At 35.1% G+C, this 144,179-nt stretch overlaps 6 protein-coding genes, 1 long non-coding RNA gene and 1 pseudogene across 24 annotated transcripts; 5 read left to right on the forward strand and 3 right to left on the reverse strand.

The window, feature by feature from the left end:
- Positions 1 to 10,864: 10,864 nt before the first annotated feature.
- On the forward strand, positions 10,865 to 15,351 carry FAD2 (fatty acid desaturase 2). Its single transcript, XM_006849938.4, has 2 exons — positions 10,865 to 11,007; positions 13,889 to 15,351. The coding sequence occupies exon 2, from the start codon at positions 13,917 to 13,919 to the stop codon at positions 15,042 to 15,044; it is 1,128 nt and encodes a 375-aa protein (XP_006850001.1). The 5' UTR covers positions 10,865 to 11,007; positions 13,889 to 13,916; the 3' UTR covers positions 15,045 to 15,351.
- Positions 15,352 to 18,857: 3,506 nt separating this feature from the next.
- On the forward strand, positions 18,858 to 20,257 carry LOC148782682 (uncharacterized). The gene is made up of 2 exons (XR_016052710.1): positions 18,858 to 19,078; positions 19,971 to 20,257. It is a non-coding gene; the product is annotated as an uncharacterized LOC148782682 (long non-coding RNA).
- Positions 20,258 to 40,844: 20,587 nt separating this feature from the next.
- Positions 40,845 to 42,538, forward strand: LEA4-5 (Late Embryogenesis Abundant 4-5). The gene is made up of 2 exons (XM_006849939.4): positions 40,845 to 41,044; positions 41,954 to 42,538. The coding sequence occupies exons 1-2, from the start codon at positions 40,937 to 40,939 to the stop codon at positions 42,278 to 42,280; spliced, it is 435 nt and encodes a 144-aa protein (XP_006850002.1). The 5' UTR covers positions 40,845 to 40,936; the 3' UTR covers positions 42,281 to 42,538.
- A 12,026-nt stretch (positions 42,539 to 54,564) lies between these two features.
- On the reverse strand, positions 54,565 to 84,942 carry LOC18439782 (immunoglobulin). 11 transcript variants are annotated; one of them, XR_016052711.1, is made up of 14 exons: positions 84,700 to 84,942; positions 80,613 to 80,898; positions 77,581 to 77,931; positions 64,076 to 64,153; positions 62,901 to 63,058; positions 61,799 to 61,874; positions 58,972 to 59,039; positions 58,514 to 58,778; positions 58,044 to 58,220; positions 57,605 to 57,708; positions 57,466 to 57,519; positions 57,284 to 57,367; positions 56,030 to 56,193; positions 54,565 to 54,945 (listed from the first exon to the last, which is right to left on the reverse strand). XR_016052711.1 is itself a non-coding variant. In XM_088862851.1 (14 exons), the coding sequence occupies exons 2-14, from the start codon at positions 80,647 to 80,649 to the stop codon at positions 54,798 to 54,800; spliced, it is 1,767 nt and encodes a 588-aa protein (XP_088718977.1). In that variant the 5' UTR covers positions 80,650 to 80,898; positions 84,700 to 84,942; the 3' UTR covers positions 54,565 to 54,797. The 11 variants fall into 11 exon arrangements, 6 of the variants coding, with proteins under 6 accessions (XP_088718977.1, XP_020526462.1, XP_020526463.1 ...); XR_016052713.1 differs by having other exon boundaries at positions 77,581 to 78,043; XR_016052714.1 differs by lacking the exon at positions 80,613 to 80,898 and adding an exon at positions 84,313 to 84,442 and having other exon boundaries at positions 77,581 to 78,043.
- A 3,922-nt stretch (positions 84,943 to 88,864) lies between these two features.
- On the forward strand, positions 88,865 to 92,187 carry LOC105421081 (uncharacterized). Of its 5 annotated transcripts, none has more exons than XR_016052717.1 (4): positions 88,865 to 89,096; positions 90,315 to 90,422; positions 90,829 to 91,037; positions 91,514 to 92,187. XR_016052717.1 is itself a non-coding variant. In XM_020670783.2 (4 exons), the coding sequence occupies exon 4, from the start codon at positions 91,544 to 91,546 to the stop codon at positions 92,054 to 92,056; it is 513 nt and encodes a 170-aa protein (XP_020526442.1). In that variant the 5' UTR covers positions 88,865 to 89,096; positions 90,315 to 90,422; positions 90,985 to 91,037; positions 91,514 to 91,543; the 3' UTR covers positions 92,057 to 92,187. The 5 variants fall into 5 exon arrangements, 3 of the variants coding, with proteins under 3 accessions (XP_020526442.1, XP_020526439.1, XP_088718982.1); XR_016052716.1 differs by having other exon boundaries at positions 90,849 to 91,037; XM_020670783.2 differs by having other exon boundaries at positions 90,985 to 91,037.
- A 2,582-nt stretch (positions 92,188 to 94,769) lies between these two features.
- Positions 94,770 to 101,798, forward strand: LOC18439784 (protein N-terminal asparagine amidohydrolase family protein). 2 transcript variants are annotated; one of them, XM_006849942.4, is made up of 9 exons: positions 94,770 to 94,919; positions 96,634 to 96,816; positions 97,206 to 97,270; positions 97,386 to 97,485; positions 97,634 to 97,672; positions 97,797 to 97,970; positions 99,367 to 99,545; positions 99,878 to 99,997; positions 101,413 to 101,798. In XM_006849942.4, the coding sequence occupies exons 1-9, from the start codon at positions 94,878 to 94,880 to the stop codon at positions 101,519 to 101,521; spliced, it is 1,011 nt and encodes a 336-aa protein (XP_006850005.1). In that variant the 5' UTR covers positions 94,770 to 94,877; the 3' UTR covers positions 101,522 to 101,798. The 2 variants fall into 2 exon arrangements, with proteins under 2 accessions (XP_006850005.1, XP_088718980.1); XM_088862854.1 differs by having other exon boundaries at positions 96,634 to 96,767.
- Positions 101,799 to 125,716: 23,918 nt separating this feature from the next.
- Positions 125,717 to 139,749, reverse strand: LOC18439786 (zinc finger CCCH domain-containing protein 14). 2 transcript variants are annotated; one of them, XM_006849944.4, is made up of 3 exons: positions 139,411 to 139,749; positions 137,324 to 137,375; positions 125,717 to 126,871 (listed from the first exon to the last, which is right to left on the reverse strand). In XM_006849944.4, the coding sequence occupies exons 1-3, from the start codon at positions 139,511 to 139,513 to the stop codon at positions 126,124 to 126,126; spliced, it is 903 nt and encodes a 300-aa protein (XP_006850007.1). In that variant the 5' UTR covers positions 139,514 to 139,749; the 3' UTR covers positions 125,717 to 126,123. The 2 variants fall into 2 exon arrangements, with proteins under 2 accessions (XP_006850007.1, XP_088718983.1); XM_088862857.1 differs by lacking the exon at positions 137,324 to 137,375.
- On the reverse strand, positions 130,271 to 133,828 carry LOC148782683 (acetolactate synthase, chloroplastic-like; annotated as a pseudogene). Its single transcript, XR_016052189.1, has one exon. The product of XR_016052189.1 is annotated as an acetolactate synthase, chloroplastic-like (transcript).
- Positions 139,750 to 144,179: the final 4,430 nt, after the last annotated feature.

The raw sequence follows: 144,179 nt of genomic DNA on the forward strand, positions 1-144,179 counted from the left end.
ATCATACCATTACTTAGGGCTGCCAATTATGAAGAAAGGTTCAGGAAATTTGAGATCAATGGCTTCATATACCCCCTGGCAATTGAAATGGATCCTATTGCAGTTGATGTGATAATTCTATAGTTGAAAGTTTTGGCAAAATGTTATGTCGGCTACCTACCTAACACAATCCACCTCTTTTACTCGAGCTTGTGATGGTTTAAGAAAAGTTTAAGGTTATCACAAATTCTATTTCAGTGATATATAAAATAATTAAAAATAAATAAAATAAAAACTAAAATAGGGGTTTATGAGGTGGCGATTTGGGGGACTTTAAAAAATTTGGATAAGCTTAGAAAAGGAAAAAAATAAAACAGAGGGCTTTAGGGGCAACAAGGCCAGCACCCATACCATCCCAAAAATTAGTTCGGACTTAACCGATTCTTGATCTAAGTCGGTGATCCAAATTGAGAATGATTTGAGTTTTAAAACATTGCCCACGAATATGTAATTTAGAATTTCCAAAAAATTCAGGTCTAGGGTGTCCGTGAGGACTTGAAATGGATAGGACATAAAATGCATTAGAGGACATACCATCTCGGTATATACATTTTCTGATAGGGTATATTCCATAAATAAAATTGCATTTTTTTGGATGAGATTTTAAAGGGCGTACAAAACTATGGCCCTATAAAATACGTCACAAAACAATGGCCCTATAAAATATACATCTCAGAACCGTTGCCCTATAAAATATACTTTCCATTTATGTAAAGAGATCGACAAGTCTCTCTCTATGTTAATGTGCCAGGCCACATATGGAAATACTATTTTTAATCATTTTCTCCCCTACTCATTTTTTTAAGTAAATTAGGAGTTATAGTTTTTCAAAGTATCGGTAGGATGGTTTGTGAGGAATGAAAACCACAACATGCCTAGAGTGCTGGGGTGCTACCGCCATGAAACCCCAGCCTCTATTACCATCAATGCCAAAATCAGGCTCATAACATTAAATTATAGTTTTTTAAAAAAGGTATGGTTTGTGCTAGTCTCATGCCCTAAACAATCAAAGTTAGGAGTCCTTTCAAATAATAGCAAAATATATTAGTTTTAATATTAGAAATCTTTACAATGGCCTAAAAATTTATTTTAAACTTTAATTATAAAATTTAAAAGATACAAAAATAGTGTGAATTGAGTAGATCTATGAACGGTTGAAAATCTTGAAAATTTACGGTCTAGATGATACATTACAAGATGTAATTTTTCCAAAATTTGAAATGAATTTTTATTATGTCCATACATTTTGAGGTGTCTTAATTTGATTGTTTAAAGTCTCACCTTATAAACTTTTTTCTTTTAAAAATCATAATCATTAACTATTAGAAGTACATCTTATAGAAGCACTAAATAGTTGCAGGAAAATTGTTCCATGTGTTGGGTGCATTTCTACATTTGTTGGCCCCTGAGGTATAAGCAATGTTTTCAAATTCGCTTCACTTTGCTTCGGCCGCAGAGGCTGAAGATTTCGGATTTTAGGCATAAACCGAAGAGAACAAAGCTTGGTGTTGTCGCTTTGTGATTGTTTTGGGTTGCTTCGATCAAATTCGGACCGCTTTGGATTTGCTTTGGGTATGCTTTGGGTCTGTTTTGGATCTATTTCGATTAGCAAAGAAATAACTATATAAATGTTATATTTTTTTAAAAAAAGTTTCCATTATTTGTATATAATTTATATATAATTATTTAATTTATTTATAATATTTTTTTTTTTTAAAAAAAAGTATGAAGTCTTTCCGAATCAGCCGAAGTATCGAATTGTTTCATTTTTTTCACCAAACCGAATAAGACTCTAAAGCGAATCTGCCAACATTGGGTATAAGCATCCATCTTAAAAGATGGATGTAAATAGGTGGTCCATCTAAAAAGAGTTAAAACCAACTATTTAAATGTTTTTTTCAAGAAATTGTTATTGAAATTTTTTTTTTTATGTTTTTCATTCATCATCTTTTAAGATGCAAATGGGTGGTCCATCTAAAAATAGTTGAAACCAGCTATTTAAATTTTAATATATATATATATATATATATATATATATATATATATATATATATATATATATATATATATATATATATATATATATATATATATATATATATATATATATATATCATTTCATTTCATGATCTCCATATTATTAAAGATTATAAGTCCTTAAAAAATAGGTCAAAAAATCCTTTTCAAAATCAGATTTTACAGATAGGATTCGTTTCTACGTGGACCCATAGAAACCTTTGCATCATCACGTTTATTTCCTATGTATTTTTCTACAATATATTTCACTTCTTGTAGCCAGCCTTTTCTTGCCTCGTTGCAACGTTTTGTGTGGTATACCAATATTTGGTACATAAATTAATCAAAAATTTGTCTCGAATTTTCCGAACACTTGTAATAGTAGTAACTTAACTTCGCCCCAAAGACTCGGTTCCTCTATCCGGAAATCGATATGAATTGGAGTCCGGCCCAATGAATCAGCCAATAAAAAATTGAAAATAATAAAGAATAAAATAAAATTTAGAATAATAAAAAAATAGAGAAGTTACAAAAAATATATATATAGGGTTTTTGTTTTTTTTTAAATTATGAGAAATAAATTTCAAAATTTTTAAAACCTCAACCATACCCTTTTTTTCCACTGTTTGTGTCTTTTTGACGAAAATAACTTTGACAATAATCTTAGATCTATGAAGGCATTACGATTGATCTAGAACCGTGATGGTCATTCTAAGCTAATGCTTCACAACACTTAAAGAACCATGATGGTTTTCTAGACTATCACTTGGTCACTTGAAGCATCACGGTACTTAAAGAACCGTGATGGTTACTTGAAGCATCACAACCTTTTAAGAACCATGATGGTCACTTGAAGCATCACGATACTTAAAGAACTGTGATGGGTTTTTGGAGCATCACACGGTCACTTGGAGCATCACGGCATTTAAAGAACCGTGATGGTCACTTGAAGATCATGGCATTTAAAGACTCGTGATGGTCACTTGAAGATCATTGCATTTAAAGACTCGTGATGGTCACTTGAAGCATCACGACAATTAAAGAAGGGTGCAATTTGTATAGAGTCGAGGCTCTAAACAATAAAAGTAAAGCACACCTTCAAATAGTGTCAAGAAATGTGGTTTCAATACTGGAAATCTTTGTGATAGCCTTAAAATATATTTTCATATTTAATTATAAAATTTAAACTTAAAAAATAGTGTAGATTGAGCTGATCTATAAAAACTTGAAAATCTTGAAATTTGACGGTCCAAAAATGCATTACAAGATGCACTATTTCCAAAACTTGAAATCCATTTTTTTTTTCCATGTCCATGCATCTTGATGCCCAGATGATCAACTTGAGGATATTTGAGCATCAAAACAACTTTTTCTAGTGAAATTTTTTAGATGGGCTCTAATTTAATTGTTTAGAGCCTCGGTTCTATATAACCTTTTTCATTAAAGGATCATGATGCTTTGAGTATTTTAGTTATAAAAATGTAAAAAAGTGGATAAAAAAAAAAAAAAAGGTATGGAAGAGGTTTTCAAAAAATTAAGGTTTATTTCTAATATTACAATAAAAAAAATATTTTTTATAAAAAATAAAAGGTGGAGCCAGATCGATCGGTTCTCTGAAGGAACTGACTGCCGATTCTCTTATAGAACGGACTACGGTATTATGATAGGGCTGGCTCATTCCTAGCAAAAATCAAACGGTTCCGACACACAGTCCGAACAAGACTAGTCCCATCATCGAGAGATTCCGATGTAAGTCGGCATTTCTAAAACCTACCTTGGCGTGTAAATTCCCCGAAATTTCGTCCGGAATTTACCAGAAGTTGGGTTCTCATCCGTGGCCCAATTAAATTTATTCTCCTTTCTCCCACTTGTGCACGTTCTCATTACTTTATTCTGTTCCTGTTCATCAAGCAATGCCTTCTTTTCGATAAATTTGCATGTTGTAAAAGAAATTTTTTTCCCTAATATTCTTTAATTAGAAGCGAATAAACACCCTTTCTTAACGTAAAATAAGCTCCTGGCTGAGACGACCTAGCACACTAACTCCCTCAAGAAAAAGAGGAAGGCCTTCAAAAATTTTGTCTTGAAATTTTGGTTTTGCTATCACAAAAACACATTTAAATTTAATGAATATGTAATATTTTTAGCAAAACTTTATATAAGATATCAATTTATTTATAGAAGTAAGGTTGTTGTAATTAATGCTATCTATTTTAGTGAAATGGTTGTAGATTTGATAAAATCTATCTATATTTTGATAAAATCTCAAAAAAAAAATAAAAAATAAAAAAAATGGCCATTATAAGGTATTAATTTATTTATAGAAGTAAGTTTATTGTAATTAATAGTGTCTATTTTAGTTAGATAATGTAGACTCGGTATTGTTTTGAAAAACATGTGTAGATTTTAATAAAGTCTCAAAATAAAAAGTCAAATCCATGCTGTTTAATTAAAATGAATGGTGTAAAAACTCCGCATACTTACTTCTAAATATTTATGCTTTCTATAAACGGCATTTATTTTTGTGAGTTACATGACAGGTTGCATTTCGGGAGTGAAAAGTAGTAATTTAGCAAAGGGAATGAGTGCAAGATATACTTATTAAAAAAAAAAAACGAGTGCAAGATATTCTCTTGTTTAAAATTTGTGAGTTACATGTTGAGCATATAATATTTTGGTTTAAAATTTAAAATTTGTGAGTTATATGACAGGTCCAAAAGAACACGGTTAGAAATAATGAGAAAATATATGGGGATTTACATACTGATAAATTAGTATTTATGTAGCGGATCCCAATTAGTTAGAAAAATACTTTGATGCTGATGATTTAAAAGCCCCAAAAAAAATTTAAATCTACAAGCCCAATTTTCAGGAGATATAAGAGCGGAAGAAATTAAAATTTTATCTTTTTTGAACAAAAATTCAGATATGCCAAAATATTTCATGCTCTTGCAAAGATATTGTTATTTACCCCCTCGGGTAAAACCCAAATTAGGTCCAAATTTTGGGATATGATGCACGGAAAAAATAATAACTAGAATAATAACATAAATAAATAAAATGGTTGAGAGAATATAGGATTCTATATAAAAAATGATCTTTTTACTAGATCAACTTTACTCAATTCAGATCTTTTCACAAAATAATTATCTTTTTAGAAGATCAATTTTAGGGAATCCACCCCAAAAACGATATTTTCATATGATCATCTTTACTCAATTAATATATTTTCACAAGGTCAATCTTACTTAATTCTGGTTTACAATAAGGGATATCTCTATTTAAATAGACCTAAAAAAACAAACTAAAAAAAACCCTCTCTCTAACTTAGACCAACTTTTCTCTTATTTCTCTCTTTATTTTCTCTCCTCCCTATTTTCTCTCTCTCACATACCATCTCTATTTTCTCTCTTTCTAACTCATTTGCATCATTCTCCCCAAGTTGGGAGAAACTCCACCTCGAGCTAAACATAAATATTTTAGAAGCCTTCTCGTGACACCATATACCTCGACACTTTTTCTTCAATTTCTTCATTATGCCGATTCATCGAATATTTTGTGCTTATCTCGAAATGAAACACAATTTCTTCATTAAGCCGATTCATCGAATGTTTCGTGCTTATCTTGAAGTAAAACACAGTGATCTTGGGTTCGATCTTCATTTTTCTTTTAGACTCACTTGGTTGGATTTCGAATATTGCATTATACATATCTTCTTCTTCATATGGGTTATTGGCATCTCCTTTGGTATCAAGATCTACCTCTTCATATTTTTCTCTCTCTTGTTCTTATTGTAATCTATGAAAGAAATATTCTTGTTCCGATTGTAATCCATGAAAGAAATTTTTTTCTTCTTCTTGTTTTGATTGTAATCTATGAAAGAAATTTTTTTCTTCTTCTTGTTCCGATTATAATGTATGAAAGAAATCTCGTAGACCTTGTTTTGCTACTTTGCTAATGTGCTCTACTAAATATTCTTTAGTATCTCAAATCTTTGATCTAATAATGTTCTACTACTTTGCTAATGTGCTCTACTAGGTATTCTTTGAGTCTCTCAAATCTTTGATCCAATAACGACAACCGCTGATTGATAACATGAAATTCGCTTTGAACATCTTCCATAATTAGATCACGGAAATCAAAGCTCCCCATATCAACATGGATCTTAGGGCTCTAATACCAACCAATGGAGGAAAAAATAATATCAATAAAAAATTAAAATGGTTGAGAGAATATACTCTCACCCTCAAATGATTATTCAATTCAAATCTTTTCACAAGATCAAGTTGAAATGGTTTACACAATATACCATCTCTCAAAATCACCAAAAAAAGCGATCGACTTTACTATATTTTCACAATATCAAATTTACTCAATTTGCATCTTTTCACCAGATCAATTTTACTCAATATTCATTATCTGATGGTTTACAATGAACATCTGCCTTTTAAATGGACCAAAAAAAAAAAACAAATACGAAAAATCCCTCTATGAACTTTTTCCTTATCTCTCCCCTCGCTATTTTCTCTCCTCCTCCCTATTTTATCTCTCACTTTTCCTCTCTCATGCCATTTATATTTTTCTCTCTTTCCAACCTCTACATGAACTTTTTTAAGAGTAAAAGATAACTACCACTTATTATTTCCTAAACCAAAATGTTATTCTTTAAACTAAAAAGATAGACTTCTTAAAACAAATCACGCACCCAATATATGCCCCTTTAACTTTTCTCTTCCTATCTCTAATTAAAGATAAAAAATAACTTTGCTAAGAGTAAAAGATAACTACCACTTATTATTTCCTAAATTTTACCTTATCTATATGTTATTCTCTAAACTAAAAATACAGACTTCCCAAAACAAATCACACACCCTACTTAAGCCCTCTTAAGTTATCTCTTCTTAGCCGTAATTAAAAATAAAAAATAACCTTTTTAAAAGTAAAGATAACTATCACTTATTATTTCCTAAACCTAAAGATCTTTACCTTATCTATATGTTATTCTCTAAACTAAAAAGATAGACTTCCCAAAACAAATCACACACCCTACGTAGGCACTCTTAACCAATGGTTTAAAAAGTGGATCGGAGTCCGAATCGGGCACCTCAAAAACAGATCCGGATCGGCAAATCAGCAATCCGGATCGGGAATCGGCTGAATCGATCGGATGAAAGCTTCAAAAAAATCCGAAAAATTTATTAAAATTCATTATAAATGTTGTTTTTTAGGAATCCAATAAGAAATGAGGGTACTACATTATTAACTTTCATTTTATTCATCAATTTGTGAATATTGAGATGCTCTTTCCCTGTATAAATTTAAGTATTAAATTTGCATCACATAAAAGAAAAATCATAGAATCATAATGGATAAAATATATAATTATACATGGACTATAATAAAGAGTAGACTAAATCAATTAAAGAATGGCCATTAAAATCTCGTTTTGGCGAATAACCCTAATCCGCTAAAAAACGTAAATTATTACAGCCTAACTAACTATAATCCAAAATTATCACAACCTAACTAATTATAATACTATATACTAAAATTAAAATTATTAGTTTACATTTTATAATTATTTTATTAGATAAATAATAACAAATTAAAAATATCTTATAAAATTATCTAATTTAAAATGTATTATTGACAACTGTAAGAAAAATAGTACATTACATGATTTATAATGTAAAAATTAATAAATAAAACAAAAGATTTGATTATCAATGTAAAAATTAATAAAATGCGTACAAATTTTAAAAATAACACTTTAATTTTATATGCCCAAGGGGGAATAAAAATTAGCTCAAGAAGGGATAAACTATTACATGGCCCAAGGGGGGATTCGAACTTGAGAAGTCAAAGCAAATAACATTAGTGATAGCCATCATGCCCTTAGTATACGTGTTTAAAATTGCCTATTAATACCATATGTTTACATTATGTTTTCATTTAATGATGTTTGGGAATTAGCCCATATCGAAGGATGAGTATTCAAATATGCTATATAAATAACTATGTAATTGAAAGATAAACACAAATGTGAAAACACTAGAGCATTAGTACATGCGTGTCGCACGTGTGGCACATGTGGGAGTGGTGCGTATCACACGTGTGTCGCACGTGTGGCACATGTGGGAGTGGTGTGTATCCCACGTGTGGGAACCGCTTGAACCGGGAACCGTGGGAACCGGCGGTTCTTCTCTAGAATCGAACCGGGCAAGTCGATTTTTAAGTCATTGATCTTAACTTATCTCTTCCTATACCTAATTAAAAATAAAAAATAATACCTTTTTAAGAGTAATAAATAACTACCACTTATTATTTTCTTAATTAAAAGATCTTTATCTTTTCTATATGTTATTCTCTGAACTAAAAGAAGATAGACTTCCCAAAACAAATCACACACCCTACTTAGGCCCTTTTAACTCATCTCTTCCTATCCTTAATTAAAAAATAGAAAATGACTATTTTAAGAGTAAAAGATAACTACCACTTATTATTTTTTAAAAGGAAAGGTTTCTATGCTTCCCTTATAGCATAGAAGTTCTATCCTCCCCCTACCTTCCAGCCGTCCAATTTTGATCAAGAGAGCCACTCACCGTTTGATCTTAGATCCAACGTCTCAAAGTATTTTATTTTTAGTTTTTTTTATACAATTTTTATGAATATGAAATTTGGTACGTGTCGTCTTCTCATTGGGGTACACCTATAAAAAATGTTTAAAATATTTTTTTGATAAAATATAGTAACAAAAATACCCCTTGAAACTTTCAAGGGTATTTTGGTCATTTTATTTTATTTAAATATTTTTATTTTATTTTTTCGCTATTGCAAGTTTAATAGAGGAATGGACGTCCAAAATTTGGGGTCAAAATAGTTCATAGAAAAAAAAATTAAAAATAAAATAGTGTAGAAACGTGACATTGTGATTGAGGCAATATTAGCCGTTTATTCATAATGGACAGTTGGATAAGGGGGATGATAAAAGGGAGGATAAAAGTTCTATGCTATAGGGGAAACTTAGAAACCTTGCCCTTTTTTAAATCAAAATATCTTTACCTTATCTATTTGGTATTCTCTAAACTAAAAAGATTGACTTCCCTAAACAAATCACACACCCAACTTAGGCCCTCTTAACTTATCCCTTCCTATCCCTAATTAAAAATAAAAAGTAAATAAACTCCAATTTTATTTGCATCACAATATAACCACTAACCTCAATAAAAAAAGAAGGGTATGGTTTCTATGCAGCCAGCCCACATATTATAGAAATGCATGCTTGGAACTATTATTTTTCTAAATATAATTTGATTCTAATTTTAGTGAATAAATAATGTTTAACATGGAGATTGTGAATATAAAGGAAAATTACGTACATATCCGTTGTAGTTTATGTTATTACCAAAATATCAAATAGTTTCCGTTATTATTGGAATGTCCGTTTTTTTCACTTCATAACAAAAAAATTTTAAAAGACTTTTTACCCTTTTTCATTTTTTGAATAACCAAAAATAGGCAGAAGCTTGGAATTTGCATTTTAATTTTCGGTTGTTGAACAATCGGAAATATCTTGTTTTCTAGTGTTGAACAACCGAAAATAGGATTGCATATTCCAGATGCTTGTTGGAATATGCAGTCTTATTTTCGATTGTTCAACATTTGAAAAATGTTATATTTTCGGTTTTCAACATCCGAAAATGTCATAGTTCTTATTTTCGGTTGTTGATATAGGATATTTTTGGATATTGAAAAATCGAAAATATGACATTTTCAGATGTTGAACAACCGAAAATATGATAATTTCAGATGTTGAACAACCGAAAATAGAACTACGTATTCCAAAAGCTTAAACGAGCCCCGCTATTTTCGGTTTTTCAAGAACCGAAATTAGCTCATTTTCATTTTTTGAACAACCGAAAATCCAGCAATTTTCAGTTGATCGAAAACCGAAAAAGGGTAAAAAATTCTTTTTTAAATTTTTTTATGAAGTGAAAAAACGGACATTCCAATAATAACAAAAACTATTTGGTATTTTGGTAATAACAGAAACTAGTACATATATATATATATATATATAATTTTTCCAAAAAAATAAAAAATAAAAATAATAACTATATTAAAAAAACATTTGAACCCCTACTTACCAGTGTTTTAGATGGAGCACTTATTTGTATATCTTTAAGATGAATGCCTTATACCTCCGGATCGCATAATGTAGAAATGAGGTCTAGGCCATATGCAGCAAAATTTTATAAAAGAAAAATTCAAACTTGCACTCTTAATGAATTGTGAAAATAATTACTCAAGGTCAAATAGAGACTGTTCAATTCTTGACGATTACATCGGAATATGAAAAATTTTGGAAATTTAAATTTATCTTTTGAAAATAATCACCTAGACGATCTAGCGATTCTTAGATGGTTTCCCAAAACTTGAAAAACCTTCTTGGGTAGGTCGTCTACCCAAGGGAGCTGACGTATAATCTATGCACCCGTCAGGTGACTCTTAGCCCGAAGGATTAGTTACACAGTAGGCGCCCTCGGGAGCACCCTATAAAGCTGTTGAGAGCGAGATATTTCAACACCTAGTGCAGAGACGTAGACAACTGGAGGGTCACAATTCACCATCAGATTGCCGACGGTTGGGGTTCGTAATCGTGAAAACCGATGCTTAGGCGAGCAGGACGTATTTGATATTGACACATGTCTGCTACAGCAATAACGAAGCTTGAGCGCCATGTTGAAATGACATGGGCCCCACGACTGCTTTTTTAAAGGCGTTGTCTTGGCCCATATAAATGGCGGTTCAGGGGTGGGGGAATTTCCGGGCGAAAAGGAGGTAGAAAAGCCAGGCGTGCTCTGTTTTTCCGGCGAGTTTTCAGGCCAAATACGATTCGGGAAAGAGGGCGGTTTGGGTTTTTCGGTTACTTTTCTGGTTTCTGGCTTTAAGGTATGAAGCTTCTTCTTCTTCTTCTCTTTTTTTACTTTTTATTTATTTTAATGAATGGAAAAGGCACATTTCAATGATACTTTGATTTATTAAAAATGGGCACTCTTTCTTTTTTGTATTTTTTGTTTAGAGATGAAGAAAGTTGAAGCTGGAGGTTGATTGTTTTTTTGAGTGTTTATGCTAGGGATTAGAAATTGGATTTTGTGATTTTTGGCTCTAAAATGTTAATGCTGTAGAATACTTTGAAGGATTCTATAATTTTTTTTCTTTTTTTTAATGGTGAAGTCTATTTTTTCATGAATATTGTTTTGCATTGATTTCTTGAATGAATGTTGTTTATCTCTGATTATTATTAGTATTTAGGCCTTTTTTTTTTTGCGATTTACCCATTGATTTCTAGTTTTTTTGGTTTCACTGTTGCGGCTGAGTTGTTTTAAGAAGGTTTAGAAATTTGAATTTGTTCTGGGAGAATCGTTTTTTCCATTTAACAAAAATACATCGCTTTTTCTTATTTCTTTTGCCTTCGCTTATTTGATGCTATATGATTCATGAAATTATGTTTCAGATCTGTTGAGGATGTTCTCCGTTTTTATGGGTATTTAAATACAGTCGTTTGGAGGAGGCTTTGATCTTGTTTCCAATGACCTTTTTTTTTTTTTTTCGCTTTTTTTTTAAGAAAGTCCTTTCTTTTCCTTTGTTTGGTGCAAACTATTGCGTTTTTCTTATTGAGATCTTCCAAAATTATCCATGAGTTCGTAGATCAACTGTTAACTATAAAAAAGAAGGAGATAAATTAATCCTTTATGCAAAGAAGTAGTTTTATCTGGATCTCTTTTGTCTGTTGGTTATACCCACTTATTCTTTTAATATGTTCATTTGATACTTACTGGTTTAGATTGTTGAGATTGATTTATAAGGGGCATCTTTTTTCTAAGTTCAACTTTTCCTGTGATTTAGATGCACCCAATTCCTCATCTTCTTTCATTTTTGGTCTAAAATTACATACTTTTGAACTTGTAGAAAAATAATAATTCTTCCATTTTTTTTGCATTAAAACTGTACACATTATTTGATAAAAAAAAATAAAAAATTTCCATACTCTTTGCATCTTTTTATAGGCTTTTTTTTTGGGTCATGGTTTCCCTTTTTTTTTGTTGTAACAAAAATTAAATAAAAATAAATATTTTATGAAAAAGAATAAGATAAAAAAGCTATAGGAAATATGACATCTGAATGCTTTTCTTTTTAGTTCTTAAGAATAGGCTTTCTAGTGGTTCTTCACCCCTGTTTACAAGAAAAGAGGCCCTTTCTTATTAGATATTTTTGTAAGCCTTTTTTCCTTATTCCTTCCATTTATGAAAGCACCCTTTCTGTTTTCATTTGTTTTAATTGCTTTGTCACTGGTTTGGGCAATATTTTGATACTGCTTTTGGCTATGGCCATTAATGGCTGGGGTCCAGTTGCAACTTGTTTGCATAATGAACATTAATGGATGGTGACCAGTTGCAAATTGTTTGGATGCTAAAGAAGATGAAAATTTGGTATGGGAACCTTTGTTTTGTAGAAATTAAACCTTTTTTGCCTTGCCAGTTAATTTATTTTTATTTTTGAGAGAGAGAGATGGTTGGTGACCAGTTGCAAATTCTTTGGATGCTAAAGAAGATGAAAACTTGGTATGGGAACCTTTGTTTTGTAGAAATTAAACCTTTTTTGCTTGGCCAGTTTTTTTTGTTTTGTTTTGTTTTGAGAGTGAGAGAGAGAGAGAGAGAGAGAGAGAGGGAGGGTAACTTTTGCTTGGGCATTTTCCTAAGAAATTATTCAACAAGGTTGGGCTTTTCAGCAAACCCGATGGAAGCTTGATTTCTTTACAGTGGATATTCTCAAATTTGTTCTTCGTGTTAAATTTGTACATTTTTTTTGTCAAGATGTTGAAAGTACAAGAAAGTCTGGTACTGGCTGGTAGAGACAGAGAGAAAGAGGCATCCCTGTTCCACCATTAATTTTCCATGTGCATGCTCTCTGTCTTAAACCCCACCTTGTGTTTGTCGCAGCTTGAGCAGTAGTCATGTGCTTGTGAATTCCAAAAAAAATTAAACTTCCTGTTTCTCCCTTTTCTATCTCGAGTAGGGAGCAATAGACAAAGGTTAATTTATTAACTTAACCAGTTATGATTCACTGTGAGAGCATTGATGCAGCAATCGCGTTCAGAGTGGGAAATATACTACACGTCCTTGCTCTGGCATCAATGCTTAAGCTCTCATTTCTCTCTAGAGAGATAGAGGGAGGGAGGGAGGGAGAGTTAAGATTGGTGCCATAACAGGGCTGCAGCTCTCTCCCTGAAAGAGTCTTGTCCCTCTGTTATGTTACCTCTGTTATGTTAATGACATACACATAAAAATTGGTTGCATGGATTGCTAGTCTCTCAGTAAATACTCGAGATAAGTCTTCGATGATGATGATGATGATGATGTTGCCAGTCTCTCTGTCTCTGTATGGATGCAAGTGGTTTGGGACTTTGGAATTCCCTATCTGGTCGGACATTATAGTGGTCCAATCCGGTAAGGTCATGGTCCCCTACCTGTATCAGGTAAAGCAGATCCTGGGTCCAGACTGGATTCACGGGTCCATATCATTTATGTAGACCTCATTCCAGGTCGATCTAATTTGGTCGACCCGCTAGGTGCCACTGCTCCCATGTGGCTATATACATCACTGATTGAAATGTGTAATTGTGTATACCTATTGATGAATTCTAAAATTTGCAATCTTTCTCCTTCGTACTTGCATACGGCTCCCTCTATAAAATGCATGTCTGCTCATGAATTGCAACATATACAAGGTCGCTCTCTCTCTAATGCACAACCTTCTCTCACGGTTGCAGGTATTTAAAGGACTTGAAACCCATAACGATGGGTGCAGGTGGGCGCATGGACCTCCCAGCTCCTAAATCCACTGATAGGGTCCCCTCTGCCAAACCGCCGTTCACTGTCGGCCAACTGAAAAAAGCCATCCCCCCTCACTGTTTCAACCGATCCATACCACGCTCCTTCTCTTATGTCGTCATGGACCTCTCCATCTCTTTCTCGCTTCTCTATCTAACCCAATTCATCCCTCTCTTACCCTTGCCCCTCGCTCGCTTCATGGCTTGGGCCCTTTACTGGGTTGTTCAAGGTTGTGTCTTAACCGGTGTTTGGGTCCTGGCCCACGAGTGTGGCCACCATGCTTTCTCTGACTACTCATGGTTAGATGACTTGGTTGGCCTTGTTCTGCATTCTGCACTCTTGGTGCCTTACTTCTCATGGAAATACAGCCACCGGCGCCACCACTCTAACACTGGTTCTTTGGAGAGAGATGAGGTCTTTGTTCCCAAACCGAAAGCCCAACTTGCTTGGTTCTCTCCATATCTAAACAACCCACCTGGTCGAGTTATGACATTGTTTGTTTCTCTCACCATGGGTTGGCCCCTGTATTTGGCCTTCAATGTATCAGGCCGAGCTTACCCCCGTTTTGCTTGCCATTTCGATCCCTACGGCCCCATCTATTCAGACAGAGAGTGTACCCAAATTTTCATCTCTGATCTCGGGATCTTGGCCGCATTGTATGCCATCTATCGTGCCTCTTTTGCTTATGGTTTCACCCATGTCGTGTGCGTGTACGGTGTGCCCCTTTTGATTGTGAACGGGTTCTTGGTCTTGATCACTTTTCTGCAACATACACATCCAGCATTGCCTCACTATGATGGGACGGAGTGGGATTGGCTTCGAGGGGCTTTGGCCACAGTGGATAGAGACTATGGTATATTGAACACAGTGTTCCACCACATCACCGACACACATGTTGCACACCATCTGTTCTCGACGATGCCACACTACCATGCAGAGGAGGCGACAAAGGCGATAAAGCCAATATTGGGGGAGTACTATAGATATGATGCTACACCTTTTTATAAGGCAATGTACAGGGAGGCAAAGGAGTGTGTGTATGTTGAGCCTGATAAGAAGGGAGAGGGAGTCTTCTGGTACAAGAATGAGTTTTGAGAGTGAGAGAATAGAATGGAAATACTTATTTCCTATGTCGTGTGTGTTGCAGTAGTTGATAGAAAGGGTGCAGTGAAGAAGTGAAACAGTTGCAGTTAGAAAGGAGGTTTAGTTCGTTCTCTCTCTCTATCCTCTTGAGTTTTGACACAAAGACATGAAATAGAAAGAATTGTGGTCCTCTCTCTAAACAGTGTGCGCATTGGAGCTCTTTTAGTTGTGGTGTCTTTTGGTGCTTGTGTGAAGTCAATGAGGTCTGTTTTTGTTCTTCATACTTTTAATGAGAGAAAAAAACAGCAATTTCTTATTATTATTTGTCCTTTTCCATGCCTGTTTTTCCCAGAGGTCCCTTCCCTTTTTTTATGTCTCGGTGGAATAAAGAACAGAGCCACTTTATTTGACCTTATTTGTTGATTGGATGAATGGACCGCTCTCTTTCTCCATCCATGACTTCCATCGCACACCCTTGTCTACCATTCACGTTTGTTAAAATAATGTACTGTGTACCCCTGAAATGTAGTCTTTACCCCTGAAATGTACCACGTAAGCATTCGATCTTCTAATACTTTTGGACGCGGTTAGCATGTGGCTAAGCCAGCACATGTATAAATGCCCGATTGGCAATAAATATAATTTGATATTAATTTTTAGAGAATATATAGTCTTTAATATAGAGATCATGAATAGAAAAAATAAATGAAATTTACAAAAATAGCAATAATAATATATTTGGAAAATATTTGAACAATTAGTTACAATTGGTTTTAAGATGTTTTATATCTCTGCACTATAAATGTGATCCTGCCCCATGAAACAATTGTTCATACTTTTTTTATCACACTTGTAACTCAATTTTTGTATCTTTTTGCTGTAACTCAATTACTGTATCTTTTTGCTTTTATCCCGGCAAAAAAAATTAATATGTTAAAAACCAAACTAGCCTTTCAATCCATTAAAGACTAAACTACCCTTTTCGTCTTCCCTTACTGGATAAAACTCTCTCCTCCGTACCTGATACTAATCTCTCTCTCCCCTCCCTGCCTTACATTACTAATCTCTCTCTCCCCTCCCTGCCTTACATTAGTTTATCTCTTTCCATCCGGAACAAGGTCTGGCACAAAAGTGTGTTGGACGGATAGTGAGTTACATTAGTTTCTCTCTCTCCCCTATCCGAAATGGGAAAGTACGATTCGGAACAAGGTCTGGCACAAAAGTGTGTCGGACGGATAGTGAGTTACATTAGTTTTTCTCTCTCCCTTATCCAAAATGGGAAAGTACGATGGTTTGGCACAAAAATGTGTCGGACGGATAGTGAGGTTTATTGAAATTGAAGCAATATTTTAATTTGGCACAATTTTTTGTCGGACTGCTAGATTCTCTTTCGGTTCAGCACAAAAGTTTGTCGGACCGGCTTCAACCTTTGAATTCTAGAAGCCTCACTATTGGTCCAATTCTAGACCGTAGTTTTTTATTGTTTTTGCCATGGTCTGGTAAGACATGTGCCGGACTATAAGAACACGGTAAAAAATGCAATCTGGCAAAAAATGTGTCGGACCGGCTTGTAGCTTTTTATGACCAGTCCGGCACACATTTCAATCGGACCGGATTTTTGGCCATGCTCTTTCAATTCCGTACTTGTTTTACTGTGTCTATGCCAAACCGCATTTTTGGGCAAATTCTTCCTATCCGGTAAATTTTATACTAGACATATTCCCAAATTTGCTTCGGGCGGGGTGCCATGTGAGTTGACAAAAACATGAGGGGGGTACGTGTACTATAACGGGTCGTTTCATCATAAAAATTACTACAATGTGATTTGGGAAGTAGAAGCAAGGAAAAACAATAATTAGGTTAAGGCTGTGATACGAAAGGTATAAAGGGTTTGGAGGGCTACAAAGTATATTTAAGGGTATCCATAATTTTTCTTAAAAATATATTGAAAATGAAACCTTAGTAAAAGAAAAACTTATAGATATCACTCAAATTATATTTTCTTGGCATGCTCCCTTACACTTTTTGGGATCAATCAGTTTTTTTTCCATATCCAAGATCGTTTTTCTTTTATATATATATATATATATATATAGAGCAATGATTCAATGCAACGGTTATATTATAGTATAATACAACGGCATTTCTAGAAAACCATGTTTGTGGTATTTGTATGACTCCAAATTTTGCACACACACTATTTTTATCTCAATAATCAACTCCCCCCCCAAAAAAAAAGTTAAATTTGAACCCTAGATATGGTCAAAATGAGTCCCCTCAAAAAACGAATCTAGAACATTCATTTTGTGAATTTCAAGATATTAGCCTTTATAAACTCAAATCATTTTTTCCTTTTTTAAAATTGTTCATTTAATGATAATAAAGTCATCCAACAAAATTGGAAATGAAAAAATCCTTCTAAAGCCCAGAACTAAGCATCTCACCAAAATGAACGGGCTATGTTAATTGGGCTAAAAAAATATTTTCTAGGTTGTGTTTTCAATTTTTTCTTTGTTTTGTGATTGTTCATTAGAATAAAAATAGTGTATATTTCAAAATTTGGATCAAACAAATAGCCATAAGATGATTTTTTGAGATTGTTGCATCATAGTACTATACAACGGTTGCATGAAATCACTGGCCATATATATATATATATATATATATATATATATATATATATATATATATATATATATATATATATATATATATATATATATATATATATATATATATATATATATATATATATATATGTGGGTGCAGTTAGCATACAAACGCCTCTATAGGTGTAGAGGTAAGGTGCCCTTCAAATTTTATCATGGTATATAATTTGGATGTAAAATATTATTAGGATTATCTCAAAATCTATTTTTATATCTAATTATAAAATTTTAGATTTAAAAATATGGTTAAAATCATATAGATATATAAACATATGAAAATCTTGAAAATGGACGATGTAGATAATATATCATAAAATGCACTATTTCTGAAACTTAAAATCTTTTTATTTTTCATAGTCTTACAACTCGATGTCGAGATGATTAATGAAAGGGTTTTTCAACATTATAACTACTTTTTCTGATGGATTTTTGAGGGACATCCGTAGTTATATATATATATATATATATATATATATATATATATATATATATATATATATATATATATATATATATATATATATATATATATATATATTGGTTTAAACAGAACTGTTTTAGGAAGAGAAGGAGAAGGAGTTATTCTCTTAGATTGAGGAGTAACTAATCGTTCTATACGTTCTGCTTGTTTTCCTAAAGATTGCATATATAAATTAGTATAATTGTTTTGTTCCACAATATGTGGTATTAATTCTTGTTTTTTACCTATTTCTTTAGGTAGGACTTTATATGGTGTTGCAATAATATCATATAGAGATTGTGGTGGTTCTCCTTTGCTTAATGGGGTTATGGCTCCTTTGAGTATTATACTTTTCTCAGGAGGGTGTGTACTAGCAGTAGTGGTACCATCCGTACTAATATATGTTTTTTCTTCTATGGTTTGAAGAGTATTAAATGGAGAAATGTTTATTTTATATTGAGTACATATTTCTTGTAACCATATAAAAAATCCTTTTGTTTCTCTTTCTTTTTTCAAAAATTTATTATATTTTTGATGGAATAATTCTATTAACCTAGGTTGGAAGGTTTGAATATACCATTCCCTAATACCTTGATTTTCTGGAGAAAGATAATCTTTTTTGAGATAATCAATATCTATTTTTCTCTTTTTTCTTTCTAATTTGGCAGCTAAATAGGTTGCTATATATGTATCATATGCAGCATTATTAGTATTTATTTCTTCTTCTATATCATCTTCTATTTGTAATGTAAGTATTTGAAATTCCTCTATATCAGGTTCAGAAGTATATGTTGGGATAACTACATGATCAGCTGTTCTTTTGATTCCTTGTATTTGGAAGTCTGAAGATGGTGTAGGTATTGGAGAAGAAGGAAGTATGATAACATCGGGAGTAGTATGACAGGATTTTCTAGCAGGTATTAATGGTTTTTTATTTCTTTTCCTATTAATATCTATATCATCTTGTACTATATGCTGCTGTAATTTTATTTCAATATTTCCATCCTGATGTTCTATTATTTGGTTTGGAATATTATTTCTAGGTACTTCTCTGGGCTGGTTTGCATGTTGCAATGCCCATGATTGGGGTAGCATAATATCAGACCAAGTAATTGTTTTTGGTATAATCGTATTTGATTTTTCTATATTTGTTTGAAATAATATAGTTTGATCCTTTTTATCAGCTTGCATAATATTAGGACAAAGAGTATTCATTACCTTATAATAAATTCTATATACTATTGCTAAATTCTGAGAACCATGTAGCATATTAAATCCATGAGTTTTCAAATTTATAGTTAATATATCTAATATATTTGGGTCTGTTAAAGAAATAGAAAAATTTGGAAAGTAATTAAAATATATGGGTCCACTACATAGGCTGGATTCCACCATGCCTAAGAGTGAATCTGAGAAATTATTGTGCCTTGTATCTCTTAGGCATACAAACACTGAAGTGTTTAACCCTAGACGAGTTAAAGGTTTAATTGCTATTTGGATTAATCCAATGTGCAAATATTTATAATTATGTTATTTATGTTTTTCAATAATTTTTCTTGATAATAATTGAAAGTCTTCTTGGTTTTGAGTTACAGATAGACTTTCTTCTACTGTTTTTATAGCATATCCTAATTTGAATTTAAATGATCCTTTCTGATAAATATCTTTTATTGGTACTTTAGGAATATTCCAATTTTGGATATGATGTTCAATATCATTTATAATAATCTCCTCTTTGTTTTTAACTCTTAAAGTTTGAGATTGAGTTGCAGTATTACCTTGATTCCTAATTAAATTTACCATCTGTAGGTTGCGGATAATGACAATCTGGACAATCACGGGTCAAGCGTGTTCCCCTAAGCGGCTTTTCCTGGCTTTGGTGGGTACTTTGCCTAGACTTATTCGTTCGTCTCTTGCCTTAACTCTCGAACCAACTTTCTTAGATGTAAATTTAAGTAGGTTTCTACAGTAATATTGTAACTTTTACTTTTAACAGTTTACTGTTTGGCTCTGATACCAAAACGCGCCAAGATCTACAGTGATTTCAAACCATGTATTTTATAACATGTAAGCAAAGAGCATACTATTATATTTAACTAGTTCTTGTAATATGCGAATATAATTGAGGCAAAATAAGATTATTATGATAAAAGGAATAACAGAAATATCAATAACAAACCACGAAGTGTGTGTGTGATTACCTATTTTTATACTGAATACAAATTTAAACTGCATTAGATTACATATCAGAGGTATACAGAAAGATTACAAACCATTTGTACATATTCAAACAGATCTTAACATGAACAAATACTTACAGCTTACAGAGACAATAACTGGAGAATAACTTCCAGCTGTGAGGACAGTATGATGGGAGTTTATGGAAGTTATAGTCACACATTTATAAAGAGAAATATAAGATAAGAGGATAAGAGAGAACCTGGTTTTGGAGCATAAAAAAGATAGGAAAAAACCTGGATAGCATGGGACAGGTTCAAGCTGTGAGGTAAGAACAGCTGCTTGTGAAGTGGAGTAATATGGTAATCGTGGTCTTTGAGACCAAGAGAGTAGAGAGATGAAGAGAGCAAAGAGATGAAGAAAGCAGAGAAGATTGTGAGCAGGAGAGAACGGAGAGGGAAGAGAACTCCGAGAGACCTGCTTAAGATGAGGAAGGGTGCTTTCTTATATAGGCGAAGGCTGAGGTAGCTTAGCGAGGAAGGAAGAGGAGGAAAGTGATTTGATTTGACCAAAAGAGGGAAGAAGAGACGTAAAGCAGAAAGAAGAGACGTAAAGCAAAAAAGAAATGACAAAAGAAAAAGAAAGATGCTTAAAGAAGCATCTTAAACAGTAACATTTTTGTCGTCTTATGTCGGCAGTACAGTGCAGGGTTTGTCGTATGTGTCGGCAGCCACAGTGTCTGCTTTATCGTATGTGTCGGTAGCCACAGTGTTTGGTACGGAAGGTATCGTGATATAGTAGCTTGAGAATGACATATGGTATGGAAAGCATCTTGGTACGGTGTAGCATCTTTATGGTCTTTGACTGAATTCATTAGGATCTTCTTCTTTTGGGTCTTCTTCTTCTTCTGGGTCTGTTTCTTCTAGTGGAAAATATCTATTGTTGTGTGTTGGTGAGCTTTGTACGGTATTGTCTGATGCAACCGGTTTTCTTCCTGCTTCTGCAAAGATTTCTTTCATTTGTTGTTCCAAGGTTTCTTTAGAAGCATTTGGGTTTGATTGGAGCATATTTCGTAAATATGTGGGGAAGTTAAATGACGTATTGGCTGTATTATGTTCACTTGGATTTGGGTTATATATGAGTTTTTGTGGAGGTATTCTTTTGGGAATTATGGTTGTGGGATCCATATTAAATATGTCTCACCATTTAACTGAGATGGTTTTGCCCAGTCTTGGAATATAGGTATGGTCGGCTGTATTATTGACAGAGATTGAGTATTCCCATTTCATAATCCACGGGAGTTGGTATAGTGCAACAAAGTATAAGTGATTGTCTGTATTATTATCACTATTATTGAAGATCACAAATTGTTCCTGCACTTTTTGGAAAGCAGGAGGTAAAATTGCAGTAGTTGATCCCCAAACTAAAAACCAATTTTCAAACCAGTTGGAGAATCTTTCGAAAATGGGTAAACGAAACTGAATATACCAGCTATGAGTATTGTTTGGGTTTTGGTAATAAAACATTTTATGCCAGGCTTCGATGTATTTGGCATACTTGTAGTATTTATACGAAAAATCAGGATTGTGTAGTTTTTTCCCTTGAGCAGGATTGCAACCCCACTCATCATAAGAAAGTAATTTTTTGATATGGATTTTGGAATATACAATTACTCTAGTATTTTGTTGATAATAATGGACAACAGAGATGGATCCTGTCTCCATGAGGATTGCTTCATAGTACTCTCTAGTTTTGACTCCATTGGTTGGATTCAAATGGTTTATCAGGTATAATGGAGCAATTTTGATTGGGTCCATATTTGTATGATGATCATCAATGGTAATGTCCATAAGATATGCTCTTTTAATATATACAGATCTAGGAAAATTCGGCCTCTGGTTTGGTTTTGATTGTGCTGGAGTATAGGCAGGAGTAGATGTATCTAATCCACCTACTCTCATGGGCTCTCGTAGCAATTCTTCTCGCAATGAGAAACGCCCACTGACTATAATACCATTTGAAGGTGAGAACCCGCCTTTGGCAACCCTTTCACCTTCCATTTCTCCTATTCACCAAATTACTTACCCAGAGGCTAATACATATAATTTTAATTTGATTGATTCATCTAAGTGTAATGATTCTATTTTCTTTTTTAATTTGTATTGGTGTTTGTAATGACCAACTTTTCCACATTTTTTTTCTATCTAAATGGTATCCAAATTGTTCACAGAAATCACCAAGTTCTTTACGCTTGGTAATTTGCTGTTTATCTAACTGTCTTTTGAGTTTAAGATCAGTACATAAAGCTAATCCTTCAGCACATATTTCTGCTGAGAGTTCTCCAAGTGTATATGCTGAGTATACTATAATTCCATTATGTTTCTTTCTAAGTCTGTTTTTGACTTTTTCTGCAAATAAGTTGGGTAGACCAGCAATAAATTTTTCTTTCCAACATATATATATATATATATCTACAATTATACGCACTTTTTGAGACTTTTTTCGCAATATTGTCAAATTCGCTTTAGAGCCTGTTTTGATTTGATATGAAAAATGAAGCAATTAGGTGCTTCGGATGATTCATAAAAACTTCGGTTTTTTCTTTTTAAAATAAATATATAATTGATAAAATTTTAAAAAATAAATAAAAAATGTAATAGTAAATAAATTTGTTAATAATATGCTCAATCCATTACATTGACAAGTCATAATCACAAAGAGTAGAGGTATAGCTTCGGTATTCATCATTTTGCGTTCTAAATAAACATGAAATAATAAATATGTAAAAATTCATTATTTTCTATTTTAGTAATGCACCAAAAGAAAAATTACAAATACAACTATACAAGGGTAAAAAACATATCGTAAAGTGGGTTATGAATTGAAAACCCCAATAGTTTTAACTTTTAATTTGTTAAAATTAAAATTGCTGAAATCATATTATTTTAAGGGTGGGGTTTGTATAGAGCCTAGGCTCTAAACAATCAAATTAGAGCCTACCTTCAAATAGTATCGAAAAATGTTGTTTCAATACTGAAAATCTTTGTGATAGCCTTAGATTGTATATTCATTTTTATTTATAAAATTTACACCTTAAAAAATAGTGTAGATCGAGAGATCTATGAAAACTTGAAAATATTGAAAATTGACTGTCCAAAAATACATTACAAAATACACTATTTCCGAGACTTGAAATCCATTTTTTTCTTATGTCCATGCATCTTGATGTCGAGATGATCAGTTTAAAGATATTTTGGCATCAAAACAACTTCTTCTAATAAAAATTTTGAGGTAGTCTCTAATTTGATTGTTTAGAGCCTCGGCTCTATATAAACTTTTCCCTTATTTTAATGCTACTGACTTTTTTAAGGCCCATAGAACATCATAGAATTACATGTTTATCCCTAACCTCTTCGGCCATGTCTGCATTCTTTGACCGAATCAACCGAATATGGCCGAAGCGGCCAAATCAAAGCCAAATTACTGAAATTTTTCTTCGCTTCGCTTGGGTGTAGAGGGAAAAACCGAAGGTTTTAACCTCTCTGGTTGAAGTGAAGCAAACTTAACAAAGTGTATTTTGGGTCTCAAGATTTCTATTTTTCAAAGGTCTATATTGTATTAGGAGTGCTATGTGAAGCAGAAATAAATTTCTTTCAATGTAAAAGATTATATAAGGTTGTAACTTTATACTATAGAAGTAAAGTGTACTTCAAAAATCTAATATGAAAGAGTGTTTCGAAGTTAGAAAACCCTCTAAATGATCATTTCAACCTTAAGATGTTCGGGTATAAAGAAAAAAATAATTTATATTTTTAAAAATAGTGCATCTTATAACAAGTTATTTGGACCATCTATTTTTAAGATTTTCAAATGTTTATAATATGTCCGATTAGCACTATTTTTGAAATTTTAAATTTTCTATATAAGGTTGAACATGAATTTTCATGCCATTGTAAAGTTTCCGGCACTAGAATTACACATTTGGAATTTTGGAAAGTATCTAAGAATCTCTAGAAGGAAGAAGAAATTTTGATTTTAAGCTATAACACTTAGATCTCAAATTTGGACAATTGCTATTTAATCTTGAAACAATATTTTTTTCAAGCCCATAAAGAGTTGCAATTTGAAACTCTTTTTTTATTTTTAGTTATAATACTTAGATCTCACCTTCAAAAATTTGGACAATCGCTATTTAATCTTGAAACATTTTTTTTTTCAAGCCCATGAAGAGTAGCTATATCGAGGTTAGTCTATGAGTTCAAGATGTTATATCCCCAACATTTTGAGGTTTTAAAAATTCTCATGTATAGAGTTTTATTGGAGAATGTAAATAGTCAGTATTCTCACGTGAATTTCACGGCCTAATATTTAACCCTTTTTTTTATGAATTGAACCAATGTTAGGTTCATTTGTGATGCAACTAAGCTAAAAAGAAGTGGGACTTAAATGTAAAATACAAAATATAAAATATATTGAACTAATTTTAATTTCGAAACTAAAACAAGATTTTTCTATATATTTCGACTTTTTTAGTTTAAGAAAAATGTATTAAAAAACATATGAAATTTGAACTATTTAACATTTACCCAGGTGTAATTTGATCAATTTCAAAACCCATTTTGCATGCCATTTGATGTGAGGGTTTATTTCGTTTTCATAGGCCTTATAGAAACCTCATCCATAATTAAATTTGAAGTAAAGGTTCAAACATTAGAATTAAAGTAGCTAAATATTTTCCTCTTCGGTTAAGTTAGTGTTTGAAGAGTTCTTAAGGTGATTCCGAGTTAGCTTGATCAATTAGGCAGTGTAGCTCAGCCAATTGCTAATTTTACAAATGATCAAACTGCACTTAGGATTTGAGCTATTTAACTTCTTACTCATTATTTTTTATTAATTTTGAAAAGTATGCATTGATGGCTCTAAAATTAATTTCCAATACCAACAATGAAATTCGAGACTCAAAAAATAGTACAGATCTTGTGGATCTATGAACACTGATTTTTAAAGCTTGAAATCCTTTTTTTTTTTCAACCATAATGTTCAAACCCAGATGATTGATGTAAAGATTTTTTAATACTTGAATTACAATTTTCCATGAGCTATGAAGTGAAGTTTTACTTGTTTTGATAGAGCTGCAATCGTATCAAACCATTTTCCATTATTGAATTGACCATTATAAATAGTTCTTGAATGACCCTTCCCTGACCCTATCAAACCATTTTCAATTATTGAATGAATGACCATTCCCTATGAAATCTTTTACCACGTTAACAATATGCTTTTTTGAAAAAAAACTTCGAAGCATGCTTTTTGTGCGTGCTTATGACTGGTTGCAAATAGACGGTAGTACCATGCACATGGGGTGTAAAGTAGACGGTAGTTCCATGTACATGGGGTGTAAAGTAGACGGTAGTACCATGTACATGGGGTGTAACGTGTACAGTAAAAAGTCCGGGTTCCTTAGGGATAGTGGAGATGACGATGGTCCTTTTATTGTATAACATAAGATGCGTGTAATAAGTTTTAACTAAAAACATTAATTATTTTAGTTGGATGATGTAGATTTTATATACATTTTAAAACAAAGCAATGATCCAATACAATGGTTGTATCGCAGTATAATGTAACGATACTTCTAGAAAACTATATTTGTGGTATTTGTATGACCCTAAATTTTGTACACACATTCTCTGCATCTCAATAATTAATTCCAAAAAAACAAAAAGTTCAATTTGAATTCTAGATATGGTCAAAATGAGTCCCTTTCAAAAATGAATCTAGACCATTCATTTTGTGAATTTCAAGATCTTAACCTTTATAAACTCAAAATCATTTTTTTTTTTTTTGAACATCGTTCATCTAATAATAATAATAAAGCCATCCAAAAATTTTTGGAAACGAAAACATCCTTCTAAGTCCTAGATCTAAGCATCTCACCAAAATGAACGGCCTTTGTTAAATTGGGCTAAAAAAATACTTTCTAGGCTGTGTTTTCAAATTTTCCTTTTTTGTGATGGTTCATTAGACCAAATGGCCATAAGATTGTTTTTAGGGTTATTGCATCATATTACTATATGACCCGAGTCGGCACAGGAATCGGTAAACGTTGCCCGATTTTGTTCAGACCCGATGCTGGTTTTGAGCGGTTCGGTTTTGTATGACAATTCTCAACAATGTCGGCAACAATGTCGACATGGGCATCGGTAAACCTCGCCTGGTTTTGTTCAAAATCGGCACCGGTTTTGAGCGGTTTTGTATGACGATTCTCAACAATGCCGGTTTTGAGCGGTTTTGTATGACGATTCTCAACAATATGTGGCAACATGTGGTCGTAAACCTTCAACCCGCCCACAATGCCCTCATGCTTTTACGCGTGCACTTTGATGCATGTGACAAAACAATTTATATGTACGAATGTAACCGTCATTCTTCGATGTGGGATAATTCCCACAAACAGTGCATTAAATTAAGACAATTGAATAAGTATTATGAATATGAAAACGTTATACATACGCCGTGACGTGGCTTTATGGTTATCACTCCCACTTATCTCGTAGATGTTTGAGGTTCGGGTTCGAATCCTAGCTAAAAGGTTAAAAAGTTTATTCCATTTGAAATCTCTCTCTCTACTAACAATCTCTCTCTCTCTACTAAAAATTTAAAATTTTGAAAAATTAAAGTGTTATTTCAAAAATTGGTACATATTCTAATAATTTCTATAATGATAACCAAATATTTTATTTTATTTATTAATTTTTGCATTACAAATCATGTAATGTACTATTTTTCTTATAGTTGTCAATAATGTATTTTAAATTTGATGATATTATAAAATATTTCGGATTTGTTAATATTTGTATAATAAAATAATTATAAAATATAAACCAACAATTTTAATTTCAGTATATAATATTATAGTTAGTTAGGTTGTAATAATTTGGGTTTTTTTAGTGGATTAGGGATTTCTGCTAATCGAGATTTTAGTGGCCATTTTTTCATCGATTTAATCTACTATTTATTGTAGTCCATGTATGATTATATACTTTGTCCATGATAATTCTATGATTTTTTTTTTTTTGTGATGCAAATTTAATAGTTAGCATAAGTTCATACAGGGAAAGAACATCTCAATTTCACAAATTGATAAAAGAAAATGAAAGTTAACAATGTAGTACCCTCATTTCTTATTGGATTCCTAAAAGACAACATTTATAATGAATTTTAATAATTTTTTTGATTTTTTTTTAAAGCTTAATCCGACCGAGTCGGCCGATTTCCGAACCGAATAGTTGATTCACTGATCCGAATGGATTTTTGGAGTGCCCGATCGGGGGCACCAATCCGTTTTTTAAACCACTGGTCTTATCCATTCAAATATAGTATCTTTGAAAAATCCATTTCACTAATAGTTTGGACTTAAAATTTTATATCTATTATTTTAGCAGCCATATTCATGAATTTAAAAGTCATGAATCCAGAAAGAATGAATTTTGAAATTTAAAAAGACCATGTTTTTGTATTGTTCATCACCATTTATTTTAGTTCTCGCAATCAACAGATTTGTGTTTTCTTTGAGCCGCAAAATCATGAATCTGAAGCAAAAATCTATCTTTAACTTAAATTGTACTTGAAATCCTAAATCATCTTAGATGAATTTTATTTGGGGACCGCATGTAAAGTTTTTCCTAAGTGTGGTCTAGTGTGCACTTTGAAAATGAAATTAGCCTTTCCCGTTGCTAGAGAAGAAACACAAGGCAATGTGATGTTAGATACGTTATCTTTCTCTTTCTATCTTCCTAATGATCACGGAAATTGACAAATATTTTTTAGATTTTATTTTTGGATTGTCTCATAATTAGACCGGTCTAGCTAGTTCGTCTGGTCGAACACCCAAACTATGCTTGAGCCGTTTTGATCCAAGGCAAACCCGAACTATGCTTGAGTTGTTCTGATCCAAGATAAAAATTGAGTTAAGTTGTAACCAAATCAAAGTCAATTGACGGCTAATTGGACCGGTCAAACAAAATTGTGTACTTTTTTGTTGCTATATATCTCATATTGTTTTTATTATTATCTTATTTTTTTATCTAACTTTTTAAAACTAGTTCAACTGATTGTACAACATTTGAATTAGTTTTGATTAGACTGGGTCGTATATTAGTTTACTTGCGGATCCAATTTTGATAACATTGGTTTTTTTAGCTTGAACAAGAACTTGTAGCTCGACGATCCCAAGTTAACAAAAGCTTAAAGACACGAATAAAAGAGTGTAGAAGGGTTGGTTGTAAAAAAAAAATTCAAAGCAAGGATTTAAAAATTGGCGAATCCGATCCGAACTGGCCAATTTGCGTTGGGCACCATCGGGGCAGTCTGGTTCTGCCTAACTATCCGGAGCCTACCGGTTCTAGGTCGGAATACCAATCGTGAACACAATCGGCCGATCCGAATTGGTTTCCTAAAGGGGCGTTCCGGGTTACCGACCTGTTTTTAAATCTTGGTTTAAAAAAGAGAGGGTCTTACGTGTTAAGCATTCCGGTAGAGCCAACACATATCTAGGTCAGCAATCGACGCAACGATTCTTGCGTGCTGCAAAATAGATAAAATAATATACGTGGTTAGATCACCAATCTGAAGAGAGATGGATGGTTTGGTAGTCAACACATGTGATACACATCATGACGTGAGTTCAAAGTTTTCAATTTAACATCAACAAGAGAGATAAGATCTTGAGCGTCAGCCCACTATGTCTTAATCTAATGGTCTAGATTGAATTTGGGCTGATCTAATAGTCACGATTTTATTTTGTGATATAATTTTAATATTTATTCTACAAATTCAAGTCACATTAAAATTTAAACGTCTCTTCTCATGAAGACAAACTTAATAAATTATTAAAAAAAAATTTGTAAAATATAAATAAATAAAAATACTTTAGAGGTATTTTTATCAATTTAATTTATATAAATTATTTTTTTGATATTTTTATTAGATTATTCTATTTTTAAAGAATGATTGTCTAAAATTTCAAGTAATTAGGCTTTGTAGAAAAAAAATTAAAATTAAAATACAAAATATAATCGTAATCATTACATCAACCCATATTCAATGTGAGCTGTTGAGCTAACATTGAAGTGTTAGCTAGTGGGCTAACCTCAACTTTTCCCTTATACATGTATAATTATTTTGAGATAGACAAGTGACAAGAAAATAAAAAATAGAATTTAAACTGAATGCATTCGAGAGAACTTAGAAGTAGCTCCAATAGGAGCTAAGATAAGAGAAAATGTACTCAGGTGGTCTGACAATATGTAGCGGCAACTTAGAATAGCATCGGTTAGAAGGAGTGATGTTGTTCAAGTGAAATATATTTAAATATGGAAGATACTGCAAAACGTCTATAGGTGAAAATGAACAGTGATTTCGCCTACTCTCATCACTATCCAAACTTCATCGCACGGTCACAGTTGTCCAGTAGTGTTTCAATTTTCACTTTTTTTACTAATCAAAATGATCTTAAATTAATTTTTGGGGGTATTTTTGTCAATTTATATTTTTTCGAATTATTTTTTTTCATATTTTTATTAGATGCGCCTCACTAAGATGTACACACGCTCTAAATTTCAAGTAATTTGGATTTGTAAAAAAAAAAAAATGAAAAATAAAATACTATTGGACAACTGTGACTGTGCGATGAAGTTTGGATGGTACTGAAGGTAGACAAAATCATTATTCATTTTCGCCTATAAGCGTTGAGAAGAGTTTTCCTCTAAATATAGTTAAATACATCGATTGAGATAAGGGGTTTAAGTCTGATATCGTTGTTTCGTATTTGGATCCAGGTTTGGCACGCGTGACCAGACCCGTTGCCACCCCGAGACTTCGCTGGGGAGAGAGATTAGGTTTCCTACTTTGATAGGTATTTCTTATTCCCTGCTGAGAGAAAGATCCGGTTTTCCGGTCTTATCAAAAGGTAATTCATATTTCTAGTGACATTGTTTTTCCGCTCGTGCAACTTCTTGTGGTCTATAATTCTAGGACATGCGCGCCCGCATATTGTAGAAATGGGGGCTTGGCAATAAATATATATTTTAAATATAATTTGATACTAATTTTTAGTGAATATATAATTTTTAACATGGACATCATGGATATGAAAAAATAAAAATTGAAAGTTAGAAATAATAATTATATTAAAAAAAACATTTGGACCGTCAATTACAATTGTTTTTAGATGGACTATCTGTTTGCATCCATCTTTAAAATGGATGCTCTTTACCTCTGTACCGCATATTGTAGAAATACGGTCCAACCCACATGAAACAATTTTCAATAATTCTAAAGTAGAAAGACGGCCGCCCATATTGAGATAGTTGTGAGACCCACACACCTCGAAAGAATGGGGCCTTTTCCCGCAAGTGTTACGTTTTAATGTGAGGTTAGCTCAAGGTTTAGAAATTCATTGATTTAGATTGGGAATTGTTGATCGGTTGCGGTCCAGCTCCTTCATATATTAGAAACTGGCTGCATTCCCCCATGTACTCTCTGAGTCTAACCGTTCGATACCAATTTTTATTTCTCAATATAAAAGTTATGGTGGCAACGGCGTGGTACATATCTCGTGAACCCACCTACCAAGGCATAATTACTCCACTCTTCAAGCGTGGCACACATGGGGTACTTGCTACCCTTCAAGTGTGGCACACGTGGGGCACTTGCTATCCTACCGAACACTCGTGTATCTTTTTTACTCCTTTTTGTTTTTTTTGAATCATTATGATGTAATATTATAATAATATATTATAGCATACATTCAAACATGAAAACAATGTCTCAATATTATTAATAATATTATATTAATAATATACATTTAAACATGAAAACAATAACAATGTCTCGATATTCACATATGTTTTTACAAATAATAAAAATACATAATGCAACACCCCCCCAATTTATTTTCAAAACTAAAAAACTATTATCTTTAGAGATTTTTAGTATTTTAAAAAAAAATTTAAGGCCACAACTGACCAATTCACCCATCCACCGATCCGACACAAAGTTTGGGTGGTCGATCTGGATCATCGACTTATTTTTTTAAACCTTAATAGAAACATTTCCTATGTGGTAAACCTCAATGATAAGCATCCAATTCCTTCTGTACCACTCCGAAGATAACCCCTTCATTCCATCGAATTTCTAAAGTTAAGCCTGCTGATGCAAAAGTAACATTCTGATCAATTCCTTTAGACTTTGAAATAAATACCTTTAAGCACGCGGTTGGTAATTGGTTGAAGAAATACTGATTATAGGAATTTGTATTCCACAAACATGTCATGGGCAAATCCATTGTTCGATCTGGACTCTTGGGTGATTTGGGTTTGTTTTGTTTGATTAAATTTAGAAGTCTGTACATAATCTAGTTCAACCCCTTATTAAACCATTGTTTGATAAGACACCTCAAAAAGTTGAACCCCATCAATCATGTACTTTGATTTTTGGGTAATTAAAAAAGGGAAAAGTTTATAGATCCTAGGCTCTAAACAATCAAATTAGAGCCTACCTTACCAATTTTACTAGAAGATGTTGTTTTGATGATCAAATATACTTAAATTGATCATCTCGACATCAAGATGTATAGACATGAGAAAAAAATGGTTTTCAAGTTTTGAAAACAATGCATAAAAAATAGTATAGATCGACATATCTATGAACTTGAAAATCTTGAAATTTGATGGTAAAAAAATGTTACAAAATAAACTATTTCCAAAACTTGACATCTATTTTTTTCTTATATACATGCATCTTGATATCAAGAAGATCAATTTGAGGATAGTTGGGCAGTAAAACAACCTCTTCTAGTAAAAATTTTGAAGTTGGCTCTAATTTGATTATTTAGAGTTGTAGATATTTGGGCATTAAAACAACCTTTTGTAGTGAAATTTTTGAGGTAGGCTCTAATTTGATTATTTAGAGCCTCAACTCTATATAAACTTTTCCCTTAAAAAATTCATGTACCTAACTAGGTAGAAAGGTATGAGTCATAATACAAGAAATGAAACATAAAACACACACACCCCATAAGAGCCCAAAGATTTACGTGGTTCACTTCAAAATGGTTACATCTACGAGAATCACAAACTGAAATCCACTATACCAATAAAAATTACATCATAAATTTGGGACACAAGAGTTTCCTCTTTAATTATCAACAAAATTTTAAGACACAAGGTTTCCTCTTTAATCATCAACAAAACCCAGTGGAGCAATCCTTTTAGACCCACTCTCCTGGACGAAGTTGCCCACCAATTTCTTATCTCTCTTCTATAGCCAAACCACCATCCAAGAACAAAGATAACCTTGAGAGGATAACGTTGAGAGCAAACGATACTTTCTCTTACTAAAAGAAAAAAACCAGTGTCCTTCCCGTTTCCATGTAAAAAACCTATCTCACAATCTACAAGAGGCCCTGTAAGAAACCAATCTCCCAATCTACATGAGGCACCATCATAGTGTTTCTCTCTAGAGGAAGCTCTCTTTTCCTCTGAAGGAGCCTTCCGTCTCATACACATTACGTGCATGCTTCTCTCTAGAACAAACCACCTTTCCCATATGATGATCCTGTTAGTCCCAATAAAATAAATCAATAAAATAAAATCGACAAACAACTTATTCAGATCTGTCTTTAAATCACACAAGGGACTTAAAGTTCCATACTAAATCCTATAGACCAAGTCATCTGATGAAAGGCAACCTTGAGAGTCATTCTCTTTGATGAATTTCATTCACATCTTTTCTATCCTAATTTATATCACTTGAGGGGTTAACCTCTTTTTATAGAGAACCATCTTTTGTAACTCTCATATCCATGGTCAATAGGAGTTGAGATCTAAATATACCTCTTGCCTTAATTCCTTTAAATGCAGTCAATTAGGATTAACAAGTTGTTACCTAACTGTTAATCCTATATAATGAGCTAAACCTATCATTAGTGTACTAATGACTCACATAATAGGATGTCATCCAAGCATTCCTACAATTTGATAAAAAATATTTAGAAATTAAATAATTTTGTACATCTTTAATATAAAAAAAAATTCCTACAAAAAATCCAAACACATCACTAGGTTTTTTCTCCTGTGACACTGGGTTTTCCCTCCAGTGCAACATCCTATGAAAGCTCCAAAATGGATAATAGTATATGACATTGCCTCATGTCAACCACATGAGATTTTATATTTATTATATAATATGGCTTTTGTACCATCATTGAAAATAAATTTCCAAGTAAAAGGGCCTAATAGGCCATATTTTCAACATGTCCAATTTGAGTACACACATTCTTTCCTCTATTATTTTATGTATATAAGATTAAGAATCCTAACTAAATAGGAAACTTTTCATAGATTTCACATATATCTTCAAAATCAAGAGTCTTAATTGTTTTGGATTTTTATTTCCTTTACCGAATTTACAAATATTAATTTCAATATTAATCACAATCCCACATAATACAAGGTTTTCGTATTTTGGGGGATTTTGGATATAACATATTCAACACAACGTTTCATCCTTAGTTTAGATCTCAAGAAAAGGTTAAAGTTGCACATTATATTGAGGTTGATTTGTCTTTGTGTGCCTATACTATGCTTCCATGGGAGCAATAGTATCCATCTATTCTCTCAAAAAGAGATGATTATTATTTTGAAAAGAGAAAATTTGTATTTTAAATTTTCTAACACATCTAAATGTCAAAAAACAGTTTCGCTTCAACTTTGAGACATCATTTTTTTTCAAATGCATAGAGTACGAATTGGAAATTTTTTCTCTTGTGACACTGAGTTTTCCCTCCAATGCAACATCCTATAAAAGCTTCAAAATGGATAATAGTATATGGCATGGCCTCATGTCAACCACATGAGATTTCACATATATTATATAATATGGCTTTTGTACCATCATTGAAAATAAATTCTTGGATAAAAGGGCCTGATAGGCCATATTTTCAACAGACCCAATTTGGGCACACATTCTTTCCTCTATTATTTTATGTGTATAAGATTAAGAATCCTAACTAAATAGGAAACTTCTCATAGATTTCACATATATCTCCAAAATCAAGAGTTTTAATCGTTTTGGATTTTTATTTCCTTTCCCGAATTTACAAATATTAATTTCAATATTAATCGCAATCCCACATAATACAAGATTTTTGTATTTTGGGGGATTTTGGATATAACATATTCAACGCAACGTTTCATCCTTAGGTTGGATCTCAAGAAAAGGTTAAAGTTGCACATTATATTGAGGTTGATTTGTCTTTGTGTGCCTATACTAATGCTTCCATGGGAGCAATACTATCCATCTATTCTCTTAAAAAGAGATGATTATTATTTCGAAAAGAGAAAATTTGTATTTTAAATTTTCTAACACATTTAAATCTCAAAAAACAGTTTCGCTTCAATCTTGAGACATAATTTTTTTTCCAATGCATAGAGCGCGATTTGGAAAAAAAAAATTGAGAGTAGTCTACATTGATAATTAGTGAATTTTCTTTTTTGGTAAATTTGATAGTTTTGGTCACATTCTATCCATAAAACACTTCATAAAGTGGGCACCATTTGAAGTTGTGCCACTTTCCCAACACCAAAATTTGATCCTATTTGAAGTTGTGCCCATTTTCCTAGCACTTCAAAAGATGAGTGCCAATTGGAAATGTGTTTATTTTCCCAATGAATAGGGCACTATTTCTGAGGCCTTGGCGGTAGTATTGTCAAGTCCCATGGTGAGATCTCTAACTCCATTCTCACTCAAAGGTAAGAGCCCAAATCCTCATTAATATACCACTTTTTATTTACTTAAAAAAAAAATATTTTTTTAGCACTTTAAGAATATGAGACAAGAGAGGAAACATATGAGAGGTAGATAAAGGTTGAGAGACAAACTTCCTAAAAAAAATAGATAAGCACGGGATAAGCATGAGATACAAACTTCCTAGAAATATGGATAAGCAAACTTCCATAGGGAGTTATTATTTTCAAGTTCTCATTTCTAAGAACCTAAGACTTTATATAGTCAGTTTCTGTAGTATTTATTGTTAACAAATAAGAACATGGAATAATAAACTAGAACTTTCAGTTTCTAAAAACTCAAACTTAATTGTTTTAAGGTTGAAACCTTAATATTTTTGAAGTATGAGATTGAAGTGTCAAAAAACTCTCAAAATTTAAAAAATAAAAAAAATTCAAATTCTGTTGAAAATAATCATCTAATGATTCTATGTGGTTCTTAAAAATTTTGAAACGTTAAAAAAATACTCCATTTGTAGAAGTACACTAACACAACCTTTCATTGTAGCCTAAGAGCGAAGCTAAGTGTGGGCCACCATGGCCAGAGGGCCATATCAAGCTAGGGCAGCATAAGGTCATTTTCCTCTTTATTTTTCATTTTTTTTTCTGTTCTTTTATCTACGATTGCATTTGGCCCCTTCCTGGCCCTACCCACACCGCCTATGTAGGTCCACGACCAATCCTGGACCAGCTTTGCAGGGACTAAGTCTGGCACAGTCCAAACCCAGTCTATTGCCAACCCCATTCCAAAGCTAAAACAGAACTTTAAGCACTTTAAAATCGTGATAATCAATTGGAAAATTTTCTGGAGTAAGATCAATCTTTTCCGTTGGGTTTAGAAGTGCATCTCACTCTTCTAGTATAAGTAACGCATTATAATAAAGAAAAAAGTTTACATAAGTTTGCAACCTTAAAATGTAGAATTAGATATGTACTTCAAAAATCCATCAGAAAAGGTTTTTTTAATGTTAAAAAAACATCTAATTGATCATCTCGAAATCGATATATGAAGATGAAAAAAGAAAAAAAGATTTTGAGTCCCAGAAATTGTGCATCTTGGAATACATTATCTAGACCGTCCATTTCCAAGATTTTCATATTTTTATAGATCTACTTGATTTTAAGCATTTTTGAAGTTAAAAATTTTATAATTAGATATGAAAATAGATTTTTAGATAATCTTTAGAATTTTTTCACCAAAATTACATGTTATGATAAAATTTGAAGGTGCGCCTTAATTAGATTGTTTAAGGTTGCAACCTTATAAAAACCACACCCATGACTTTGAAAGTTAGAAGCTAACTTTGTGCCAAAAAAACAAAAGTCAGCAGTGTTCCTTAGGCATATCATATTCTTGCACCGTTTACTTTATGAAACTACTTAACTATGTCCAGGTTCGTAATTTGTAGAACTCGTGATTTTAGTGGATAATAATTGCCATGAACTTCGAAAGAAAGTTTTTGAACTTCATGAACGTTGAAAGAATTGCCATGTAAAAGTGCATGTACCTTTGTCACTATGATTTTAATTACATAAATATACAAAAGCAAAAGCGCCATCAAATTCAATGATAGTAACCTTAACGACAGAATAATATAATAGATAAATTCATGGTAACTAATTCCAAATAATTGAGATAAGACGTCGACGATAACGATGATGAAACCCATGTCAAAATTAAAATACTATCTTGTATAGTTTGTCCAGAATATATTATGAAATCCATAAATCAATAGCATCAAATCTGGACAATGGGGAGAGAGTGGACTCGACTTGAATTTATCAGGTTAATGGATGGTGATGACAAATATGAGCATAAACTCCTATGGTCATACTAACTTAGTTTAAGATCATAGCAACACAGTACATTTTTCATAAAAAACTAGTTATTTAAAATTGCTGGATCCATATTCGGTGGGGACTCGGTCCTTACTCTTGATATCGGAAATTGGCACGATATTGATTGGCTCTTTTGATTATGTTAGAGACATGTCGGGCAATCTCGGTCATCATGTAGTTCCCAACGATTGTATTTTTAATTAGATAAATGATCCTATAGGACCCTCTTCTACCTATGTGGGTAAGACCCTAAAGGATCACCATGAAATTTGGTACGGATCTATATAAAAATCAAGTCCCACACTCATGTGATAATTTTTCTAGAGATCCGTGTCAATTTTAATGGTGATCTTTTGGGGTCCTACATATATGGGTGAAAGAAGGTCCTATAGAATCATTACTCTTTTAATTAATATTTTAATTTTTAGAATTTAAAAATATTACTCAAACTTTTTTTTGGATTAATTCACTCACTTTAGAATCAAACTAATACGGCCTAGATCAACGACCCGGATTTGTTTAACAGGTCTGCTTCTTGGTTCAAATTTTAAATGATTACTGAAAACTACTCTGCGTCGTCCTAAGATAAGAAGCACAAAAGGGAGCGAAATCATTCTAGACAATGGAGAGTCGATGATGAGAAGTATTTCAAAGCCGAAATTTGTGAGGTGTTAAGGTTGGACAAGTGAATCGTCGATCTGATTGGGGCATGATTAAGTCATGATTAAGTTTGAATTAACGATGCAAAAAAATATTTAAAATAAAACTTAATATAAAAATTAGAATTAAAATGAATTAGAATTTATGACATGGGAAATATTAAAAATAAAACTTAATATAAAAATTAGAATTAAGATGAATTAGAATTTATGACATGGGAGATTTAGGGGCAACTTAAATGAGCTTTAAAAAAACATGAAATGGGATTTTAGGTAAGGGAGGGACGACACCAATACCTTAACCAGAACTAGTTCGGTTCCAGCCGATCCGGTCAGGATCGGTGACTGCCGATCCACATCACCGGGTTATGAACACTTATAACGACAAATAAAGAGCCCGTTTAATTTTGTACAAATATACACACGCATGTACATCAAAATGTTTTGGGTGTTTAGTAAAATGTTTCAAGTTAAGATCCCAGAAATAAAGAAATGTGCATGAAAAGTATGAATATTTGCATTATTAAAAATAGTCCCATATCATTTTTTTCTCAAGTCCCTTTTCTTTACATCAAATTTTTATCGTTTGCAAACAACCCATCGGGTTTGGCATCTAAATCCAAATTTTTTTCTGGCAAAAACAAGGGTTTCTAAGTACAAATATGGTTTCGGCATTTCATATGCTATGCTCAGATCTTTCAAGAAGTAAGTGCACTTGAACTATGCTCGCACTTGTACTATGCTTGCACACTGCTCCCTCAGGGCAAAAGAGCAACTTACATATATTTGGAGGATACTGTTTGGGATTTGAAATGTTGGGTTCTGCAAATAAATAATAATATATATATATATATATATATATATATATATATATAATCGGTCTCTTTTCAATTTTGGGGCTCTAAACAATCAAAATAAAGCACACCTTCAAATACTGTCGACAAATATGATTTCAATATTGAAAATTTTTGTGATAGCCTTAAAATATATTTTCATCTTTAATTATAAAATTTAAAGCTTTAAAAATAGTGTAGCTCAAGAAGATCTATGAACGGCCTAGGACCAAAAGAGTGCCCCAACAAAAATCTAAAATCACGTATTTAAAGCAAAAACATTATTAAATTATTAATGGCAAAATTCTCACTAAAATGAATGAAAACAAATTCTTTTGGAAGTATAGGTTGAGAAATCAATTTGATCAATTAACATCGTCCATAAAGGAAATGTGACTAAAAAAAAAAAATGCACAACCTGGGATTTAATTATTTATATTTTGATGAAGTTTCAATAAGGCCTAGGCTTTATTAAAAAATAAATAAAGCCTCGCTTAAGATTGTCTTTTCAAAAGCACCTGAGGCGACGAAAATCTCTATGATGGCTTAAAATCAATTTCCAACACCGACAGTGAAATTTGAAACTCAAAAAAACTACAGATCTTGCATATTTATGAACACTTCATTTTTAAGGCAAAATACGGTTTAGATAGTTTATTACAATATATGCTACTTTTAGAACTCGAAATCCTTTTTTGTTTTCACAACCATAAGCCAAGATGATTGATGTAACAGTTTTCCAATACTTCAATTGTAAATTTCTTTGATGAATTATGAGGTGAGGCTTTACATATTTTGATAAGGCTGGAGCCCTATCAAACTATTTTTCTTTATTATTTATGTTATATTATTGAGTTACAATTTAAGGGCAGATAAATGTTGCAAGAATAAAAAGAGTCACTATCCTTAATGTAACTTATAAGGAATACCTCTTTAGTGCATGAAAGATAAGATATGGGGCATGTGACCTTTAAAGAATAAGGTGCTCATGGCACCATGTGGGTAATTGACTTCCTGTATGTGGTGTAGACAGCGTAGGGTAACTAACGGACCCTAGAGCATTGTTTACTTACCCAAAAAAAAAAAACTGATGGACCCTAGGGTGGATACAGGGTAAGTGACTTTCAAAGAGAAGGCGTGCAGTTTAGGGTAACATCTTATAGTGGTGGACGCACGTCACCTTAATAAAAAGGGACCTTAGAGAGGATATAGGGTAAGTAACCTTTAAAGATAAGGTGTTGATCCAAGGTAACAACCTTTGTAAATACTGACCTAAATGAATTGTGACAGAGAGAAATCGTTCCTTCTGATGAGCACGTATGCTATGCTCTTTCATGAGCATAGTTTACGTCTATGCCCTCAATCAAGAGACCTACTTTTCAATCGGAAATTTTAGAAACCACCTAAGATTTGATCAGATGATTATTGTCAAAAAGACAAAATTTGAAATTTGAGTTATCTAACACTTAGATCTTACCTTCAAAAAATTCAACAATTTCTATTCAATTTTGAGACATGTTTTTTATCAAACGCGTAGAGGGTACAATTAGAAAATTTTTATTAAGGTCAATCTATGTGTTAAATAGCTTATATCCTTAAAATTTAAGATCCTAAAACCACTCCTTGGTGGGATTTTAGTAGAGGGAGTAAATGTACAATATACTCCTCAAGAAGTAGTACTCCTCTTGGAGCACATATACTATGCTTCTTAAGAAGGATACCGTGCATCTCCTCCCTCGCTAAGAGCACCTATAGATAGGAGAATTTTCTTAACCTAAAATTTTGAAAAAAATATATTAATTGCTAGATTATTTTTAAAAAAAAAAAAATTTAAAAATATTACATTTTACAACACTTCTAAGTAAAATAACATTGAGGACGAAATTTACTCAAAATGAAAACACCCAAAAACCGTTAAAACTGACGAAACATTCGTTGCGGAATGTTGCAAGCTGCACTCCGAAATTTCGGTCATCAGGAATAGGCACGCTTGTTGGACGGACGGCTGACATCTCCCCTAAAGAGTGCCTCACCAAATGCTGACCGCCCGATCTGATTTATAGGCAACCGTTGAACACGTCGCTAATCTCGTTCCGCGACGTGGTAAGTCCTGGGGAACGTTACGGACACGCGTCATCATCTGAAGATGATCGCAGAGGCTCCGAAGGCCTTATCCGATCCGGAAACACGTCATCGAATTTTCGTTCTCTCTTCGCCACGTCTCTTGTATGAAAGCCACGTGGTGTCTGTTAGAAAACACGTGGCACACCCACGATCCTCCTCCTCTTAAGTTTCTATGGTCTATATAAAGCTTCCCACTACAAGTACGAAAACGAAGGGAGAAAACGAAAACCAGAAAGAAAGAAAGAAAGAAGATTTAGAGAGAGAGAGAGAGAGATCGGTTGTTTTAGAAAGCGAGAATGCAGGCTGGGAAGAATGCTGTGTCTTCGATGAAGGAGACGGCAGGGAACGTTGCCGCGTCGGCCAAGGCTGGGATGGACAAAACTAAGGCAACAATGCAAGAGAAGGTTGGCTCTCTTTCTGTGTTCATTTGTTTCGGATGTGAGCTCACTCTCTCTCTCTCTACGAGTTTCTGTTCATGTGCGAAGTATATCATGTATAACGTTTAAGGATTATACGTATGATAAGAATTTACTTTGATACAAAGAGGTCTAAATCATCTTACTATTAGATTTGAAGTTAGATGGTTCAGTTTCAATAAGTTTTTTTTTTTAATTTTGATAGATTTTTATCTAATAGATTATATTTACCAGCTAAAAATGATTGTGATTAACAGTTAAAAATGATTGTGACTAAAAGTAATTTGATGACATATAGTCCATGTATATTAAAAAATTTACCAAAAAAAAAATGCTGTAGATGATCTTATAAAGCACTATTAATGGTGAATTGTAAGAAACATGTTCTAAAAATTGGTGTGGCCTGCATCAAGTTGCATCCTTAAACGATCAAAACAACGTGCACCTCCAAACTTTGTAGTGAGATAGTGAGATTGATTTTGGTGTTTATAATTTTTAGGCTGGTGGGAAAGTCTCTTCTGTCTCTAATTATAAATTTTTTAAAATTTAAAATTTTTTCAGATCAAGCAATACATTTATAAACGCATGGAAACCTTGAAAATGGATGTCCAGAATCTCTTTCTTTTTTATATCTTGTTTTTTTTTCTTTTTTTCTTTTTCCGTACTTTACATTTTAATGTTGAGATACTCAATTATATGTTAGTATAATACCAAACCCATTTTTGTCAAAACACTTCAAAGGTGCACGATTGAACAAAATTTACCTCCTTTGCCACTAAATTTGAAAGACAATTTTTGTTAATGAATTTGTCTTAAAAAAAAAAAAAATAATCCAAGAAGGGTATCTTTGACCAATGTTATATACATAAAGCTCGACAATTTTTTCTGGACCCGTAGGTTGAGAAGATGAGCGCTCACGATCCAATGCAAAAGCAGATGGCCCAACAAAAAAAGGAAGCGAGGGTGAACGAGGCCGAGATCAACAAGCAAGAAGCCAAGGCCGAAAACGCTGCTCAAAAGGAACAAGTCCGGGCTGCCGGTCACGGCACCGGTTCGGCACTTCCCGGTCATGGAACTGGGCAGCCTCACGATCAGCTGTTGGATCGTACGGCTGGTTCTCATCCCATCGGTCACAATACCGGAACCGGCGGTACCACTACGCGGGTCCCACTATCCGGTCCGACTGGGCAGACCGGGTATGCGACTGGAGCCCACTACGGTTGAGCTGTTGCCTATTCTAGTCCGGGCTTTTTGCACGCCTAAGTGAGGGCTACGGCGGTTTCTGCCTTTCTATGCTTTTGGTTAAAGCAGGTTGCAATAGATTTTATTTTCTTAATTTAATGGTTTTGTTTTTGTTTTTGTTCCTCCCCCGGGCATTAGGTGTTGCAGTTTGGTTAGGGGTGCTTGTTTCTATTGTGTTGAGCCCTCGGATTGTTTCTTACTATTTAATAATATATTTTGTGGGTGTGTTTTTTTTTTCAAGGCTTTGGCTTTGGTTTTTTTTTATTTTTTATGTGATAGCCCTTGTAGCTTGAAAATGTGATGGCTTTACTTATAATCTCGGGCAGCATTTAATTGTGATTGGTTGGTGCCCGAGTGAGCATTTATTTGTTGGAACGTCCATAATTCATCAAACATTTACCACTAGCAGTCGATTTCTTTTTATTTGGGTTCGGAAAGGGTGTGGTTTGTGTGATGTTGCCAAGATCTATTTTTGTTATGAAAATTATTAGGGCTTTAGAATTGATTTTTATCATTAATTATAACATTTTAAATTTAAAACATGGTTAAAATTATTTATATTTATAAATATATAAAAATCTTGAAAATGAACGATTTGAATGTTGTAAGATGTACTAATTTTCAAGATTTGAATTTTTTGTTGCTAATACATCTGAATGAATGTTGTGTCGTAAGATGTATTATTTTTTGGATTTGTAATTTTGTTGTTATTATTTTTATACGTCTCGAGTGATTAATAAGAAAGTTATCCAACATAAAAAAAAAAAGTTAATGGATTTTTTAGTACACTGAGTTTATAATTTAAGGTTGCGACTTTAGATGAATAGTTCAATGTTGAAAAAAAATTTATGTTAAAGGAAATAGCGGAAAAGTTTGAATGTTAAAACAAAATTATATGTTAAAAAGGAAATTCAAGGCGCGTTGGCACTTTTGTAAAGTAATTCTCAGAGAGAGCTTTCTCACTTTTTGCATGTGTTCTCGAATAGAACTCTCCCAGGTAATTTGTGTACATTAGTTAGCGATCAATTAGAGTAAAAGAAACTATCCTTACAAGCTAATTGGTCTCGGCTGTGTAAATTTTTATGCTAATTAGCAGCCATTTAGTGTAAAAGAAACTCGCAAATTATATGGGGGAATTTTTTAATGTGGATATTTTTATGAAAATAATGTTTTACGCATTGCCATGTGTACTCGAGGCAATAAATGAAGGGGAAAAAATCGCCTCCCCTTGCTCTCTAAAATTGTTTTTCGGGATTTTTGAGTTTCATTACAAATGAGGTCATATGCGGGGATTTCAGACAAGTAATGGTGATGGAAAAAGCACATACCTCTCTCTATCATTGTTTCTAATGGGAATGTAATGATTCATCTAAACAAAAGTATTGTTTCTAGATTGTTTCGAATGGGAATGTAATGATTCATCTAAACAAAAGTTAATAGACTTCATTATCTTTTTAATGTAAATTGTAGACTCTTTATTTTTTTAGTTTATTTTTTTGTTTTCAATTTTTACACTTAAATTAATTCGTATTTTTTAATTTTTTTAATAATTTTTTTATTTGAATTTACTCGCACATCTAAATAGGTGGTGTTGTGTTGAATTCTTTCCATTCTTCTAACAATTTTTCTATTTTTTATTTGAATTTATTCGCACATCTGAATAGGTGTCGTGTTGAATTGATGTCATAAGGCTAATCCATTTAAATCTACTCTCCCCACTTAAATCTATTCTATGTATTGGAGATTGGTGCTTGTGGATATTGAGAATGTGGCGGGTTGGTGAACTTTTGTATCGGTGGTGATTGGTGCTTGTGTATATTGAGAATGTCGCGGGTTTGTGAACTTTTGTATCGGTGTTGTGTTGAATCGACGTCACATGGTTAGCCCCAAGGATTAAAAAAAGCCGAGTCGAGCCGGACTCGTCTGGTTCGACTTGGGAACCGTCATAGAACGAGTCGGTTTTATACATAAAACAAGAATTGTCCGTATTTAGAGGGATTTAGGTGGTTTTAAACGATTTTAAACAGTAAACTGCTCGATGATATCATCAATCGACGGTTCTAACGTTACCATTTTGATTCTACATATACATGTGCAGATGTCATCACTTCGACATGGACACGTGATTCACGTGTGAGGTTGTCTCAATGTTTCCGCGTGTATGTTTTATTTCATATTACATAGGTATTTATATAGTAAAGTTGAATATCCTTTCGATGTGGGATAATTTTCAAATATCATTAAATGAAAATAGAATGTAAATATATTTTATTAATCAGCGATTTATAATCATATGTGGCGAAGTGTGATGGTTATGATCTCTGTTATTTTTTTTGATGTCCCAAGGTCGAATTACCTTGTGCGTTATATTTTTGTTGTATATAGTAGTATAAATATTTTTTTAAATAATATAAAAGATATAAAAAAATTAAAATTAAAAAAGTTAATTTTTTGTATAGCAGTTAATTTTTGTTGTATATAGTGGTATAATTATTTTTATAAATAATATGAAAAGTATAAAAAAATAAAAAATAAAATAAAATCATGTAATGTACGTATTTTATTAATTTTTATATTGATAATCAAATTTTTTATTTTATTTATTAATTTTTATATTATAAATCATGTAATGTATTATTTTTTTTACAGTTGTTAATAATATATTTTAAATTAGATAATATTATAAAATATTTTTAATTTGTTATTATTTGTCAAATAAAATAATTATAAAATGTAAACTAATAATTATAATTTTAGTATATAATATTATAATTAGTTAGGTTGTAATAATTTGGATTATAGTTAGTTAGGTTATAATAATTTGGGTTTTTTTAACGGATTAGGGTTTTTGGCCAAAACGTAATTTTAATGGCTATTTTTCATTGATTTAGTCTACTTTTTATAATAGTCCATGTATAATTATATAGTTTATCCATGATAATTTTATGATTTTTCTTTTATGTGATGTAAATTTAATGGTTAAAATAAGTTTATACAGGTAAAGAGCATCTCAATATTCACAAATTGATGAAAAAAATGAAAGTTAATAATACAGTATCTTCATTTTTTATTGGATTTCTAAAAGATAATATTTATAACGAATTTTAATATTTTTTTTGAAATTTTTTTAAAGCTTAATTCGATCGATTCAGTCAATTCTCGATTCGGATCGTCGATTCGAATGGGTTTTTGAGATGTCCGATTCGAGACACCGATACGCGTTTTATTGCCCATTTAAATTTACTCTTATCACGTATTGGTGCTTGACTGGGTTTGTGGAGTTGTGCTACTGGAGGGTCTTGACTTTTAGTTATTCTCGAGATTCAAAAAAATTGATTATATTAAAGATGGGCTAGAACGAGATTCAAAAAATTGATTATTTGATTCAAAAAATTGATTATTTTAAAGATGGCTAGAACGAGATTCAAAAAATTGATTATATTAAAGATGGGCTAGAACTTGGGTTTAAAAAAAAATTTCTAAAGAGACGAGAGGTAGGGTTGAGCGGGACGGTGTGATATAAAGAATACAAAAAAATAAAATAGTTAAAAGATAGGGATAGGTGGGACAGGGCTGATGTAAAGACGGGCAGAAAAGAATATGATTTAAGGATTTATTTGAGATTATAATGCCAAAAACGATTTTTAATTAGTTCATGGACATTCTAGGGATCTGAAATTTTGAGATTACAATTGCCATAACGAAGGTATATATCTTAATTATGAGACTAATATATTTTAATTAGAGGTGATCCATGGGTTATAGTGATCTAGGCAAAATTTGAGGCATGCATAATTTGGGTATCTTACAGGAACAAATGTGACAATGATAATAATAATAATAAAATATTTGCTCTGATATAAATTATTGGAATACTTTGGAAAATTGTAAGGGATATTTTGATAATTTATTTTTAAATAAAATATTTGTTTTTTATTTTTTTGGGTTTGTCCTAATTTTATGATGGTATGAACAAATTTTATTCAAAAATATTTTGTAGAAAAATAAAAAATAAAATAAGTGTTTGGTGTGACATTGTGGTATGAACAATCATAGATTTAGATAGAACAGCTAAGAAATGGCCCCATGTGGGGTTACATAAAAACATTTCCTTGGGTTAAAAGGCTTTCTATAAATATGGGGTTTTGAAATTAAAAGTTATGAGTATCGACAGGATCTTTTTGGAAAAGATTCTCTTTGAAATGCGATTAGAACGAAGATATGTCTCTTTCTTCTTTAAAAAGAAAATTGAAAAAAGGTCTGTCTGCATACTGGTGCCACCATAACCTTAAGCAGTTAAAAGTACGGTGCGGTTGGCATGCGGATGCATGCGTAGCGGTAAAGGGGGGGTGCACCTTCAAATTTGATCATTATATATAATTTTGATGTAAATGTTTTTAGGATTATCTCAGTATCTATTTTTATATTTAATTATAAAATTTTAAATTTTAAAAATGGTTAAAATCAAGTATATCTATAAACATATGAAAATCTTGAAAATAAACGGTATAGATAATATGTTGTAAAATACACTATTTGTGAGACTTAAAATATTTTTATTTTCATGGTCATACATCTCGATGACGATACGATCAATCAAAGGGTTTTTCAATATTAAAACTACTTTTTTGGATGGATTTTTCAAGTGCATCGGTAGCTCTAGAGGTAAGGTTACAACTTTATATAAACTTTTTCTATTAAAGTAAGGTAGTATCGTTTTGGAAAGGGAAAAGTTTATATAGAGCCGAGGCTCCAAACAATCAAATTAGAGCTCACCTCAAAATTTTCACTAGAAGAAGTTTTGATATCCAAATATCGTCAAATTGATCATTTTTCCATCAAAATGCATGGACATGAGAAAAAATAGATTTGAAAATAGTGCATCTTATAATGCATTTTTGGACCGTCGATTTTTTAGATTTTCAAGTTTTCATAGATTTGCTCCATCTACACGAAGCTTTAAATTTTATAATTAGCGATGAAGTATTGAAACCACATTTCTTGATACTATTGGAAGTTGCGCTTTATTTTGATTGTTTAGTGCCTCGACTCTATATAAACCGTACCCTTTTAAAAACAGGTTCTCTTTGAAATCATATTAAAATAAGGCATATGCCTTTTTCTTCTTTAAAAAGAATTGCGACCATAACCATGAACAATTAAAATAAGATGCACTTCTAAATTTTGTCATGAAATGTAAATTTAGAGCCGAAAATTTGAGAGAAACCACGTTTCTCTAATTATAAAATTTTAAATTTAAAAAATGGTTAAAATTAGATTGATCTATAAACATATTAAACACGGTCCAAATATTGTATGGCAAGAGATCTCTTATAAACAATCAAATTGGAGCCAATCACAAAAATTTCATTAGAGAGGTTGTTTTTATGTCCAATATCGTCAAATTGATCATCTCGACATCAAGATGCACGGACATGAGAAAAAAAAAATAGATTTCAAGTTTTGGAAATAGTATATTTTCTAACACATTTTTGGACCGTCAATTTTCAAGATTTTCAAGTTTTCATAGGTCTTTCGATCTACACTATCTTTTAAGTTTTAAAATTTATAAATAAAGATGAAAATATATTTTAAAGCTATCATGAAAATTCTAGTATTGAAACTATATTTCCTGACACTATTTGAAACTAGGCTCTAATTTGATTGGTTAGAACCTAACCAAACTGCACCCTATATATATATATATATGGAAGAGTCTTTCCAACGCCTATAGGCATAAACAGCGATTTCGCATACCTTTATCGCCGTCCAAAGTTCGTCGCACGGTCACGATGGTCCGCTAGTGTTTTTTTTTTTCATTTTTTTCTATAAATCGGAAAGATCTAAAATTTAGAACGTGTGTACATCTTAGTGAGGTGCACCTAATAAAAATATAAAAAACTAATTCGCAAAAAAATGACGAAAATGCGCCCGAAAATTTTCGGAGGTATTTTGGTCAATTTATTTCATGTAAAATATTTTTTTGATATTTTTCGTCGATTCTCTTATTTTTTATGAACACACGCTCTAAATTTTTGGTCATTCCGATTTATAGAAAGAAAAATGAAAAATGAAACATTACTAGACAATCATGACTGTACGATGAACTTTGGACTGTGACGAGGGTAGGCGAAATCACTGTTCATTTTTTCCTATAGGAATTTTGTAGTATCTTCATATATATATATATATATATATATATATATATATATATATATATATATATATATATATATATATAGGAAAACACTACAAAACGCTTCACCTACGGCTTTATCATCATCCAAAGTTCATCGCGCGGTCACATATGTCCGGTAGCGTTTGAATTTTAATATTCTTTTTAATAATCATAATGATCTGAAAAGGTGTGTACGCCTTAGTGAGATGCACCCGAATAAAATATAAAACACATAAGTTGGATGATAAACATGACCTAAAATACCACTATAAAGTTTCAAAGGTACTTTCATTATTTTATTTTATAATTGTTATTGTTTTTATGTTTTATTTTAGTGCAAGAAGGTCATCTGTACCTACGCCTAAAATTTTAGATAAATCTGATTGATAAAAAAAATTATTAAAATTAAAATACTACCAGATAATTGTGACCGTGTGATAAACTTTAGATGGTGATGAGGTGTAGGTGAAATATTATAAAACTTCACTTATAGGTGGTATATATATATATATATATGGTCCGATCTGAAAGTCACGACTTCAGTTTTTATTTGAATTTTAATATTTTTTCTACAAATCCAAATATCTTGAAATTTTAGTTATCCATTTTTCTCATCAAGAGGTACCTAAAAAAATATTTTAAAATAATTCGTAATACATAAATTGACTAAAATACCTAGTAACTTTTTCAAGGGTATTTTGGTTTATTTATTTCTTGCAAATTATTGTTTTGATATTTTTATTAGATTCTCTTATTTTTGAAGAACACACGCTTAAAATTTCAAAGTACTTTGATTCGTAAAAAAAAATTAAAATTCAACTACAAAATGACGTGATGACCGTTAGAGCCGTTGTGTTTGTTCACATAAGCTAATGAGCTAAAGCTAATCCTTGTTTTTTCCTATATATATATATATATATATATATATATATATATATATATATATATATATATATATATATATATATATATATATATATATATAGAAAAGTCTTCTCAACGTCTATAGGCGAAAATGAACAATGATTTCACCTACTTTCATCACCATGCAAAGTTCATCGCACGGTCACGATTGTCTGGTAGTGTTTTATTTTTCATTTCGTTTTTACAAATCGGAATGATCTGAAATTTGGATCGTATGTACATCTTAGTGAGGCACACCTAATAAAAATATAAAAAATAATAATTTGAGAAACAAACATTGACCAAAATACCTTCGTAGCATTTCAGGGGTATTTTTATTAATTTGTTTCATGTAAAATAATTTTTCAATATTTTTGGTAGATTTGCTTATTTTTTATGAACATACCTTCCAAATTTCAAGTCATTTCGATTTGTAGAAAAATAAATAAAAAATAAAATACTAAAGAAAATTGTGACTGTGCGATGAACTTTAGACGGTGATGAGAGTAGGTGAAATCACTGTTCATTTTTTCCTATAGGTGAAAATGAATAGTGATTACGCCTACCCTCATCACCATCCAAAGTTTATCGCACGATGACGATTATCCGAGAGTGTTTTACTTTTCATTTTTTTTTTTACAAATCCGAATGATCTGAAATTGGAGCGTGTGTACATCTTAATGAGATGTACTAATAAAAATATAAAAACAAAATAATTCGTGAAATAAATTGACCAAAATACTATTCAAAAGTTTTTAGGGGTATTTTGGTCAATTTATTTCATGTAAAATATTTTTTTTGAAATTTTTTGTAGATTCGCCTATTTTTTTATGAACACACACTCCAAATTTCATATCATTCCAATTTCTTAAAAAAAAAAAAATACTACCGAACAATCGTGACCGTGCGATGAATTTTGGACAGTAATGAGGGTAGGCAAAATCACTGTATATTTTTGCCTATAGGTGTTTTGTAGTATCTTCCAAATATATATATATATAATGTGTGTGTCACAAGATTCAAGAAAATTTCTTTTGAACTTTGTGCTTGGTCAATGGAATAAATGTAACCACCCAATTTCACATCTAAAAGACCCAATTTCACATCCAAAGGTCAAGATTAATTGTGACCACCTTATACTAAAGATAAATAATAAAAAATAAAGGTATAATTTAATAATAGTATCCGATACTCTTAATGAAAACTGGTTGCAGAATCTCTTTCGATCGCATTCGAGTATAGTGTCTGATACTGCAATGCCTCTTTTTAACCGTGATATGCAAGGAGCTACCATTGACATCAGTCTGAAAGGATCATGAAAGTTTTCAATAACTTCTTTTCGATGAAGCCCAACTAGCAACAATTTCCATGATCTACAGCTTTGCATTTTGTTCTTTCCAAAAATGCCAAAACACAGTTGCTTTTAATGGGGACAGGAAGCATAGTTAATTACAATCCAAGGATACCGGCTTCACGAAAGGGGTCAGGGTCAGGGTCGTGGTGGTAGCACCCCTACCAAGACCCTAATCATTACGTTGTAGTTTCTATTTCCAGTGACATGCTCTTTTTTTCCAAAAAATTTATACAAAGTATCAATCTTGTACTGTAGAAGTAAAGTGCACATCAAAACCCATCGAATAATATTGTTTCATTATTAGAAAATTCTCCAATTGATTATCTTAACCTCGATATGCATTTTAAGTCTTAGAAATAGCACATCTTGCTGCACATTATCTACACCGTCCATTTTTAAGATTTATAAGTGTTTATAGACATGCTAGATCTACATCATTTTTTGAACTTTCAATTTCATAACAGCAGTGAAAAATAGACCCTCAGGTCATGATAGCAGTTTCAGCACCGAAAATATATCTTGTAATAAGATTTTGAATTGTACCTTACTGTGATTGTTTAAGGTTGACACCTTGTACAAACCTCACCCATTAATAAAAGGTGCAGATAGCTTAAAGTTGTGCCTTATGATGACAAGTAAATCCACACCTCAAAAACCCACCAAGAAATGCAGCTTTGATGCCAGAAGGTCCTTTAATAACCTCAAAATCTCATTAGAATTTTAAAGCTCCAAAAATGGTGTTTGACATATTTGTGAACCCTAGAAAATGGACAATCCGAGACACACATCACATGATACAAGCTTCGTAATTCTGGAAATGCACTGTTTCGTTTTTTTTTTTCATCCCTAGAAGAAGAGTTAAAATGATCATTTTGATAGTTCAAAGCCTGTTTGGCTATACACTCTTGGCTAAATACATTCTAAATAAAGTATGTAATGGGTTTACCCATTTTGTCTGCAAGAAGAAATGATAATCTCACAACCGGGCCCTTACGGCCTGCCTGGATATGAGAGAGAGAGAGAGAGAGAGAGAGAGAGATGGGGGGGGGGATAATAGGCAAAAAGATAGTTCTTTTGGAATTGAGTTTTTCTAATGAAGAATGTCGTGGTACACTCTCCTGGACCTCATTTTCTGGTATTTTCACTCCGAGGATCCGAATCACGAAAAATAAAAATCCTTCAGATCAATTTCTTATAGAAAGTCGGAAAAAGATTTGATGCCCTAATAATGGTCCATTTGCCATTGTCATTTTTTTTATCAGTAAAGGCCATTCTCACATATGATAACTGATTAGATCTATACCAACTTAGGAGCTCCACATTGATTTTCTGGTGACAATTAGATTCCCGATGTTTAGAATACTTTTCTAGTCAAACAACGGTTTCTTCATGTGCTGTTATAACTGACGGCACTAGAACGCTACAGAATTGTCACTCTTTTTTTATTCCTGGAGACCCGAAAAAATTATTTAGGGCTAGTTTGGATGTCAAGTAAAAAAAAAGATTGTATACACTGAGACCATTTATCTTTTGTACAAAAAAGTCATAATTACTTACATGTAAAATATGATAGCTTTGATATATCACAAAGTTCGAAAAAAAAAATTTTGAACATTGAGCTCGGTCAATGAAATAAATGCAGCCACCCTATTTGACGTCCAATGATCAAGATTAATTGTGATTACCTTGTACAAAAAATAAATGGTCTCATTATATACTTTCCAATAAATAAAAGCCTTCACATTGAAAAAAAAAATTGTAAGTTTTTATATCCTTCATTGAGAAATATAATCTATCTTTTTTTTATTATTCTGCTGGACTGTTTAGATGGGGTGTTAAATACTAAAAGCAGATTTTATTTGCTCGATATCTATTTCGAGTGTGCACTCTCCAAAAGGTTTTCCTATATCCCTCCCATAAGTCAAAAATCAGTTTCTATACAACTTTCTCTCTCTAGAACCTAAACACCTCAAAATATCCTGGAAAAACTCCCACCCAAAAACCCCAAAAATCAACAGTACCATAAAACCCAAAGAAACCCAATTGAAAATAAAGACCATTACCCCTAAAACCTCCAATGAAGTAAATCGTGGTTTGATGTTCAGCCCTTTCTTTTGGAGCAACACCGTTAAGTTTAGCCCTTTCTTATGGAGAGAGGACACTAAGGGATCAAATTTACAAGGAGCAAAACATCCCAGGTTACAAAGATATACCTATTTTACGGAGAAAAGCAGCCCAAAACTTGGAAGAGGGCTTTTTGTTATTTTTTAAAGATGAAGGGTTTCTGCGAGAACTTGTCCATGTATGCAAATTTGGGGTTTGTGTTATTTCTGATGAACACTGGGTTCTCTGCAAAATACCTTTTTTTTTTTTTGAAAACTAGGGTTTTTGCTTTCATGGCTTCAGGTTGCGACGAAGTGTAGACTCCAGATACTAACTGAAGGAGAAATGGAGGTAGAACCGCAAGAACCATTGAACAGGCTTGTCAAAGTGGAGACCTTGAATCAACCATGGACTCCAGTCGACACAAAGACAGATGGTCAAAGAGAATCGAAACTGATGAAAAATATGTGATTCTCTCACTTCCTGCAATCTCTTATCAATTCTCTCACTTTGCAGAAAATGATATTGTGCTCACACGATTTAAGTGTTTGATGGCACAATTTGACCAAGAGAGCTCCACTTGCAGCACCACTCTAACCGATCTATCTCTTGCGGTATAGAAGAAGCCATTGCAGCCGGTTCTGTAACTATGAAGCCTCAAAATCTTTGTCCTTCAAGTTGCACCACAGATTTGGATTCTGCAACATATGATGCTTGGGGCCACTAAACCATTAGTGGCACCAGAGGAGCTCTTGGAGAGAGAGGGCGTGCAAAAGAGTTGGGTAGCAGGGTGCTAAAAAGAGAGCTGGGTTTTTTGGGTTGGCAACTAAAGCGAGAGCGGAGAGTTGGGTTGTCGGGTCATGGGTAACTAGAGAGAAAGCTGGGTGTGGGGTTTGCACCGGGTTAGAGAAAGCCGCATTTTCATCCGAAAAAATTCAAGTCTATAATTTTGGACGGTAACTTTTGACTTGACACGAAGGTTTTTTTTTTCTTTCAATCTAACAATCTAGCAAAAAGTTGCGGTTGTCCAAATGGTTCAAATCCGTTCCACAAGTTTTTTAGATTGCAAACCAAAAATATTCCAATTTTGGGTACATTCAAACTGGCAATTAGTTTCATGAATGTGCAAACTATTTGCTGTGAAATCAGAGCTGGCTTTTACACTTAAGCAGCTACCACAATTTAGGAATGTCGATTAATCGTGCATTGTGCAACCGCAAATCTTTTATTTTTCTTTGGAGAATCTAAATTGGTCCCAAATTACGTGCTTTGTACTGCATTTGCATGCTAAAATTTTTTAACTGTTTTCATACATGACTTTTCAATTGCTCCTTTGCTAATGATAATGTTAACAACGGACAGCTGATCTCAATTGCTCCTTTGCTAAAAATATGCAGAGCAATATGACTCACATGATCATGGCAACTAAATAATGGGGTCATCACCATCCCATCAATTTGTTGGATGGTGATGAAGGGAGAGAGTCCCACCAGAGGTCATTAAGCCATTTCTACGTCCCATTCTTTCTCCATCACTCTCCAACCCATTGAAGGGAAGGTGATGACCACCATCACTATAATAGTACCATGATCATGGATCATAATATGCTTTCTCATACATGAATACAAATGCAAATGCGCCTGTTTCTCATGTGCATGAGCATGTCAAGATGTATAGGTTCAATAAGTTATGTATGCTGCACATGCATGCCAAAATACAACACATGAATTTCAATCGACAAAAATCTTAACTCATGAAAATAACAATTACATTTATCTAGTCAAATCACTAGTTCCTCAACTCAGATATCCACCAACTCATTTAACCAAAAGTAAAAATAAAAAAAATGAACTATGGAATAATGCAACATGGAAGCATCAAAAAGGAAAAGAAAAGAAAACAGAGAGAGAGAGAAATAATAGCTAAAACAAATGAACCCGCTGTATCTGTGTTCACTAACCTTAAGAGCGTAGCCAGGAAGAGGTTGGTGATGAGGGCCTCTCTCTCCTCGTTTGAGCAGATTGAGTTTGAGGTGGAGGAGCGTGCACAGTTATTGGAAGAACCCACTCTCCTTTCTCTCTCCTCTCAATGAGAAGAGGATGGTCATACCTATAATGATATCAGATAATTATGGAAGGAAGAAACTCTTATCATTACAATAAATGAATTTTGTGTCAAGACTCACTGAAGTAAAAAGTGATGGAAATTATGTCAAACTAGAGAATAAACTAGAGGAAAAATCGAACCGGAATGGTTAACCAGACATAGGCCTTGAAGCAATTCAAGCCTAACCGGTAAACCCACCGGTACAACCGTTCTAACCAAAAAGTCTTGGGGGGTCAAAAAGTATTAAAACAATACAAAAAATACAAAAAAAAACTCTAATAAAATATGAAAAATATATTTAAATAATGATCAAACAATATTTAAATAATGATTAAACAAAGAACATCGATTTGTGCCTAGAGGTATTTTTGAAATTTACCAAAAAAAGATGGGAAAATGAAAAAATAAGTATTAATGGCCAAAACAATTTCCAATCTTTGTCATAATGATGAAAAACATTAAAAAATGCATTACAAACAAAATCCCTTATTTTTTGGGATTTTATCTAATTTTTTAAAAAATACCTGGCCAATGGCCAAAACCGCTGAAAACCAAAACCGGCGATTAACCGGGCAGTGACCAATTAGATGGCCCGATTTTTCCTTCAATGTAATAAACCGATACTAATATTGAGTTGACAAGAGAAACGGCATACATGGAATAAAAAGAAAGAACGAAAGTGGTACACCTTAAAGTAAAAAATTGGAACTCAGTTTCAAAACCATATAAAAAGCGAGAATTCAAGAATGCTTGTGAGTTTTCTGAAATTGCTCAAACTTCTCTTCCAGGCATCTCTCTCCCTCTCTCTCTCTCTCCCTCTCTCTCTCACTTACACACGCACATGCACACACACATGCATGTCTGTGCAAAGCACGCATGCAGGTAGCACTCCTCACTGCAACCACTAGCTACAAGCATTCCACCAGATCTCTCCCCCTCGTCAGACTTACTCAAGTTAATGGGATCGTTTATCACATACAAAACATTACCATTTGGGCAGTCCAATGGTTTCTTAAATAGTTGATATCAGGGCCTTTTTTGTAAAATAACCACCAAAAAAAAAAAAGAAGCGGAATGGAAACATGACCTAGTCCAGTCTATGTCCTTTGGGGTGGTAAAGAATTCAAAGTGGAGGGCCCACTGTACAGAAACACGAGGTGTGGAAAAAGACATGGGTCCATCCATTGGTATTGAGAAGAGGAAGCTTGTCTGCAGCAGGTCAGCAACAACTTCATGGTGGTCCCACTGGATCTGCATAATCAGAAAAAATTAAGTAATTAGCCATCAATTATCCATTCAACTAGAACATTACCAAATTTTAGATGGGAAAGTACACCGTTAACCAAAGGAGTACGCTACATGCCCGCATGTACTTGAAGGGGCATCCATTGTACAACACTGATGATGGACAGGGGGATTAACCATAGTGGGACCACAAGCACTCGGGTTAGTTAATCTCCACCATCCATCAACAGGAATGGATGGTGACTTTTGGAGAATCATACACCCCATACCAACCAGATTATGCTAAATTGCTAATATGTATGACGCATATATACATACATACATGCCAGATGAGGAGCATGATTGATTGACAAAGCAAAAAGCTAATAATAGTAACATGGTGTTCTGCTGCAAAAAAGATATGCAAGAATCTGATGGCACATAATCACACAAGAATCGATGGAGAATCCATGAATCCAACAAAGGTAGAGTGAGGAATTCACCAGTACTTGACCATGGTACAGGTAGAAGATACAGGTTTTATGAACTGGAGGTTTGAATGTGGCCCCTTTCTACATTTAGAGTTTAAATATAAAAAAAACTTAATACTAAAATAAAAAGAAGTTATCCTAAGAAAAATCCATACATGTTGGATTCCACGTCTCAAGAATCCTCTCTTAAGAATTCTTCGGAATAAAGAATCCATCCGTGTCCATGCCGTACTTGTGTCCAACTGTCAAAAACTCCAAGACTTCTTTTTCTCACTATGTTTTCAAGAAAATAATGTCTAATGGAATGCCTGAAAAACCCTCGATATCTTGAAACTAGTAACGATGTCCGTTTTTTTCACTTAATAACCTAAAAAGGATGTGCAGGTTAACTAATACATGTTAAGTGTGCTACTTAAGGGGAAACAATACCATAGTCCATTGGACAATGGTATTGGTACCCAAAGGGTAAACCCACCATCTATTCCCATTGACTGATGGTTGAAGATAACAATGCCAGAATTCCGTTTTGGGCATCACTAAAATCCATCAGCAGGAAAAATTAGTGCCTTAGTGGCACGCCATGATCCAATGAACAGGGCATTCTTTCCCCAAAAACAATTCCTTACCTTTGTAATTGTAGGGGAGCTTCTACGTGAAGGATGAACAAATGGCTGACTGATAGATTCTGAAGTCTCCAAGGTGATAGAGACCTGAGGGCAATAAATGGAAGCACACCTTTTATCAAATAAAATCCCTATTACGAGTGAATCATAATTAGATCAAAGGTGGATTTTATATTTTGGTGTACCTCAAGGCATCGTCTCGACCCTTCTTCATGGGCAAAAGTAAGAGTGCCACCAATCTGTTTCCAAATATAAATCTCTTGGTCACAGGTGAATGCATATTCTAACCATGAAACAACAGAAGAAAGGTTGCTATCTACTTACCATGTCGCCAAAATAATAAGTCGAATCAGAGTTTTTAGGAGAAAATCTAAGTAAAACTTGGTCATCCATCCTGATATTGTAAGACCTTCCTCGAATGTAGCCTTCTGCTGCAAAAAACGTGTACCAGAAATTAGCTATTTTCACTTCCATTTTAGAGTAAAGATTGAGAGGATTTGAGTCCAATAAAAATATGGGAAGGTATATTATAATCTAAAGGAATGAAACACTATAGTCCATCAGTTCATCACAGTCCATTAAAACAATGTACAGTGGTAGGGAGAGTGGACCCACTATTCCATTCTCTCTCCATCACAATCCATAATTTTGATGGACGTCATGACCCCAATCAACTATAATTTCCCATGATCCATCATATAAAAGTGTACTTCTGGTTTAAAACATTCATATACTAAGAGGTGAAGAAAGTTTAGTGTTGTACATGCTACAGGTTCAACATTGCCAGGTGTAGAGAATGCTCCCATCTCATCATCAGTGAAAGAAGCACTTGGATACTTTCTCTGTTGACTTGGAGAAAGGATGGTCGAAGGAGGATAAGATCCCATCTTCTTTAAGGAATAGTTTCTTTCCATGGAAATCCCACAGGGAGATGGTACATCTGTCAGCGTTTCCACATAAAAACAAAATATCCTCAACAGTTGTCATGTATGTTTCAGGCTCAGTGGAGCGAGAAAATGATCAAATGAGAACTACCACCAAGGGAAATAATGCACTACGTTTCATGTGCTACAAATTCATTAGACTGCAGATTGATTACATTTTAAAACAAATAGTGAAGGGAAAATATATATCCAACAAGCACATATATAAACGAAAGCAACTTTAATTATTGAATAATCTACCCTAATAAATAGTGAAATACATTTTAATGCTTCAAGCACTGCTACTTACTCCCATTCGGCTCATACAAGACTTCTGAAGTAGCCAGTTGAGTGGGCATCTTAAATGAACGAAAACTGGAACGTTCTCCTTGGTGATAAGGGCTTGCCTTAACCCAACTGTTCATAGCTGGTGCAGATGATTGCAAAGACAAAGAGTTCTGGAAGACATACTCTAGATTTCCTTTAGTGTGGCTATAGGAAGCTACAGATGAAATTTCATCTCTTGAACTATCATAACCATCTTCAATCCCATGAGATGACTCGTTCGCTCTATCCTGATCAGGAAAAAACATCTCGGGTGAGGTTAGGTCGTATAGCAAAGCTCTGAAATCAATATTTCTTCTAATCCTAATTACTGAAAATGGATCAGCCAGAAAAGTAATTGTACACAAGTTGCAATTCAATAACAAATTCACAGAAGACTTTCACTCAAATGCAATAGAATCAAGACATCGAAGAAGCACCAACCCATTCTGAGTCTGCATCCTTCTCTTTCCAGTGTACATCCAACATAAAGGGAGGAGCAGGTAAAATACCTGCGCAAAGTATCATATAAATCTCAAAAGTTTGCGTCATGATTAAAAACTTTGCTAGATGGACAAAAAAGTAGCAGTATATAAAAGAACGGTGTGGTTTCTATAAGGTTGCAACCTTAAACAATCCAATTAAGGTGCACCTCCAAATTTTATCATAACATATAATTTTCGCGTAAAATATTCTTAGGATTATATCAAAATCTATTTTCATATCTAATTATAAAATTTTAGACTCCAAAAATGGTTAAAATCAAGTAGATCTATGAACATAGGAAAATTTTGAATATGGACAGATAATGTGTTGCAAGATCCACAATTTCTGGGACTCAAAAATTTTTTTTTTTTTTGTCATATTCATACATCTCGATGTTGAGATGATCAATTAAAGGATTTTTAACATTAAAACAACCTTTTCCGATGAATTTTTGAGGTGCATCTTTAATTTTACATTTCAAGGTTGCAACCTTACATAAACTTTTTCCATAAAAGAAAAGTTGATAGTATATTGAAGCACCAACTACAGTTTCTATTTCTGGAGAACCAACTCATGGAGTTCATGAAGTCAACTTCATCAAAACTTAAAAGGGGACTGCGAGTCAAACCAGCAAGCATGGCAGTGGTTCAGAAAGGTCATTGCACAGGATAAGCCTACTTCTGGTTAAATTTAAAGAAGTTGTTCATGACTGTTGTTGCTTGTGCTGTTGTTGTTACTACTACTAATACTTAATATTATATCCTTAGATGGCTGTTTTAAACACAATGTACAACAACTAGAGCCTTACATTGATTACTGGCAAAGGCCTGGTTCACTCAAACCCATAAAAGAATCCTCAAACTCAAAGAATCCTCAAACTCCTTGTTCCATATTCAAAAATGAACATATAAGAGCGTTTAGGGAGTGGGTTCACTCAATGTGGCTTCAAAGGCAAATCTGACTTAGAAGAAAAGCTTCATCCATTATTATCTAAGAAAATATAGGATAATTGTTATGTGAATAAAATCAATAGGTACTCCATTACCATCAGGTGAATCGGTTTCTAATATTTCTTGAAAACTCTACAATTTCACTCCATCAAGTTCAATTAAAATCTTTCCAACACATGAAACTGTACCTGATTTTGATATTCAAGAAAGTAACCCTAAGTTGGGTATTTCTTGCCTTCTTAAATAGTAATTTCATTATACTTTCAATCAGAACGTAAATTTTGACACATAAATAGCCCAATTATGACTCTAGGCAATGCTTTCTGTAGAACTTACTTTGTGAAAGAGTATTTCTTTAAGAAAATGGTTGCAAGATGAATGGACAAGATAGTTTGGCCAATTTAGTTCATTGCTGGATTTTGCTAGCATGTTGCCAGTGATCATACAAAACTCTAGGAGAAAAGCTAGTAATTAGAAAATATAAAGATACGTAGCACTCTATAGAATGAAAATTTCATCATCTTCAAAGCCTTTTCCCAACTAATTGGGGTCAGCCAAACGAATACTGGTCCGCCATTCTGCTCTATTAAAGGTCATACCTTCAATGAGGCTATAAGTCCCCATATCTTTTCTCACTACTTTGAAACATGTCCTTTTGGGCCTACCCCTTATCCTTTTTGAGCCTTCCACTTGAACTAACTCGCACCTCATAACAGGTGTTGTACTGGGTATGCGCCACACATAGCCAGCCCTCTTAAGTCTCCTCGCTCTCATCTTAAACATATGAAACCTTAACAATATTATGTAAATCATTTTCACAAACAAATTCCCAAGATTACCATTTTACTATTTTTCCTGAATTTTCCGTGATTTATCTGATCTTCTTCAATAAGCATTCATCATTTTTTCAATTTAGTTTGTTTGGTTTTTCTGAAACATCAAGTTGCTCGTTACAACCAGGTTAGACCAGTCAACCCACTACGAATTTGATGGCCAATTTTAATCCTAATATTATATCTCAAAGAACAATTCAGATTTACATTCAGTAGAGGTATACTTGAAAAAATATGAATTGTGTTGCAAGATCTAATTCTTGTTTTTTGGAATGATGAGATCTCTTTCTTTTCCCTTTATTTTATTCATTTACCATGATCTCCCCCTCCCTTCCCACCCTCTGCCATCCCCCCACCATCCCTCCCCTCATTATAATCATTTTATGCTATCTTTGTTACATTCGCCATTGATCAAATAAAACTTTACAAGAAAGCTACAAAGAATATAAAGATCCACATAACACTTTCTAGAATGAAAAATACGAAACCTTAAACATGTTATGTAAATCATATTCACAGACAAATTTTCAACTTCACTGTTTTACTATTTTTTTGAATTTTAGTTTGATTCATTGAAGTTTGTTCGACAAGTATTCATTATTTCAATTTAGTTCTCTGGATACTCTGAAACATCAAGGAGCACATTACACCAGGTTAGACAAGTCAACCCCAATACGAGTTTAACAGCAAGTTTAATCCTAAATTCCTAACATTATTCCTCAAAGAACTATTCAGATATACATTAAATAAAGCTATACTAGAAAAAGTAGAGTAAATCTGTTGCAAGATCTGTTTCTTTTTATTTTTTCATTTGGTAGTGATGATATACTTTGTTGTCTCATTTGAGTTACCATGATCTCCCTCCCTGCCTCAAAAAACAACAGTGAATTTCTAATTGTTACTTGTGGATGCATAATGATGAATGATAAGAGTAAGAATTATTCGATGTTGTGAAGCATTACATTAAATTAGTGGTTCAAGAAAACAAATAGTAAAACATACCATCATTTTGGTCCTCTTCAATAAACAAACCCCCAGTGTTCGCCATGATCCAAATATGCACTGGAGTACGAGCTTCCTGTAAGGATTAAAGAACCAAATAAACAAAATGTTCACTAAACATAAATCTCACTTCCACAAGTCTCTGATGTACTTGAACAATTAAGGGCCCACAAGTCATAGATCTCACTTTAGAATTTCATACTACAACATTAGAATTTATTTCACAAGCGCCGGGATCCAGGGAAGGACAAAAGGTACTTTTCCACTTCCCATATGTTTACTCAATCGAACATTATTAAGACTGTGTAGAGCAAACCCCAACTTGGATTGGTTTATTAGATGATCTAGCATTTAGGAAACCAACATTTGTGTATCCTTAGTCACCAAAAATAACAGGGAGAATATTCAGAGCCCAAGCTGATTTTCCTTCACCAAAGCAATAGGAGCACATAAACAATTTAGCTCGGGATTCCCACAAAACAAAAAACATAAAATAAAATAATATAAAACAATAATAAGAAAATAATCAATCATAAAATAAACTAACAAACAAAAAAATCACTAAAAAATATTTTATTTAGGATGAAAACTCAAGCTATGGAGAGAAGCATGTCAAGTAACAGAATGAAAAGAAAAATCAACAAAAAAGACCACATAATAAGAATGAGATACTACTAATGCAAATGAAGAGAGAAGAAGAATTGATAATGGCACAAGGGCCGGTAAAAGCCCCAATAATAGAAACAGCAGGGTAAGATACGTGAATACAAGAAAGGGAAACGCATTTATTGCTGACAGATAAATGAATGTTCCATCTTAACTGGATGGGACTCCATTAAGTTTGAGTTATGAACTAAAATGAAAAACCAAGACAGTAAAATCAATATGAAGCACCAGAGATGTCATAGAGTGTATACTTTCTCAGTGTCAACACATCCCCTCTGCAGAATCAAGGCATGTAGACTATTTTTTTGAGAAAGTTAACTTGTATTGAGATAAAGGGAGTACAAAACATGGGAACCCAAAGGCATGTAGACTTTTAAACATACGATATACAAATTTACAGCCTAACCCTACTTTCCACAAGGCAAAACAAGCCTACCAATTGAATCAAATCCCTTGAAAACTCACTACTGGAGTGACCATTATTGTACACCAACCGCCGACAGCTAAGAGTACTTTTTATGTAGTACAAGTAGCGAATGGCAGTACCCCTGTATGATGGGGGAAGCACCTTTGGAAGCTCTGAACGAATCATATCTGTAAATAGTGAAAAAAAAAAAAATCAACAAAGAAGAAGATACCAAGAATCCCAGCAAATCAAATAATCACCATAGTTGGAATCGTACAGTAAATGATATCAAACAAGAGATTCAAGACAACCGCATTAAAACATGAAACACAATCTCCTTTAAACATAACCAAAAAAACCACATTCAAACATATCATTTTCCATCAATTAAAACACAACAAAAATGAGAGAGCACATTCAGTCACTTTTTTGATAGTCCACCAATACTGTTGGTGGTCAATTAAGCTTCCCATCAATATTGGCAGAATAAAAAAACAAGCGAATAACCAAAAGAAGAGTTGCCAAATGTATTCCCTAAAACGACATTTAAAAAGAAGTTATATAGCTATAAGAGAGATAAACAGACAAAATGGTCATGGAATTGGGACCAGTGTTTGAAAAGTCAAACTCCATCCAACTTGCCAGGGATCCGAGCTTGACTGCGCACGGTCTGACTCAGTCAAGTCCAAGTTGGACTAGGCAGTTTTTAATAAGAAAATTCTAAAAATTATGAAAAAAATCGGGAGACTAGGGCAATTCTAGGGTTTTTCTGTGCAGAGTTGCCTATCTCCTAGTCAGATCCAACTCAGCGAGTCTTTTCTTTTTAATTAAAAAAAAATGGATACACTACTGTTTAAAGCATTGAAGAAAACAATCAATATGCAATAAATGTTAATTCCTTCATATTCAAACAGCTGGTCCAATAGACAACAACAAAAAACGATACTACTAATGATATTGTTTCATCAAGTAAAAAAATCATTACTGTCCCTTCCTTCAGAAGCTCATTTATCTTGTTCAAACATCTTAACCTCCGAATCCAGGATGTAATTCTCTTCGGCTTTCTCTTTGTTCTTTTCTTCGGATAGAAAAAGACGCCACCATGGATACTAAATCCCACTCCAATTCCATTCCTAGTGCAGGCATAAATGTCCCTAACAAATGAACTTAGCAGGATAGGAGAAATTTAAAGGAACTCAACTTACATTTCTTTGTGCTTCCAGATGGAAGTATCACTTTTGATACCACGGTTGCTGTAGTGGAATCTAGAAAAACCTGCTCGCCTGCACCATAAAATCAACAACAAAGAAGATTGTGAAAACTAAGTCGAGCATGATAGGTGATATTCTATGGGAAGATTTCCGATATTATTGGAAAGGATATAGTTTAATGTGTTAATAACAAAAGCATAGTCCCCTTGTTTTTTTGGAGGAGATTAACTTGTATTATTCTTGCATCCATAATTATTACGAGCATAGTACATCAATACACAATAACCTAAAAATTTGTCAAAAAATATGAGAAAAGGTAAGCATAAACTCAATATGAATTGTAACCTCCATGGTAGTTTAAAGCATGACAAGGCCTTGTCAAACTCAAGAAAACCAGGAGGTAGTTAAGAGCATCAAAATATCATTTAATGTAAAGAAAGCCACAGACAAACTTTAAACAGAACAACATTAATAGTGGTATATTAATGACATGTACACCATGCACTTATGGACAACCAACAACGCCAGGTATAGGGTCCTTTCAAGCATTCCAAACTTTATGTGTCTATATATCTGTATAAGTAAAATCAAGGAAAGCCATGGTACTCACTAATTATACTCTGGCATGAGAAAACAAGATAGATTCACCTAGTGAAATAGCCTTGGTTCACTTCTGTAACAAAATCTGGTAATAATAGGATACTCACACTTAACATGAAAGAGAGAAGATAGAATCCAGACACATGCCAGATAAATACCTTTGGCAAACTACAAAGACTTCCACCAAAAAAAAGGAAAGAAAACAATCATCTTACATTTATGTACATACTAGTGATTTACTAATTTTATAAAATAAATACAAATAACATAAAATAACAATAATATAGGACTTACAGTTTAAAAAGATAATAATAATAATATAGAACTTCTACATCAAATCCCAGATTTTTTTTATTTCTACAAAACTGAGAAACTGTGAGATATTTCCTATGGGGCAGGTCCTCAGGTAAAAGAAACCCTATCTATTGAAGAGGGAAAAGGTGTGCATGTCAAAGTTCAAAGTGGAAATAGGATTTCAAAAAAACAACGAAATGAAAATGGCGCTGGAACAGTCGAAATGCATACATCAAAGGAATGAGGAAACACAGTTTCTGAGTATGTGCTTGCCAGTAATGCTCAATATCACGTCGCATTCTTGAACTTGGAAGTATCAAAGGTGTGGCAACCGAGGTATGTTTACAAGTTCTGTCAAGTTATGGATGGCCTTCACCACCCCACCTTCCCCAACTCTCCTCCTCTTATCTCTCTCCCTGCCCTACCTGCATCTCACCTCGCCAACCTCTACAAATCGTCAATAGTTGGAGTCTTCCATCCCCAGCATAATGACCACCAAGGCGTTGAGAGATGGGCCAAGGAAATCTGGAGGGAACCTGAGCTCAAGTGCAGACCCCTCTTCGACAAGTCCTATCTGCTTTCCTTCCCCTATCGCTGCAGCCTCGTCTTTCCTTCAACGCTCTTCTCCGGGCTCTTTCAAGGGAGCCTCCCTTCATCACACTTTCAAAGGTATAGGCAATGCATGCAGCTTCTTCGTAGCTGTCCACTGGAAATCGATGGAGAGCATCACTCTTGGGTCCCTTCGTCTCATTTTTGACATTCTCGACCCTCTTTCTATTCCACCTTCCATCTGGCTAGAGGTGGCTGGGAATTTTTTCCGGATTTCCATATCTTGGTCGACGACATCTTCCGCATCACCTTGCTTCGTTTCCCCGATGGAACCTCCAAAGAGGGTTCTCCATCACAATGACTCACCCGCTGTCTCACTCGACCCTTCAGACACTTGGACTTTTGTCCCCTTCAAAAGACCACCTAGGTGGTCCCGTCGACCACCACCCCTCCGCCGCCCAAGCCTTCCTCAACGCACCACACCTGCTCAGACTGATCCACCGCCATGCCCCCCTTCCTCACCGACCTCTCTACCTTCGCCTCCTACCCCACCACCCCCGTCGCCACCACCACCTTCACTTCCACCTCCGCCTCCACCCCCTCCTCTGCCACCACCTCCACCTCCCCTACCCATTTCCCCCTTTGCGGCTTTGCCTAATGTTTGTACGCTTTCCGACCCTTGTTAGACGCGCTGCCAACATCCGTTGACCCTGACGAGTGGCTTGCCACTCGACAGTCTCTCATGCTTCCGGGTCGGGCCTTTGTTGGCTCAAACAGCCTTTGCCACCAACCTCCATCCGACAGGTCCCTGTTGCCGCCGCCCATGCTCGATGACACATCGACACAAGTGATCGTTCTGGACCCTTCAGGCACTTGTATGCATGCCCCTTCGACTTCCTTTTTGCCGCCTTCTTCACCTAACACTCGTACGTCATCGACCACCCCTTTTGCCACCTCGACCTTCCTGGTCTCCCATCCCAAGGCCTCTCACACCCAAACCCTCCCTCACCCTCCATCGACCTATCTCCCATAGATCTTCTTCAGCTCCCTGCCGCAGTCACTTCACCTGCCCCTCACTAGTATGCTCTCTTCACATTCCTTGACCCCCATCATCACGTCAGCACCAGTATACCGCCACCCTACTGTGTCCTCACCATCATCACCACCTACCCCTATTGAGACGGCCTCCATTGCTCCATTCCTTTCTCCCTTTCATCAGGGACCTGCCCCTTCACCTCCTTCCTCACCTCTTCTCATCGATTTGCAGTCTGAAATAGGCGACGATCCAAAGCAGTAAGACCCTACTCCTTTGTTTCTATCAACCGAACAGGAACCTTCCCGAGCAGAGACCGTACCGGAAACCATGGACCCTAATCTCCTCGCCAAAAGTTTCTTTCCACCAGTTCTTGTGGGCATTCCTGCTGAGCTCCTTAGTTGAGACCATGTTATTTTTATGTTCCCATGGCCCATGTTTCTCCCATCCCAGTTTTCATTTCAAACCTTATCCCTCCGTCCCCACAACCTGTCACCGCTCCTTTCCTTGACCCTTTGGGACGCACTCTCTAGCTCCTTTCCTTGACTCGCTAGAAGAGTCCAGACCACTTTTGGGGCCAGAAGTCTCTCACAGAGACAAGCTTAAGCTACAATATCAAGCCATCCTCAAGAAAGAGGAAATCTTCTGGTACCAAAGGTCCAGAATCAAGTGGCTAAAGGCAAGGGATCTCAACACTGGTTTTTTCCACAAGACCGCCAATTGCAGGCGCAGAGACAACACCATCACACACCTATTGATAGGCGATTATCTCCTGGACCAACCTCCAGAAATAGAGCAAGCCATCCTTGGCTATTTTCTGCCCCTCCTGTCTCTCGACCCCCTATGGGGGACTTAGAGTTCCTTGTTCTACCTCTTGATAAAGCAATCTGGTAAGAAAGACCCTTCTCAGAACCAGAAATTTTAGCAGTCATTTCAAACCTAGACTCTGACAGGGCCCCCGAACCCAATGGATTCCCCATTGCACCCTTCAAACTCTTTTGGGAATCTTTTAGAGAAGACTCTCAGAAATTGTTCAACGGATTTTTCTCTAGGGGTATTATCAATAGGGCCCTGAATGCCACTTTCATCACTCTTATTCCCGAGATTGAAGGGGCTACCCAACTAAAAGGCTACTGCCCTATCAGCTTGGTGAACTCTACCTATAATATCCTAGCCAAAGTCCTCGCCTCTCGCCTCAAAGAGGTTCTCCCTCTAGTCATCTCCACCTCTCAAAGTGCCTTCATTAAAGATCGCCAAATTCTTGATGGGGCCCTTGTTGCTCATGAGTGTATCCGTTCTAGAAATTTGGCCAACGTCCCTGGCATTGTGGTTAAGTTGTACTGGTAGAAGGCTTACGATCATGTAGACTAGGACATCCTTGAAGAAACTTAAGTCAGGATGCGTTTTGAGACCAAATGAAGAGCATGGATGAAAGCATGCTACTCGCACCCACATTTCTCCATCCTCATTAATGGCAGCCCCAAAGGATACTTCCCTTCCACAAGAGGCCTCAGACAAGGAGACCCCCTATCTCCCTTCCTTTTCGCTATCGCAGCAGAGGTTTTCAATAGGTCTATTTCCAGAATGCATATTTCCAGAATGTATGCGGCTGGACGCATGCATGGTTTCTCGATAGGATCTCGGGCCCCTATGGTATCTCATCTGCAGTACGCAGACGATCCTCTGGTATTCTGCAATGCCACAACTGAAGAGATCCATAACCTTTTCCTGTTCCTCATATACTTCAAATTCACAACTGGCTTCAAAGTGAATTTCAACAAAACCAAGATGATGGGTGTTAAGGTTGATTCAACTACACTCTCTATCTTTGCGGAGAGATGGGTTGCCAGGCTGAAACATTGCCATCTAAATATCTTGGACTGCCACTTTGCCTTGGCAAACCAAAATCGAGACTGTGGTCTCATATCATAGACAAAGTAGACCGTAAACTCGTACGATGGAAGGTCGCTTCCTCTCACTAGGAGGAAGGCTAACACTGATCAAAGCCACTCTGGCTAACATCCCGGTCTACCAATGTCCATCTTCCACATGCCCATGGCAGTCAGTTCCATAATCGAACTCTTAATGAGAAGGTTTTTTTGGAGTGGAGATGGAACCAATAATATATTCCACTTACTTGCTTTCGATAAACTTTGCCAATCTAGGCAAAGGGGAGGGCTGAGGATCAAGAATCTTAGAACCTAGAATTTTGCTCTCCTGGGGAAATGGTGTTGGCGCGTGACGAACCTCAAGGATCAGTTGTGGATAGACATACTCAAACATAAGTACCACCTCTCCAATACACCATGGTTGCTGAATTGTAGGACAAACCAAAGATCCTCCGGCATGTGGAGGTCCATATGCTCTACCTTCCATGCTTTCAAATCTAGAATCAGATTCCATCCGAGATCGGGGAACCGCGTCCTATTTTGGCAAGACCTGTGGTTAGGTCACACACCTCTTAGGGACAGATTCCCCGACCTCTATTCTCTAGCTAGACATCAAGGGCCACCATAGAGGACGAAATGTTAAGGGCAGGTTCCAATCACTCGTGGAATCCAGTGTTTAGGAGGGCTCTCAATGACCATGAGATAGCGAGCTTCATAACTTTGGCAGCAGAACTTCAATCCACCTTCTTAGCACCCACAGGTCCGGATCGTATCATTTGGACACCTGCACCGTCAGGACTCTTCACGGTGTCATCCTTCCATAAAAGCCTCTATCTACCCCCAGCGCTCCCCTTAGAGCCTGCCACTACCGCTGCTCAAGCCTGGGACTCCTTCGCCCCCCCAAAAATCAAGATATTCACGTGGCTGGCTCTCTCCCAAAGAGTCCTCATAGTGGATCAATTGCAGAGAAGGGGCATCCCAATCCCTAATCGATGTGTCATGTGCCTAACTGCTGAGGAAACAAACAACAAACTACTGCTGCATTGTCCTTTTGCCTTCAACATATGGGGGGCAATTCTTAAACTCTTCAATGTCCAGTGGGTTTTACCGGCAGAGGTAACTTCCATCCTCCCAGCCATTAAACCTTATCCCTGGCCTAAGGAGGGGATACTTCTCTGAAGATCCTCGGTGGCAGCCACATTATGGGCCATATGGATCGAGCAATAGAACATTCCGGGGGGATTACTGCCCCTGGACCAAAGTCTTCAACAAGCTCAAGTCCTCCATTATCTTCTGGGCAACCAATCACCACTATTACAAAGGAATTCCAGCCTCGGTGTTCAGCCACAATTGGCACAATGTCCTTCAAACCCATCGAGTGCGTCTGCCAAGGACCACTAGGTGGAAACTCCCACCAATTAGACATCTCAAACTAAATTTCGATGGTCCATCAGGAGTAGGCGCCATCCTTAGAGACCACTTGTGCCTCCAAATTCGTCAGCCACGCCAGCTCCATAGACCATCCCCACTTTCACTCTCTAGTGATGGAGGGAGACTCCAAGAACATTATTTCTTGGGCTCAAAAAATCTCTCTTTCTCCTCCCCCCTGGTTCTTGGCACATGTGTTTGATGAATATGTCTGTCGAGTAGATGACATGGAGGGAAGGAAACCAGGACGCTGATACGCTCGCCAAACAAGCAATATAGACGGCGATCAACTGACGTTTTTTGGGTTTTTGTCTTTTTTGGACAGTTCTTAGTCTTCTTCGAATCAACCGGTTTTATTAGGTTGCTTTGTTCCATTGTAACCTCGTAAAAAGGATGTGATTCTTCTTTTTTGGTTCTCATTTCCCTTGAGCATCCTCCTCTGTGGATCGCCAAGGCCTTTTTGTACTTTCCCCTTTGATCTATTAAAGGTTAACACTATCCAAAAAAAAAATGGTGTCGGAGGTCTGGGAAGGCCCCGGATCAATTGTGGAAACAAGATGTTGTGAATAAATATGGGTTGAGAACTTGTAATGGTGAAACCAATACACAGAGCAGGGGGAGCCTATTGAGGCCTGAAATGGATACCAAATTCAATCTACCTTTGCAACTAAAATTAGATCCAACGTGGAAGATGATAGCAAAACCACGTTTCGGCAAAACTCATGGCTAGGTCCTGGTACCACTCCCCAAATAAAGTAATAATAATAATCCAGGTCTGCATGCTTAATTCACTAACCAGAAAATTACAGTGCAAAAGGTGGCACAATACAGGGTTTCAGAAGTTGTTCGGACCCCAAATCTTTGAGCTCTTAAAGAAGACAAAATGGAATGGCTCATCAACTTGATGGTTGGGTTGCATGACTTCTTTTCTACGTTAATAAGGTAAAATACATTGATTTGGAGTCCTAGCAGCAAAGGGACACTATTATATCATTCTACCAGATCCTCAATTGGAACCAGGAACAATTTTTCCTTCAGGATGGTATGTATCATGTACCATAACCCAGCCACCCAAGGTACATGCATTCGCAAGGCTTGTGAACTTGAATATGATCTTAACTCTAGGCATCTCAAGCATAGACGACATCATTATTCCTAACATATGCAGAACACATCCCTCCTGTTTGTGCATTGTAATATAGTGTGACATCTAGGGGTCTTCATGTTGAATATCTTCTGCTTCGACAGGGTCATGCAAGAATCAGCAAAGATCTTATTAACAGAGTGGTTCTCCCCAGAAATACCCAAAGAGGGTCTCACATTGTGGAGGTTGACGATGTTGTCAGTATTGTGGTATGTAGTAGAGGAATAACAAACGCTTCAATGATAAAGCAGATGATGAGGAAGGGGTAAAAGAAGAAGTTATTTTCATGAATATTGGATAGGATAGGGTGAATTAGGAAGTTGTCAGGTACTCGACAGTTGACTTTAAAAATCAATTGCTCAAGATAGCATTAAACATGGCACTTAGAAAAATCAGAGGAACGAGATGGGAAACACCTGTTACATTAAATTTCAATGGGTTTGCAAGGAAATCTTGGTCCAGTTGGTGTGAGAGTACTAAGGGACCATTAAGGTAGGAACCTAATGACCTACTATGGGGTATGCAATTCCAACAAGGGCATGCCTATGGTCTTGTGGACTAGCATGAGAAGTCTAGTCCTTAGATGGAGTCCAACAGTCATGAAGGGAGATTCAGCAAATGTTATTAAATGGGCTAGTTGTGAATTTGACTGTGCAGGTTGCCTTCACAATACGCCCGAGGAAATTTTTGAAAGAACTAACAGCCTTAGAGTCTTTTTCGAAAAATTGCTTAGAGGCCGATGAGGCAGCGGATTCCCCACCAAAGAACGGAGTTCACAAGTCATGAATGAAGGCAAAATACTTTGAGGCATAGAGTCATTCTTTGACTTAATTTTGAAGAGCTAATATACTTGTATATCCATTTATTGAATAAATGCTAATATACTTGTATATCCATTTAGAAGAATAAGAACTCAAACCGGTCTACTCAAGTCTATCCTCTAATAACAGTGGCTTGGATGCTTTTGCAGAATTTTGGACACCTAGATGTCTGTTGTGTTTTTCACTCAAAACTTTTTATTTTAATGTTAACTTTACTTCATTAAGGCAAAAAATGGATTTATTCAAAAAAGGTGTCATAGAATGAGTCTATAATTCAAATGGTTCATATTCTAGTGATAACTAGTAAACCTTCCCTTGCTAAGGAATCCTCCATCTCATTGGCCTCTCTCCACAATTTGTGGAAAGAGACCCTGAGAATGATAGTTCTCTCAAATTTTCCCTCAAATATATTGTAGAAATGGCATAGGTACTCTGGGTCATGGCTTGATTATGCATTAGCTGTAGTTAAATCTGCCTCTATGACTATTGACTTTCATAGAACCTAGATTTCTCACACCTGCTAGCAATGCCCTGATCATGAACTCATTGGAGTCACAAATACCAAATGCAACCGAGTAGGTCATGAGGATTCTAGGTGGTCCCTTATGACCCTTCCTCCTATAGCTGAAGGCTTGAATGGTTAGTTGTCGACAATTGCAAAATGTCCCAAGTCCAATACCCACTGCTGGACTATCTAAAATAAAGTATTGAGTATCCTACCCTGATGATCCCTCCTCCTACAGTGAAATGTGGATTTCAAAATGAAGCACCACCAAAGTTCAGCTTAACAAAGCTTTCTGTGGAAAAAGATATTCCAACCTCACTACTCTAATCTGTCTACACACCTTGCCTACTATATCCAGCCATTTATTCCCAATGTCAACCATCGAGCATTCCAGGAAACCCATCTTTGCTTTGCTCATGCAATGGTCATAGCCATCACTTTTGTCTTTCCCCGATTCCTCCTCATGCATTTATGGTTAAAACTCAAGCTATTCCTTTCACTCCATACACTACACCACAATAATGACAATATTGTCAACCTCCAAAGGGTAAGGCCCTTTTTTAGTAACTCCAAGGGTAAGTGGGTAACTACCATGCTGATAAGCCTTCAATTGCTTCTGACACCATCAACTGAAAGTAAAGGAGGTCCAGAAACCATCAGAAAAGTTCATAGCCGCCTCGCTGCAATACAATACACTGCAAAAATGATGCAGATTCAGCTTCCTCTTCACATAGAATGCATATGTTAGAAATAACGAGTCCTCTCCACCTGAGATTATCTATAGCTTGGATCATATTCAAGGATACCAACAATAAAAAGCTTGTACTCTGGGACATTCTGCTACACCCCACATCTCCCAAGAGATCAAGTTTTCTATTCGGGACCATCAAAGAGATTGGTGGAATGATTTGACAAAAAAGATCACTTTCTACTAGGACTCCAAATCAACATATCTCCTTTTTCGGCACACAAAATAAGCCCTGCAACTCAGCAAGAAAATTAACTAATCCTTCCATTTCTTCATCCATGAGAGTATGCCTACAGTTAGGTGTCCAAACGACATCTTATTCCTTGTGATCTACAACATGTACCATAATCTGTTGATTCATAACCAAGGCATATAAACGAAGAAATCTTTCCTCGAGTGAGTCAGGACTTACCGATGTGTCTTTCCATAATCGCATTTCACTACCAACATCCACATTGAATCTGATCATGCTCTTGAAAGGAATTCGAATTTGGTTTGATCCAATTTCAGGCTACTGAGGGTTGACCACTATTGTGTGATGGTTGATCATGAATCGGAACTCCTCAACACCATATTTTCAATTTTAAACAAATGCTTCCACATTTGATCCGAGATCTCCACATAGCTCCATCACCATTTGCCCAGGAAGGTGTGGTTCAATTCATTGATTTCTAGAATTCCAAAGCTCCCTCACTCTTCCACAAAGACAACTTTTCCCATTTCAGTAGATAGATCTTCTTCTTTGTCTGAGGATCCTCCCCAAAGGAAATATCTCATCAATTTTTTAAGTCTTGTGAAATACTGAGGCTAGCACTGGAAATAATGACATATTATAAAATGGAAATTTTGATAGGACCTACTTTATCAAAGTTCCGCGCCCTTCCAAAGAAAGGAATATCGATTCCTAGGAAGCCAATTTCTACTCAACTACCCTGTCCCACTGTGATTTCATGGGCTTTCCAACAGATAGTGGCAAGCCTATATACTTGGTCACCATGCAATAAACTCCATACCCTATAAATTTCACCAAGGCTTGCAACCTGTCCAAATTTGATCAGAAGCCCAATTAAGTTGTTCACTTCAAAGCACCATAAAAACAACCACAAATTGCGAATTTTGAATGGGGTGGCTCATAAAATAGCAAAGTGCCATTTGCATATTGCAAACAGGAAATTTCTCGACAACTACTTGATGTTTCCAATCCAGAGAGTAGGCCTGATTTGTGAACCCCTTCTCCCATGCAATTAACAGGTTCCCCTACTATTCCAAAAAAGGGGATAAGGGGTCCCCTTTCTCAACCACTGAAAGCTCGAAAATAGCTCTTTTGAGATCCATTTAGTAGTAAATTCACTATCAAAAGGCTCCCTCTAATCCAACACACACAACCACCCCCAAAAAACGAAATACCATACCAAATCTCATAAGGCTCATTGTCCCATCAAGAAACGGTCTGCCTCCATGGTCATAAGCTTTTTCAAAATCCAATTTACATATAATCCCCCTTTCTTTTCTCTGTGACATAAACTTATGCCCTCATTGGCTACTAATGCACCATCTAAGATCAGACAATTTTGTACAAAAGATTGGCAAAAAAAGATTTTCTAGCAGGGTACTTCCCTCAACAGAGAGCAAAAACATTTGCCAAAATATTATATACGCTACTAGGGGGACTAATGGGTTGAGTATTGTTAAATATTTGATCCCCTCGTTTTTAGGCTCTAAGGCAATAAATGAAGCATTCATTGCCTTGTTTACGCATCCTCTATTCTGGAAGTTCTCGAAACATATCTAGCAAATCTTCCTTGATGAAATGCCAAAACTCTTGGACAAAATGCCATGAGTCTCTACACATCCCAAAAACAGCTTGCCTGATCTCTGCCTCTTCAAATGGTCTCTCTAAACATTCCTTGCTTTTGTCGGAAGTTTAAAATGGTAGTTCTTATATCGACATTTTCGGCCTCTAGATCCTTGTCTACCAGCATTGAAAAATTCGACTATAGGCTTTTCCATCGCTAGGTACCACACTTCCAAATATTTAAATATCTCCAAGGCTAATGCCCACTCCTTCTGCAAGTTGCAGAGCCATTAAAAAATTTAGTATTATGATCACCCTCTTTGAGTCATTTTACCCTCAATTTTTTATGCAAAAAATCTCATCTTGTCTTATTAGACATTCTTCCACCAGCCATTTTTGTTCTCAACATATTGCTTTCTCTCCCCTTTTGGAAGGACCCTACTCTATTCCTGCCATCCCATTCTGCAATCTTTGCCAAATAGCAAGGCTTTCTTTGTTATGCTATTGAACTTCTTTTTAATCCAAAATTTGAGTCTCACCTTTAGCAGCTGCAACTTTTTGCATATCAGAAAGCCCAAGCCATCTATCTTAAGGGTTCCCTCCCAGATGAATTTCTGAAACACTATCTCATCTAACCACATCCAATTCTAACCAAAATGGTCTGGGTCCAGAACTTACTCGATTTGTATCTAGGAAGATTAGGAGATGATCAGAAATTGGATTTGGCATAACAAAGGAATTGGATCCAGAAAACTTGTTCTCCCACTGTTCAATCAAACTGGTATTTTTTCCTTTTGTATTCTAGAAAATCACCGGCACATAGTTTCCCAAAATTAGGCACATATCCGATTTCGGTAACAGAAATCATGTGCACTCCCACTCATTTTAGTATATAAACCAGGGGCAGGACCTATCAAGCAAAATATAAATATATATATATATATATATATATAGAGAGAGAGAGAGAGAGAGATTGGAGGGGGGGGACGGTGAACCCAAGAAGCCACAGACAATGAGGAAACCAAAACGGCCACAACTCCAGTGACAAGCTAAGCTGAAGTTACGTACACTGGATCCAAATCCCCATCACCCTTATCCAACTGGCCATAACAGAGAAGATACTTCCAGAACCTTCTCTCCCTAACTTCTAAACCCTCTTCTCCTTAAATGTTCTCCAGACATGACAGCTTCTTTAGTGGCCTAAGAAACTTGAAGAGATAGAGAAGTAAATCAACGATAGAGAGAGAGAACAGAGCCTAGAGGGAGAGAGGATTGGGGCCCATCAAACAAAGGGAGAGAAAAAATAGAGGGGTAAAATAGTCATTTTTCCTTGGTCACTTTAGGCATCCGATGTTGCTTAATTGTGCCCATTTCTGTAGAAACCAATAAGACAAGTTCTGACACAAATGTCAGATGAATTAGAATTTTTCACACATGCATACAAGTGCGCACATGCCCATGTCTGTGCGCACGCACACACACACAGAGTACTCACATTTTGATCAATTTAATTCCATTTTGCCACAATTCAATAGAAATAAGATATCTGTTCAATGGTTCTAACCTTGGGCTTTTAAAAAAAAGAAAAAAACAAAATGAATAGACCAAGGGATCACCACAAACTACAAACGAGAAACACACACAATAAGAATTAACAGAGGTTTCAAAATGTCACAAATTGACTACAGGCAAAGAACCAAAAGAGATATACCTAAGAAATCTCAGAAGAAAAAAAAAAAAAGAGCCAGATTTCTTAAGTAAATGGAACAGAGTATAAAGAAACACTATGTGAAGCCTCCCACTTGTCACCATTAGACCAAGCTAGTTCTTTTACTCCCTTCCTATACAAATGATGTCATCCAGAGCCTCCAAAGATAGCAATAATAAAAGCAATCATTTATGCGCAAACCTAGACATTGAAGTCCCATTAACAAAGACTGAAATCAAATTGAATCTATCAAATGACTGAAGTCGCATTAAGAAGGATCTTGGAAGCCCATTGTCATTTATGAGTCTTCCAAGTGTCACATTATCAGGAAATGATAACATACTAGAAGCCAAAGAAGATCCCAATCCCTACTCTTTAATTTCTGAAAGGATTTACAAAGAAACAGGTAAATGCCAAGAATTCATTTTGAGATGACCTTTTTTAGGTAATGATATCATCAATAATAGACCACTTCAACTTAAAAAAGAAGAGAGGACAAAGAACATAACAAAGTACATTGTTATTCAATGAAATCATGTTACTCCAAATCCAATTTAAGTTTCGCCTCAAATTATGCCTCCTGCATCAAGTTCATGTTAAGGTGCACAGAAAGTTGATAACCTTAAATTAACACTTGCAAATACTTGCATGATAACTCAGTTGGAATTCTGTTTTGGAACAGAGACATTGTATAGGTAGTCCCAACTCTCAAAGAAAGAATCAGTTGATGAGACAATCACCTTTAATGACAGCCACAAAATTTCCATATCAATTTGTGGGATTGTTAAGCATACAATCAAAGAGCATATTAAAGAAGGAAAAAAAATACTGGGATACCAATTTCCTAAAACAAAAAGCCTTGATAGCACTACAAGGTGCAAAAACTCGACAGCACAGCTTGCTGTTGGTACCAAAAAGAAGTTTGACAATGTGTTTGCAATAGGAACAATTTGATTGTACAATTCAAAATCAAGAAAGAACGAACCTCGCCTTTGCTTCGACCCTGGTAGTGGTTTCTGGGTAGTAAACCATTGGCTATCCAACTTCTCAATTCCTTTGATCTCGATCGCAAGATTTTCAACCAAAATTGGATGAGCATGATTAGCTACATGTTGTTCTATTATGTTCTCAGCTGCAATGTCTGGGTTTTGAATTTCGATGGTTGCAATTATCAGATCACCAGGCCTATATATTTCTTTTTCAATACTTAGCTTCAAGAAAGGACCAAGTTCACCACTAGAACCACCAGGGGACTGGTCATCATGGCCAAGCGATACTCCCCTTCTTGTAAAGGAAAAGCCCTGAAGAACCTTGGGTGGCATTTCCTTAATACCTACTGTCCATCCATAACAATATTTGTGTCTTCAAAATTTGGACAAAAAAGGGGACCATCAATAGGCAACAACCCATGCACTCAAATCATAGAATTGAGCATATCAGTACATCACCTGCACAAAACGGTGTAAGCCTTTAAAACTTTTGAAACCATCAGCTTTGAAATCTAATGAAACTAATACAACACACCAATATCCAAACTACAATTAAAGCAGGATAGCTTCTCAAACACATGCCCAGTGTTTTAAAATGTACGATGTGGCCAAAAGCGGTTGGGGGGGGGGGGATGCGGCCCGGATGCGGATGCATCGCGACGATGCGGTCAATAAATGTAAAAAAAATTCTAAAAAAACTAAAAAAATTAGGTTAATGCATAGAAAAAAAATATGGAGGTGATTTATGTGCGAGTAGGTATTTTAGTTTAATGATTAACTTCAAAATTATTAGTTGTCGGAGATTTTGTATCCAGTTATCCACTATCTCCTAAAAGAAACTAGAAACTTGAAACTAGCTTCATAAAACATTCAACAATCAACAACCATAAGCACAAATTTGCACCATAAGCACAAAAGCACAACCATCAACAACCATAAGCACAACCATAAACCATAAGCACAAAATAGTGATATTACAAACCAAAAGTCAAGCTCAAGAAGAGTTAATAGTTAATAACTTAATACAATCATCCATTTTAAGAGTCAATTTTGAAATTTGAAGTCAAATTTTGCCACCCAATTTCTTATCACAAATTCACCCTAACATCCCCAAATTAACAATCAAAAGCATCAAATCAATATCCAAGTATCAAACAACCACCAAATCAAAGATTTGAATGAAAAATAAATTTCTGCCAATTTTTTTTCCCTCCATTTGATGCAAAAAAAGCCACAAAAGTGGCTGGAAATCATCATTTAGGGGGGGGGGGTTTAATACCCCCCTAAACAATTTCCCTCATTTTTTGATGGTCAAAAAGACCATTTTGCCCCTCACCGAGGGGCAAAATAGAAAAAAATTTCGGTGGAAGGGGATGCGGTGTGATGCGGGATGCAGTGGGATGGGATGCGATGCGATGCGGGATGCGACTATGATGCGACGCATATGCGGCCGCATAGGTCAAAAGAGCATATGCGGCCAGTTCTGATGCGGAGTCCACCGCATACCGCATGATGCGGCGATACGGCCACATATGCGACGATGCAACCACATTTTAGAACACTGCACATGCCATATGATTTTTGCATCAATCGAAACTTGCCGGTCATTACTTAATTTTTAAACTATTCCAAAAATGCTGCAAAACTAGATTTATCTTTCTGCATGCCACATTGACTATAACTCTATGCACCATTCTTGAACATGAGTATGACAATAAGAGAGCAGTTGAGCCTGCGGACCACCTATGGGTACATTTGCGGGATTCTATCCTCCAACTGGGCCCATATGGTTGCTTCCTATGGCCTAAGTAGGTGTTCCGGCTTCAGTCAAAGATATGATCATTGGATAAAGCTCAATCCCATTTCCCAGTAAAGGTCAGTCAGTTTCAAAACAATGGCGTTGGGCATCATGTTGGGATTAAGAGAGAATGGAATTACTAAAGTGAATCAGTAGATTGTCACTTCTTGGGCTTTGGTTTTTATATATAAACTGGTGGCTTCTTCCTTTTTCTTTTCTTTTTTGTGTGGGGTGGGGTGGGGGGGTAGTAGTTCAATGGGGATGGAGTCCCCTACCCGGTAGGAATGGAACTCAAGACATCACGTTGTGGCGACCCACCACCCTGACCACCTAACCTTGTGCCCATTTCTAGAAAAACTAAAGTTACAGCAATTAGGGCAGACTCCAAAATGAAAAAGAGAAATAGGAAATAAAAACCAAGAAGAAGAAAGAGAGTCATGACAACAGAAAAATGACTTAATAAGCAAAACAACAAATAAGAGAACCCTTGCAAATACGTTTTTAAAAAAGAGAACCCTTGCAACAATAAGGGTTCCAACATTTGATGAATTACACAAAGATAACCAAAAAGTAATGCCTAACAGCTTATCAATTTCAAGATGCATGGAAATATACAACTGATAAGAAGTAAAATAGAAAACAGGCATATTGAAAGCACAAATACTTTTGGATTCTAATTCAAATCCCAATGTATGAAGGAAGCACCACAACTTAGCTCTTGTTTGGCTGCAAAGGAAAATGCATCAGCATTCCTTTTAAAACATAAATTAAAATTTGTTGATGAATTTGGGATATGAGGTCGTTTGGGTCCCTTCTAACAGCTCATGGTTTGAGGAGAGAATGCAGTTTGTGGCTGTTTGGCTGCATTTTGCATGTTGTAAACACCAGAGCAAATGTGTTCATAAGACTAACAAATGAAGTTTTGCTGTTCATCAAAACGAAAAATAAAAAGAAATATTTGCCGTTACTTTTGACCATGTTCCTTTTAATACTTTTTCAATGACATGGCCGTTGGGAAATTTAAGGATCTAGTGAACATGTGTGTGTGTCTGTGTGGAAAACCCTATAAAACATCCATCAGTGAATGCTACAGTAATCTTTCTTATGGACCTAAAGGCTATCCACCCTCCAATTTTGATCGGACAGTTGAAAGTATATTTTGGTGTACAAATTTTACTTTTTTCCTACAATTTTGTTCGATTTGAAATTTGAAGGGTAGATGCACCCTACCTTGCAACTCCACCATGGCTGGTCTCCAGCCGATCATGTCAATCCCAAGCCTGGAGAAAGGAGGAGGGTTGTACTAGATTGGCAGCCAGCATAAAACTTTTGCCGCATCTATTTCATGAATCATGATCCTATGTTATATGCTCAAGCTAGGTTGTCCCCTCTAAGCGAAGTAATGTCCTGGCATCCGGGTGCGATAAGAAATAAGCAACAATTGGCTAGGGGAATTCCCTCAAAGCGACATGCCGCAACGACGCCTAGTTGCGGTGATAAATAGTCAAGGGTTCCCCTGCCATTTTGAACAAACAAGGGTAAAAAAAGCTACTCCAATAGAATAGGATTTGACTAGCACATATAGTGATAAGGCTTTGATGATGATGATGATGCATCTCTATCTCGCGCACAAATAAAACAAACAAATATTTTATATAATTAAAAATGGCTAAACTGCCCTTGTAACATGGGATCATTTTGAAATATGCAAAAAATCAATAAATTATTATTGGGTGAGGGTTGATGTGATGTACACATGCTTCAAATTTCATGTTGATCTGATTTGTATAAAAATATTAAAATTAAAATACTATTACATGCTCTCAACCATCCAATCTTTTATCAGATGGTTGATAGCCTTTAGGCGCATGAGTGAAATTACTGTAGAATTTCATTCATGGCCATTTTGTAGAGTTTTCATGCGGGTATGTGTGTGTGTGTGTGTGTGTGTGTGTGTGTGAGAGAGAGAGAGAGAGAAATTGAATGGTGTAGATTAAATGGTGCCTATTCCTTTCCAATTGGTTTACAGACCTGATGCACAACACTGAATTTTGATATAAACTAGGGTTCAAAACCAACAATATTAACATGGCTGATGACCCAAGCAATTATCATACTTTGTTTTCAGTAGCCATTAACACGATAATTGTCAATATGGAACAAATTTGGTAGCAATATTCAGTTTCCTCACTTGATTTTGGATGGGCTCAGATGGTGAGATGGACTCAGAAGGGAAAGTGAGAACAAAGAACAAGGGAGCAATTCTTGTTCTTCCAGGATTTGTGTAATGAAAGCCCATACTCTTGTCTTTTATGTTACAAAATAAACAGTAAAAACTAAACACATCTCAATTTCTCCTCATAACATGAACACAATATATACTCTAAGGCGTAATTCATTGTCCAGCTACAAAAAATAACATCATGAATGCCAAAGGAAGTATAGTTGTTGCTCACAGATCCAATCAAACAAAAAAAGTGTACAAGATCGTTACCACATCATTCACTTATGATAGTTAACAAGTTGAACATTCTAAAAAGGCTCGTTGATATGACAAAAGATAGGTACAAGGACAACTTCAAAAATACGGGAAAGACATTCACGTCTTGGTACATCAAGAAAGCAGGTCCAGCAAATAGACAAGAAAGTCATACTAGACGAACTATAAGTCTAACTAAAATCACTCAAGAAAATAAAAGAAGTAGCTCATGCCACCAAGACCTGATACATCCCAAATTACCTTGAAGAGTACACTGCTCCTTCCACATGTCGATGGCAATGCCCCCTCTCAACATATTAGCTCAAACAAACAATTATTTAGTTTTTTAAGACCCAAGGGAATGTTATGATCTGTTTTTTGAAGCTATATTAAACAATAATAGATGCCACAAAACACAATCAAGAAAAAATATGCATCACTCTAAAAAGACCAAATGAGAGAACGAATGAACCAGATTCTCTCAAGCGTGTTTGGCCTCACGCGCTATGATCTAAAGACATTTGGCCTCTAACACTTAAAATTAAGGAACCAAGCTATGCTACATTCTAATCTTTATAATTCAGATGTTAGAAAACCATGCCATGCTTTGCTCTTCATTATTACCCGACAAAACTCCACAATGGAATAATAGAAGACACAATATTAGCTATGGGATAATGGAAGATAAATTTAAACTCAATGTCTCCACTAATGGTTCAAAAATTAACAAACGCAAAATATGCACCAATCAATTCAGAGAACTGGTTCTTTGCTCATAATGATTTTCAGAACGCACTTTCGGGTCAAATGAGAGAGACAGAGACAGAGACAGAGACAGAGAAAGAGAAAGAGAGGAGGGGGGGCTCGAATCATAGGAGCATGGCTTGTAGACTCAAGCTAGAGCAGTAGATTACTTTTACAACATAGGATTGGACATTTTGTAGAGAGTTTTTAGCTAAATCTTAGAATTCAATGATTAATTGATAAAAGAAGGAAAATATAAACTCAAATTTGGAAATTCCATGAGTGGTAGTCAGAATTTTTGTTGAAATAAATCAAACCTATCAACAATAATGATGAATGTTAAAAAACAAATTGGGCATCCAGGTCCAATTTTTATCCAAATTCAATGAATTCTTTAGCCATATTTAGCAAAAGGATTTCCTCGTTTTATCGAGGCCAAGAGATTGACCAAAACCGAAAACGATGTAGTGATCATTCGTTCATTTTGTAGTTTTTTTTTTTTCTTTATATATATATATATATATATATATATATATATATATATATATATATATATATATATATATATATATATATATATGGCATCTCAAGCCAGTATAATAGCATGTGGGAAAAAGAAGGCTACCTCAGCCAACATTGTGAGATTTTTGTTCTCATCTATTGTGATGGCTATCTGTTCTGCTACAATTGGCTTGAGGGGTATTGTAAAAACTGCTATAATACAGGTATGCAGACTATAAAATTTGCAAAAAAATCCCATACAATATGATAAATCAAGCAGGATCAACAAAGATCAAGCAATCACAGAATCAACAATCAAAAAAATTAAAAACAATATGAGCAGAATCAACACCCAAAATGACAAGTTCCCAACACATTCACCAAAACACAAAAAAATAAGAAGTATCTCACAAAGCCCTAACAAAATCAACCAATAAAATAGTAGTTCAAGCCTTGCAAATCCAGGCTCAAACCAGGGGTAGACAGCTAGAGGAGCCTAGAGAGAGAGGAGATAAGAAATGGTGAAACCCTAGAAACGGCACGGTTAAGTTACAAAGAAAGAGAGAGAACAAAAGAAGAATTAGAGAGAAAAAGAGATATAGAGGAGAGAGAAAGAGAGCTGAAAATAAAGAAATGTGAGATTAGCCAGAGAGAAAAAGAGAAGAAGAGAGGAACTTGTAATAGATGAGAGAAGGCTGGAAAACAAGGAACCTGAGAGAGAACACCTGCACAAGAGAGAGATCAGAGAGAAAGAGATAGGCATACCTTGAGGATTTTCGATGTTATGCATAAACTTCCGGATCTGATGCGGGAGAAAAAGAAAAAAAGAGGTTGAAATGTCTTTAATTTTGGTTTGTGGTATCGGGTATTTTTTTGCTAATGAACATTCATTTGAATAGGGCATATACACATGCCAAATCCCTAACAGATTTGTTTTCAGTTTCAGAAACTAAGTAAGCCTCAAAATGTTCCCAAACCATGGCCTCACGTGCATCAACTTTGCCTTTGTGCCTTTGCGAACTGTCAATACTGAATTATTCAACAGAGGAAAAGGATTTCCCCAAAAATAACTTTTCCTCTCTTCTGGATCTCCCCAAATAAACTATGAAACTGATTTGAAAAACCATCTAATACTTAGAATTATCATATTCAAGACAGAAGACTTAATAACATGAAAGTAAAATGTATTCAATTTGAAACGCTCACGATAAATAGGTGGGGAAAAAGGCCACAATATCCAAATTACAGCTTTCGTGCCCAAGTCTTGATTGTAGGGCACCAACACAAGCAAAATTATCCATTTCGACTTGTGTGAGATTAAGCAATCCGCAGATCGCTGCAATTTAACATTTGAAACAAAATGAATGGATGGAGCAAGCTTTCTAATAATGGATGAATATTCAAACACAGATACGTGAAAGTCTATAGATTTAGTTCGAAAACATATAGCAGTCGCAATCTCCCTGACCATGTCTTAACATAATGTTGCATGCCATATTTCTCTAGGTTATAAGGTGCATCGCATTGTTTCTCGAGGCTCCAAAATTGAAAGCTCAACAAAAGCAAAGAACGATAATTAGGGTTGAGAAGCACCTGAGAATCTGGATCTTAAGAGCCAATTCTGCAACTCCCGAATCAGTCTTCTAATGAAAATCACACCTCCTCTCTCTCTCCAAAAGAAATGGCAGGTAATTCGGAACAGAGAGGCAAGGGTTTCAGTTGGAGGAGTTGAATAAGACTTTTGTTTCAGAAAATGCTCTTCTACGTCACTTCTTCACTGAAATGTAAAATGTTGGTTCTTAAAGCCTTTGGAGTGAAACCACAGAATCCCAAAATGCTGGTAAAGTTTTTAGGAAAAAGTTCAAATATGGTAGTGTTATGAGACGTAAGGTGCGCCTCGAAAAATCACCCGGCAAAAGTATTGCGTCGTCAAAAAACAAAAAAGTTACAATTGATCATCTTGATCTCGACATGTATATAGATTTTGAAAAACAAATAAAGGAAAACGGTGAAAATAAGTATAGCCTCACCTCATAACTAGTTGTACATTGCAATTTAAGCATTTAAAAATCTTTAAATCGATTATCTTGGCTTCACAATTCTGAGTGAAACAAATTAGGATTTGAAGCTCTTAAAATTAGTGTATATTATGAGAAATAATCTAGACCGTCCATTTCACCTCATAACTAGTTGTATATTGCAATTTAAGCATTGAAAAATCTTTAAATCGATTATCTCGGCTTCAACATTATGATTGTGAAAAAAAATAAGATTTCAAGCTCTTAAACATAGTGTATATTGTAAGAAATAATCTAAACCATCCATTTCACCTTAAATATAAGTCCAATCTGTATTAATCTTTTAGTTTTAAGTGTTATTATCGGTGTTGGAAATTGATTTTAGAGCCATTATGGATATTTCCGATGCCAAAAGTGGGTTTTGGATTTGATGCGAGGCTTTATTTTGTTTTCATAAAGCCTAGGCCTCATAAAAATTTCATCCCAAATATATACAAATGACATACACCCCCTCTCTCAAAGTAGTATCCCAAATAACCATCGGTCTCATACATGGAATCCATTAAGGTAAACTAAAAATAATGTTTAACCCCTTTTTGACCTTTTTCATTATTCAAATTATGGAATGTATGTTTTTTATTTCTAATAACCTCATAATAATAAACAAATGTGTGATACATATTTTAACTTGCTTGTGGCAAGATGAGAGAGATACATAGGCATGCAGTGAAGGTGACTCGAGAGAGAGAGGAAAAAGTACATGGGTGAAGAAAAAAGAGAGAGATTGACAGATATTTCAGGATTTAGATAAGGACCCGGTTTCTATGCGCCCAAGCTCGCATATGTAGAAATGTGGGCCTATTGATAAATGTATTTTTTAGATGGAGTTTTGGACGTGATTTTTAAGGACATGTAATATCTAACACGAAAATCATGAATATGAAAAAATCAATAAAATTTTAAACCTAGAAATAATAATCTACTTGCATCCATCTTTAAGATGGACGCTTTACACTTTTTTTACCGTGTATGTAGTTATGCGATCTACCTCGTATTAGACAAATTTCCTTTAGGTAATTGGTTGAATAAGAAAAAAAATCGGTGAAATTATGTAATTTTGACAATAGAAAGGGTAAGGAGGTATTTAACTTGGAGGTTTCCATGGGATAATCATAGCATCAGGGGGTTATTTGGGATTAAACTTTTAGATGAGGGTTATATCTTTTTTTCAAAAAAAATAAAGACAAACCGAGTCTTAAAAATAATAGATATTATAATACAATATTTAGAATTTTAGAGAGTCTTTTTTAAAGAAAAAACATACAAATAGACTATTTACTTTTTGTACAATGAGGTCACAATCATTCATGTCCTTTTGATTTTAATTTGGGTGGTTGTATCAGTATTATTGAATATACTCAAAGTTAAAATAAAAATAAATTTTTTTTGGACTTTGCAACTCATCTTAAGCTATCCAAATTGATATCCAATGAATAGGAATAATTGTGACCTCTCGGTGTAAAAAGTAAATTGTATATTTGTATACAATCCATGTTTCAAGTATTTGGAATATTTTATAGATCTACTTGATCCACTTCTAGAGCTAGCAACAGGTTGGGCCAGCCCTAGCCCAACCCAATTCCCTTGATAGCTGATCCAAGCCTGGCCCTGACCATATCAGGGTCGGGCCAGGCCAGGTAAAATTAAACAAAAGCAATGCAAAAAAGATGAAAAAGTAATAGTCGACCGGGGCCACCATTGTTTTGGACTGCCCTAGGGCCTACTTTGTTATTGTCAGCCCGCCTAACCCATTGCCTCCCTTGTCTGCATCATTTTTTGAGCTTTAAACTATATTTTTAGGTGTAAAAGTAGCTTTTTAAGCATTGTAAATATTTTCAATTCTGAAGTTACATATTTTAGTAAGATTTGGAGGTGTGCCTTACTTTTTTGGAGCTTTGGATTTTATATTTAGGTGTGAATATATATTTGTTAGCCATCATAGTATTTTGAGCATTAAAAGTACATGTTTAGCAAGATTTAGATTTGTAACTTACTTTGATTGTTTAAGGTTGAGACTTTATACAAACCACACCATTTCCTAAAATAACAAAGTATCCCTTTGTTGTGTATAGTGTATATCGGCCATTTATGTTTGGAATATCTAGATTACCCTTATTGGTGTGTTGTAGAAAGTTTTTTGAAATTATTTAACAAAGGGTGTGGTTTATATAGGGTGTCAACCCTGAATAATCTAGAAAAAAATTATAAATACCCCAAAATCAACTACCTACACATTTTGGTATTAAAAGGGGTACTTTGGTCTCATTTTCATTGAAATTTTATTTATTGAAGGCAAATACAAAGAAAAAGTAGTGTTGGGGTTTAGGGTATAAGGGGGTTCGATGTGTAGAAAGTTGATTTTGGGGGGTATTAATAAATTTCCCAATAATCTAACTAAAGCACGCTACTAAATAGTGTCGAAAGATGTTGTTTTGATATCGAAAACCCTTGCTACAACCTAAAATTTTATATTCACCAAATTTATAATATTCAAATCTTCAAAAATAGTGAAGATCGAGTGAATCTATAAACCCTTTAAAATTTTGAAGATTGACGGTTCAAATAATGTGTTATATAATGTATTATTTTCATAAGTTGAAATCATATTATTTTCATAACTATGCATTCCAATATCAAGATGATCAATCGGAGGTTTTTCAACAAGTATCATAATTCCCAAATCTGTATGTGGATCAAGATTGAGGATAAGGAAAATAAGTCTTCGAATCACTAACAAGGAAAATAAGTCTTCGAATCATTGACTGAAGTGAAGATTCAAATGGAAACAAACTTCGTTTCCGGTATTAGCCTTTATAGAAGTTCAACCTAGTTCGAAAGAACCAGATATCAAATAACGTGTCCCTTTGAGAGATTCCTCACGTATACTCTTTTGACTGAAGAATAAAGCCCTCATCTGATTACTTCCTCCTCTTGCTTCGATATCTCTCCTCGTCCCATGCCTAATTCAGGTTTTTATCAACTGGTAATTGATGCTAATTGAATAATCTGATCCTCGGACTGGATACGAATATGCTCAATCTAGATTCACATATGCACTTGAACATAGAATTGTTGCTATATCTCAATCTGGCACCTGAATTTTCTGTTTATGCTTGAACTGCAGCTTAAACGGGTCAAGGGTAAAATACCACTTAGGCAACTGACATATCGGGGGTCTGTATCTTTTCACCCATGTTCGATCCGCAATGAGAGATTGTACATAGCAACCATGTCTACTTGGCTTTAAGGAGATGGGTCAGTTGTGGATAGAGATTAGGCCGAATGTAATTGCTATCGGGGAATGCACATGACTCACTGGATTACAAGACATCCATTGTTTCGAATTTTAATTTGATCTCCTTTCATACTTTACAAGCAGTAAGATTACAAGACATCCATTGCTTCGAATTTAAATTTGATCTCATTTCATACCTTACAAGCAGTAGGATTACAAGATATCCATTGCTTCGAATTCGAATTTGATCTCCTTTCCTACCTTACAAGCAGTTGTGGGCTCCACTTGCTAGCTTCACTGATAACTTCAACAACAAATAATCATTTTCTTGGTGTATCTCTTGGGTGCGTCTTACTTCTATAGTATAAGGTTGACGTCATATACAAATTTTTTCATTTAAAAAATGTAATTATAAGATAAAGAGGAACTGCAGCTCAAATTTACTCGAAATTATTCTCCTGGAACTGGAAAACCATCGCATTAATCATCTCGACTTTAATAATTAACAATTTTGGGTGTCAACAGATAGATTTTAAGCCTTGGAAACAATACATATTGTGACATATGGTTTGGATTGTCCCTTTATTTGTAAGTAAACGCATATGATATGCATTATTTTTCGAGAACCCTTACACTGCTTCCACCTCTCGCGGGATTTGCCTTCTTCTTCGAACCAGGTACATCCCAATTTCTCTCTCTCTCTCTCTCATCTGCTCTTCTCTCTCTGTCTCTCATCTGCTCTTCTCGCTCTTTCTCCCATGTTCTATCTGCTTTCTCTTTCATCTCTCGCTCTCGGTAATGGTTATGGAAATCGCTCCTCTCTCTCTCTCATAAAAAAGACCATTAACTCACCTTCCCCCAGTCCTTCTCTCTCCTCCATTCAATCCGTGGTGCAAAACCCCTTTGTGCAAAACCCCCATCATTCAATGCTCCAATATTCCTATTATTACCTCCATTGACTACGCCAAATTACACAAACTTTAATGAAGAGAACAAAAGCCCAGAATCTACTGTAACTCCGGTTTTTTTTCTCTCACTAAAAGCCCTGAGCTTAAGCTCTGAGAATTGGGTTTGAAGGGGGGTTCGTGGGTTTGAATTATTTGGGTTTTCTTGGTACTGTGTTTTAAGACATGTACAGGAGATTCAAGGGTTTTGTCTGTTGATTTTAAGAGGAGACCTTTAAGTGCAATTAGAGAGAGAAATGCTTAGTTCTTGTTTGAGGTTTTCAATATGAGGAATGGGAGCTCTTGAGCGCAACGTCAGTGTGGATCCTGAAATCAGATAAAATGTGTCCTTTTTTTTTTCTGAGCGAGAAAATTAGGTTAATATCTACTTTTTGGTAATGAGTTTACATTAGATACTTTTTTTTTTTTTTTTGAACTGTGAGACTGGTTTATTTTTCTTTCTCAAAAAATGTTATAGAAGTATTTTAATTTTCTTTTCTTGGTAGTGCTTGTATAATTATAAAGAGAAGAACCACTTCTATAATTTAAAACTAACAACTCTGAAAGTTTTGTTTGCATTACCTCTTTTGAGAGAACACATGCATGTTTTTGCTTGTCTGTTGGGGAAACAGGACTCTTAATATCCAAACTGAATTGCAGCTTTTCTTCCTTTTGGAAATCTCGTGAAGTGATTGTGGTAAATTTCCATTATTTTTAATGAATATATAATTAGTCAAGGCTCATGCTCCATGAAAAAGGGAAAATGATTTTACTTGTTATTCAAGAAAAAGTAGGAAAATTTAAGCAAGTTTGTGATTAATACTGTTATCCACCATACTGCTGCGATGTATTGCACTTGGGTTTTGAATCAACATCCATGTGTAGTTGTTATCAAGAACAAAGTTCAGCTCCCTACATGACTGGCCATTGTTTGTTTATGCTTTCTTCCAGGACTTCTCTCTAACAAGTTATTCTTTGAATTTCGCGAATCAATCAAGATGTTATAATTTATGAGAAGTACTCGTGAATCAACTAGAATTTTGGAAATCTCTCTGGCAGGTATGTTTCCATAGCTCCTTGATGCCTTCAATAGAATTTTGGAAATGTTATTTCATCTTTTTTTTGTGCTTTAGTTTTATTCAGTGAAATGAGTTGTTTGAGGGTATGTTTACTTATGTTCAAGCATTTCATAATTGTTGATGTACTTATGTTCAAGAATGCTACCGGTGGTTTCACCGTCTTATGATCATCCATGTAGGGCATTTCCAAAGAATTAAAAAAAGTGAGAAACAATGAGGAATCCAAGCTATCATGCAATGATAATATTTCTTAATTTGAATTACACAAGTTCTTCATTGTAAATGTTGTATGGCATTTGACCCTCATTTGCATGAATTTGTTCATGTGGTTCTAGTAATAAGTGACTAATGAGTATGCAATTCTTGTTCTTAACTTTTTTAATTAGACAACATAGTCTAAAGTCAGCTCTTGCTAGAATCATGGCTTCCAAAGGAGGAATGGGTTGGAATCAACCTGCTTCTGATCCGACTTCCAAAGAAGGAATTGGTTGTAATTAACCAAGATGGTTTTTGACAATTTAGTATTTTATTGCCTTCTATAGATTGGCTCAGTGCATGAAGGACCATAACTCCATAGATTGCAGGCTAATGAGAGGTACTTTTCAACCAATTTTTGTACTTTTAACCCTGTTTTTTTGAATTAAGTCTTAGTTGCTGCTTGTATCTTGCAAGCAACTTAAAAATATGGAAATGACTCATAAAAAAGCAAAATGTAGATAGTGAGCCCCACAGGTGTTTGGTTGTTCGTTGTCCAATATAGCACATAGGTATGCAACGCTGTAGTCCATTTGGAAATCATGTGTTTGGTTGTTTTTTGTCCAAACTACGCAATATAGGACATAGGTATGCAACACTGCTTTCCTTTTGGAAATCATGCGTACCCCTTCTCTTGTACATGTCTGAATACTCTCTCTCTCTCTCGCCCTTGCTCTCTCTCGCTCTTGCTCTCTCTCTCTTGCTCTCTATAAGCCGCACACATGGTCATACTTCTTCCTCTTTTTCATGGTAAATATAACTTCATACAACTATGCAAATACTAATCATGTATATACTTTACCCTTTTTCTTATAGTGAGGGTTGCTGCTATTCATAGGCCTAGTCATGCTTCTTGGAGGTGAGAAATACTCTAAAACCCACTATGAAATCCTCTCTTTAAAGGAAGATGCAACTCATGAAGAAATTCGCTCCAGCTACCGATCCTCTATCCTCATTTTCCACCCTGATAAATCAAATAATAATTGTGAAGGAGAGGAAAAATCAAGGGAAGATTTCCTTAAAATACGGAAAGCATGGGAAATCCTTGGGGACCCAAGATCTCGGGCCAACTATGATAGAGAGTTGCGGGCTTCTAGGCAGCTTTTAGCAGTTGCAGATGATGTAGAGTTAGAAGAAATGGGAATAGAACAAGATAGTGAAGGCGAAGCTTTTGAGCTTTATCATCCATGCAGATGTGGAGATTACTATTGGGTCAGTTCTAGTGAGCTTGGAGAGATGGGGGTTTCTCTAAATGGAAAGAGAATCGGAAAACATGGATTAGGCGCGGTGGAGAGGGAGTTGCTTCTTCCTTGTGGCTCATGCTCTCTGAAAATTCGGCTAAAAATTCCGGTGAATTGATTTAAGTTAATTCTATCTTGTGATTGTATTCTGGCATTGCTTTTGTGGATGGCTGCAAGGGCCATATTCTGCGATGGTTTTGATTTTTTTTGAGCTTAGTAAATCATTTAATCTATTCGGGTTTTATTTTCTTTGGTTTTGGATGTATCTTGTGTCCCTGAGCAGCATGGCTTCTGAAGAAAATGTTTTTCATCTCTCTCTCTCTCTCTCTCTCTCTCTCTCTCTCTCTTTCTCTCGATCCATCGCTAGAAAGTTGGGATTTATGATATTTTTATTTCCTTTATTGGTAACCATGAGAGTTGCTGTTTTCCCATGCTATTTATTTGCTTTCTTCTGGAGAAAACAGAGTTCATTGTATGAGAGGCCCTCCTTTTGGCTTAACCACTATTACAGCCTAATCGAGGTTTAAGGTAACCCTGGTATGGCTCATCTAGAGATTCAAATTTTGAAACAGCTGATGAACACCAAAAGTCTTCCTTCTCCATGATTTCTTTAACTGAGAAGACTTACCATCTGATTATGCATTATTTTGAAGGCTTTACACACAAAATCCATATTTATCTATGATTTCACTTCAAAATGTTGATAGGGAGGCAAAAGAAATGCTAAAATTTTTAGATCACGCATGTCAATGGAGGCGGCTAACATGGTTTCCAGCTGCCTGGATGTATAGATATGATTGATTTAATTTCTCTGTATCCCATTATTGGATGCTGTCCTGTTTCTCTTGGATGCTTAGACATGGTGCACACCATTTTTGGAGATGATAAACTTCATACCATTTATCAAAGCTGGAAGAAAGTTATATGTTAGAGAGAGAGAGAGAGAGAGAGAGAGATTTTCTTGGGTGTGGTTTGTAAAAAGCTGCCCCTCTATTTGCAGAAGTTGTGATGCTTTGCCTATTTTAGTTAGGTGGTATAAATTTGACGCATGTTTTAAAACAAAGTTTAAAAGTGGGCATGTCTTTTGAGATAGTTATCAATTCTATTCCTAGATTTTTGCAATCTTATTTTTACAAATAAAGTTTTATGGAGTTTTACCACTGTCTTATTTAACTTTACTTGCATTATTTTCCTTGGGCCAAAGGTTTGGCCATCTTCATGATCCTGTCTCAGATGACTCGCCATGGTTCTATGGCTACCTTGAGCACCCGAACTGCTCAGTTCGCATGATCGTTCCGGTAATGTATAACTTTCCCGTATTCTATGGAAAGTTATAGTCTAGTTCCTTTTTCTTTCTCCACTTGCATCAAGTTAGTTGCCTTAAAAAATTATGAAGTGAAAGGACCACCAAACTGATGAGGGGTTTTGTCCAATTCAAACCAGATTGACCATCAATTAAATTGGTTGGATCAAATTTTAAAAGATAGATACAAATAATAATAATAATTAAAATATATGAAATATATTATAAAAAAATCACCTTTGTTTTCTTGGGTTAATGATTAAAAGTGTCTGCCTGAAAGTTAGAATCAGTCAAGTATTGATTTTAATTATTTATCAACCAACATCAAGTTTTGGCTTTGAACCAGACCGACAAAGTTAACGATCACAATCTACCCATTGGACCGGCAAAGGTAACGATCACAATCTACCCATTGGACCGGCCAATCTAATGAAAGAAAAACCAAAAGAATACATGCTTTATTGGAAGGGCTTTATTCACTTGGTAGAACCCTGCCTAGAAGCATTTTTGGGATCCAAAATTTTGCAATCTGGAGACTAACTCCCAAAATGTGTTCTGTATGTGCCTAAAAGAATTATGTTCCAAGTGGACGCCAAATTTTTGATGGTATAAGTGCTAAAGAATTCAAATTAATTAAATTTTTTTTTCTCAATTCCCATGTGGTGATTCTAAAAGGAATGGAAAGATCTTTGATTAAACAAAAGATCCTTTCAGTCTCTAGAGACTTTTTTTTTTTAATTTAATGAGGAAGGCAACCCCCTACTGGTTTTTTCAAATCGATAAATGAGTTAGCTTTATTTATTTATTTATTTTTTAAATGTCAGTTGGTGGTGTCAGTAGGATTGAAAACCATAAGTGATAACTAGGTATGAGGTACTACCACCACAGCCCAACTCCTTTCCTAATGTACATACTACAGAGACTATAGACTCCAAAGAGGTAATCAATTAAATCATTTTGAAAATTATAAACTTTATACAAGTTTTGATGTCTTAAAAGACAATGAACTATCCAATTAATATAAGTAGTGAAGAACCCTGCAACCTTACGTTCAATACGTATTTATGCCTTGTATAAGCTTTTTTTCATTTGAAAAAGCAAGGTATTGTAGTCACTAAAGGGGCTCCTGAGATAAAATAATATCGAAAAATGACCGAAGATTGAGGTAGACAAATGACAAGATATTACCTGGAGAATAAAAATTTCCTGTTGAGTGTAGTTGGAAAGGATATGAATTTCCCAATGTACTAAAATCCGGAAAGGTGGGTGGATCCTTCATCCATAAATCCATATTGGATTTTAGTATAGCCATTCAAATCGGGTCTCGGTTCGAATGGATGATCTAAAAAATATTAAATATAGTAAATAAAAAAATAAGAGTTTATTGGGTAGAGCTTAAGGGATCTAAAAAAATCAGACAAAACTTAAAAATAATATAAAAATAAAACAAAATTGGTGGGTGGCTGATTCCCATACAAATCAACGATCCTAATTAAAAATCACCGGATTGTTACACTCCTAATTCCGTATGAAGTGGGGTGGAGGGGAAAAAATCGCAGAGAGTGAAGTCCTCCCCTCTCCTGTTTCCTGACAAAACAAAAGAAACAAGCAGCAGCAAAGGAATTGGAGAGGAGGAATGATTTTCGTTGGTGGGCTTGCTTTCTCTTCCTCTTCTGAGGTAACCATCTCTCTCTGTTTAGTTTTCCTCTTTGTACTCTGCAAAATTTGATATTTTCACTTGCCCAAAAAATTGGCGGTTTTCTTCTACATGGCAGCCAGAACTACTGCTAACCTTATTTTGTTATACTTCAATTTTAATGGACATATCCTGAATCAGTTCATTAGGAGAGATTTATCTGCAAGCCCCAGTTATCTGTTATCAATTTTTTGTCCTTATTCATGGATTTTATACTGTATAAAAGATGAATTTCTTGAAAAATACATGTTTTTTTTTATTAGAAACGCACTGTTTGATATCGAACTTTTGTTTAATTTGAAAAGACAAAGACAATGATCAAATGCTTGGGAGAAGATGTTATGGAATTTGTCACTGATAAACGAGGGAGAATTTCGTGAAAAATACATTTTTTTATTAGAAGCGCACTGTTTGATATCGAACTTTTGTATACCTTGAAAAGAGAAAGAAAATGATCAAATGCTTGGGAGAAGATGTTATGAATTTGTCGCTGATAAGCTAGGGAGGAATTTCTTGAAAAATGCATTTTTTTATTAGAAGCGCACTGTTTGATATCAAAATTTTGTTTAATATGAAAAGGGAAAGAAAATGATCAAATGCTTGGGAGAAGATGTTATGGAATTTGTCGCTGATAAACTAGGGAGGAATTATTTTGCCTCGGAATAATTGAATTTGTTGTTGATCATGGTCTCATTCAACTACAAGTTTGTTGATAAGATAATAGTGGCATCTATCATTTCATTTTTATTCTTTGTTGGTTATTTGGCTTGAATTCGAACCTTAGACTCCTGAGTTACTTATGGGCCTTATATCCGAATCACCAGGCCAAGAGCCTGCAACCAGTGTCTGTGGTATCTGTATCCGTAACCATATTACGAATAACATTTTGCTTTTATTGTAGATATGAGTGTTATTTTGGGGTATCATTGAAGTTTAAGTTTGGCTGGTCTTTGACACAAATAGATTTTGTAGACAAGCAAATAACCATGAATAAGTAAACCAAATTATAGTGGACGGAATCTCCAATGCGCACAATATAATTCATCTACTTCTAATTTTATCAATATCAACCCAAAATCACTGCATACCTAATTCATTAGGTGCCAAAATGGCTTTCAAAAACTCTTAAAAGACCAAGTACCTTAAACTCTGCCCATCAGATTCCCTGTTGTCTGAAGATTCATTTTTCCGGTGGATATCTCTATAAATTTTGCCATCTTAAACTATAATTGTACTCATATTGATTTCTAAGCCTACCCATTCCTTGAGAAGGCAGTGTAACTCATTCACTTCTGCACAATTAATTAGCAATGATATAATCCACCATTTGTAAAGTTTTGGCTCTCTGTTTTTGTTTTGGTGAAATTAGTGACTAATTTTAAAGGACTAGAGGCATCACCATGCACTAAATTATAAGGTGGGAAGAAACACAATGACCAATTGATTTGGTAGCTAGACCATGACTTGGACATTGGGTATTGAAATACTTTTTCACACAAAATATTTCCATGGTCTCTTGTTATGTCATAATGGGAAACATGATATACCCATCTTCATGATATTCTCAAAGGAGATTTTGCCTACATACACATTGATGCAACATGTTTACTTATGGCCTTTAGATCCTTATAACTTTGACCAAACCAAATCATCCATGAGTTTAGAATATTTGAGTTGTTTGTTGATCTATTGGCAGGGATATGAAGACTTGCTGATTTTATTGGAACACCCTACTTTGGTGTCTGCAACAAATTGTTTCAAATCAATTCCAGAAAGGAAAATCTCATTTTGTGCTTCCACTTCCGAACGCCATTCATCTCTTAGACATGTGTATGTATTCCAAAGAGAATATGCAACTGTTAATCCTTCACTTGTTGAGGTTGGTTGATTTTCTCAAATTCTGTGACATGTTCTTTTACAAGTTTGTATAAGTTGGGTTTCTTGAAAGAGAGTTATCTGTATGTTAAGATCTCTCTCTCTCTCTCTTTCTCTCTCTCTCTCTCTCTCTCTCACACACACACACACACACACTCGCACTCATACTATGTGGGGTGTGTGTATCATCCTCTATAGGAATGGGACCATAACATAACTTCGAGAACTTAAAAGTATTTTTGAGTTCAGAGGATTTAGATTTTATCTTATCAGATGATTGAATATTTTCTTCATCCCCTATGACGAAGTCTACAATCAATAGCTTTGTTATGCACATCTAGGAGCCTTATTATTATCTCATACATTATTCCTCTCTTTTTCCATTTCTTGTAGTTAGTTGGCACGGATGAAGCAACCACATGTGTGGGCCTTGTAGTTCGAAACCGGAAGTCTGGTTTGTAAGTTATTGGTTTGTAAGTTTTTGGCTATTTATGCATATGATAATTCAGTAAAGAGTCTTGTTCGGTTTGCTTTCTAACTTATTTGAAATTTTTATTGTTCTTGTGACTACAGTACCTCAGTCGGTCATCTCGATTCTCCGGGGCTTGTTGATTCAGGCCTGAGCCAGATGTTGTCATCTGTCACACATGAAGATGTCAAAGCTGAATTAGATGTCTGTCTTCCCTATTATCTTATTCTCCCATGCCTCTAAAATTCTATTCTCTTGCATATATTTTGTTAATGTTTTAGCATTTTGTTTTTCCTTTCCTCTGCCATAGTTGGGTTCTTTTCTGAGAATATTTGTCATGTCACTTCTTTAGGTGCATCTTATTGGTGGATATGAAGATGCACCATATGAGGTTTGGACCTGGGATGCATTGCCTACTAGTCCATACAGAGGACCCTTTGTTTGTTTTTATTTTTTTATTTTTTTATTTTTTTGAGTGGTATATATTGAGTATTTCATTTAAAATTTTATTGCAGCATTCTGGAACAAACTCAGAAAGATCTGATGGATATTCTTGGGGTTTGTGTCCCAAAATAATCGAAGCCCTACAGGATAGTGCAACCATTTTTCATCTCCAAACTTTATGCCTCCTCAGACATAATACACAATATTCAGATGGAGTTGCCCTTCCCATTATTCGCGGGTTTGTGGTGAGTTCATATTTTGCCTTTCTCAAGTATTCTATATTTTTATGTTTATTTCTAGTTTAAATCTGTTTCACTTACCTCTCTGTGCACATGTTGACAAGATTATGGAAGATCATTTAGTTTATAGATGACCCTTTAGATTCTTTTAAATCCATAAAATTTTTAATGGGTAAAATTTTCTGTAAAACTAGACAATGTCTACGTATGTTCAGTTTGACTCTCAAAAGTTAAATGTAATGTCTGGATCTCTGGATGTGCAATTGCCTTGTAGGCATACATTTATGCCAAGATACATCATTGAATGCCTTTACCTCATTTACACCCCTTTCTACTTAACTGGTTAAGAAATGGTGATTGGTTATCTTGGACTTTCAAATGTTTACTTGGCATATTTGTCATGAAATTCTATCATTGCCTTAATGCTTGATGGATCTAGTACTTATAGGCCCAGAGTTGGCTTACTTGTCAACCTCGGACACATTGTTTAATGGTTGACATGTGTTATTATTAGTTGATGCCATGATATAATAGATTCTCTTGCTTCAGCTGAATAGGCTGAATTCTTCTGTTTTAGGCCCGAAACTGAAGTGAAGAGAATCACCCCCATTAATTTGAATATGTTGTTAGAAATTTCAACACTCCCGATACCTTTAAATTTTGAACAAGATACCATAATTTATTGAAAATTTTACAGAAATGCCTTCTATATTACACAAATTTTCCGAAAAATATGTCAATAATATTCGAAACCTTAAAAAAATTTAACCTTGTGTATTTAATATGTTTAGAGAGTGAGTAGATGTAAATATATTTTTTAGAATTTTTTATTTTTTATTTTAGAATAGACAGCGAACAGCCCATATGCTTCTCTTTCCCGACCACAATTTTTTATTTTTGATATCATAGGTTTGATGCTTTACAAGTTTGCACCGATGCCTAAAGTTGAATAATTACTTTCTTCGCTCTTTCTATCTATCTATCTCTCTCTCTCTCTCTCTCTCTCTCTCTCTCTCTCTCTCTTCCTCTCTCCATTATCTTATATTTGAAATACTTTATATGGGTGAATTAGCTGCAGTTGTATCCTTTTACTTGTTGTTGATGATTGTATTCCGTTGACATGTATCCATATTATTTGTTGCTCCGTTTTGAAAATTTATTATGTAAAACATTTTCCATTGTGGTTAACTGGTAATCACAATCCCAAGAAATGATGAACTGTGAATTGTGATGGCGAGAGAGTGGGATCTGCTAGAAGAAGACATGAGCTCCATCTATTAGAAGAAGACATGAGCTCCGTCTGATATCCTTCTTTGGATTATGATACACTTCATGGGAGTAATCTGGTTTGCATACCTGGTTTGTATTGAAAATTAAGGATGTCCGTTGGTTTCTTCCTCAGGTTGAACCAGCGACTGGCACTATGGCACCTGCTATCTTTGATTCAAGTTCTAGGTGCCCTGATGAAGTTCTTAGGAGAGTTAGAATTACTGTTTCCTCTGAAGACGTGTATTGGACAGGAAAATTGTTGGAGACATATGACACTGACCATGACAGATTTCAAATTGCCCCTGTCTCATGGTATGTCACATAATGAAATCGGAAAATGCATATGTTATATTAGTGATAGGAGCGAAGTATACTGTAAGCTGATGGACTATAGAAAACCATAGCCCATTGGGGTAATCACCATCTGATAACTGATGGACGATGATGGAGAAACAATGGAACCCACCAGAACAGGACAAAGGTGGGTTTTGAACTTCTTTGGTCATCATCCATCTTTTTATTCAATGGTGATAGCTTCAATGCGCACCATGGCTTTCCACCATCAATTGAACTATCGTTACAATTTCCCTTACCGATATGACTTCAAAGATGCTGGGCTTGTTCTATTCCTCTTGTGAATGCAGGCATCAAGAATGGAAGTTTACTGCTTCTCTGCTTCTTCAACATTCTGATTCCCAAATGCTAATTCGATGTTCAACTTCCCCATATGCAGAGGCTCCTGACTTTGTCAAGTCTATGAGAATGTATGCAGTTGCTGGTTATAAACTTTGGGATAGTATACAAAGTTCTGATGGACCTTACAAAACCTTTGGCCATTGGGGTCATCACCATCCAATGAAATAGTGGACAGTGTTGAAGATGGAGTGAGACCCATGACGAAGAGTTTTGACCCATGGTTCCCACTTTGTCTTTCACCATTGAGTGGCGCTGACCCAATGGACTATGGTTCTTTCATAGTTCATTGGGTTATGGTCAGCTTTTCCATAAAAGTTTAGGTACTTGAGTGAACCAATGTGAATGACAGCTCATTCATCTATTTTCTGAAGTTCAACTCGCATGGATTTCCAAACCAGATTCTAAGTGATTCTAGCGCTGGCTTTCATGCTCTTGACTCTTAACACTTGGAATTTGCATGCAAATGAGCTGACTTCCTGCTTCCATCATCTTATTGTGGTGATAAGAGAGGGAATAGAATGGAAATGTCATGCCCAAAATGGGCCGATCTCTTTGCACCATGGATTTCATTGAGCCATTTTTATATGCTTGTTGAAAGTTGAAACCATGTCATTACCAAACGAAAAACGAATAAATTTATTCCATCTTCCCTTGTTTAAATTGTTTGTATATGTTAAATTTAATTCTTAAGACCCAAAACATATTTGGATAAGATGGAAGTAGCAAAATGAACAGTAAAATGATGAAAATGGTGAAAGCCTTTCTAGCTTTGATATGCATCTGCAGTTTTATCCAAGAAACAGGTTGAACTATATTTGGTACTGGATACAAAAAACTTAGATGTGATGGGAGAGCACAAATTCCATCATTCTACACTAGTTTGAAAGCATTTGGTGGTTAACTTGCATGTATAGAGGGAAAGTCAACATAGAAATGGAAATTACGTGAAACTTTCTTGCCCATCCATGTTTGTCACAACACCAGATGATGTTTGTCACAACACCTACATCTGATCACACCGAGAAATGGAAATCACATGGAATTTACATGTCCATCAATGTTGTCCTGACACCTACATCTGAATACACAATTTATTCACCTGGTAACTGATCATGACAAGCTTTTCCATGAATTGCCAAGGTGACACTAAATTGGCTTGGGTTCTGAACCCTAGCGATTCAGAGGGAGCCTCCCAAAAATTGAGGGAGTCTCCTGAGCCTAGGTTCCCTGTATTAAGCCGCCCAAAAATCAGCTCAGATTTTGAGCTCATAGTTCTATATCCCTTTCACACAAACACAACTGTGCTCATGTCGTGCTTACGGGCCTTACTACATATTTTGCGTTTCTGCATCATGTGTATATTCAAACACATAGTGAATGAATCTTGAGAACTTGCTAATTTCTTCGAACATTTATTTCGTTTGTAAACTTGTGAATTTTTCTGCAAACCGAAGCATGTATTTATTTACTTGGTGATTTTCAGGACATTTAGTTATCTAGTTAGATATCCAGACTGGCAGACATCATTCCCAAACAGACAACCTCGTGTTTTTAAGAGAATCGACAATGGAGGATGGGAGCAATGCCAATAGGTCATGTTGTTTACTAAGCCCCTGTATGAATCCAAGCAGAAGAGCCATATAAAGCGAGCTTGTATGCCCATGCTGTTTGATGATATTGGTGCTTTGATCCTCTCTGCCTATATACATAAATGTCAGTCAATTTTTGTGCGAAATGAGGTAATTCTTCACAATAGATGCATTTTGGAAAACACATGTGTCCATAACTGGTAAGAACGCCTTATTTGATAGGCTTTTTGGCGCATCTAGAGAGGGCCTAAATATCTTATTTAAGGCCATTGTTAGATTATTCTTGTGTGACTGTTTTTTTTTTTTTGTGTGTGTGTATGATGCAGGATATGATGCCTCTCATTTTAAAAATTTTATTATGATTTTAGGGATACTTTTTTGGGGATTTTAGGGTTTTGTACTTTTTTAAGCTGTAAAGGCATTTTAGGGTGTTTTAAGCTTTTTAGGTTCCTTAGGGTTTATTTTTAGGGTTTAGGTTTTCTAGTTTTTTTTTTTGGTTCTTATGAATTTAGGATTGTTTGGACAAGTAATTAGAGTCCTTTTGGAATGAGGATTTCTTGGCTTCTAAGTAAGGTATTTTATTAGACATAGGTATTGCATTAGGGTTTTTCTTTCAAAGTTGAATATTAGTTGTTTTGAAAGACCTAGTTAAAGTAGAGAGCTAAGAAGCCTGGCATGTAAGCTTCCACTATTATTTTCAATCAAAATTTCAACTATGCCATTTCATTATGTAAATTCTCTATTGCATTAGTGGACAAATTTTTAAAGGTCCACTACAAGTTTATACAATGGTTGCTAGAGGAGGTCTGGTCATGGTGGTGATTGTTACATGCAGGATAGGGAAACTTACATTCGGTTATAGTACCCGTATTGAACCTCCACACGATGGCTTTGTATATGTTGCTTACAAATTTGCAACAAATAAAGAGGTGGTCATGACTTTCATCATCGTCTTTACACAAGTCTCAAAAATTAACCAGTTGGAGTCCCTATCTTTGTCCTTTATCTGTTGTAACTAGCTTCTTTGAGTAGGCTAATTATGAAAACCACGAGCCCTTCGGGTGAATCGGTTTTTTCCACATGGCCAATAGGGAATTGTTCTTCACCCATTTATCCCTTATCATTTCTTGAGCACTTTGGGATGTGAAGTATCCATTATTATTTGGAATCAAATGAGTGTTTTTATCACCTAAGGTCCGCAGTTTATGTCTCCTTATAAGTGGGAGGGTTTCATGCATGCCTTTCCAGGCCCAAGAGTCTTATTTAGTAATCCAAAGGTACTATTTTTATCAGATCCGACCACGTGGAGTTTGTTTCACTTGTCAATTCCCATCTAAGTTTAGCTAGAAGATGCATGTTAATGTCCTTAATAATATTGATACCAAGCCCACCTTCGCTCTTAGGTTTACAAGTAGTTAACAAGGGTTGGGTGTCTTTGATTTTTTTTAGTTCCCGAAAGGAGGTTCCTTTGTACCTTTTCTAAGATGTTTATGGTGGTTGAGGTTAGTTTGAAAGTCAAGCACAAATGATTTGTGATTTAAGTAAGACATGAGCACAAATGGTGGCTGAGGTTAGTTTGAAAGTTTTCTTGGAAGGGGTAGGGCTTTTGGTTCCAATCGCTAGTTTTGGATATGGTTTTCTCGATTAGGGGCTAACAAAGGTTAGGGGTGAGTTTTCCTTTGAATAATAGCATATCTGGACGGAAGTTCTGATAGGTTGCAGTTTGGAATTGACAATTTGAACTTCGTCAACATTGGAGGAGTTGAAGAAGAATACATTTGTTTTATTGGAGTCCTTTTGTAGGCTGGTGAGATATTGGTAGTTGAATGGAGTGCGTTTAAGGGAATTATAGGATTGATGGTTAGGGTGCCCAAAAACGAGAAGGTCATCAACATATGATAGATAGAAAGGAGTGGAGTGGAACTGTAGGAAATCTTGGTAGTTGGAATCTCCCTTCTAGCGTCTCTTTTTTATTATAATGTTGAAGCATGCGACAGGGAAAAGGAATAGGGATCTCCTTACCTAAGACCATTGTTATCTTCAAAATATCGAAAAGTGGTACCATTGAGAACCACAGAATATCCGGAGATAGTCATACGTATTTTTATTTATCCAATTAATAAATTTCTCCTCGAACCCAAACTTTTGTAAGTTCATTTATCGAGATTGTTGTTTAACCCTATCAGAAGCCTTGTGGAGGTCAATTTTTAGGCAAAAGGTGCTCTCTCTTTTCTTTAAGCCATGCTATGGATGAGTTTGTAAGTAATTAACGCTTGCTCAAAGATACTTCTATTTTTACGGAAAGTAGCTTGATTAGGGACTGATGATCAGACTAAGAACCAATGTTAGTCTATTAACATCAGTTTTGTTTGAACCCTAAACATTTCATAGCGTTTTATTGTTTCACCACAACAATTTTCAGTCATTGTGGTCAAACCATATGTTGAAGAATCTAAAAGGTTTTGGACCCCAATCTATAATTTGGTTGATATGAAGCTGTAAGGGGTTGTGGTCTCAGGTGGGGTTATGTCCTAGGTATCCTCTAGGAATGGCTCAAGTTATTTCATATCATAATGGAATTTTTACAATTCCTCAAGGCTATTGGGTTAAAATTGATATAATATGACTTTGATAATGAAAATCAGGTTTTAGTCCATGATTTTGTGCTGAGATCGTTTTAGTTTCAAACTTTATATTTGGCTGTGGTTTGTATAAGGCGTCAGCCTTTAACAACAACGTGAGACGCATCTCAACCTTTTCCGAAGGATGCAGTTTTGGTGTTGAAAACCATTGCGAAGGTTTAAAAATTTGTCTTTACCCCTAATTGTGAAATCTAAAGCACAAAAAATGATATGGATTGAACAAATTTATAAACATTTAAAAATCTTGAAAATGGACGGTTTAGATAGTAAGTTACAAGATGCACTATTTTCAATGTTTGAAATCTTTTATTTATTTATTTAAAGAGACGGTTTTATAGCATCAAAACAACCTCTTTTAATGGATTTTTGAGGTGTGCCCTACTTCAATGTTACATGGTTGACACCTTATATAAACTTTTTACTTTCGATTTGGAACATCTTCAAATTTAACTATTTGCAAAGTAAATAATACCAAATATGTGTGCATTAGAAAGAGGTTAGAACTTTCTACTCAAGAGTGCTTGCATTGTATTTGGATCAAGTCATGGAGCACTGTCTATTTTGTACTGTGTATAAGGTTTATTAATGTGTGGATTTGCATGATTTCATCTCTGAGAGTGTGTTTTGATGACTAAAAATGGGAAATTGTTTGGGAAGCAGAACTTTTGAACATTTGGAAGCTGGATATTTTGATGTTTGGAAGCGATAACTAGTGTGTTTGATAACCTGTTGGGAGATCTGAAAATTAGTCAGTTTTAATTGTTTATTCACTTTTTTTTTCACGAAGGGATGGTAGTTGTTTATGAAAGGGATTTTAAAATCATAAGTCACCGACGAGACATCTAACAAAATGTACAGCCTAGACCTAAAAGAGAATAATGTGATGGTAGGTCACCATAAAATAGATAATTGAGGGTATGTTTGATTATCGCAATTTTATTTTTTCTCTACAATAGATTGAGCCAAAAATTTAGGCATGCATATTTCTCGCCCTCATGCCCATGTAAAAAGTATTTCATAAAAATAAAAGATCTAAAACACTTCTTAAGCTTTGAGGAACATTTTGGCTGAGAGGCACGCACACTCTAAATTTCATCTCGATTTAATATTGGGAAAGAAATAAAAATGGATGAATACCAGGCTAACATCATCAAAATGACCAAATAATATTGATCTTGATCAGACAATTGATTGCATATGTTAGTATTTAAATTTTGTCCTCTTTACATGATAAAGAGATGAAATTTGGCCCGTCCAAAACTTCTAGCTCTCACACACCTCTAAAAAAATATAAAATAAATAGTTTAAAAAGATATAAATGACAGAAAATATCATTTTGATTTACTCGAATCATTTTTTTTTTAGGAAAAATATCTTTGTACACCTTATTTTTCAACTTTCATTTTCCAATAGACCTTGGGTTTTGAAAAGATTTATGATGGCATAGAAATCCCACATAATATATTTTTGGGAAAAAATCTTCATACTTTCTATTTTTAAGTTTTATATCTCAATAGACCTAAAGTTTCAAAACATATCTTGGGTCATAAAAATACTAAGTTTTATATCTTTTAACTCCTTAAGTTAATTTTATTCCTTTTAAATCTATTTTTTTGCCCCAAACAAATATAAAAAAGACATTCTTTCTAAACATCATCATTTCTCTCTCTTCACGTGATTTTCTCTTAAATATATCTTTACGTATTTTTTCGCTCTCTCTCCTCCCATGTCTCTCTCTCTCTCCTATTAGATAGACAAAGAGGGTGAATGTTAGAGAAATTTGAGGAGAATATATCAGATGAAGGGTTTAGAATGAGCATATCTTTTTTATATTTGTTAGGGTTAACAAAATAGTTAAAAATGATTAAAGTTAGTCAAGGGGTTAGGAGATGTATTTTGAATATTTGAGTCTATTGAGATATGAAAACCAAAAATAAGAGGTACAAGGATATTTCTCTTTTTTTAACCCGTAGACGAATTTTAACCTTTTGAATACCTCTTTTTAATCCAAACAAAAGTAAGAAAAGCACATGTCTATTCCTTTCTAAAACCCTCTATCTCTATAACGAGTTTATCTCTTTTCCTGTGTTTTTCCCTAAACCTCTATCTCTTTCTCTCACCTATCTCTCCTTACCGTCAATGTCTATGAATCCCTCTCTCTATAACGAGTTTATATCTGTCCATGTGTTTCTCTCCAAACCTCTGTCTCTCTCTCACCCATCTCTCCTTAATGTGAGAAACTAGTTATAGAAAAGAGTAGATACGGATGGCTTTCTTACATTTGTTTGGGCTAAAAAGGGGCAGTCAAAAGGACCATGGTTGGTCCAAGGGCTTAGAAGTTATATCATGTGGTATTTCTATGCCACCATAAATGTTTTCAAACTTTGAGTCAGATGGGATATGAAATTTTAAAATAGGGTGACAGAGATATTTTTTCATATTTTATAAATTTTTAAAGATATGCACTAAACTAATAATGCACACAGACCCTCCAAAATTAATTTAGATTTGAGTTTTATAAAAAAATAAGAGATAAAAATGTGCATAAGTGAATTTTCATGATGCTACTGTCCATTAACCATTTCCAAACTTCAGTCTTCCATTAGGGCATGGCACTGGCCGTATTCACTCTTTCTAGAAATCAAATGCTACAAGAACCTCGAACTTATAAAGCCAAAAATTCAGAAATCAAACGCACTGGGGGAGAGTGAAATGCATTGGAGAGAGAGGAACTGGGGGGGAGAGAGTGAAATGCATTGGAGAGAGAGGGCTGGGGCTTAGAAGTATGTCTTTGCATGAATTCATGTATGAGAGAGAAGGATATACTCAATTCATGTTTGGGTGCAGTTGGCATACGAACGCATCTGTAGCTGTAGAGGTAAGGTACTCCTCCAAATTTTATCATGGTATATAATTTTGACATAAAATGCTCTTAGGATTATCTCAAAATCTATTTTTATATCTAATTATGAAATTTAAATTTTAAAAATGGTTAAAATCAAGTAGATCTATAAACATATGAAAATCTTGAAAATGGACAGTGTAGATAATATGTTGTAAAATGCACATTTATGAGACTTAAGATCTTTTTATTTTTCATAGTCATACATCTCGATGTCAAGATGATCAATCAAAAGGTTTTCAACATTAAAACTACTTTTTCCGATGGATTTTTGAGGTGCATCCGTAATTCTACATTATAAGGTTGCATCCTTATATAAACTTTTTCCTTCATGTTTTAGAGAGAGGGTCTTTGAGTTTGTTACTTAATCTAGTGGAAAGAATAAGAAAGGAGAAGCCAAGGGTACTTTCCCCAATGCGTCCAAAAGGTACACATGAGAGTAGGGCTAGCAAGAGGCCGGCAAGCCCTAACCCCAGCCTAGCCTTCATCCTCATAGGATGGCTAAGCCGGGCTGGGCTTTACAGGGCCTAAGAGACCCAAGCCCCAAGCCCGTGCTGGCCGTATTAGTGTCGGGCCAGATAGAAATAATGAAAAAATAAAAGGAAAATATAAAGAACAAAATAGCCGGACCAAGCTGAACTCGCTAAGCCCCGTCTTGGCCTAGGTCCCAGGCCTAGCCCTCGAGCCAAATGTTGTGCCCAAGTTCTATGTTGGAAAAATTAAACGTACAAATTTACCCAAAAATAAAAGAATGTTCTCGATTGAATTTGGTGAGACATGAATTGTCAACAATAAAAAAAAAAAAAAAAGAAGTAAAAAGTGGTAGATTGAAAGTAAGGAAACCTAGAGCCTTCAATATTAAAACTTGGTTCCTCTCATTTAATGACTATCTGAAAAATGATGTTGCTAAACTCTATAAAAGGGGGGAGTGAGAGCCATACGAGTGTGTAGTGAGTGCGCAGAGAAAGTGTGTAAGAGAGGTGTATAGAGAAAGTGTGGAGGAGTGCGAAGTAAGAGAGAAAGACTGACTGTAATGTTTTACCGTTAATAAAAAAGAAGAAAGAGATAATAGAGTGTATAGAATGAAAAACAAAAAGTGTTGAAGTGATAAACAAGTGAGATTCAACGATAAGTAATTTTCTTTCTCTTTCTATTTATTGCTATTTGAGTTTATTTTTAGTTTTATATTAATCAAACTCACCTCATTTGGTATCAGAGTAGTTCCATATTTGCTTTAACAGTTTTTCTTGATACTCTGTTATGATGTCTTCTATGATTCAACTTTAATTTACTAAGTTAAACAAAAAACATTATGATAATTGGAGTATTCAAATGGAAGTTCTTTTGAGCTCTCAAGACTTATGGGAAATTGTAGAATTGTTTTTCAAAAAACAGGATCAAAACGGTTTGAACAAAAGGCAAAGAGATGATGGAAGTTTGATTAATATAAGAGAAAAATAAATTCAAATAACATTAAATAGAAAGAGAGCGAGAGAAAAATAATTATCTTTGAATCTCACTTGCTTATTACTTAAAAAAAAAAATGAGCTTTACACCAAAGAAAATGTTGTTGCCTTCTCTACGCTATTTTCTTTCTCACTTTACACCCTATTTCTCGATCTCTTTCTCTCTCTCTCTCTAACTTCTCACTTTCTCTACATTCTTTGTACGGACTCATTACACACGCTCATATAGCTTTCATTCCCCACTTTTATAGAGTTAGCAACACCTTTTTCCAGCCATTAAATGAGAGAAACCTATTTTTCAAAGTAGAAGGTTCTAGGTTTCTTTATTTTCAATCCACCATTTTTTACTTCATTTTTTTTATTCCCACCATTGTTGAATTCAATCTAGAACATTCTTTTGTTTTTGGGTAAATTTGTAAGTTTATTTTTCGGACACTCCCCCTTAAACTTAACAAATTTACATATATACCATCCCTAAAAGGTGTTTCAACGTATTAAAACTCTCACGTCTCATTAGCTTGGTAAAGATATCGGAAACCTGATCTTCAGTATTACAATACTTGAACTTGATTTTATTCTTCTCTATGTGATCTCGCATAAAGTGATAATGTTTGTCTGTTTGTTTTTTTGATGCTAGGCTAGATACTTTGCTAATCTTATTACTGACATGTTATCCATGTGGATTTCAGTAGAGCTTTTTTAAACAAATCTTAATTATTTTATTAAATTTCTTAACCATAGTGCATGTCCCATGCATGAGGCAGCTGCCAGGTATTCTTCTTCACAACTTGATAATGCCACCACTTTCTGTTTCATGTAATTGTTCTAATGTTGAATGCAAATTCAGAGGTGCTCTTATTGTCATCTAAGTCTACTCTAATATCTTTACCAAGCCATTACGGCCTAAGAGATTCAATAAGTTGAAGTATCTATATAAATTTGTTAAGTTTAAAGGGGAGTGTTGAAAAATTAAACTTACAAATTTACTTAGAAATAAAAGAATGTTCTAGATTGAATTTGGTGAGACATGAATTGTCAACAATGGTGGGAATAAATTTTTAAAAAAAATGAAGTAAAAAATGGTGGATGTAAAATAAGGGAACATAGAACCTTCTATGAAAAATAGGTTCCTCTCATTTAATGGCCCTTTGAAAAGTGGTGTTGCTAGACTCTATAAAAGGGGGGAGTGAGAGCCATACGTGTGTGTACAGAGGTGTATAGAGAGAGTGGAGGAGTGAGAACTAAGAGAGAGAAAGAGATAAAGAAGGAGAAAGAGATAAAGAGTGAGAAAAAAAAAACGTAGTGTACTTCATGATGTTGCGCCTCATGGAAAGGTTGCGAATTTATGAGCTATATATATTTTTTATTTAATAAAAAATAGGTAGGGGCCTTCTCCCCATTGATTTACCTAAAAAAAGAAAAAAAAGAATGTGGAGTGGTTATACAGGGCATCAGCCTTTCCTGTGGTGTAAAGCTCAATTTTGGAAGTAAAAAGCAAGTGAAATTCAAATATACATATTTTTTCTCTCTTTTTATTTAAGATGGTCACAATTAATCTTGACCATTGGATATAAAATTGGGTGGTTGTATTTATTCCGTTGATCCAGCTCAAAGTTTTAAAAAAAAATTATATCAAACTTTACACCCAAGCTATGAGATTTCACATCGGATGATCATAAATAATTGTGACCTCCTTGTACTAAAAATAAATGGTCATGTTGTATACAATCTTTTTAATTTTTATTTGAGTTTATTTTTAGTCCTATATTAATCATACTCCCATCACTCTAGTCTTTCTAGGGTGAGGCCAAAAAAAATAGAAAATTTTTATATAGAGTCGATGCTCTAAATAATCAAATTAGAGCCCACCTCAAAAATTTCACTAGAAGAGGTTGTTTTGACGCCCAAATATCCTTAAATTGATCATCTCGACATCAAGATGCATGGACGTAAGAAAAAAATGGATTTCAAGGTTTGAAAATATTGCATCTTGTAGCACATTTTTAGACCGTCAATTTTCAAGATTTCATAGATCTGCTCGATCTATACTATATTTGAAGCTTTAAATTTTATAATTAAAGATGAAAATATATCTTAAAGCTATCATAAATATTTTTAGTATTGAAACTATATTTCTTGATACTATTTGAAAGTGTGCTTTACTTTAATTGTTTAGAGCTTCGGCTCTATCCAAACCACACCCAAAAAAGATTAGGGTTGGGCCACCACCCCTAGGTGGGAGAAAAGTCCAAGCATGCATGCATTTGTGCATGCGCTCCACTTTGAGAAAGACGAGGTAACGGCTAGCTACGGATTAGGGCTTCATCTTTGTATCAGGTGTCAACCCCATACTATTAAAGTGAGGTGTATTTTAAAACTGTGCCAAAAAATGTAGTTTTGGTGCTGCAAAGCTTTGTGGTGAAATGAAAATCTATCGTTTTTTTCTAATTATCAAAGTTAAAATTCAAGAAATGGTGATAATCAAATAGATCTATAAACACTTGCAAATTGAAAAGTCAAGATAATGTGTTAAAAAATGAACTATTTTTAGGTTTTTTTTCATGTCTATGAATTTTGAGGTCTGGCCACCCAATTGAGGGCTTTCCAACATAAAGGTGCACCTTACTCGTATTGTCATACAATATAAGATTCACACCTTATATATTAATCTTTTTCCATTAAAAAATCGCACCTTTTTTTCTTAAAGAAAAAATATATATATAAAAAAAAGAAGAAGGGGAAACAGATTCTATTGATCCAAGAATCAAAAGTTTGGATCCTATTAAGTGAGCTGGACTCAATCAATCAATAATCACTCACTAAATCCAGAAAAAAATCCATGAATGAACACTCACATGCATTTCGCCACCCTTTGCACATGGAAAGGTACAATGAACTCTTAACAAGAAAAATAACGGGGGCCATTAATGATACGAATTAATCCTCAACATTTCTCTAAATCCTCAAAATACCCTCCTTGATCTTAACGAACACTGGCTCACTATAATTGATAGACAAACTCGCAAGTGTCCTTATGATCTTCCTAATTATCAATTTGGTCCTTTTTCAGTTCCCATTAGGGTTGGACTGGAGAGAGCTAGAGGGAGACTGCATATGTTAAACATTTAAATTAGAGTAATTATGAAAAATGCAAAACAAATTAAAACTAGATGACTTAATACATATATTTTCCTTTTTTTTTTTTTTTTTTAATAGTTGACTGCTATTTTATTGATTTACATGTGTGTATCATTGTACAAAAATTATACAAAGATTCATTCCATTGATTTTGATTGTAGAATGCTGTCGAGGGGGGGGGAACCATGCCACGTCTCGACATTCAAATTTAGCCCGGACGTGACGTGTTTGAAAAATCATGTCGGGAATTAATGAAAAACAATGTCCTGCCAAATCCGTGTCAGAATTAATGCCGGAACATTGTTTCTGCCAAGTCGTTGTTGGGAAATGTCAATGCCCCAAGATTAGAGATAGTGAGAGAAACAAGACCTACATATCGTGTATGCATCCGTTCGAGTGGACAAATGGGTCATCTCAGCCTTCCAATGTCGACAATCGACGATCGAGAATATGTGTAGGATACCAATATTGTTGGTATGATGAATGTATCATGATACTTTCTCCTCCAGAAATTTTATTCCTATTATGCATGAGAGGTAAAAGAGAGTTTACAGAGAGAGAGAAGGGATAGAGAGAGGTAGGACTATATATATGCAGTGTGAGCTGCAATTTCTTATTTTGATATGACTCCAAAAACTGGTTTATTTGGAGTCATTCGTCCTCTCTAAAAATATATTGAGGGTATTTTCGTCATATGTGGAAATGAAAACAGAAACGCCTGATCTAGTGGCTTGTACTTTCAAACCCAGGTTTAGAGAGAGAGATGTGGCCACTCCTGAATCCTGATCAGCTCCAGCCTCGGTCGGAAAAACCGAGAGAGATATAGAGAGAGAAAGGGAGGAGAGAGAGAGAGGGAAAAACGGTGGTAAATTTAGAGAGAATGGGAAAAACGGTGGCAAATCTAGAGAGAGAGAGAGAGAGAGAGAGAGAGGAGCGTTAAGGGGGAGGGACGATTTAGGGGGCTTGGGGAGATGGATCTCTCTCTCTCTCTCTCCATTAATGGCCTCTCATCGCCGAGATCGATTCATGTAAGATTTCCACGTGTCACTATCTCATTAGTTTTACCCCTGCTCTTTGACTCCTCCCCTGCCCTTCCAGGGATTAGCGAATCAGCGCCTCCAGCGTTATTTTTAGTCTTCTTTTCCTGCATGGAAATCTATTTTCCACCACTCTCTCTCTAACTTTTTACCATCTTCGCCTTCATTGTAAATTGTTCTCTCTCTCTCTTCCATTTGGCATGAGATGGTTTTCCTTTTGTGGGTTTTCTCTCTCTAGACCATTATTTATATGGAAAGTTTTAGGTTTTGATTACAGGGTTCTTTCAGCTTTCTTGCTAAACTCACCAGTAGTGGGCTTTCTCTCTCTAAAAATTTGGGTTTTGGGATTTCATAATTGGCTCTTTTGACTGGCTTGAGTTCCTCTAAATCCATTCTGGTGTAGGAGGCCTTGGATTGGTTTACAGGGTTTTCTTGGGTTTGTAGATTGCTTCAGTTTTTAAGGATTGCTTATTTCTTCTTTATCTGTGCTGATCATTTTATCTTCTGTCTTAGTAGTTTGACTCTGTTTTTCTGCTATTTAATAGGGTTTTTTGTTGTAGCCCTTTTAGTTTGACTCTATCACTCTCAGTTGTGTTGATTTTGTTTGACTCTGGTTATTTTTTTAATCTGTTCCATTACTCTCACCTCTAGTTTCTTTTAGCTTTTCTATTCTCTTCTCTCTTTACTCGCTAGTTTCTTTTTGCTTTTCTATTCCATCTCTCTCTACTCTCTGTCTAGTTGTTTTTTACTCTGTTTCAGTACTCTTTAGTTTCTTTTTGCTTTTCTATTCTCTCTCTACTCTTAACTCTTGTTTCTTTTGCTTTTCTATTCTCTCTCTAGTTTCATTTTGCTTTTCTATTTTCTCTCTCTAGTTTCATTTTGCTTTCCTATTTGTACTCTCTCTCTCTCTTGTTTGTGTATTTCACTATCAACTGTTTTCCTGTTATCCCTTTCTTCTTCAAAAATTGCATGCACTTGTGCAAGAGTGCAGTTTCTTTCTATTAAGTAGATTTTCTTCTTAGAATAAGCAATAATGGAGTTTTACCCTTTGGACTCAAATTCAAACTCTCATGAAACACCGTCATCAAACTCCACATTGTTGGAAATCGGCCAAACATGGGAAAATTCCGGTCCTTTTTTCCAGCGAGAACTAAAGGAGCAAGACCTCCTCCAAAAAGTCGGACAATATTCTGGCGAAAATGTGGACTCTGATTATGTGGACTGCACTCTCTCACTTGGATCGTCTCCTTCAATGAATTTTAGCCAGAATCCAGTTGCCGGAGGACCTCCTAATCACACTTTTCCAGCAACAATGGATCCAAAACGGATTAATGTGCCGGCCATTAATGTGGCTAACTATTATTATCGCATGCAGGTAAATCTTTTTTTTTTTTTCTTTGGGTGGTTAAAAGTTGGATATAAGAAGCTTTAGCAATGGAAAATGATCAAAGAGATGTTTTTTTTGGGTAATTAAACAAAGAGATCTTTCTCATTCTTTTTATTATCACATAAAAAAATTGCTTGTAAGGAGTTTCCAATTATGGAAATATGGAGATATTTGCACCATTTTTTATATGGTCCCTTGCCATTATTTCAACTTCAACCGCAGGTAATTTTTTTTGGGTACTTCAGTGAGGAAGATAGGCCCTGTCCGTTTTTTCAAGTAAATTAAAAGTTAACCTTTTTTTTTTATATATAAAAGTTGGATTTTATAGAAAAATCATTGCTCCACTTTTTTCTCTTTGTCAAGGGAACATGCAATCTTTCTCTTTACCAGTTTCCTTTCATAGAAACCACCACACCAAACCAGTGTAAATAAAGTAATAACCATATCCAATGCCAAGCCCTTATCACCAATTCTTTTAGTAAATTTTCTTCTTGGATCTTAGAAAAACAACAGAATACCTCCCCATAACCAATTTCCAATTATAGATGGAAAATTGTTTCTTGGGGCGAGGACTGCATTTCTACATTTGGGGGCAGTCCATCTTAAAAGTATTGAAACCAACCGTCCAAATATTTTGTTAATAAAATTTTTATTTTTAATTTTTAAAATTTATTTATTTTTCATTTTCATGATTTTCATGTTAGAGATTATGTGTCTTTAAAAATTAACTCCAAAAATTTATCTCAAAAATAAAATTTTAATAAGTGACTCATTTCTACATGAACTCATAGAAACCCTGTCCATTACAGAAACCCATGATACTACTTGTTAATTGTTGTGCAGCATGCTAAAAACCATTCTTTCAATTTTACAGGTGTCTCAAAATTATGGGGTGGCTCCATATTTCAACAGGTGGGGCTCGGTGCCGGGAAATGGGAATTTTGTGAGCTGGTTGCCTGGTTTGATGAGCATGGAAGGGAGGAGAGGGAGCTTCAGTGGATATGGAGCTCCATTAATGGTGGATTCAGGGAGCCCAAGCATTTGTAGAGGGCTTGGAAACAACATGGAGAATAAGCAGCAGGGGATGGAAGCTCTTAGCACCATTTTATTGGGTGGAAGCAGGAAAGGTGGTGGCGATGGCAATTTGGTTAGGAAGTGTACAACTTGTGAAACAACGAGCACTCCATTGTGGAGAAATGGACCCAAGGGTCCTAAGGTATATACTCTCTCTCTCTATGCTTTCTCTGTCTAAGCTATAGGACTCTCTCTTTCTCCAAGCTTTTAGGATCTTTTATGATAAGTCTTTCAAGCTTTTGGAATGTCTTTTGTGACTCCCTCTCTCTCCTGAGCTTTTAGGGTACCCTCTCTCTCTCTAGCTTTTAGGGTACCCTATATCTCTCTCTCTCCTGAGCTTTTAGGGTACCCTCTCTCCCTCTAGCTTTGAGGGTACCCTATCTTTCTCTCTCCTCTTTTTTTGCTGCCACCCTTACCCAGACGACAAAAATACTATGATTTTGGAGAGTGACAGTACGTTTATATTCTTGTGCTGGGGAGGCAGAGGAAGACGGAGCTCGCCCCCAAATCAAGAAAGATTTGGGGGTCCGGCAGGACTATTTTCTAGTGGTGGTCCAGCGCCTAAAACACTCTCTGCCCATTTTGGTTGGGGGTAAATTCTACTAAAGAGAGGCATTTCCATTGAGTGAGCAATTTCTTTATGTTTATTTTAGAGAAATTTATTAAATTACCCTATAGATGAATAATTTAATACCTTACCTATGATTTTTATATAATTTAAAAATACCTTCATAAAATATAGTTATAAATAGATAGAATGTTTAACATATTATAGGATCCTATATAATAGGATCATTTACCTTTGATACAATGATGTTACAATTACTTACAACCATCCGATATGAAATTTGATCGGTTGGATGCATCCCAAAATTCAAAAAAAATTCTTTTGAAGTTTGAGCCTTGTCAATAGAATAAATGCAGCCATCTAATTTCACATCTAATGGTCACGATTAATTGTGACCACTTTGTACCAAAGATAAATGATCTCATTGAATGTTTTTTCATATATTATCTCTTGTAGGTATTTTGATAAATGTTCTTTTGTAATAGACAATGCTCAGGAGAGTGGAAATGTTCGCGTTGTTGTGCGAAGCCGTGTTCTATAAGAAAATGACTTGATATCTCACAAGAGATGTAAAGCCAATTTCTTATAAGTCTCTCTCCTGATGGTAGGTTTCACATGCACCAAATGTGCCTTTAGAACTTTTTTTTTGGATTGTCTACTAAGAGACTATTTATCTTTTGTATTTGGAGGTCACAATCATTTTTGTCCCTTAAATTTCAAAATGGATAGTTGTAAGAATATCATCGAATAGATTTAAAATTCCAAAAAAATAATTTCGCACTTTATAATTCACCCTAAGCCATCCAATATGACATCTAGCTAGTGGAAATGATTGTGACCTCTATGCGCAAGAGATAAATGGTTTTTTTTTTGTGTAGGCAATCTCTTCTTTTTTATGGTGTGAATGTTAATATCATATATATACCCACCCGTAAAGACCATATGGAAAAAAAACAAAACGAAATTTAAACTTTAAAATGCCTGTAATCTGCTGTCCTTAATAGTAAATTTGGGCCTTCTAGTGGAGAAACTATCAGATCGAGGATAGAAGTTAAAAATAAATAATCTTTTGATTTTCAAAAACTATATTGCCTTTTGATGGTGAATCAAATATGAGAATTTATCATGGGAACAAATGCCCCATGACTACTATATTACCATGTGTAAGAAGTGATCTGGCGAGACCACCGTGGCAATGCCTACTTTTGGTGCACGCGGCTTTATCTCGTGGGGATTGACAATAACGCTAGCTGATTCTCCAAAGCCAATGGTGCCTATAGTTAGCCAGGTCAAAATAGGCAGAGACTGATAGGTTGGTTGGACGCGAGTGGGAGTGCAAATGGATCGGGTCGGGTCGAAATGTATAGGTATAAATTAGACCGAGCCCAAATTAGGTCCAAGTTAATTGGATCCACAGGGTCCGGTCGAGACCGGGTCCACGAATAAAAATATATAAAAAAATTATTTATTAAAAGAATTTTTTTAATTTATACAAAAAATATTTACAATTTGAATACTACGGATTGAATTTCCAACGAGATAATAATTTCAAAGCAAGAGTATGCTACTGAATTTTGATAAAGATAAGGTATTTATTAAAAGAATTTTTTTTAAATAAATTTTGTTAGGAAAATATCATGCAGTCAGTGAAAACCCCATACCAAATCATTAAGGGATTAAATCATCCCAATTAACACTATATTTTGAAAAAATTTATAGGTACTTCCTAAAAAACTATCTTAAAACTCCAGTTGCCTTTAGAGTCAAAATGCTAACTAAACAGGGGTGTTTTGATAATTTGATATGCCATAATATACAAGTGCCCAAGTGGGTCAAATTACTAAAATACCCTTCTTAGTTAAAGATTTCCAACCTTAAATAATAGCAATTTAAGTATTTTGAAAATATTTTTTAAAAATGCATAAATAAAATAAAAATGAAAAAAAAAATATACGTGTAATTTAGGGTATTTTAGCCACTTTAAATTTTGTGTTAGAGGTTATGAGCCTTTAAATGATATTTTGCCAATTTTCTACTTTATACTTCTAAGCATATTCTTTTTCATAGGGTGAGATAGAAATTGAACTGGAAGCTGCTCTTATGTCCCACTTTACAAGGTCCTATTGAAGTTCTCTCTGGGAAGGGGGGGGGTGTGTGTTAACAGGTCAGGCCATGTTTGGGTCAAACCCGACCCAATTGGGTCCTAGCTGGACCTACACTTGTCCCAATTTGTGTTGGATCAGTTCTGGGTCTAGATAAAAATAAATAAATTTATTGTAAACATTTCATAATATAATGGGTTCCATAATAAATAAATAGTGCTGCATATATAAATATGGTGAGGTTTGTATAAGGTGTCAACCTTATACTATTGAAGTTAGGTGTACAAAATACATTTTGGGTGTCTCAAAACCCTGCGATGATATGAAAATCTATTGTTGCCCCCAATTATGAAATTTAAAGTTTTATAAATGGTGATGATGAAGCAGATCTATAAAGACTTGAAAAATCTAGAAAGTGGACGGTCCAGATAATGTGTTAGAAAATAAATTATTTTCCATTTTTTTTGTGTATATGAATATCGAGGTGAAGATGATTGATATGAGATTTTCCAACATAAAATAACCTTCTCTAGTAGTTTTTTAGGTGCACCTTACTAGTACAGTATAAGGTTGACAAACTTTTCCTATAAATATATATGATGTGTAAAATTCGGGTAGATTCGACCCTGACTTCGACCCCGAGAAGATCCGGAATGGACCTAAACCTAGAGCAGACCCAGGATGGGTCTAGTTCATTTGGACCCCAACCAACCTACTCGGTCCAATACTTAGATCTAGAATTGGACCCATGTCAGGTCCACTTGTCAAGTCAGTGGCGTCAACTCGACCCAATTGCCAACCCTACTCTCCAAAGGGCTTCCCCCACTCCAGTTAATTGTACAAGCCACTACATTTAACTGGAACTTAATGCAGGTAAAGTATGTGGAAAATATAGAAACCTGCTGCGCTGATGTTTAAGAACAATACTTTCCACAAAGTAGACATGTGCAATCATCTCTCTAGTATTCTCTCTTCTTACTGCTGCATTTTTCTTTCTATGTTTTCTTTCAACGGTGTATTTCATATGTTAAAATTTCAGTCCTTGTGTAACGCTTGTGGGATTCGATTCAAGAAAGAAGAGAGAAAAGCAGTGGCAGCGAAAATTGGGTCTGAGCAGCTCAATTCCAAATCTGGTGGTCCGGCACATGGGATGGACGTGGACCCTCCCAAGAAACAAACAACCTAGGATTTCTCCCTTTTATCATCCCCCTCCATTTCTTATCCTCATAGGCTTGTCATTCCCCCCCTTGCACCTTCTTTTTATTTATTTGTTTATTTATTTTTCTCTCTTTCCTGAAGTCATTTAGTAGAATCCTGAAACTTATATGCCTCTACAGAACCACATATATTTATATGCCTCTATCGAACTACATATATTTCTGTGTTGCTTGAATAATACTTTCTTTGTTGTAGAAAAGAAATGGAGTGTCTTTTCCATTTTCAGTGGAAAGAATTATGTAGTTTTATAAAGTTGCATCTCAAATTTTATCAGAGAATTTATTTGACATCTGAGAAGCTGCGAATCAATCATCTAAACCTCTCTAATCATGGATTCAAAAAAATGGGTTTAACTCATAAAAAAGGTCTTAGTTGTAAATAGTTTTGGAAATAATTATGCAGATTTATAAAGTTGCACTTCAAATTTTATTAGAGAATTTATTTAACATCTGAAAACCTGCATATCAATCATCTCAACCTCTCTAATCATGGATCCAAAAAAAATAGGTTCAAGTCCAAAAAATGGTCTTGGTTGTAAATACTTTTTGGATTGTCTAATTCATGCGTCATTTCAGCGCCATTTTTGAAGTTTCAATTCCACACTGAAGGGCAAAAATAGATTTGACAGTCATATCTAAGGTCTATAACACTAAAACTGCTTTTTCCAGTACAGTTTTGAAGTGTGCTTTTACCAAATAAAGGAAAGTTGTGGCTGACAAAACTGAACTTGTTCCTATTTATTGAAGTGCCCACTTTTTCCACTGCATGGAGGAAAGCAAGGCAAAATGGCTAGCTTTACGATATTCAGTATAGCCACACCCCAAAACCTTGCTAAAAAAATGCAGCTCAAGCATCGAAAACCTTTGTGATGATCTACAAAGGCATTGCTATCTCTGACTACTAATTTTAACGCTCCACATGGTGTAAAATCTAACATATTTTTGAACTCTTGAAATGTATGGTCCAAAAAACATGCCACAAGGATTAGGGCATGAGATTCTTTTTCTTTCCTTGATCCATGGTAGATGATCTACTTGATGTTTAAATGCTAGAACTGCATTTTCCAGAAAAATTTCAAGTGTAGCTTTATAAAGCTGCAATCCAACACGTTCCCCCTCCGTCGTCCATTACACATTAGGAACCATATAACATGGTCCGCCAAAAGATTATATGCTCCTGGGGAAGCATATCCTCCACTTTGGCTAATATTATGTAAGAACAATTTTAGGACTCCAAATTTTAGAGATGTGATTCACTTAACCTAACACCTAGTGACCCACCTGCAAAAGTTCCATACACGCTCCTAATTATTATCTACATTAGAGATGGCCCAATTTAAGTGGAAAAAAATCTAAAATCCACTTTTTCGTCTTTTGTTTTTGTTTTTATTTGGACAAATGTTATAGATTTTATTGATAGAAGAATTACACGAACGAAATTACATCATTGCAGACTGAAAATAAAGGTAGTGAAGCTCCACCACCCTTAGCAAGAAGATCGGCCAAAAAGTTTGCCTCCCCATATACATGGACAAAAGAAACCGCCATGGGTTCCACCATACTTAGGATCTGCAACCAAACTGATTTGAGCTCCCAATGAACTCTTTTCTTCTTTTTACACCATCTGATAACATTCATCGAATCTCCTTCAATCATACAATATTTTTCAAGATTTCTACTAACAAAAATCTTCAGACCCTAGAGTAAAGTTCGCATTTCAGTATTATTGGCAGTGGCTATACCTATGGGCCCAGCATAAATGAAGATAATGTCACCATTGCAATTCCTCACAACTCCACTAATTCCAGCCACCCTTGGATTACCCAAAAGAACTTCTATCAAAGTTCAGTTTGAATCTACCTTGGGAAGGTGCAACCCAAATACTTCGCGGACTGGTGATTCTACAGTGACGCTCAAATTTCAAATGGAAAAAATCCTTTTGAGTAGGGCTCTCTTGCTTGGGGAAGTACGTATATAGCATTCTCCAGCAGAAATACAAAACTAACGAAAAAGTATATATTGTGCTCCCCTGGAAATACAAAACAAATGGAAAAGTATATAGGCAGTTACTAGTGTTAATAAGAGTCAATATTGATTATATAAGGATATGGTAACTACGGGGCAGCGCATATTGTACTATGGGGGTAGGGGTCGTTAAGAAAATCTATGAAATATTTTCATAAAATAATTATAATAATAATATTTCAATTTGTTAGGATTTTTTTGAGTAAAACTTGTTGGATTTATGTGACCTTTAAAGACCTTATGAGTGCTTGTAAAATAAAATGATATAGTGGAACATGAACTCAGAGGGAGTGTGGTCCATCGTAGATCATACTAAGCAAACGATGCTTGCTGATACCGAACTGTGCTTGACAGTCTACGTCAGTTGGTTGGGAAAAAACCATGTTACCTGGGCATAGAATGCAAACCGATGAGGGTTCTAGTGGGTTATCCCTTGATAAGGTCGGAATATGTCCGGATGAGTGAGCTGAGGGACTTTGTGACCCTTGTGTGTGATGGTGGCTTACAGAGACAGGGCCAAAGCTTTATCCATGTACCATCACACATCATGCATATTGATAGACCGTTTTGGGAAAGCAATCCACCTTTTAGGGTGAAGCGTATGCATGTGTGAGAGATTCCCATATGCGTTATAGCAACTGTGGTCGTCTAGGTGACATTGGCTCGTCTCTAGGGAAGGACCTGAAATCCACAGACAGTGATTGTGACCACTTGGCTGATTTGCCAGACTTTAATGACCCACTAATAAGCCCCTGCTTGGACTGTGGGTCATGAAAAATACTAGGTCGGTCTGATAAAACAAGTGTAGTATGTGGCCATAATTGTTGATTCCTAAGCCATATGGATCTTGTTCCCATCATATTAGTTTAATGACGTTTGTTTTATGATAAATGTTATTTTAGAAATTATTATTTGAATTTTTGTAAATCTCTGGATATTTTATTTATAACATTTGAGCTTATAAAAATCAAGATATTGATTTTATAATATTTTAAATATTTAAATAATATTCTAAAATTATTTCTTATTTTTATATAAAAATTTTATGGGAGCCCATTGTGCACATGGGCCTACCATATTGTTGGAGATGGGGCCATGAAGGCCCCTCTAGGGTGGTACGTCCCACCCCTTTATTCTCTTTCCTTATTTTATGGGATATGACATGTGGTCATATGGTTGGAATATATTGACTAAATATTTACTTGATATATCTTTCAAAAAAAATTTAGAAAGATTGAGTAGACTTGTGATATTTTATGGATAAGGTTAATGCACATTCGAAATGGATTGCTCAAATCTCTTACCCACAAGTTACCCAAGATCAATGGTTAATACTCAATCTCACAAAAGTGGCAAGCCAAGGAAAGTTATCTTTTTTACAACTAGAAACTAGGTTGCTAAGGAATTCACCTAGGGTTTGAGATCCCATGCCATCAGATGATGACAACTCGGTGTGGAGTGTAATAAACCCGGTTGAGGTAATCTATGACAACTCTCTATTTTATTTCTTTCAATTTAATCTTTATATTCTCACGCATAAAGAGTGGCATCAAGGTTTTTTAAGATCTTGGATTTGTTAATTTTATTTTATGTGAAGTGAGAATTATTGTAGAAAGACTATTTATTGTGATCTTTGTCAAAAAAAAATTCTTCGACAAGATCGCATTAGTCTTTTTTTTCAAACTTTCATCATTCTTACCTAAATTCATATATCCACTAGTACGTCCACTCGACACACGGGATTCTAAATAACATAAATTTAAACTGAATATAGCACTTCTCAAATGGGAACATTTCATCTTGGCAAGGCGTATATCTAAATTTTTTCAGATGGTATTAGAAACCTTACGATGGTTTGAAATTTCATATTCAGCTTTAATCATAAGGTTTAGAATTAAAAAAAAAAGTGATAATCGAGTTAATCTATAGGGGTATGTTTGACAACCGGGCAATAACCTAATATTTCAGGATATTACAAGATTTATAATGATTTTAATTTTAGAATATTGGACGCGTGACTTGTTTGATTGAACAAAACCAAACTCTTTAAAATCTAAAAAACCATGAATCCTACAAAATTCTACTCTGAATTGAATTTTAAGGGGTTCAATTCCTTCTGTTAGTTTTTTTATTTCTTACTTGCGCAAACCCACGAAACTCTTCTCATCTTAATATATCTCTCTTGGCGAGCTCTGTGAGACCCATTCCACTCCTCCCAAACCGCCGCGTTTCTCTCTAATACTTTTTCCCATCTTCCCAAACCACCACATATCTCTCTGATTCTTTCCCCCATCTCTCTAAACAACCACGTCTCTCTCTAAAACAGAGGCTTGGGCCTTCCGTGAGCAGAGAGATATGAGTAGAGCATGAGAAAACAAAGGAAAGAGAAAGAGAGAAATTAATAGTGGATTATGAAGGTCAGAGACATGGAGCTTGCATCAGTTAGAGGGAGAGAAGGAAAGGACACAGAGCACAAGAGAGAGGTTGGCGAGAGAGAATAGTGGATCTGGGACACACAGCTGTAGGAGAGGGAAGTATGGAAAGACGAAACATAGAAAGAGATGAACACAGTTTTTTGGCTGTCTTGGTGGTTTTTGAGCTGGTTTTTTGGGATATTGGGTGGTTTGCATGGCAGAGAAAAAGGTGTTTACGGTGGCTTAGTATTGGAAAGAGGATGGGTTGTGTGGGTTGGGTACTAGTTTTTTTATAGACAAAGAGGTGGAGAGAGACAGAGAGAGATGAAACACAGGAGAGAATCCACTGGCTGCAAATCGAGCAATGGAGATGAAACACGGACGAAATCCACCCGTTGCAAATCGAGCGATGGGGATGAGCTGCAGAGAGAGAGAGAGAGAGAACCTGGAAATCTAGAGAGAGAGAGGTGTTTCTTTTCATCGACTGTTTTATCAAACCAGGGTAAAAGAAATATTTTTTAACATGTGTTCCAGCAAAGGGGGTTCAGAGATAAATTCGAAACCCTAGCCGGACTGCTGGTATCCATTCAATAGAATGGATATTAAAAATCAAGTTTCAGAAACAGCCATGATTGTTGTTGTTCATGCTTTAGTAATATTGTCATCGCTTGAGAAGCATTCAATTATAAAAATTCTGAAGTACTGATAAACAGCGACACACATAAAACATCCCGGAAGATGCTAAGCTACGTTCAACGGTTCAAATTGAATTTGAACTGATATGATAGTTAGGATTGTATTTCAGTAATATAATTTTAATATTTTTTATACAAATTTAAATAACATGAGGGCATTTGATCAATTTATTTTTTGTGATTTATTTTTTTGATATTTTTATTAGATTTTATTATTTTTTAAAAATAAAAGTTTCAAATTTCAAATCATTTAGATTTGTAAAAAAAAAGTATTAAAATTCAATTACAAAACACAATTGTGATTATTGGATCGGCTCAGATTCAATTTTGAACCGTTGGAGTTTACACTATTCCATCAACCCATGGATTGATGGTAACTTTTTCCTAAAATACATATTAAGATATTATGTAAGCTAGAAATATGGAAACACAACAAAGCTTTTATTCAAATTTCAAAATTTTTGAATATTTTAAATCCTATTTTATCAAACATATCTTAAACAGTTGAAAATATTATTAAAATATATGATCCATATGACTTATTATAAGATATATTTTTTTAAAGGACTTGAAATTTTCTCTCAAACATCCATACATCGTAAAATCCGAGATAATCAAATGAAAGGTTTTCCAACTTTGGAACTCTCCTCTACTAGACTTCTAAAGGACAACTTACATTTATAATGCAAGGTTACTTTCTGATGTAAACTTTTTCCTTCCATTTTGGGTACGTCTAGAGTCAATACAAGAAGATTTTAAAAGGAACTTTTTCCTTCCATTTTGGATACGTCTAGAGTCCATACAAGAAGATTTTAAAAGGAATTTTATACAGAGACACAATTTACCAAATATGATGGATTCAGTGTTACAAAATTTTTAAAAAAAAAATTGAACTTTGAACTTTATAACCACCAAATTTCACATTCATTAACTAAGATTAATTGTGACCACCTTGTATCAAAATAAATAATTCCATTGTATATTTTTTTATTTAAATAACTACATAAAAAAGGGAAAAGTAGATAAACTTGTTGGGAAAAACTACATGAATTCCGACCTCTAAACAACTCCCCTCTATATAAAAACAAGGAAAAGTATAAAAACTTGTATGGATATTTGGGAAAAACTACATGAATTCAAAGTGACTACCTTTGAACAACTCCCTCCCAAATCAAGAGCACCTGGCCAAAGCTCGAGGGACAACGAAATTCTCAAAACGTTTTTCAATAATCCACACCCATCCAACTCTCATTACAATTCGACGGGCCAAATCATTCTTTATTTAAGAAAGAAATTGACTAAAAAAGAAAAACAAATCATTGTTCCACAAATCATGTATAAAACATCCATCGATGCGAACAAGTTCAAACTAACGGTCCAAATATTTCCTTCAGGACTCCCGAAAACCGTGTCCCAAAATAAAACCCAATATACAGCCACAATCTAAAGAGAGAGACCATGTCCAAGATAATGAGCCACAATCTAAGAGAGAGAGAGGAGTGGGGTGGGGTTGGAGGGCAGACATCCAGGATAATGAACCACAATATAATATAGAGGGAGGGAAAGAGAAGACCATGTCCAGGACAATGTACCACAATCTAGCTAAAACATGTTAAGAAAGCTTACAGTTGCTACAGTTCCCTTAAGTTAAAATGAGGCCCAAGATACCCTCCAGGCCCAGTTAATACCTCTTCTCCAAAACGGAAATGAAACAAATTAAAAAACCAGACAACACAGGAAAATGCATGAGATAAAAGTGAGGAACCCAACATCGGCCATTACATACCGCAACTCACTCCTCACCCAATCCCCATAAAGCAACAAAGAAAACTAAAACGTCTCCAGCCCAAGGAGTGAGAGAGGTAGGTTCAAGCCCAAAATTCCGAAGATGCTTCATGGCTCAAACCCAGCATACCCAGGGAGAGGGAGAGGTTCCCCTCATACCTGCTTTCGCAGCTCTGATGCACCATGTGCAAAGTGGCACCGATCACCAAAGGTGCATGAACCCTTGGCAAAATTCTCGCAAAGCTTGGTCTTATAATTGTTTCCACCCCCACCCCCACCTCCACCTCCACCTCCACCTCCACCTCCACCTCCACCTCCACCTCCAAACCCCTTCGCCATAGCCCCAGCAGGAGCACCACCACCACCAGGTCCTCCAACACTAGCAATCAACTCTCTAACCATCACACTAGCCTGATTAATCTGATCAAAGCTCCCTTCCAATTCAATATTTCTAAGGTTAGGGTCACTCTCATGCTCCCTAATGGCAAGCTTAGCACCAGTAACCCGACATATGTGTTTCGAGTTAACGCCGCCTTTCCCAATAATGGCACCGGCAAGGGACGCATCTACACTGATCTTGGCATTGGCAGAGGCACCGAACCCTAGACCTGAGGGCTCAAACCTACGGCCCGTTGGGCTTGCTCCAAGGGGAGGTCGGTTGAGCTCACGTTCACTGTGAGCAAAATGGCATTTTTCACCAAAGCGACAACCTTCAGGGGTGTTGAAATTAGCACACATTCGTGACTTAATCGGGCCTAGGGCTTGTGGGTCAGGAGGCCCAGTGCCAAAGCGAGAGGGGGCGAGTGGGCCCCCTAGGGTTTGGCGAAGCTGGGCTACCACATTCACACCGGGTACATAGTGGAGGAAATGACACGACTCGCCGAAGGGGCAACCAGTTGTGCTGCAAAAAGTAACAGAGACGAATCGATGTTAACTCACATTTTATGGCAAAAACAATGTAGGATCAGTGGGTGCACATCTCTCTCTCTCTCTCTCTCTCTCTCTCTCTCTCTCTCTCTCTCTCAGTGTGTGTGTGCAGGCACGGGGAGGAAAGGGGGTAGAGGGGTGCGGAGTGGTTGGGTGGGCACAGCGGGGGAAAGGGGGTAGAGGGGTGCGGGGTGGTTGGGTGGGCACAGCCACATATGTGTGTTTAGACACTTGCAAATGTGGGTGTGTGTTTTACGAGGATGGGTGTGTCCTCAACATTAGAACCAACAAGATATCAACAAGGACTCAAATCAATCAGTTCAACAGAAAGCACAAAAAAGATATGGTGTCGTAAATGTGTAAGTGTTTGGAAAGGGAAGAACTAGGTTTCAGGGTTCCTACTTCCTAGCACTGACTGTTTACTGTCTATGCATTTTAACATTACATTTAGAAGACGAGAATTCCATGGATACAACGTCATAAAGACCACTTATGCCATTCATCGTTGTAAGATCCCAGAAATATCTAATGATTCAAATAAGAATAAAATATACTAGACACCAGAAATATTGGAGGACTACTAAATTTCATAACCATTACCATGCACACAAATAAGACACAAGAGATAACACAAAATTTGTTGCGTAAGAAACGTTTTCTTTATTCTTCTTCTTCTTCTTCTTCTTTTTAATTTAAAAAAAAAAGCAATACGGTGAGAGTTGCTGGAGGAATCATTTTGAGGCATGGCAATTGAATACATCTATTACCCATCAAAATGACGTGCTAGAAATTCCCCATTTGCAAAAATCTTTGATTGACCTTTAGGATTCCCAAGCGACAAAGATGCACTTCCATTACAAGATTTTACAGCAAATGAAACATCTGCCCTGACAAATATCTATTTTCAGCTTTCCTTAATTCATTATGTTTTTTCCTAAATATGCTAATTCTGGTTAACCTTATTGCAGGTTGGAACTTTAAAGATATATTTCAGACATGAATCATCCCACAAGGCAGCAACTTCAAACCTTTTGCTCCATTTTTTCTTTTTTCCATATGCAAAAGATCCTCAGGTCGATCATCACATATTCTCAATTTGCTCCATCCAATATGAACTGTTGACTTTTTTGAGACTCCTAAATTACATCCCAACACAATCCTTTATTAATTCAAAACAGAGATTAATTCCATTCAATAGCTTCATAAGATGATTAGGCTTTCAAACGCGCACAAATTTAATAGGCCATGTAGAAACCTTCTCTATGTTACATTTCTCAGAATAACTGTACAACATTACTCTTTTCCATTTTGAGTTCTTCTATAACATCAACATTTTGGCACGCCATTAGTTCTTTCACCAAAATAGTAAATGTGAATCCTCCACTGAAAGTTGGTACCCATAAAGTCAAGATATGAACAACACGGTATGATCAACTTAGGTGGTTGGGGGCAGCATAAAGAAGCACATCACATAATCACTCTGAAATACCGAAACATTCATTTGGCCATCCTCATTCCTCCACCTTAATTGAAATACTAAGCCCTCAAATCATAACACTTGTTCTAAATGGTAACCTAACTAGGCTGCAATGCCATCTCATGATTCACTGCTGTGAAACTTCAATCATTTGGATACTCAACAGTTTAGATCATGTTTCAATCTTATTTAGAGAGCTTGAAACCCACACATGGCTTTCTCAGTAAATTGATAGATGGTAAAAAGTCTGTTCTGGGCTTCACATGCTAGTGTATGACAAATTGACATAATCCCAAATAAACAATTGCAGCCAAGACAAATTGACCAAATAACAAGATCAACCAGCATAACCAAATAAATCGTGATTATAGCTAAATAGAAAGACTGCCTAAGTTTTGTTGAGAAAATAGTAAGCAAACCAGAGGTACGACCAAAATTACACCTACAAGATCCATGAGATATTGTTAGCATCTAAATTAACGATGACTAGTAAACAAAATACAATATGGGGAAATCTCAGTTTGATATTATCATGACAAGGTAAGATGGATGAAGGACAACCGTACTACAAAACAGTGAGACCCTAAAGTAATTCATGTCAATGGTAAGACACATAAACCCATGATGAGCAACAAGAATTTTGGCAGATTATACACGATTCAAAGTATCTGTATTTGCCAAAGTGCTCTAACAACTTACCTCTCGACTGCACAATCACCTCTTACAGACTAACATTGGATAATCTTAGTAGATCACAAGAAAGTAATGGGGCAAAAATGTCCTAGTTAGTCCCTAACACTTCAGCTTGGTGGTAGACGTATCAGGTTTGGAGGGGGAATCAAGTGCTCAAACCCTTGGAGTTTGTACCAAAAAAAGCCAAACCTGACTGAGCTTTTTCTTAAATTAATGTCCTAGTTACTCCATTGTATATCTCAGTACTTAGGAACTCACATCGGCCAAGGGCTACAGGACCAAAACCCCTAGATAAATTTTTAAAAATAAGAAATTTAAAAAAAAAAAAAAAAAAAAAGAGAAAATAAGAAGGTCGTAAAAATGAAAATGAAATAAAACCAACAACTACCTTAGAAAGTCCAAATATCTTTAAAGACGTTAGAAAAAATAGATTTAAAAATAACAACTGATTTATAATTGGGGGCATTTTAAAAGATCCAAAAAAGAGGGGATATATAAAAACAGGGATTACAACCAAAACACTCACCAATGTTTGCCAAAGACATCCAAATCATATACAAAATTTATAGAACAATCCCAAATTTTTCACAATTTTTTGAATTTTTTGAATTTTTTGAAATTTTCTTACATACCCCAAGTTGTACACACAACATGGGTTAGTCGGCCTCGCCCATAGGGCGACTCCCACATAGTGGCATATCTAATGCATGCAAACAAACTAGTAAAGAAGAACTGGACCATGGCATAGATGAACTGAATCAATATTACTGGTGTTATTAAGCCTAAACAACATTAAAATACTATAAATAATATAGCAAAAATCAAGCTCAGGTGCATTCACAATGGCCATTGTGCGCAACTAAGTTTCTTACCATTTTTTATAATTTGCTATATCATACTATCATAGACCAAAACGTCGGCTAAATACGGAGTTTCCAATTTATTATAACATTTATCATGGGTTTTTCTTTGAAAGTGTATAACATTTATCATGGGTTGGACAGGCATAACAGACCAATCTCTAAATGTATAAATTTCTGAAGGAAAATGGATCTGACATTCACCAGGTGGACAATGGTACGTATAAGAGGTTGAAGGTAGGTCCATAGCAAGGGCAACACATGAAAGCAAACATGTATTTATGAAGACCCACGAATCCCCAACCAGCTTTCCTTTTTTTCATGACAATAATCACTGCCAACATTTTCTATTTATGCAGCACCCTTCAGCACAGTAAACCAGAGGGGAAGGATTGCAACCTTATACTGTAGAAAAAGGCATGTCTCAAAAATCCATTTAAAAAGGTTGTTCTGATGCTAGAAAACCCTCTAATTGATCATCTCGACCTCTAGATGTACAGATGAGGGGACGAAAAAAGATTTTAAAGTCCCATAAAGCGCACATCTAGTAAATATCGCGATCAACCATTCTCAAGATTTTTATGTCTGTAGGTCTGCTCGATCTATATACCATTTTTTGAGTTTTAAATTTCATATTTAGATGTGAAGTAGATTTTTCAGGTAATCACTGAAATTTCTGACACCAAAGTTACATCTTTCGATGAACTTTAGAGGTGTGCCTTACTTGGAATGTTTATGGTTATTACCTATACAAATCACACCCCAGTTTTTAAGGTGATGTGTTCTATATTGTGCTTAATTAAAATTCAAATTCACATCAAATTACAAGGCTCAAATTCATTTCTAATTTTCCACTATAAAATTTGTCTCAAGTGCAACTTTGAAACAAATCATATGTTATGCTCTGGATGTAGTGCTTCACATGACTAGAACACAAATCAGAAACAAATGAAGGCATGGAAAAAGGAGAAGAAAAAAGTGGGGAAAAGTTTAACACCTTTCACTGAGTGGACAAACGGTATGTCCAAGACGTGAAAGATAGGTTAGTAAAAGGGTAACAAACAAAGGCAACCATGTATTTATAAAGACCCGATGAGGAATGGGGTTGAGGTCAAGGTGGTAGCACCAATTGTAACTCAGCTACCAGTCTCAGTTTCCATTCCTCCAGTGCTAATCCTTCTTGAAAACTACTAACACTTAACGTTCAAAAAAACGAAAATAACTACCAATGGTTTTTTGAACAATAATCACTACCAATTTTTTTCATCTAGGCAGCACTCAGCAGAGCAATACAGGGTTTATCCGAAGTTAAAATTCAAATTCACAAAATTTAATGGGCAAATTCCTTTTTTTAATTTCCACCAGAAAATTCGTCTCGCTTCCAACTTTGAGCCATATGCTAATGGCATGCTCTGGACGTAATGGTTCACATGACTAGAACACGAATCGAAAGCAAAGGAAGGTATAGAGAGTGAATATGAGAAAAATGGTGAATAAGACAACATAGGGAAGGTTATACGAATGATGAAGTTGAAGAAAAGCACAAAAAAATATGAAACATAAAATAAAAATAGAATTGAGAAATAGAAAAAAAAAAAGAAGAAATTATTCTTGGTTTCCTTTTGTAAATAAATTTACTTCTTTTTTTTTGAGAATGTTAAAATTTTATGTTTGTTAAACCTTTTTTTCCTTTTTTTTTTGAAGAAAAAATGGGAGTTAAAAAAATACTCAAGAAGTAAATAAATTCACGTCATAAAGGATAACTTTCCTCGCAAGAATATCTCTTCAGCACTTGTTTTGGGGGGAGGGGGCAATCCCTTATTTGAATTGCTTCCCTGATTTGGGGCAAGGTTCACGTATATCAACAGGCATACGGAGGAAGAATGACACATACAGGAGCAGAAGTTATTTCTAAGCAATCACTGGGAGTAGATATAAGACTTTGAGGTAAAATAGGCTAGAACGAAGTCTGGTCCTAAAATGCCCCCAAAAAAAAACATACACACACACATGTCAAAGTGCATACACAATGCCAAACTGGAGGGACCTATGATAGATCAAGAAGCAATTGCAAGTTCATATGGCAGGATACCCAGCAGAAGAGGAGACAAAACGCATCACAGATTCTTTTCTTAATAATCACAGATACGTAAGACAGACACCTAGCGAAGGAGAAGGGCTCCTTAGACAGAATTGTCTAAGGAGAAGAGACGCAAGTTGGTCAGAGTAGCGAATGCTATTAGGCAGGAGGATATTGGGTTGGAAACAGAAGTATATGGACTAATGAAAAATGTAGGCCAAACCGAGCAAGAGAGAGAGAGAGATCGAGAGAGATCGAGAGAGAGAGAGAGAGAGAGAGAGTAGGTTCCCCTGCCAGGTTCCTTTGTCAGAGGAGCAATTCTTGGATTGGGCCATGACATAGAAACATTTCAAATAAAGACAGTGGAGGCCACATATCTACGTGAGGTTAACAGGTAGAAAGCTTATGACAATGTGGGCAAAGCTTCTTTTAGACAACATGCTGGCACGGGAGAGGGTTTGGAACTAGACAGAGATGGTGACCATGTACCTGGTTTTTGTCGGACTACTACTCTATTTTGAGCAACCAGTTTGCTAAATGGCCTTTTCAATGGCTCAAGAGGATAGAGAGGAGAATCTAACTACTTTGTGATTAGTTATTATAGTAGTTAGTTATTATGATTGACATTATTGTACAATGACATAGACAACAAAAAGGGAGGTCATTGAGCAGCACGTGGTGATAATAGTATTAAAATTTCTTTCACACAAATTTCTTTCTTTCCCATTTATTAATCCCCAAGTACCTCAATAAGAACTGGTACTTGTGAAATGAGTTAATTTAAAAAGATTGAGGTTATTAGGGGTGGGAGATGAGTCATCTTGAGATTTGGAGTGCAATCGTTATCGAACCACTATCAGCTTAACTTCGAATATTCCTTATCTAACAAACTCTAATTAATAGTCATGCACCACTTCCCCAAAAGGAGGCTCTGCAAGCTATTACGAAAGAAGAAGGGGAAATTACTAAATCCTCCCCAGGTTGAATGTTCTCCATGTAACGCCTGTTGTTGAAAAGTCCCTCGCACCCATTACCCTGAAATACTTCTTTTTTTCACCGACCCTAGGGTACTTTTCAGCCTAACTTGTTTTACTAAAATACCCTTATTAAGGGCTTTTACAAAGTCAAAATAAATATTGCTATTTCTCTCTCTCTCTTTCCCACTTTTCTCTCTCTAAGCCTACCTTCCCATTCATATTCATATTTCTCGCTCTCTCTTTCCCCTTTCCCCCTAATCCATTGCACCCAAACCACCAGAGGTCAGCCATTCACTTGGCCTTTAATACTCATACAATTGTGCATACCACATTTGGTGTTGACCAGAGGTTAACCATTTTTTCAGTCACTCGATCATCAATCTAAATCCAAAAGACAATAACCAATCATCTTTATCAACAGCATAACATACATAAACAGTAGTTACATACCATGCATACTAATATATGCAAGCTGAGATCATCTGAACATGAATACGATCCCAAACACAATTAAGTACTAGCAACTGGTATCTGATATCCCAGTTAGCTCAATAAACCTCATCAACTCCTCACTAGCATTCAAACAGCCACCCCACAACATAAAAAACAGGCCCTTTCGATCCCAAAATCAATTGTCAAACGTATTCAAGCTTTGAAATCTTAGGATTTTTCGATAATCAATTGATATACCCATGAAATTTCATGGGTTAATACCAATTAGCCACCAACGTTTGTTGTCAAACATCTTTACGCACATCAATTAACAAAGGGTCAGGTCGACCTGATGAAGCTAGAAAGAAAGCTTCTCCAACAACCTAGGAATATCATCGATATTAAGAACAAGATAATTGTGTTCCAATCACTCTTCGAAGAACCTAGGAATATCATCAATATTAAGAACAAGATATAGACCTGGACTCTTGTCACCTCAACAATGGGTGTTTCTTGAAAAGCATTAGTTTCTATCCTTGGAGGAAACTGACCAGTAACGACAAGTAATGGAACATCATCTAGTGCTGCATCAACTTACCCATTAACAAGATTGGGGGAACATAGACCCCGAGAGAATAAAAGGAAGAAGAGGTTGGGTGGGGGTAAGGAGGGGAGAGAAGAGAGGGAAAACAACAGAAATGGGGAGATATAAATATTTATTTTAACTTTGTAAGAGCCATTAATAAGGGTATGTTCAAAAACATGGGGCCAGTTGAAAAACAATATTTTAGGATAATGGGTGTGTGGGACTTCTAAACGGGGGGTGTTATATGGAGAACATTCAACTCGTGGGATTTAGTAATTTTGCAAGAATAAAACGCCTTAAGGCACTTTGGCAGCACTCAAGTGTCCCAAAAATAGACCCAGATATGCCCCATGAGGCCTATGAGGATCAAATAACAAGGGAATCCTAGCCTCTTTCATGTCCTTGCACATGACACAGATTGGATGCTAAAAATCCATGTTTAGAAGGTGAATGCTTGTCACTATTTTATGCTCAATTGTGGTCACCAAAATTTGCCACTTCTAGGAAAGAAAGAAACTATCACATCAAGGTCCATGGTCACCAAAGTAAGGCATTCTATAGAAGTACTTTACCGAAAAGATAACAAAGTTCCTAAATTTAAATCCTTCTATCAATACCTTATTGTTTTGAACAAAAATTTCCTCCCACCTTCCCAAAGACTGACTAATTCCAAAATTACACAACCCCCCCCTCCCTTCGTCCTCCCTCTTCTCTTTTCTCAAGTCCCTCCTAAGCCTTGCAAACCATGCCGGACGACCACTTAAAAACATATCACTCACTTCCTCCTAGAACCTCCTATACCACTCAACCATATCTTTAATCTTGCTTTGCTTGAACCTCATATCTGACTTACTGCGGTGCACCATCTTCAATGCTACTTTGGCCACAAGATTGCTTCCATTAATCGTCAATTTGTCACATATCATAAGATACTCCTCCACCTTACATTAACACTCCTCATGAACCACCAAATGAAATTAAAATTATTGACTGGAATCTCAGTTGTAATCTCTTTAGTTGCTCTATAACTGATACCGGCATCTAACCTAGGTTGTTTCTGTGATTATCATCATCCAAGCCACTCATCCACCTTAAATTTTATACTCCTCCCATACCAACAAATGAACTTGAAAGTGGTTTTCTTGGTAAGAATAAAATTAAATTATTGACTGTGAATTACATTGCAGCCCCTCAAGTTACAGCTATGTACAGTAGAGTCCACCTAATTTCTCATGCACTCAATAAAAGGTGAGTAAAGAGGTCAAAGTGAACAAGGAGGACCTCCTGATAGAGTAAGGAACCATTATAAAAAGAGGGATGCATCATATAGGGTTTTGGAGATTTAAGAAAACCTTGAAAGAGGCTCTTGAGCTTAAGAAAGGAATCCATGCTACAGAAATATTAGAGAGTTAGGAAGGAATGTGGAAAGATGGCACATGTAAAAACAAATATTAAAGAATAAGAAAGCATATGAATGCACAGCAAGTATTCACTTGGTGGTTTTCTAAAAGGTTAGTTCATCTCAAGATGCCACCTATCTTATTCAAGGAATCAGCAACTGGTTCACATATCTAAGGATGTGAACAAAGGAAACAACGATTATAGACCGAAATCCCATATATCTCATCCAAGTAATGCAATCTGATTTTTCCACTAAGACTACTAGTGACCCTTAGCCAGTAGAAACCAGCCAAAACTGAGTCAAAGCCTCATCAAGAAGCCATGCTAAAGTACTAGTTCAAAGGCGTAGCCCAATATATCATTAATAGATTCTAAAATCTGTAAAACTAAATCTGTGCTATAAAAACCAAAATACATTAAAAAGAAGAAGACGCATATAGGTTTACCTACTTTCTTTTGAAAGACCTGAACTCAGAGCGATGACATCTCCTTGACATAATTAACTAATAGGAGTGTTTAATTTAAGGAAAAAGTTCATATAAGGATGCAACCTTATAATGCAGAACTACAGATGCACCTCAAAAATTCATCGGAAAAGGTAGTTTTAATGTTGAAAAACCCTTTGATTGATCATCTCGACATCGAGATGTATGACCATGAAAAATAAAAAGATTTTAAGTCTCAGAAATAGTGCATTTTACGATATATTATCTACACCGTCCATTTTCAAGATTTACATATGTTAATAGATCTACTTGATTTTAACCAATTTTGAAATTTAAAATTTTATAATTAGATATAAAAATAGATTTTGAGATAATCCTAAGAACATTTTACATCAAAATTATATACCATGATAAAATTTGAAGGTGCACCTTACCTCTACAGCTGCGGATGCATCCGTATGCCAACTGCACCCTTAATTTAATTATGGTGTAGAAACATTCATATGTCTCTAATTTCAGAAAGACTTGATTAACATTAAATAAATGAACAAGAGATATTTTAAATGTAGGATAAATGGAAGAACAAGTAATACCATTCCATTAAAATTGCAAAATCTAAAAAAAAAAAAAAATCTAAATGTGACATTCAAAACCTGCTCCTTACCTTATAAAAGAAAATCACTATGGATTTTAAAAAACATAGAACCAGGAATTCACTATTGTGAAGGGCATCGACAGATGTTGCGATTATCATTCAACAGACTCCACGAATAATTTAAGGAATATAATTTTATAAAATAAACAACTACAATATATACCAAGTTCTAATGATTAAGCCATTCCTTACCAATTTTATGACTGGTATTTCCAGTTGATTACTTGAATCAAGAAAAAAATTCAGTAAAAAAATCACCAAGCATTTTCAAAAACATAGAACCAAGAATTCACTATTGTGTAGGACATTGACAGATGTTGCAATTTTCATTCAATAGACTCCACGAATAAGATAAGGAATCAAATTTTATAAAATAAACAACTACAATATATACCAAGTCCTAATGATTAAGCCAATCTTTACCAATATTATGACTGGTATTTCTAGTTAATTACTTGAATCAAGAAAAAAATTCAGTTAAAAAAAAAAGAACTAAGTCAAGACAGAACATAGATAATGCAACCCTCATTTACAGGAGATCCTGCAAGCTCCTGAACATCTTCTTTCAAGTTATGTATGGATGGCAATGGAAGTGTTTATATCCATGTGTATACTGGAAACTCAACCCTGTTCTTTATTATCTTGATTATAGGAACACGCAGCTCAACCTGTATCACAACTTATACGACCAATTCATTAGATTTGATAGTAGGGTCTTCGCTTGTAAAACTTGTGAATGAAAATGCCTTAATAAATTCACAAATATTTATGCATGAAATGAGATTGGCATTTACAGTATTTATCAGTTCAGATTACAACCTGAAAAACTTGGTGCATGGCTTTGATTTGCTTCCTAAACCAGTCTCCTTTTCTGTTACATAACATTAATTATTTCTGTTCAGTTAAATTCAAATGAACTTCTCGAGTTTTTATAATTAAAACGAACAGAAAGTGCATTAATGGCATTTATCTTTTGAGTAAATAGTGAAAATTAACAACCATATACAGATTTAATGTCTTTGCGTCGTCCACATCAAGGAAATCAAAGGAGGTTTGTTTGACAAAACCATAGACCGAAAGAAAAAAAATTGTCTCTTTATAAAAATGAAAAACCAGTTATCAACAACATGTTCCGATTTTGCACAACATGCTGCCGATGAGTCACTAGAGAAAATAACAAAACAATCTCACTCAACATACATAATGCATAAACCAAATAACACAGCAGATTCCTAAAATATTTCTATCACATAGTGTGACCGAGAAAATTTCATCAATTCATTACCCCAAGGCACAAAGAATATTACATAAGAGTGCACTATTTTCAGTTATTTTGCGATTTGCATGACACAGCACTGATGTATTTCTTCAAGCTATACACGCTAATGTAATTAGAGACACGTTTTTTATTTGGAGTTTTATAAATTCAGGTTGCCAAGCATATGTTCCAAAACTCAAGACTCAGTTACCGACTCAGTCATGGTAAAATCTCGGTGAGCTTTTCAAAAATTGTCTGTGGTATCAAAAAGGGAGAAAAAAAAAAAAAAAACATAAAGTGCTTGTAATGGCATTCAGAGTTTCAGACCCTAATGTTTACATGTTACAACAATCTTACTGCATTGGAAAGCACCACATATATGCCAAAATAACACTAAAAAACATGTATAAGCAAAAACCCAGATATATTGCTCAGTTATAAACTAGCCCATTAAGAGAGTATAAGGCAAGTTTTTCCTACTTGGAGTGAGTTTGTATTCACCAGTCAAAAACTTACAACCTTATTGGGAACTTCCTTGTTGATAGACTTTGTTGAAAAAAAACTTCCTAGTATATAGCTTGATGCTAATAATTTTCTGTCTATATAAAACGTATTCGTCTTTCTATGAGTTATTTCCTTCTTACATCCTCCCACTTCCTACATTCACTACCTAAGGTAACTTTTCAGATGATTTTTATGCATTTCAATATTTTTGTTGATTGTCACATCATTCTAGTATTTAAACACTCATACTTAAAAACTTGTGCTTATGCACAACTTGATACATTACTCAGGTAAGCCCCAAGTCTGGAAAGCATGTCAACATATTCAGGACATTGAACTTAAAGTTCAATTGCACTTATGTATGTCATAGAATTAAATAAACCTCTCTAGCTGGTAAGGGAACAACAAAGTAAACTAAATATCCCCTTCAAGGGAAAATGAAACGAACCTAAAACTTGGGTTGCGGTATATTAGAGTCAAATGGCCCCTATCAATATTTTATAAAGCATTTCATAAGTCAGTTAATTTTGTTTGATTGATAATGACTGACATATAAAAAACATGATTTACTCAAATTTATGGAACACTCCAAACAAAGAGCACAAAGACATGGGGAGGGGGGGGGAGGGAAAGAGAGAGAGAGTAGAAAATTGAGGGAAAATTTTTTAAATAATAATAACTACTTCTAAACAAAGAACACAAAGGCAGAGAGAGAATCAGAGAGAGAGAGAGAATAGAAAATTGAGAGGAAAACTTTTAAATAACAATACCTACTCGTCTATATATTTACAAAGCTCTAAAGTTCCCCATACTTCCAACATTAATGTTATGAATATTCATGCAACAATCAAATCACAACCATCCTGACTATATGAGCCCAAACACATAAACATGACCCTACCGAAGAAATAAAAAAATAAATAAAAGAAAAGAGCCAATTTCATATGAGTTCTATGAAGAACTCGGATCTCAAGAATCATGCTTAAATCGTCTGGTATGTTTCTCCACTAATAAATGCAAACAAGGAAATAGAAGAAAGACAGAAAAAATACAAAAAAAGAACCACCAAGAAAAGGAGCAAATCTAATAACCAAAGAACAAATAAATAGAACTTAATTCAGGGACTGGCTCAAGCAAAATGTACCAGTATAAGCTCCAAAATGTTGATTAGACCGCTTAAATCCTCCATTGCCATTGCTTGAAGCATCACCTCTGGGCTTCTTGCGAGGTGGCTCTACTGGATCCATGGCACTTAAAGATCAAAACCTGGTTTAAAAAGAAACCCTAAAAGACCAGAGGCCACGAAGCCTAGAACCCAAAGAAGCTAAACCAAACCCTAGAAAGAAGCCCTGATACTGAAACCCTAAAAAACCGAAGGAGAAAGAGTTCAGAACCCTAGGGTTTAGCTGAAAAGATGGATCAAAAGAAACCCTAGAAAAACCCTAGGAGAACATGTAAAAGATTTTTTAGGGTCCCGAGAAAGAAAAAGGGAGCAGGGACTTCGTCGACTATAAATCGATCACAAGGAAGAAACTGTATTGCCTCTAACTTTTACGTGTTTGACAAACAAGTCCCAAGTTTTCTGAAATGACAGAAAAGCCCCTGACTTGGAATTTGGTGGTTTTGAATTTTGGACTACAAAATGTCCCGTGGTGAATTTGAACCCCCCTAAGCCATATTTTTTTTGTTGATGACAAAAAGCCACCTAATATGCGTTGTGGTATGGATCTGAATTATTTTCGAACCACCAAAGTGACAAAAGTGCCTCTTTGCTCATAGCAATGGTATCACAATCTGTCTAGCTCTAGGCGAGGGGTCGACCGGTCAAAATCTATCCAACTATTAGTTGAATTAATTGGACTAATTTTTTAAAAAAGTAAAAAAAAAAAAAGTTAAAAATATAAAATATAATAATTATCTATTTTTATTTAGCCAATCAAACCAATCAATGCCGGCTAATTTGATTAGCCAAAACTAATCAAATACTTCTTTGTCGTGTTTTCTATCAAACACGATTTTTACTTTTTGTCAAAATAGTCAAGGCATTGGTTAGCGGCGCGGCCTATCAGTCTTGCCAATCCGGTCCAGTCTTGATAAGTATAATTTAGAGTACATCTCAACAAACATTGTTAAAATAAATTCTAACTTGCCTAGTCCTCAGGTTGGACTGGCACATGAAAAATAAATAAATAAATAAATAAAACTAAACTAAAAAAACCAGGATGATACCGAGGTTCCTTGATACAGAATCTTCCACTTCCCAATCCTGATCAGACTTGGGTGATTTCAAAACATATTGATAACTTCCTTGTCATTGGTATCAATTTTTTGAATATTAAAGTTTTGAAATAGTAAAATAACTAAAAAACTACTCAATTTCTATACCAACGCCATGAAAATTTTCTCGCCTAGGGAAACAAAATTTAATGTTCCAAAGTTCAAACCTACAGCATGACCTGGAGGACCCTTTTTGGCGATAGAAATGAGTAACTCTATTCTTTCGCCTAAGTGGCAAATGGATGGTAGAAAAGTTCATAATATTTTACTTTAATAGCGTAGAATGATAAACCAGAATTCATGTAGTCAACCTCAATTAGTTGAGAAAAGGCTTTGACGATAATGATGAATCGCTAGGTTTCGATTTCGATTCATCTAGTCCCTAAATCGGATTAGCACATGGATAACAAAGAAGAAATAAAATAAAACTAAAAAAACCATGGTGGCTCCAAGGTTCCTTGAGTGAGAATCACCACATCCCATTCTTGATTTGACTCAGGTGATTTCAATTCATATTAGTGATTTTTTATGATTGGTATCAATTATTTCATAAGTTCAAATTTTTTAAATAATAACACAACCAAAATACCACTAGAGGTCTATAGTAAGAGTTATGAAAACTTTCTAGTGTAGGGAATACATTTTAGTATGCAGCATATAACTTTTCATGTACTTTCTTATTTGAAAATTTAACAAAATTTATTGAAATAGCCATAAGGGATGAAATATCTAGTAATTTACCTTTTTTGCAACTATTCCAACTTAAGACCGTATATTATTTTATGGGTATTTTGAAATTGAAACAAAAGATACGAGCAAAACCGTGTAATTTGATATATTTTCCTAAAATTTTTATTTGAAACTTAGTAGGAGTAGAACTCAAGACCTTATATTGTGGTACCTCGCCATTTTAACAATGCATTCCTGTATTGTGTGCATGAAATAAATTGCGGCACTTATCTTCAGTGATTTTACATATGTGCATGCATGGGCAGCATGTGCATCGCCATTCATCTTTCAACAGGTATTCCTGCAAGTTGAGTTGGTCTTCTTCCTCTCTATTTATGCATCACCAAGCATCCCTCTTCTACACACTCACTAATTGTCCAAGTTACTTTTTTGAATATGTTGACGTTGGGAAATGGGGTTTGGACAGCTCTATTACTCCAAGTTCATGGCATTAAGAGCCAAGGTCTACATGAACATTCATACGAAGTCCAGTGACCCACTCTGCAATCTTAATGAATAAGGCAGGGGGCCATACTAGTCGCCTCATTCAATGCTAAAAAGACATCTCCAGAGGGTTGGTTGTCTCTTTCAACCAGAATGAAAAGTGCAGATAGCTTAGCCAATAAGAGTGGGAACGGTCCAGGTCTGGATCTTGGACCTAACCCAAAAACCCACCTTTGGGACGGCGACCCTAACCCTGATCCAACTGGATCTAGAATTTTCCCAACCTGGACCCCTTCCGAATTGATTTGGGAGGACTTGGACCCAATCTGCAAATATATCTAGGTGGGGTCTAGGCTGAGTCTACTTCGACCCCGATCGACCCGAATGCTAATTGTGCCCAAGCTAATCGACCTGAACCCGCCTGCAGGGTCCACACCTTAACCAAGTTTGGATCGGCAGGTCAACCCAACCCGATTGTTAGTTCTATTAGCCGATGAGGGGGTCTCTAATGCTTACCTCTACAATGTTTTAAATTTTGGAAAATATCCCCATATCTCTTATTTTTAAGTTTCATTTATCGATAAACCTAAGGTTTCAAAAGATATCTTCTTACCACTTTAAACCTATTTTTCAACCTAAACAAATGTGAAAAATACATGCTCTTTATAAACCCAATCATTCAATCTCTTCACTTATATACTCCAAACTTATCTATTTCTCTCTCCTCCTGTGTTTCTCCAAACACCCATCTCTTTCCCTCCAGTAACCTCTCATTTTTATGAAACCCTTCTCTCTCTCTAGAAGTTTGGGATGATGGCTTTTAGAAAAAGCATGTATTTTTAGATTTGTTTGGTCTAAAAAAATGGGTTTAAATTAGCTCATAGGGTTAGAATAAATAAAATCTACAATTTTTATATTTTAAGAGATCTTTTAAAACCTCGGGTCTATTGTGAAATAAAACCTAAAAATATGAGGTATAAAAATATTTTTCCTTTTACATTTAGGTGCAGCTTTTCTTATATAATTAAGTCGTATAAGGACATGTGGAGTACCCAATAATTTGGTACAAAAATATCACTATTTACCGTTGGTACACAAAGGCCACTATTATTCCAAGTTGTCAAATGGATAATCCAGCTGCTAGACGCACACCATTGATTGCAATTAATGTCCGAGAAAAAATTTCTCACAATTTTTGTAGAGAAATGATGGACCTCAACTCGTATATGACAGTAGTAGGGGTGATTATGACCTTTTTACGAAAGGCCCTATCAGTGTAGGAAAGCACGACACTACCCTATGATCGGGCCCTGGGCCAGGCCGAGTAACTCGAGCCAAGTCCGAGTAATTCAACCCGAGTTGGGTAGATCTCGGCCAGATCAAAAAGTGTTAAAAAAATCTCAAAAAAAAATGAAAATTATGTTTAAATTAAAATAAACAAAACAAAAAAAGTAGTGGAAAAATGGATTTTTTTAAAAAAAGTTAATTTGTGATTGGGCGTATTATAGAACTATCCAAAAAAAAGAAAAAATATAAAAATAAGTTTTTATGGCTAACACACTTCCTAATCTTTGTCAACATGATAAATAATATATAAAAATATTACAAATAATTTTTTAATTTTTTAGATTTGTTTTAAATCACGAGCTTGACCACCAAATTCACCCAGGCGAGCCTGAGTTACTCAGGCGAGTCCTTGTTGGCGCGCTTTAAGTTGTCGAAAACCGGTTCCTATATTGTGCAATCCTTAATTACATTGCTAACATGCACTCCTCCTGTGATTTTCAAGAGAAAAGTCTTCTACCGTCCTATAATATGTATCATACTCGATGTTCATCCCTCTAAAACTACATAACCGACCTATATTCCATTTATGCAGAGAAATGAAAAGAAGGAAAAAAAAAAAAAAAGTAGAAGAAGAAGAAAGAATATAAGGATAAGGTTGGGGTAAACTGGGTTAGGCTGGCCCTCTGGACACATTTAAGGGGAGGGCCCTAAATAATCAAATTAAGGCACATCTAAAAAATTCACCAAAAGAGGTTGTTTCGAATCTTTCAATACTTAAAAAACTTCAAATCGAACGTCTCAATCTCAAGATGTATGGACATGAGAAAAAATGGATTTCAAGTATTGAAAATAGTGCATATTGAAATACATTTACTAGACTGTCAATTTTCAAGATTTTGTAGTGTTTATATATTTGTTCGATCTACACTATTTTTTAGGCTTTAACTTTATAATTAGAGATAAAGATTTTCATTCTAATACATTTATCATACTTTTATGGTTTAGGTTGTTAGGGCGTCAACCTTATACAAACTACACCCCTTACTGGAAAAAGTTTACGTAGCGCTGAGGTTTTAAACAATCAAATTAAAGTCCACCTAAAAAATTTTACTAGAAGAGGCTGTTTTGATGCTCAAATATCCTCAAATTGATCATCTTGACATCAAGATGCATGGA

The sequence above is a fragment of the Amborella trichopoda genome, chromosome 3 (genome assembly GCF_054954075.1).
Source record: "Amborella trichopoda isolate Santa Cruz 75 chromosome 3, AtrichopodaSantaCruz75HAP2 v2.0, whole genome shotgun sequence".
Lineage (NCBI taxonomy): Eukaryota > Viridiplantae > Streptophyta > Magnoliopsida > Amborellales > Amborellaceae > Amborella > Amborella trichopoda.

Bases quoted from the DNA above. Each gene is read 5' to 3' on its own strand.
- LOC18439784 (XM_006849942.4), top strand. From the start codon at position 94,878: ATGATTTTCGTTGGTGGGCTTGCTTTCTCTTCCTCTTCTGAG. The intron at 96,817-97,205 runs GTTGGTTGATTT...CATTTCTTGTAG, and splicing joins TTAATCCTTCACTTGTTGAG to TTAGTTGGCACGGATGAAGC. The intron at 99,998-101,412 runs GTATGCAGTTGC...GGTGATTTTCAG, and splicing joins TTTGTCAAGTCTATGAGAAT to GACATTTAGTTATCTAGTTA.
- FAD2 (XM_006849938.4), top strand. From the start codon at position 13,917: ATGGGTGCAGGTGGGCGCATGGACCTCCCAGCTCCTAAATCCACTGAT.
- LEA4-5 (XM_006849939.4), top strand. From the start codon at position 40,937: ATGCAGGCTGGGAAGAATGCTGTGTCTTCGATGAAGGAGACGGCAGGG. The intron at 41,045-41,953 runs GTTGGCTCTCTT...CTGGACCCGTAG, and splicing joins AGGCAACAATGCAAGAGAAG to GTTGAGAAGATGAGCGCTCA.
- LOC105421081 (XM_020670783.2), top strand. From the start codon at position 91,544: ATGCTTCTTGGAGGTGAGAAATACTCTAAAACCCACTATGAAATCCTC.
- LOC18439786 (XM_006849944.4), bottom strand. From the start codon at position 139,513: ATGGATCCAGTAGAGCCACCTCGCAAGAAGCCCAGAGGTGATGCTTCA. The intron at 137,376-139,410 runs GTACATTTTGCT...GTTATGTAACAG, and splicing joins ACATTTTGGAGCTTATACTG to AAAAGGAGACTGGTTTAGGA. The intron at 126,872-137,323 runs GTTGTAATCTGA...TACTTTTTGCAG, and splicing joins CCATGCACCAAGTTTTTCAG to CACAACTGGTTGCCCCTTCG.
- LOC18439782 (XM_088862851.1), bottom strand. From the start codon at position 80,649: ATGATCGGCTGGAGACCAGCCATGGTGGAGTTGCAAG. The intron at 57,520-57,604 runs GTAAGTAGATAG...ATTTGGAAACAG, and splicing joins CTTATTATTTTGGCGACATG to ATTGGTGGCACTCTTACTTT. The intron at 57,368-57,465 runs GTACACCAAAAT...TATTGCCCTCAG, and splicing joins GGTCGAGACGATGCCTTGAG to GTCTCTATCACCTTGGAGAC.